Source organism: Aulostomus chinensis, chromosome 1, assembly GCF_037954235.1.
Source record: "Aulostomus chinensis isolate RoL2024-O1b breed Wild chromosome 1, RoL_Achi_v1.0, whole genome shotgun sequence".
NCBI classification, from domain to species: Eukaryota; Metazoa; Chordata; class Actinopteri; order Syngnathiformes; family Aulostomidae; genus Aulostomus; species Aulostomus chinensis.
The window spans coordinates 10,314,773-10,420,357 of record NC_141320.1 but is presented as its reverse complement, the minus strand read 5'-3'; the positions used below and the strand labels follow the sequence as shown (position 1 = coordinate 10,420,357).

At 40.1% G+C, this 105,585-nt stretch overlaps 2 protein-coding genes, 1 long non-coding RNA gene and 3 other non-coding genes across 9 annotated transcripts; 4 read left to right on the top strand and 2 right to left on the bottom strand.

Moving 5' to 3' along the window:
* Window positions 1–9,634: 9,634 nt before the first annotated feature.
* Window positions 9,635–52,743, top strand: LOC147270308 (uncharacterized). Its single transcript, XR_015115678.1, has 4 exons — window positions 9,635–9,692; window positions 9,767–9,822; window positions 10,028–10,126; window positions 52,459–52,743. It is a non-coding gene; the product is annotated as an uncharacterized LOC147270308 (long non-coding RNA).
* A 2,722-nt stretch (window positions 52,744–55,465) lies between these two features.
* On the top strand, window positions 55,466–55,547 carry trnas-gcu (transfer RNA serine (anticodon GCU)). The gene has a single exon. It is a non-coding gene; the product is annotated as a tRNA-Ser (tRNA).
* A 3,702-nt stretch (window positions 55,548–59,249) lies between these two features.
* trnak-cuu (transfer RNA lysine (anticodon CUU)) lies at window positions 59,250–59,322 on the top strand. Its single transcript has one exon. It is a non-coding gene; the product is annotated as a tRNA-Lys (tRNA).
* A 5,925-nt stretch (window positions 59,323–65,247) lies between these two features.
* trnaa-cgc (transfer RNA alanine (anticodon CGC)) lies at window positions 65,248–65,319 on the top strand. Its single transcript has one exon. It is a non-coding gene; the product is annotated as a tRNA-Ala (tRNA).
* Window positions 65,320–69,062: 3,743 nt separating this feature from the next.
* LOC147270303 (protein NLRC3-like) lies at window positions 69,063–93,570 on the bottom strand. 4 transcript variants are annotated; one of them, XM_086224004.1, is made up of 11 exons: window positions 93,501–93,570; window positions 92,249–92,483; window positions 91,998–92,108; window positions 91,742–91,820; window positions 91,445–91,640; window positions 89,466–91,263; window positions 74,545–74,718; window positions 72,914–73,087; window positions 71,218–71,391; window positions 69,849–70,022; window positions 69,063–69,404 (listed from the first exon to the last, which is right to left on the bottom strand). In XM_086224004.1, the coding sequence occupies exons 2-11, from the start codon at window positions 92,467–92,469 to the stop codon at window positions 69,398–69,400; spliced, it is 3,108 nt and encodes a 1,035-aa protein (XP_086080130.1). In that variant the 5' UTR covers window positions 92,470–92,483; window positions 93,501–93,570; the 3' UTR covers window positions 69,063–69,397. The 4 variants fall into 4 exon arrangements, with proteins under 4 accessions (XP_086080130.1, XP_086080963.1, XP_086082616.1 ...); XM_086224837.1 differs by lacking the exons at window positions 72,914–73,087; window positions 74,545–74,718; XM_086226490.1 differs by lacking the exons at window positions 92,249–92,483; window positions 93,501–93,570 and having other exon boundaries at window positions 91,789–91,820; window positions 91,998–92,083.
* On the bottom strand, window positions 84,145–89,458 carry LOC147270304 (uncharacterized). Its single transcript, XM_086179346.1, has 2 exons — window positions 85,940–89,458; window positions 84,145–85,864 (listed from the first exon to the last, which is right to left on the bottom strand). The coding sequence occupies exons 1-2, from the start codon at window positions 86,248–86,250 to the stop codon at window positions 85,858–85,860; spliced, it is 318 nt and encodes a 105-aa protein (XP_086035472.1). The 5' UTR covers window positions 86,251–89,458; the 3' UTR covers window positions 84,145–85,857.
* Window positions 93,571–105,585: the final 12,015 nt, after the last annotated feature.

Sequence of the window (105,585 nt, the reverse complement as noted above, 5' to 3'; positions counted from 1 at the left end):
GTCTCATCCCTGACATGCTAACTTCCTGTTGGACGATGAGGGTGTCTCATCCCTGACATGCTAACTTCCTGTTGGACGATGAGCGTGTCTCATCCCTGACATGCTAACTTCCTGTTGGACGATGAGCGTGTCTCATCCCTGACATGCTAACTTCCTTTTGGACTATCAGGGTGTCTCATCCCTGACATGCTAACTTCCTGTTGGACTATAAAGCCTGATTAAAGCCTGATTTATGCTTCTGTGTCGAGTAGTATTCGTACCTACGCCGTCGACGCAGACCGTAAGGCGTAGCCTGAGACGCGCCTCCAAAAAATCCTGTTTACGCGTCGCGTCGACGCGTGGTGACGTCAACGTCAAGGACTGCGATTGGTCCGCTCAGAACGTTATTTCCGGTTCAGTCGCAGCACAACCCCGCCATTTTCAAAGTTTCTGTGGTGAAGGCTCCAAGAAAAAATGGACCAAGCTGAAGAAAGGATTATCGAGGAGGTGCTCAAGTACGACCACCTCTACAACGCCTCTTCGCGGCACTACAGAGACTGACAAATGGCCAACAATTGTTGTCTGTGACCGGAAGAAAACCGAGGAATCCGACAAGAGCACCGTAAACAATACAAAGACAAAGCCACACCCCCTAGCGGCTTGGCGGTGAATTGCAGAGCAACGCGTTCCCTCGACGCAGAATAAACCAGGCTTTCCAGTCGCACCTGTTTTACGCCCCCGTGCCAGATAAGGACCCCCATCGGGCTGTGCCACTCTGGAGGGAGCGCGTCTCACAGTCAGTCAGCGGAACCATGCGGATCCGGGCCGGAGCTGTGGGAAGGAGCGCCAATTGTATCGGGTTGTTGTTTTCTGGACTGCAGCAGAACAGGAGCAGCCGGGACTGGAATGTAGAAGTAGGTTATCTTGAAGTTGACTAAGTTATGGTGAACGATATTGTGGTTCAACACTTTAATGAGCTTTAAGGCAAACATATTTCATGAGGAAACAACGCCGGAATTGGACGGATTTCAGCGGCACACAACAACGTATCCGATACACCTCATTGGAAACCTGGTGGTCTAAGACTAAGAAACACCAGTCACCATGAAGAAAGGAACTTTTAGCTGAGTACTCATGTTCTTTTCTGCAGGTTGAATGTGGCATTTGTTGGACAGAAGCGTCTCATCTCAACAAAAGCACCTCTTCAGTGCTGAGGCATGATGGGGCCAGGCATGAGAATGAAGTCCCAGATCCACCAGGATGAACTCAGGTATACAGACACTCTCCAACTGACTCACAGTTGCTTCATTGATCATTAATTCCTATTCATTTCTTCTCTCCTTCATCTTTAACCATCCAGCTTCCAGGAAGCAGATGCTGGATGAGGCTCTGCTGAATTTGATCCTGAAGGACTGCCAGCCCCTCAGCACTGTTGAGAGGGAAGGGTTCAGGGAACTGGTTCAGGTCCTTGAGCCTCATATGTTTGCCAACCAGAAAGGTTTGTGTGGAAATGATCTAAAGCAGTCGTTGATATCTCCAGTTTATTTCATCTTGAATTTCAATGTATTGATTTACTCTGGGTGTCATTTTCAGACCATCAAACAAACGGTGGCTAAAAAGTACCAGGAGGAACGGGAAGGAGTGAAAAAGGAAGTCCAGCTGCCATGTGGACATCTGTGGACATGGAGGCTCCCTTTGCTCTGACCTGTCACTGCATTAGTGAGAATGATTGTGTTGGGAGTGCAAGACTTTCCACAAAGTCACCCTGCATCATTTTGAGGTTCGGAGCAACACTCACTACATCACTGTCGCATCATTTCTTAGGTTAGTAGCAATTCTTATGACATCACTGTAGCATCGTTTTGAGGTTTTTAGCAACTCTCACTACATCACTTTCAACATCATTTTGAGGTTTTAAGCAACTCTCAATACATCACTGTAGTTTCATTATGAGCTTCATCGCAATTATCGCATCACTGTCGCATCATTTTTAGGATAGTAGCAACTCTCACAACATTGCTGTAGCATCATTTTGAGATTCGTAGCAAGTCTCACTACATCACTGTAGCATCATTTCTTCGGTTAATAGAAACTCTCATTACATCACTGTTGCAACATTTTGAGGTTCGTCGCAACTCTCACTATATCACTGTAGCATAATTTCTTAGGTTTGTAGCAACTCTCATTACATCACTTTAGCATCATTTTGAGGATCGTAGCAACTCCCATGACATCACTGTAGCATCATTTTGAGGTTTGTAGCAACTCTCATTACATCACTTTAGCATCATTTTGAGGATCGTAGCAACTCTCACTACATCACTGTAGCATCATTTTGAGGATTGTAGCAACTCTCACCACATCACTGTAGCATCATTTTGAGGATCGTAGCAACTCTCAATACATCATTGTCGCATAATTTTGAGGATAGTCGCAACTCTCACGACATTACTGTAGCATCATTTTGAGATTCGTAGCAACTCTCATTACATCACTGTAGCATAATTTTGAGGATAGTCGCAACTCTCACCACATCACTGTAGCATCATTTCTTAGGTAAGTAGCAACTCTCATTACATCACTTTAGCGTGATTTTGAGATTAGTATCAACTCTCACTACATCACTGCCACCTCATTTTGAGGATCGGAGCAGCTCTCATTACATCACTGTCGCATCATTTTGAGATTAGTAGCAACTCTCAATACATCACTGTCGCATCATTTTTAGGATTGTAGCAATTCTCACGTCATTACTGTAGCATCATTTTGAGATTCGTAGCAACTCTCACTACATCACTGTAGCATCATTTCTTCGGTTAGGAGCAACTCTCATTACATCACTGTCGCATCATTTTGAGATTCGTAGCAACTCTCATTACATCACTGTAGCATCATTTTGAGGTTCGTAGCAACTCTCACCACATCACTGTAGCATCATTTCTTAGGTATGTAGCAACTTTCATTACATCACTTTAGCATGATTTTGAAATTACTATCAACTCTCACCACATGAATGTAGCATCATTTTGAGGATCGTAGCAACTCTCACTACATCAGTCGCACCATTTTGGCATTCGTAGCAACTCTCATTTCATCACTGTAGCATCATTTCTTAGGTCAGTAGCAACTCCCATGACATCACTGTAGCATCATTTTGAGGTTTGTAGCAACTCTTACAGCATTACTGGAAGCATCAGTTTGAGCATCGTAGCAACTCTGCCTACATCACTGTAGCATCATTTCTTAGGTAAATAGCAACTCTCATTACATCACTTTCGCATGATTTTGAAATTACTATCAACTCTCACCACATCACGGTAGCAACATTTCTTAGGTAAATAGCAACCCTCATTACATAATTGTAGCATCATTTTGCGGTTCGTAGCAAACGTCACTACATCACTGTAGCATCATTTCTTAGGGAAGTAGCAACTCTCATTACACCGCTTTAGCATTATTTTGAAATTACTATCAACTCTCACTGCATCACTGTAGCATCACTTCTTAGATTTGTAGCAACTCTCATTACATCACTTTAGCATCATTTTGAGATTAGTATCAACTCTCACTACATCACTGTCAGCATCATTTTGAGATTAGTTTCAGCTCTCACTACATCATTGCCAACTCATTTTGAGGATCGTAGCAACTCTCACCACATCACTTTCGCATCATTTTGAGGATCGTAGCAACTCTCACTACTTCACTGTCGCATCATTTTGAGGATAGTCGCAACTCTCGCGACATTACTGCAGCATCATTTTGAGATTCGTAGGAACTCTCATTACATCACTGTAGCATCATTTTGAGGTTCGTAGCAACTCTCACCACATCACTGTAACATCATTTCTTAGGTAAGTAGCAACTCTCATTACATCACTGTAGCATCATTTTGAAGTTCGTAGCAACTCTCACCACATCACTGTCGCATCATTTCTCAGGTAAGTAGCAACTCTCATTACATCAATTTAGCATGATTTTGAAATTACTATCAACTCTCAGCACATGTCTGTAGCATAATTTCATAGGTTTGTAGCAACTCTCATTACATCACTCTAGCATCATTTGGTCATTTGTAGCAACTCTCATTACATCACTGTAGCATCATTTCTTAGGTTTGTAGCCACTCTCATTACATCACTTAAGCATCATTTGGACATTTGTAGCAACTCTCACTACATCACTGTCGCATCATTTCTTAGGTTAGTAGCAACTCTCACTACATCACTGTCGCATCATTTCTTAGGTTCGTAGCAACTCTCACCACATCACTGTAGCATCATTTTGAGGATCGTAGCAACTCTCACCACATCACTGGAGCATCATTTTGAGGATCGTAGCAACTCTCAATACATCATTGTCGCATCATTTTGAGGATAGTCGCAACTCTCACGACATTACTGTAGCATCATTTCTTAGGTTTGTAGCAAATCTCGTTACATCACTCTAGCATCATTTCTGAGGTTAGTAGCAACTCCCATGACATCACTGTAGCATCATTTTGAGGTTTGTAGCAACTCTCACTACATTACTGGAAGCATCAGTTTGAGCATCGTACCAACTCTGCCTACATCACTGTCGCATCATTTCTTCGGTTAGAAGCAACTCTCATGACATCACTTTAGCATGATTTTGAAATTACTATATACTCTCACCACAACACTGTCAGTATAATTTCTTAGGTTAGTAGCAACTTTCATAACATCACTGTAGCATCATTTTGAGGATCGTAGCAACTCTCACCACATCACTGTAGCATCATTTTGAGGATAGTCGCAACTCTCACGACATTACTGTAGCATCATTTCTTAGGTTTGTAGCAAATCTCGTTACATCACTCTAGCATCATTTCTGAGGTTAGTAGCAACTCCCATGACATCACTGTAGCATCATTTTGAGGTTTGTAGCAACTCTCACTACATTACTGGAAGCATCAGTTTGAGCATCGTACCAACTCTGCCTACATCACTGTCGCATCATTTCTTCGGTTAGAAGCAACTCTCATGACATCACTTTAGCATGATTTTGAAATTACTATATACTCTCACCACAACACTGTCAGTATAATTTCTTAGGTTAGTAGCAACTTTCATAACATCACTGTAGCATCATTTTGAGGATCGTAGCAACTCTCACCACATCACTGTAGCATCATTTTGAGGATAGTCGCAACTCTCACGACATTACTGTAGCATCATTTCTTAGGTTTGTAGCAAATCTCGTTACATCACTCTAGCATCATTTTGAGATTCGTAGCAACTCTCATTATATCACTGTAGCATCATTTTGCGGTTTGTAGCAAATCTCACTACATCACTGTAGCATCATTTTGAGGATCGTAGCAACTCTCAATACATCATTGTCGCATCATTTTGAGGATAGTCGTAACTCTCACGACATTACTGTAGCATCATTTCTTAGGTTTGTAGCAAATCTCGTTACATCACTGTAGCATCATTTTACGGTTCGTGGCAAACCTCACTACATTATTGTAGCATCATTTCTTAGGGAAGTATCAACTGTCATTACACCGCTTTAGCTTTATTTTGAAATTACTATCAACTCTCACCACAACACTATCAGTATAATTTCTTACGTTAGTTGCAACTGTCATAACATCACTGTCGCATCATTTTGAGGATCGTAGCAACTCTCACGACATCACTGTCGCATCATTTTGAGGTAAGTAGCAACTCTCATTACATCACTTTAGCATCATTTTGAGGTAGGTAGCAACTCTCATTTCATCACTGTCGCATCATTTCTTAGGTTAGTAGCAACTCCCATGACATTACTGTAGCATCATTTTGAGGATTGTAGCAACTCTCATGACATCACTTTAGCATGATTTTGAAATTACTATCAACTCTCACCACAACACTGTAAGTATAATTTCTTAGGTTAGTAGCAGCTGTCATAACATCACTGTAGCATCATTTTGAGGATCGTAGCAACTCTCACCACATCACTGTCGCATCATTTTGAAGATCGTAGCAACTCTCACTATATCACTGTTGCATCATTTTGAGGATAGTCGCAACTCTCGCGAAATTACTGTCGCATCATTTCTCAGGTAAGTAGCAACTCTCATTTCATCACTGTAGCATCATTTTGAGGTTCGTAGCAACTCTCACCACATCACTGTCGCATCATTTCTTAGGGAAGTAGCAACTCTCATTACATCACTTTAGCATGATTTTGAAATTACTATCAACTCTCACCACATCACTGTAGCATCATTTCTTAGGTAAGTAGCAACTCTCATTACATCACTGTAGCATCATTTTGCGGTTCGTAGCAACTCTCACTACACCACTTTAGCATTATTTTGAAATTAGTATCAACTCTCACCACATCACTGTAGCATCACTTCTTAGGTTTGTAGCAACTCTCATTACATCACTTAAGCATCATTTTGAGGATCGGAGCAACTCTCACTACATCACTGTCGCATCATTTTGAGGATAGTCGCAACTCTCACGACATTACTGTTGCATCATTTTGAGATTCGTAACAACTCTCATTACTCATTGTAGCATCATTTTGAGGATCGTAGCAACTCTCACTACATCACTGTCGCATCTTTTTGAGGGAAGTAGCAACTCTCATTTCATCACTGTAGCATCATTTTGAGGATAGTCGCAACTCTCGCGAAATTACTGAAGCATCATTTTGAGGTTCGTAGCAACTCTCACCACATCACTGTAGCATCATTTCTTAGGTAAGTAGCAACTCTCATTACATCACTGTAGCATCATTTTGAGGTTCGTAGCAATTCTCATCACATCACTGTAGTATCATTTTGAGGTTCGTAGCAACTCTCACCACATCACTGTCGCATCATTTCTGAGGTAAGTAGCAACTCTCATTACATCACTTTAGCATGATTTTGAAATTACTATCAACTCTCAGCACATGACTGTCGCATCATTTCTTAGGTTTTTAGCAACTCTCATTACATCACTCTAGCATCATTTGGACATTTGTAGCAACTCTCATTACATCACTGTAGCATCATTTTGCGGTTCGTAGCAACTCTCACTACACCACTTTAGCATTATTTTAAATTAGTATCAACTCTCACCACATCACTGTAGCATCACTTCTTAGGTTTGTCGCAACTCTCATTACATCACTTAACATCATTTACAGGATCGTAGCAACTCTCACTACACCACTTTAGCATTATTTTGAAATTAGTATCAACTCTCACCACATCACTGTAGCATCACTTCTTAGGTTTGTCGCAACTCTCATTACATCACTTTAACATCATTTTGAGGATCGTAGCAACTCTCACTACATCACTGTCGCATCATTTTGAGGATAGTCGAAACTCTCACGACATTACTGTAGCATCATTTTGAGATTCGTAGCAACTCTCATTCCATCACTGTAGCATCATTTTGAGGATCGTAGCAACTCTCACTACATCACTTTAGTATCATTTTGAGGACAGTCGCAATTCTCACGACATAACTGTAGCATCATTTTGAGATTCGTAGCAACTCTCATTACATCACTGTAGCATCATTTTGAGGATCGTAGCAACTCTCACTACATCACTTTAGCATGATTTTGAAATTACTATCAACACTCACCACATCACTGTGGCATAACTTCTTAGGTTAGTAGCAACTCTCATTACATCACTGTAGCATCATTTTGAGATTCGTAACAACTCTCACCACATCACTGTAGCATCATTTTGAAGTTCGTAGCAACTCTCACCACATCACTGTAGCATCATTTCTTTGGTTAGTAGATATTCTTATGACATCACTTTCAGCATCATTTTGAGGTTCGTAGCAACTCTCATGACGTTACTGTAAGCATCGTTTTGAGCATCGTCGCAACTCTCACTACATCACTGTAACCATCATTTTGAGATTAGTCGCAACTCTCACGACATCACGGTCGCATCATTTCTTAGGTTAGTAGCAACTCTCACCACATCACTGTAGCATCATTTCTTAGGTAAATAGCAACCCTCATTACATCACTGTAGCATAATTTTGCGGTTCGTAGCAACTCTCACTACATCACTGTAGCATCATTTCTTAGGAAAGTATCAACTCTCATTACACCGCTTTAGCTTTATTTTGAAATTACTATCAACTCTCACTGCATCACTGTAGCATCATTTCTTAGGTTAGTAGCAACTCCCATGACATCACTGTAGCATTATTTTGAGGTTTGTAGCAACTCTCACTACAATACTGGAAGCATCATTTTGACATTTTTAGCAACTCTCATTTCATCACTGTAGCATCATTTCTTAGGTTAGTAGCAACTCCCATGACATCACTGAAGCATCATTTTGAGGTTTGTAGCAACTCTCACTACATTACTGGAAGCATCATTTTGATATTCGTAGCAACTCTCATTACATCACTGTTGCATCATTTTGAGGATCGTAGCAACTCTCATGACATCACTTTAGCATGATTTTGAAATTACTATCAACTCTCACCACAACACTGTCAGTATAATTTCTTAGGTTAGTAGCAACTGTCATAACATCACTGTAGCATCATTTTGAGGATTGTAGCAACTCTCACCACATCACTGTATTATCATTTTGAGGATCGTAGCAACTCTCAATACATCATTGTCGCATCATTTTGAGGATAGTCGCAACTCTCACGACATTACTGTAGCATCATTTCTTAGGTTTGTAGCATATCTCATTACATCACTCTAGCATCATTTTGAGATTCGTAGCAACTCTCATTACATCACTGTTGCATCATTTTGAGGTTCGTAGCAACTCTCACCACATCACTGTAGCATCATTTCTTCGGTTAGTAGCAACTCTCGTTACACCGCTTTAGCATTATTTTGAAATTACTATCAACTCTCACCACATCACTGTAGCATCACTTCTTAGGTTTGTAGCTACTCTCATTACATCACTTTAGCATCATTTTGAGATTAGTATCAATTGTCACTACATCACTGCCACCTCATTTTGAGGATCGTAGCAGCTCTCACCACATCACTGTAGCATCATTTTGAGAATCGTAGCAACTCTCACTACATCACTGTCGTATCATTTTGAGGATAGTCGCAACTCTCGCGACATTACTGTAGCATCATTTTGAGATTCGTGGCAACTCTCATTACATCACTGGAGCATAATTTTGAGGTTCGTAGCAACTATCACCACATCACTGTAGCATCATTTCTTAGGTAAGAGGCAACTCTCATTACATAACTGTTGCATCATTTTGAGGTTCGTAGAAACTCTCACCACATCACTGTACCATCATTTCTAAGGTAAGTAGCAACTCTCATTACATCACTTTAGCATGATTTTGAAATGACTATCAACTCTCACCACATTACTGTAGCATCATTTTGAGGTTCGTAGCAACTCTCACCACATCACTGTACCATCATTTCTAAGGTAAGCAGTAACTCTCATTACATCACTTTAGCATGATTTTTAAATTACTATCAACTCTCACCACATCACTGTAGCATCATTTCTTAGGTTTTTAGCAACTCTCATTACATCACTCTAGCATCATTTGGACATTTTTAGCAACTCTCATTACATCACTGTAGCATCATTTCTTAGGTTTGTAGCAACTCTCATTACATCACTCTAGCATCATTTGGACATTTGTAGCAACTCTCATTACATCTCTGTAGCATCATTTTGAGGTTCGTAGCAACTCTCACCACATCACTGTAACATCATTTCTAAGGTAAGTAGCAACTCTCATTACATCACTTTAGCATGATTTTGAAATGACTATCAACTCTCACCACATTACTGTAGCATCATTTTGAGGTTCGTAGCAACTCTCACCACATCACTGTACCATCATTTCTAAGGTAAGCAGTAACTCTCATTACATCACTTTAGCATGATTTTTAAATTACTATCAACTCTCACCACATCACTGTAGCATCATTTCTTAGGTTTTTAGCAACTCTCATTACATCACTCTAGCATCATTTGGACATTTTTAGCAACTCTCATTACATCACTGTAGCATCATTTCTTAGGTTTGTAGCAACTCTCATTACATCACTCTAGCATCATTTGGACATTTGTAGCAACTCTCATTACATCTCTGTAGCATCATTTTGAGGTTCGTAGCAACTCTCACCACATCACTGTAACATCATTTCTTAGGTAAGTAGCAACTCTCATTACATCACTGTAGCATCATTTTGCAGTTCGTAGCAACTCTCACTTCACCACTTTAGCATTATTTTGAAATTAGTATCAACTCTCACCACATCACTGTAGCATCACTTCTTAGGTTATTCGCAACTCTCATTACATCACTTTAGCATCATTTTGAGGATCGTAGCAACTCTCACTACATCACTGTTGCATCATTTTGACATTTTTAGCAACTCTCATTATATCACTGTTGCATCATTTCTTAGGTTAGTAGCAACTCCCATGACATCACTGTAGCATCGTTTTGAGGTTTGTAGCAACTCTCACGACATTTCTGGAAGTATCAGTTTGAGGTTCGTAGCAAATCTCACCACATCACTGTAGCATCATTTGTTTGGTTAGAAGCAACTCTCATGACATCACTTTAGCATGATTTTGAAATGACTATCAACTGTCACCACAACACTGTCAGCATAATTTCTTAGGTTTGTAGCAACTGTCATAACATCACTGTAGCATCATTTTGAGGATCGTAGCAACTCTCACCACATCACTGTAGCATCATTTATTAGGTATATAGCAACTCTCATTACATCACTTTAGCGTGATTTTGAAATTACTATCAACTCTCACCACATCACTGTCGCATTAAATTGAGGTTAGTAGCAACTCTTACTACACCACTGTCACATCATTTTGAGATCATTAGCAATTCTTCCGACATCACTGTCGCATTATTTTGAGGTTCGTAGCAACTCTTACTACGTGACTGTCAGCATCACTTTGAGGTTATTCGAAACACTGACAACATTACTGTAAGCATCATTGAGTTTATTACCAACTTTCACTACATTACTTTTAGCATCATTTTGCGTTCATTAGCAATTCTTACGACATCACTGTCCCATCAGTTTGAGATCATTACCAATTCTTCTGACATCACTGTCGCATTATTTTGATGTTCGTAGCAACTTTTAAATAAATTGCCTTGCCTTTTACTACATTACCGTTGCATTATTTAAAGGTTCGTAGCAACTCGTACTACATTACTGTCAGCATCACTTTGAGTTTATTCGAAACTATCACTACATTACAGTTAGCATCATTTTGAGTTTATTAGCAATTCTTCCAACATCACTGTCGCAATATTTTGAGATTCGTAGCAACTTTTACTACATCACTTTCGAATTTTTTTTGAGGTGCGCAGCAACTCTTACTATATGACTGACAGTATCACTTTGAGGTTATTCGAAATGTTCACTCCATTACTGTTAGCATCATTTTGAGTTCATTAGCAATTCTTACTAAATCACTGTCGCATCATTTTGAGATCGTTAGCAATTCTTCCGACATCACTGTCGCATTATTTTGAGGTTCGTAGAAACCCTTACTACATGACTGTCAGCATCACTTTGAGGTTGTTCGAAACACTTAGTACATTACTGTAAGCATCACTGAGTTGATTAGCAACTATCACTACATTACTGTTAGCATCATTTTAAGGTTAGTAGCAACTCTTACTACATGACTGACAGCATCATTTTTAATTGACTCGCAAATCAAACCACATGACTGTCAGCATCACTTTGAGGTTATTCGAAACTTTCACTCCATTACTGTTAGCATAATTTTGAGTTCATTAGCAATTCTTACTACATCACTGTCGCATCATTTTGAGATCATTAGCAATTCTTCCGACATCACTTTCACATTTTTTTTGAGGTTCGTAGCAACTCTTACTACATTACTGTCAGCATCACTTTGAGTTTATTAGCAACTATCACTACATTACTGTTAGCATTATTTTGAGGTTCGTAGCAACTCTTACTACATGACTGTCAGCATCACTTTGAGGTTGTTTGAAACACTTACTACATTACTGTAAGCATCACTGAGTTGATTAGCAATTATCACTACATTAGTGTTAGCATCATTTTGAGTTCATTAGCAATTCTTCCGACATGACTGTCGCAATATTTTGAGGTTCGTAGCCACTTTTACTAAATTACTGTCGCATTATTTTGAGGTTCTTAGCAACTCTTACTACATTACTTTTACATCATTTTGAGATCATTTGCAATCTTCTGACATCACTGTCACATTATTTTGAGGTTCGTAGCAACTTTTACTGCATTATTGTTGCATTATTTTAAGGTTCGTAGCAACTCTTACTACATTAATGTTAGCATCATTTTGAGTTTATTAGCAATTCTTACGACATCACTGTAGCATTAAATTGAGTTCATTAGCAACTCTGACTACAAGACTGTCAGCATCACTTTGAAGTTGTTCAAAACACTTACTACATGACTGTCAGCATCACTTTGAGGTTGTTCGAAACTCTTACAACATTACTGTAAGCATCACTGAGTTTATATCAACTATCACTACATTACTGTTAGCATCATTTTGAGTTCATTAGCAATTTTTACGACACTCACTGTCCCATCAGTTTGAGATCATTAACAATTCTTTTGAAATCACTGTTGCATTACTTTGAGGTTCGAAGCAACTCTTACTACTTTACTGTTGCATTATTTTGAGGTTCGTTGCAACTCTTACTACATGACTTTCAGCATCACTTTGAGATCATTTGCAATCTTCTGACATCACTGTCACATTATTTTGAGGTTCGTAGCAACTTTTACTGCATTATTGTTGCATTATTTTAAGGTTCGTAGCAACTCTTACTACATTAATGTTAGCATCATTTTGAGTTTTTTAGCAATTCTTACGACATCACTGTAGCATTAAATTGAGTTCATTAGCAACTCTGACTACAAGACTGTCAGCATCACTTTGAAGTTGTTCAAAACACTTACTACATGACTGTCAGCATCACTTTGAGGTTGTTCGAAACTCTTATAACATTACTGTAAGCATCACTGAGTTTATATCAACTATCACTACATTACTGTTAGCATCATTTTGAGTTCATTAGCAATTTTTACGACACTCACTGTCCCATCAGTTTGAGATCATTAACAATTCTTTTGAAATCACTGTTGCATTACTTTGAGGTTCGAAGCAACTCTTACTACTTTACTGTTGCATTATTTTGAGGTTCGTTGCAACTCTTACTACATGACTGTCAGCATCACTTTGAGATCATTTGCAATCTTCTGACATCACTGTCACATTATTTTGAGGTTCGTAGCAACTTTTACTGCATTATTGTTGCATTATTTTAAGGTTCGTAGCAACTCTTACTACATTAATGTTAGCATCATTTTGAGTTTATTAGCAATTCTTACGACATCACTGTAGCATTAAATTGAGTTCATTAGCAACTCTGACTACAAGACTGTCAGCATCACTTTGAAGTTGTTCAAAACACTTACTACATGACTGTCAGCATCCCTTTGAGGTTGTTCGAAACTCTTACAACATTACTGTAAGCATCACTGAGTTTATATCAACTATCACTACATTACTGTTAGCATCATTTTGAGTTCATTAGCAATTTTTACGACACTCACTGTCCCATCAGTTTGAGATCATTAACAATTCTTTTGAAATCACTGTTGCATTACTTTGAGGTTCGAAGCAATTCTTACTACTTTGCTGTTGCATTATTTTGAGGTTCGTTGCAACTCTTACTACATGACTGTCAGCATCACTTTGAGGTTGTTCCAAACTCTTACTACATTACTGTAAGCATCACTGAGTTTTTTAGCAACTATCACGACATTACTGTAAGCATCATTTTGAGTTCATTAGCAATTCTTCCGACATCACTGTCGCAATATTTTGAGGTTCGTAGCAACTTTTACTCCATTAGTTTCGCATTATTTTGAGGTTCGTAGCAACACTTACAACATGACTGTCAGCATCACTTTGAGGTTATTCGAAACTTTCACTCCATTACTGTTTGCATAATTTTGAGTTCATTAGCAATTCTTACTACATCACTGTCGCATCATTTTGAGATCATTAGCAATTCTTCCGACATCACTTTCCAGTTTTTTTGAGGTTCGTAGCAACTTTTACTACATTACTGTCGCATTATTTTCAGGTTCTTAGCAACTCTTACTACATTACTATTGCATCATTTTGAGATCATTAGCAATCTTCTGACATCACTGTCACATTATTTTGAGGTTCGTAGCAACTCTTACTACATTATTGTTGCATTATTTTAAGGTTCGTAGGAACCCTTACTACATGACTGTCATAATCACTTTGAGGTTGTTCGAAACACTTACTACATTACTGTAAGCATCACTGAGTTAATTAGCAACTATCACTACATTACTGTTCGCATCATTTTGAGTTCATTAGCTATTCTTCCGACATCACTGTCGCATTATTTTGAGGTTCTGAGCAACTCTTAGTACATGACTGTCAGCATCACTTTGAGGTTATTTGAAAGTTTCACTCCATTACTGTTAGCATCATTTTGAGTTCATTAGCAATTCTTACTACATCACTGTCGCATCATTTTGAGATCATTAGCAATTCTTCTGACATCACTGTCGCATTATTTTGAGGTTCGTAGCAACTCTTACTACATTATTGTTGCATTATTTTAAGGTTCCTAGCAACTCTTACTACATTACTGTCAGAATCACTTTGAGGTTTTTCGAAACACTTACTACATTACTGTCAGCATCACTTTGAGTTTATTAGCAACTATCACTACATTGCTGTTTGCATCATTTTTAGGTTTGTAGCAACTCTTACTACATGACTGTCAACATCACTTTGAGGTTATTCGAAATGTTCACTCCATTACTGTTGGCATCATTTTGAGTTCATTAGCAATTCTTCCGACATCACTGTCGCAATATTTTAAGATTTGTAGCAACTTTTACTACATTACTGTCGCATTATTTTGAGGTTCGTAGCAACTCTTACTGCATTATTGTTGCATTATTTTAAGGTTCGTAGCAACTCTTACTACATTAATGTTAGCATCATTTTAAGTTCATTAGCAATTCTTCCGACATCACTGTCGCAATATTTTGAGGTTCGTAGCAACTTTTACTACATTACTGTCGCATTTTATTGAGTTTCGTGGCAACTCTTACTACATTATTGTTGCATTATTTTAAGGTTCGTAGCAACCCTTACTACATTACTGTCAGCATCACTGAGTTTCTTCGCAACTATCACTACATTACTGTTCGCATCATGTTGAGTTCATTAGCAATTCTTACGACATCACTGTCCCATCAGTTTGAGATCATTACCAATTCTTCTGACATTACTGTCGCATTATTTTGATGTTCAAAGCAACTCTTCGTACATGACTGTCAGCATCACTTTGAGGTTATTCGAAACTTTCACTCCATTACTTTTAGCATCATTTTGAGTTCATTAGCAATTCTTCCGACATCACTGTCGCAATATTTTGAGGTTCGTAACAACTCTTACTACATTACTGTCACATTATTTTGAGGTTCGTAGCAACTCTTACAACATGACTTTCAGCATCACTTTGAGGTTATTCGAAACTTTCACTCCATTACTGTTAGCATCATTTTGAGTTCTTTAGCAATTCTTACGACATCACTGTCGCATCATTTTGAGATCATTACCAATTCTTACTACATCACTGTCGCATCATTTTGAGATCATTAGCTATTCTTCTGACATCACTGTCACATTATTTTAAGGTTCGTAGTAACTCTTACTACATTATTGTTGCATTATTTTAAGGTTCGTATCAACTCTTCCTACATTACTGTCACCATCACTTTGAGTTTATTTGCAACTATCACTACATTACTGTTAGCATCCTTTTGTGTTTATTAGCAATTCTTACGACATCACTGTAGCATTAAATTGAGTTCATAAGCAACTCTTACTAAATGACTGTCAGCATCACTGTGAGGTTGTTCGAAACTCTTACTACATTACTGTAAGCATCACTGAGTTGATTAGCAACTATCACTACATTACTGTTAGCATCATGTTGAGTTCATTAGCAATTCTTACGACATCACTGTCCCATCAGTTTGAGATCATTACCAATTCTTACTACATCACTGTCGCATCATTTTGAGATCTCTAGTAATTCTTCTGACATCACGGTCACATTATTTTAAGGTTCGTAGTAACTCTTACTACATTATTGTTGCATTATTTTAAGGTTCGTAGCAACTCTTACTGCATTATTGTTGCATTATTTTAAGGTTCCTAGCAACTCTTCCTACATTACTGTCAGCATCACTTTGAGTTTATTAGCAACTATCACTACATTACTTGAGCATCCTTTTGAGTTTATTAGCAATTCTTACGACATCACTGTAGCATTAAATTGAGTTCATAAGCAACTCTTACTAAATGACTGTCAGCATCACTGTGAGGTTGTTCGAAACTCTTACTACATTACTGTAAGCATCACTGAGTTGATTAGCAACTATCACTACATTACTGTTAGCATCATGTTGAGTTCATGAGCAATTCTTACGACATCACTGTCCCATCAGTTTGAGATCATTACCAATTCTCCTGACATCACTGTCGCATTATTTTGAGGTTCAAAGCAACTCTTACTACTTTACTGTTGCATTATTTTAAGTTTCGTAGCAACTCTTACTACATGACTGTCAGCATCACTTTGAGTTTGTTCGAAACACTTACTACATTACTGTCAGCATCACTGAGTTTTTTAGCAACTCTCACTACATTACTGTTAGCATCATTTTGAGGTTAGTTGCAACTCTTAGTACATGACTGTCAGCATCACTTTGAGGTTATTCGAAACGTTCACTGCATTACTGTTAGCATCATTTTCAGTTCATTAGCAATTCTTACTAAATCACTGTCGCATCATTTTGAGATCTTTAGCAATACTTCTGACATCACTGTCGCATTATTTTGAAGTTCGTAGCAACTCTTACTATATGACTGTCAGCATCACTTTGAGGTTGTTCGAAACACTCACTACATTACTGTAAGCATCACTGAGTTGATTAGCAACTATCACTACATTATTGTTAGCATCAGTTTGAGTTTGTTCGAAACACTTACTACATTACTGTCAGCATCACTTTAACTTTATTAGCAACTATCACTACATTACTATGAGCATCATTTTGAGGTTAGTTGCAACTCTTACTACATTACTGTAAGCATCACTGAGTTTCTTAGCATCTATCACTACGTTACTGTTAGCATCATTTTGAGATCATTACCAATTCTTCTGACATCACTGTCGCATCATTTTGAGATTTTTAGCAATTCTTCTGACATCACTGTCGCATTATTTTGAGGTTCGTAGCAACTCTTACTACATGACTGTCGGCATCACTTTGAGGTTGTTCGAAACACTTACGACATTACTGTAAGCATCACTGACTTGATTAATAACTATCACTACATTTCGTTTGCATCATTTTGAGATCATTAGCGATTCTTCCGACATCACTGTCGCATCATTTTCAGGTTCGTAGCAACTCTTACTACATTATTGTTGCATTATTTTAAGGTTCGTAGCAACTCTTACTACATTACTGTCAGCATCACTTTGAGTTTATGAGCAACTATCACTACATTAGTGTTAGCATCATTTTGAGATCATTACCAATTCTTCTGATATCACTGTTGCATCATTTTGAGACCTTAACAATTCTTCTGACATCACTGTCGAATTATTTTGAGGTTCGTAGCAACTCCTACTACATGACTGTCAGCATCACTTTGAGGTTGTTGGAAAGTTTCACTCCATTACTGTTAGCATCATTTTGAGTTCATCAGCAATTCTTCCGACATCACTTTCACAATATTTTGAGGTTCGGAGCAACTCTTAGTACATCACTGTCAGCATCACTTTGAGGTTATTCGAAACGTTCACTCCATTACTGTTAGCATCATTTTGAGATCATTACCAATTCTTCTGATATCACTGTAGCATCATTTTGAGATCTTTAGCAATTCTTCTGACATCACTGTCGTATTATTTTGAGGTTCGTAGCAACTCTTACTACATGACTGTCACCATCACTTTGAGGTTATTCGAAAGTTTCACTCCATTACTGTTAGCATCATTTTGAGTTCATTAGCAATTCTTCCGACATCAATGTCGCAATATTTTGAGGTTCGTTGCAACTCTTACTACATTATTGTTGCATTATTTTAAGGTTCGTAGCAACTCTTACTACATTCCTGTCATCATCACTTTGAGTTTATTAGCAACTATCACTACATTACTTTTAGCATCATTTTGAATTGTTGAGCAATTCTCACGACATCACTGTGGCATTAAATTGAGTTCATTAGCAACTCTTACTAAATGACTGTCAGCATCACTTTTAGGTTGTTCGAAACACTTTCTACATTACTGTAAGCATCACTGAGTTAATTAGCAACTATCACTACATTACTGTTAGCATCATTTTAAGTTCATAAGCAATTCTTCCGACATCACTGTCGCAATATTTTGAGGTTCGTAGCAACTTTTACGACATTACTGTCGCATTATTTTTAGGTTTGTAGCAACTCTTAGTACATGACTGTCAGCATCACTTTGAGGTTATTCGAAACGTTCACTCCATTACTGTTAGCATCATTTTGAGATCATTACCAATTCTTCTGACATCACTATTGCATCATTTTGAGACCTTAACAATTCTTCTGACATCACTGTCGAATTATTTTGAGGTTCGTAGCAACTCCTACTACATGACTGTCAGCATCACTTTGAGGTTGTTCGAAACTTTCACTCCATTACTGTTAGCATCATTTTGAGATCATGAGCAATTCTTCCGACATCACTGTCGCATTATATTGAGGTTCATAGCAACTCTTACTACATGACTGTCAGCATCACTTTGAGGTTATTCGAAACACTTACTACATTACTGTAAGCATCACTGACTTGATTAGCAACTATCACTCCATTACTGTTAGCATCTTTTTGAGATCATTACCAATTCTTCTGACATCACTGTAGCATCATTTTAAGTTCATTAGCAATTCTTCCGACATCACTGTCGCAATATTTTGAGGTTCGTAGCAACTTTTACTACATTACTGTCGCATTATTTTGAGGTTCGTAGCAACTCTTAGTACATGACTGTCAGCATCACTTTGAGGTTATTCAAAACGTTCACTCCATTACTGTTCGAATCATTTTGAGATCATTACCAATTCTTCAGACATCACTGTCGCATTATTTTGAGGTTCGTACTAACTTAAGTACATGACTGTCGCATTATTTTGAGGTTTGTAGCAACACTTACGACATGACTTTCAGCATCACTTTGAGGTTATTCGAAAGTTTAACTCCATTACATTTAGCATCATTTTGAGTTCATTAGCGATTCTTACTACATCACTGTCGCATTATTTTGAGGTTCGTAGCAACTCTTGCTACATGACTGTCAGCATCACTTTGAGGTTATTCGAAACACTTACTACATTACTGCAAGCATCACTGAGTTGATAAGCAACTATCACTACATTACTGTTAGCATCATTTTAAGTTCATTAGCAATTCTTCCGACATCACTGTCGCAATATTACTGTCGCATTATTTTGAGGTTCGTAGCAACTCTTCGTACATGACTGTCAGCATCACTTTGAGGTTATTCAAAGTTTCACTCCATTACTTTTAGCATCATTTTGAGTTCATTAGCAATTCTTACTACATCACTGTCGCATCAGTTTGAGATTATTAGCAATTCTTCCGACATCACTGTCGCAATATTTTAAGGTTCGTTGCAACTCTTACTACATTACTGTCGCATTATTTTAAGGTTCGTAGCAGCTCTTAGTACATGACTGTCAGCATTACTGAGGTTATTCGAAACACTTACTACATTACTGTAAGCATCACTGAGTTGATTAGCAACTATCACTACATTACTGTTAGCATCATTTTGAGTTCATTAGGAATTCTTCCTACATCACTGTCGCAATATTTTGAGGTTCGTAGCAACTTTTACTACATTACTGTCGCATTATTTTGAGGTTCGTAGCAACTCTTAGTACATGACTGTCAGCATCACTTTGAGGTTATTCGAAAGTTTCACTCCATTACATTTAGCATCATTTTGAGTTCATTAGCGATTCTTACTACATCACTGTCGCATTATTTTGAGGTTCGTAGCAACTCTTGCTACATGACTGTCAGCATCACTTTGAGGTTATTCGAAACACTTACTACATTACTGCAAGCATCACTGAGTTGATAAGCAACTATCACTACATTACTGTTAGCATCATTTTAAGTTCATTAGCAATTCTTCCGACATCACTGTCGTAATATTACTGTCGCATTATTTTGAGGTTCGTAGCAACTCTTACTACATTACTGTCAGCATCACTTTGAGTTTATTAGCAACTATCACTACATTACTGTTCGCATCATTTTGCGTTGTTGAGCAATTCTCACGACATCACTGTAGCATTAAATTGAGTTCATTAGCAACTCTTACTAAATGACTGTCAGCATGACTTTGAGGTTGTTCGAAACTCTTACTACATTACTGTAAGCATCACTGAGTTTCTTAGCTACTATCACTGCATTACTGTTAGCATCATTTTAAGTTCATTAGCAATTCTTACGACATCACTTTTGCAATATTTTGAGGTTCGTAGCAACACTTACTACATGACTGTCAGCATCACTTTGAGGTTATTCGAAACTTTCACTCCATTACTGTTAGCATCATTTTGAGTTCATTAGCAATTCTTACTACATCACTGTTGCATCAGTTTGAGATCATTAACAATTCTTTTGACATTACTGTCGCATTATTTTGAGGTTCGAAGCAACTCTTACTACATTACTGTCAGCATCACTTTGAGTTCATTAGCAACTATCACTGCATTACTTTTAGCATCATTTTGAGGTTAGAAGCAACTCTCACTACATGACTGTCAGCATCACTTTGAGTTTATTAGCAACTATCCCTACATTACTGTTAGCATCATTTTGAGTTCATGAGCAATTCTCACGACATCACTGCAGCATTGAATTGCGTTCATTAGCAAGTCTTACTAAATCACTGTCAGCATCACTTTGAGGTTGTTCGAAACTCTTACTACATTACTCTAAGCATCACTGAGTTTCTTAGCAACTTTCACTACATTACGGTTAGCATCATCTTGAGTTCGTGAGCGATTCTTCCGACATCACTGTCGCAATATTTTGAGGTTCGTAGCAACTTTTACTACATTACTGTCGCATTTTTTTGAGGTTCGTACCAACTCTTAGTACATGACTATCAGCATCACTTTGAGGTTTTTCGAAACTTTCACGCCATTACTGTTAGCATCATTTTGAGTTCATTAGCAATTCTTACTACATCACTGTCGCATCAGTTTGAGATCATTCGCAATTCTTCCGACATCACTGTCGCATCATTTTGAGGTTCTTAGCAACTCTTAGTACAAGACTGTCAGCATCACTTTGAGGTTATTCGAAACACTTACTACATTACTGCAAGCATCACTGAGTTGATAAGCAACTATCACTACATTACTGTTAGCATCATTTTAAGTTCATTAGCAATTCTTCCGACATCACTGTCGTAATATTACTGTCGCATTATTTTGAGGTTCGTAGCAACTCTTACTACATTACTGTCAGCATCACTTTGAGTTTATTAGCAACTATCACTACATTACTGTTCGCATCATTTTGCGTTGTTGAGCAATTCTCACGACATCACCGTAGCATTAAATTGAGTTCATTAGCAACTCTTACTAAATGACTGTCAGCATGACTTTGAGGTTGTTCGAAACTCTTACTACATTACTGTAAGCATCACTGAGTTTCTTAGCTACTATCACTGCATTACTGTTAGCATCATTTTAAGTTCATTAGCAATTCTTACGACATCACTTTTGCAATATTTTGAGGTTCGTAGCAACACTTACTACATGACTGTCAGCATCACTTTGAGGTTATTCGAAACTTTCACTCCATTACTGTTAGCATCATTTTGAGTTCATTAGCAATTCTTACTACATCACTGTTGCATCAGTTTGAGATCATTAACAATTCTTTTGACATTACTGTCGCATTATTTTGAGGTTCGAAGCAACTCTTACTACATTACTGTCAGCATCACTTTGAGTTCATTAGCAACTATCACTGCATTACTTTTAGCATCATTTTGAGGTTAGAAGCAACTCTCACTACATGACTGTCAGCATCACTTTGAGTTTATTAGCAACTATCCCTACATTACTGTTTGCATCATTTTGAGTTCATGAGCAATTCTCACGACATCACTGCAGCATTGAATTGCGTTCATTAGCAAGTCTTACTAAATCACTGTCAGCATCACTTTGAGGTTGTTCGAAACTCTTACTACATTACTCTAAGCATCACTGAGTTTCTTAGCAACTTTCACTACATTACGGTTAGCATCATCTTGAGTTCGTGAGCGATTCTTCCGACATCACTGTCGCAATATTTTGAGGTTCGTAGCAACTTTTACTACATTACTGTCGCATTTTTTTGAGGTTCGTACCAACTCTTAGTACATGACTGTCAGCATCACTTTGAGGTTTTTCGAAACTTTCACGCCATTACTGTTAGCATCATTTTGAGTTCATTAGCAATTCTTACTACATCACTGTCGCATCAGTTTGAGATCATTCGCAATTCTTCCGACATCACTGTCGCATCATTTTGAGGTTCGTAGCAACTCTTAGTACAAGACTGTCAGCATCACTTTGAGGTTATTCGAAACACTTACTACATTACTGTAAGCATCACTGAGTTGATTAGCAACTATCACTACATTACTGTTAGCATCATTTTGAGTTCATTAGCAATTCTTCCGACATCACTGTCACAATATTTTGAGGTTCGTAGCAACTTTTACTACATTACTGTCGCATTATTTTGAGGTTCGTAGCAACTCTTAGTACATGACTGTCAACATCACTTTGAGGTTATTCGAAACTTTCACTCCATTACTGTTAGCATCATTTTGAGTTCATTAGCAATTCTTACTACATCACTGTCGCATCATTTTGAGATCATTAGCAATTCTTACTACATCACTGTCGCATTATTTTGAGGTTCGAAGCAACTCTTACTACATTACTGTCAGCATCACTTTGAGTTCATTAGCAACTATCACTGCATTACTTTTAGCATCATTTTGAGGTTAGAAGCAACTCTCACTACATGACTGTCAGCATCACTTTGAGTTTATTAGCAATTCTTACGACATCACTGTCGCATCATTTTGAGATCATTAGCGATTCTTCCGACATCACTGTCGCATCATTTTGAGGTTCGTAGCAACTCTTACTACATTATTGTTGCATTATTTTATGGTTCGTAGCAACTCTTACTACATTACTGTCATCATCACTTTGAGTTTATTAGCAACTATCACTACATTACTGTTAGCATCACTTTGAGGTTGTTCGAAACTCTTACTACATGACTGTCAGCATCACTTTGAAGTTGTTCGAAACACTTTCTACATGACTGTCAGCATCACTTTGAGGTTGTTCGAAACTCTTACTACATTACTGTAAGCATCACTGAGTTTATTAGCAACTATCACTACATTACTGTTAGCATCATCTTGAGTTCATTGGCAATTCTTACGACATCACTGTCGCATGATTTTGAGATCATTAGCTATTCTTCTGACATCACTGTCGCATTTTTTTGAGGTTCGTAGCAACTATTACTACATTACTGTCAGCATCACTTTGAGGTTGTTCGAAACGTTCACTCCATTACATTTAGCATCATTTTGAGATCTTTAGCAATTCATCTGACATCACTGTCGCAATATTTTGAGGTTCGTAGCAACTTTTTCTACATTACTGTCGCATTATTTTGAGGTTCATAGCAACTCTTACTACATGACCGTCAGCATCACTTTGAGGTTATTCGAAACTTTCACTCCATTACTGTTAGCATCATTTTGAGTTCATTAGCAATTCTTCCGACATCACTGTCGCATTATTTTGAGGTTCGTAGAAACTCTTACTACATGACTGTCAGCATCACTTTGAGGTTGTTCGAAACGTTCACTCCATTACATTTAGCATCATTTTGAGATCTTTAGCAATTCATCTGACATCACTGTCGCAATATTTTGAGGTTCGTAGCAACTTTTTCTACATTACTGTCGCATTATTTTGAGGTTCATAGCAACTCTTACTACATGACCGTCAGCATCACTTTGAGGTTATTCGAAACTTTCACTCCATTACTGTTAGCATCATTTTGAGTTCATTAGCAATTCTTCCGACATCACTGTCGCATTATTTTGAGGTTCGTAGAAACTCTTACTACATGACTGTCAGCATCACTTTGAGGTTTTTCGAAACTTTCACTCCATCACTGTTAGGATCATTTTGAGTTCATTAGCAATTCTTACTAAATCACTGTCGCATCATTTTGAGATCATTTGCAATTCTTCCGACATCACTGTTGCATTATTTTGAGGTTCGTAGAAACTCTTACTACATGAGGTTGAGGTTATTTGAAACGTTCACTCCATTACTGTTAGCATCATTTTGAGTTCATTAGCAATTCTTACGACATCACTGTCGCTTCATTTTGAGATCATTAGCAATTCTTCCGACATCACTGTCGCATTATTTTGAGGTCCGTAGAAACTCTTACTGCATGACTTTCAGCATCACTTTGAGGTTTTTCGAAACACTTAGTACATTACTGTAAGCATCACTGAGTTGATTAGCAACTATCACTACATTACTGTTAGCATCATTTTGAGTTCATTAGCAATTCTTCCGACATCACTGTCGCAATATTTTGAGGTTTGTATTAACTCTTACTACATGACTGTCAGCATCACTTTGAGGTTATTCGAAACTTTCACTCCATGAATGTTCGCATAATTTTGAGTTCATTAGCAATTCTTACTAAATCACTGTCGCATCATTTTGAGATCATTAGCAATTCTTCTGACATCACTGTTGCATTATTTTGAGGTTCGTAGCAACTCTTACTACATCACTGTAGCATTATTTTGAGGTTCATAGCAACTCTTACTACATGACTGTCAGCATCACTTTGAGGTTGTTCGAAACACTTACTACATTACTGTAAGCATCACTGAGTTGATTAGCAACTATCACTACATTACTGTTTGCATCATCTTGAGTTCATCAAAAATTCCTCCGACCTCACTCTCGAAATATTTTGAGGTTCGTAGCAACTTTTACTACATTACTGTCGCATTATTTTGAGGTTCGTTGCAACTCTTACTACATGACTGTCAGCATCACTTTGAGGTTATTTGAAACGTTCACTCCATTACTGTACGCATCATTTTGAGTTCATTCGCAATTCTTACTACATAACTGTCGCATCATTTTGAGATCATTAGCAATTCTTCCGACATCACTGTTGCATTATTTTGAGGTTCGTAGAAACTCTTACTACATGACTGTCAATATCACTTTGAGGTTATTTGAAACGTTCACTCCATTACTGTTAGCATCATTTTGAGTTCATTAGCAATTCTTACGACATCACTGTCGCAATATTTTGAGGTTCGTATTAACTCTAACTACATGTCTGTCAGCATCACTTTGAGGTTATTCGAAACTTTCACTCCATTAATGTTAGCATCATTTTGAGTTCATTAGCAATTCTTACGACATCACTGTAGCATCATTTTGAGATCATTAGCAATTCTTACTAAATCACTGTAGCATCATTTTGAGATCATTAGCAACTCTTCTGACAGCACTGTCGCATTATTTTTTAGGTTTGTAGCAACTCTTACTACATGACTGTTGCATTATTTAAAGGTTCGTAGCAACTCTTCCTAAATGACTGTCAGCATCACTTTGAGGTTGTTCGAAACTTTCACTCCATTCCTTTTAGCACCCTTTTGAGTTCATTAGCAATTCTTACTACATCACTGTCGCATCATTTTGAGATCATTAGCAATTCTTCCGACATCACTGTCGCAATATTTTGAGGTTCGTATTAACTCTTACTACATGTCTGTCAGCATCACTTTGAGGTTATTCTAAACTTTCACTCCATTAATGTTAGCATCATTTTGAGTTCATTAGCAATTCTTACTAAATCACTGTGGCATCATTTTGAGATCATAAGAAATTCTTACTAAATCACTGTAGCATCATTTTGAGATCATTAGCAATTCTTCCGACATCACTGTTGCATTATTTTGAGGTTCGTAGAAACTCTTACTACATGAGGTTGAGGTTATTTGAAACGTTCACTCCATTACTGTTAGCATCATTTTGAGTTCATTAGCAGTTCTTACGACATCACTGTCGCTTCATTTTGAGATCATTAGCAATTCTTCCGACATCACTGTCGCATTATTTTGAGGTTCGTAGAAACTCTTACTGCATGACTGTCAGCATCACTTTGAGGTTGTTCGAAACACTTAGTACATTACTGTAAGTATCACTGAGTTGATTAGCAACTATCACTACATTACTGTTAGCATCATTTTGAGTTCATTAGCAATTCTTCCGACATCACTGTCGCAATATTTTGAGGTTCGTATTAACTCTTACTACATGACTGTCAGCATCACTTTGAGGTTATTCGAAACTTTCACTCCATGAATGTTAGCATAATTTTGAGTTCATTAGCAATTCTGACTAAATCACTGTCGCATCATTTTGAGATCATTAGCAATTCTTCTGACATCACTGTCGCATTATTTTGAGGTTCGTAGCAACTCTTACTACATCACTGTAGCGTTATTTTGAGGTTCATAGCAACTCTTACTACATGACTGTCAGCATCACTTTGAGGTTGTTCGAAACACTTACTACATTACTGTAAGCATCACTGAGTTGATTAGCAACTATCACTACATTACTGTTAGCATCATCTTGAGTTCATTAAAAATTCCTCCGACCTCACTGTCGAAATATTTTGAGGTTCGTAGCAACTTTTACTACATTACTGTCGCATTATTTTGAGGTTCGTTGCAACTCTTACTACATGACTGTCAGCATCACTTTGAGGTTATTTGAAACGTTCACTCCATTACTGTACGCATCATTTTGAGTTCATTAGCAATTCTTACTACATAACTGTCGCATCATTTTGAGATCATTAGCAATTCTTACTACATCACTGTCGCATTATTTTTTTAGGTTCGTAGCAACTCTTACTACATGACTGTCAGCATCACTTTGAGGTTGTTCGAAATGTTCACTCCATTACTGTTAGCATCATTTTGAGATCATTAGCAATTCTTACTTAATCACTGTCGCATCATTTTGAGATCTTTAGCAATTCTTCCGACATCACTGTCGCAATATTTTGAGGTTCGTATTAACTCTTACTACATGACTGTCAGTATCACTTTGAGGTTGTTCGAAACTTTCACTCCATTAATTTTAGCATCATTTTGAGTTCAGTAGCAATTCTTACTAAGTCACTGTGGCATCATTTTGAGATCATAAGAAATTCTTACTAAATCACTGTAGCATCATTTTGAGATCATTAGCAATTCTTCCGACATCACTGTTGCATTATTTTGAGGTTCGTAGAAACTCTTACTACATGAGGTTGAGGTTATTTGAAACGTTCACTCCATTACTGTTAGCATCATTTTGAGTTCATTAGCAGTTCTTACGACATCACTGTCGCTTCATTTTGAGATCATTAGCAATTCTTCCGACATCACTGTCGCATTATTTTGAGGTTCGTAGAAACTCTTACTGCATGACTGTCAGCATCACTTTGAGGTTGTTCGAAACACTTAGTACATTACTGTAAGTATCACTGAGTTGATTAGCAACTATCACTACATTACTGTTAGCATCATTTTGAGTTCATTAGCAATTCTTCCGACATCACTGTCGCAATATTTTGAGGTTCGTATTAATTCTTACTACATGACTGTCAGCATCACTTTGAGGTTATTCGAAACTTTCACTCCATGAATGTTAGCATAATTTTGAGTTCATTAGCAATTCTGACTAAATCACTGTCGCATCATTTTGAGATCATTAGCAATTCTTCTGACATCACTGTCGCATTATTTTGAGGTTCGTAGCAACTCTTACTACATCACTGTAGCGTTATTTTGAGGTTCATAGCAACTCTTACTACATGACTGTCAGCATCACTTTGAGGTTGTTCGAAACACTAACTACATTACTGTAAGCATCACTGAGTTGATTAGCAACTATCACTACATTACTGTTAGCATCATCTTGAGTTCATTAAAAATTCCTCCGACCTCACTGTCGAAATATTTTGAGGTTCGTAGCAACTTTTACTACATTACTGTCGCATTATTTTGAGGTTCGTTGCAACTCTTACTACATGACTGTCAGCATCACTTTGAGGTTATTTGAAACGTTCACTCCATTACTGTACGCATCATTTTGAGTTCATTAGCAATTCTTACTACATAACTGTCGCATCATTTTGAGATCATTAGCAATTCTTACTACATCACTGTCGCATTATTTTTTTAGGTTCGTAGCAACTCTTACTACATGACTGTCAGCATCACTTTGAGGTTGTTCGAAATGTTCACTCCATTACTGTTAGCATCATTTTGAGATCATTAGCAATTCTTTCTTAATCACTGTCGCATCATTTTGAGATCTTTAGCAATTCTTCCGACATCACTGTCGCAATATTTTGAGGTTCGTATTAACTCTTACTACATGACTGTCAGTATCACTTTGAGGTTGTTCGAAACTTTCACTCCATTAATTTTAGCATCATTTTGAGTTCAGTAGCAATTCTTACTAAGTCACTGTAGCATAATTTTGAGATCATTAGCAATTCTTACGAAATCACTGTCGCATCATTTTGAGATCTTTAGCAATTCTTCTGACATCACTGTCGCATTATTTTGAGGTTTGTAGCAACTCTTACTGCATGACTGTCAGCATCACTTTGAGGTTGTTCGAAACACTTAGTACATTACTGTAAGCATCACTGAGTTGATTAGCAACCATCACTACATTACTGTTCGCATCATTTTGAGTTCATTAGCAATTCTTACGAAATCACTGTAGCATCATTTTTAGATCATTAGCAATTCTTACTAAATCACTGTAGCATCATTTTGAGATCATTAGCAATTCTTCTGACATCACTGTCGCATTATTTTTTAGGTTCGTAGCAACTCTTACTACATGACTGTCAGCATCACTTTGAGGTTGTTCGAAATGTTCACTCCATTACTGTTAGCATCATTTTGAGTTCATTAGCAATTCTTACTAAATCACTGTCGCATCATTTTGAGATCTTTTGCAATTCTTCTGACATCACTGTCGCATTATTTTGAGATTCATAGCAACTCTTACTACATGACTGTCAGCGTCACTTTGAGGTTATTCGAAACACTTACTACATTACTGTAAGCATCACTGAGTTGATTACCAACTATCACTACATTACTGTTAGCATCGTTTTGAGTTCAATAGCAATTCTTACGACATCACTGTCAGCATCATTTTTTATTCACTCGCAACTCAAACCACATGACTGTCAGCATCACTTTGAGGTTATTCGAAACTGTCACTCCATTACTGTTAGCACCCTTTTGAGTTCATTAGCAATTCTTACTACATCACTGTCGCATCATTTTGAGATCATTAGCAATTCTTCCGACATCACTGTCGCAATATTTTGATGTTCGTATTAACTCTTACTAAATGACTGTCAGCATCACTTTGAGGTTATTCGAAACTTTCACTCCATTAAAGTTAGCATCATTTTGAGATCATTAGCAATTCTTACTAAATCACTGTCGCATCATCTTGAGTTCATTAGCAATTCTTCTGACATCACTGTCGCAATATTTTGAGGTTTGTCGCAACTTTTACTACATTACTGTCGCATTATTTTGAGGTTCGTAGCAACTCTTACTACATGACTGTCAGCATCACTTTGAGTTTATTAGCAACTATCACTACATTACTGTTAGCATCATTTTGAGTTAATGAGCAATTCTCACGACATCACTGTAGCATTGAATTGAGTTCATTAGCAACTCTTAGTACGTGACTGTCAGCATCACTTTGAGGTTGTTCGAAAGTTTCACTCCATTACTGTTAGCATCATTTTGAGTTCATTAGCGATTCTTACTACATCACTGTCGCATCATTTTGAGATCATTAGCAATTCTTCCGACATCACTGTCGCATTATTTTGAGGTTCGTAGCAACTCTTGCTACATGACTGTCAGCATCACTTTGAGGTTATTCGAAACTCTTACTACATTACTTTAAGCATCACTGAGTTTCTTAGCAACTATCGCTACATTACTGTTAGCATCATCTTGAGTTCATTAGCAATTCTTCCGACATCACTGTCGCAATATTTTGAGGTTCGTAGCAACTTAAATACATGATTGTCGCATTATTTTGAGGTTTGTAGCAACTTTTACTACATTACTGTCGCATTATTTTGAGGTTCGTAGCAACTCTTAGTACATGACTGTCAGCATCACTTTGAGGTTATTCGAAACGTTCACTCCATTACTGTTAGCATCATTTTGAGATCATTACCAATTCTTCTGACATCACTGTCGCATTATTTTGAGGTTCGAAGCAGCTCTTAGTACATGACTGTCAGCATCACTTTGAGGTTATTCGAAACACTTACTACATTACTGTAAGCATCACTGAGTTGATTAGCAACTATCACTACATTACTGTTAGCATCATTTTGAGTTCATTAGGAATTCTTCCGGCATCACTTTTGCAATATTTTGAGGTTCGTTACAACACTTACTACATGACTGTCAGCATCACTTTGAGGTTATTCGAAACTTTCACTCCATTACTGTTAGCATCATTTTGAGTTCATTAGCAATTCTTACGATATCACTGTCGCATCATTTTGAGATCATTAGCAATTCTTACGACATCACTGTCGCAATATTTTGAGGTTCGTATTAACTCTTACTACATGTCTGTCAGCATCACTTTGAGGTTATTCGAAACTTATACTCCATTAATGTTAGCATCATTTTGAGTTCATTAGCAATTCTGACTAAATCACTGTAGCATCATTTTGAGATCATAAGAAATTCTTACTAAATCACTGTAGCATCATTTTGAGATCATTAGCAATTCTTCTGACATCACTGTCGCATTATTTTTGAGGTTCGTAGCAACTCTTACTACATGACTGTCAGCATCACTTTGAGGTTGTTCGAAACTTTCACTCCATGAATGTTAGCATAATTTTGAGTTCATTAGCAATTCTTACTAAATCACTGTCGCATCATTTTGAGGTCATTAGCTATTCTTCTGACATCACTGTCGCATTATTTTGAGGTTCGTAGCAACTCTTACTACATCACTGTAGCATTATTTTGAGGTTCATAGCAACTCTTACTACATGACTGTCAGCATCACTTTGAGGTTGTTCGAAACACTAACTACATTACTGTAAGCATCACTGATTTTATTAGCAACTATCACTACATTACTGTTAGCATCATTTTGAGTTCAATAGCAATTCTTACGACATCACTTTCAGCATCATTTTTTATTTACTCGCAACTCAAACCACATGACTGTCAGCATCACTTTGAGGTTATTTGAAACGTTCACTCCATTAATGTTAGCACCCTTTTGAGTTCATTAGCAATTCTTACTACATCACTGTCGCATCATTTTGAGATCATTAGCAATTCTTCCGACATCACTGTCGCAATATTTTGAGGTTCGTATTAACTCTGACTACATGACTGTCAGCATCACTTTGAGGTTATTCGAAACGTTCACTCCATTAATGTTAGCATCATTTTGAGTTCATTAGCAATTCTTACGAAATCACTGTCGCATCATTTTGAGATCTTTTTCAATTCTTCTGACATCACTGTCGCATTATTTTGAGGTTCGTAGCAACTCTTACTACATTACTGTAAGCATCACTGAGTTGATTAGCAACTATCACTACATTACTGTTAGCATCATTTTGAGTTCAATAGCAATTCTTACGACATCACTGTCAGCATCATTTTTTATTTACTCCCAACTCAAACCACATGACTGTCAGCATCACTTTGAGGTTATTCGAAACTTTCACTCCATTACTGTTAGCGCCCTTTTGAGTTCATTAGCAATTCTTACTACATCACTGTCGCATCATTTTGAGATCATTAGCATTTCTTACTACATCACTGTCGCATTATTTTGAGGTTCTTAGCAACTCTTACTACATTACTGTCAGCATCACTTTGAGTTTGTTCGAAACGTTCACTCCATTACTGTTAGCATCATTTTGAGTTTATTAGCAATTCTAACTAAATCACTGTCGCATCATTTTGATATCTTTAGAAATTCTTCCGACATCACTGTCGCAATATTTTGAGGTTCCTAGCAACTTTAACGACATTACTGTCGCATTATTTTGAGGTTCGTTGCAACACTAACTACATGACTGCTAGCATCACTTTGAGGTTAATCGAAACTTTCACTCCATTACTGTTAGCATCATTTTGAGTTCAATTGCAATTCTTACGACATCACTGTCAGCATCATTTTTTATTTACTCGCAACTCAAACCACATGTCTGTCAGAATCACTTTGAGGTTATTCGAAACTTTCACTCCATTACTGTTAGCACCCTTTTTAGTTCATTAGCAATTCTTACTACATGACTGTCAGCATCATTATTAGATCATTAGCAATTCTTCTGACGTCACTGTCACATTATTTTGAGGTTCGTAGCAACTCTTACTACATTACTGTCAGCATCACTTTGAGGTTATTCGAAACGTTCACTCCGTTACTGTTAGCATCATTTTGAGTTCATTAGCAATTCTTACTAAATCACTGTAGCATCTTTTTGAGATCATTAGCAATTCTTCTGACATCACTGTCGCATTATTTTGAGGTTCGTAGCAACTCTTACTGCATGACTGTCAGCATCACTTTGAGGTTGTTCGAAACTCTTAGTACATTACTGTAAGCATCACTGAGTTGATTAGCAACTATCACTACATTACTGTTATCATCATTTTGAGTTCATTAGCAATTCTTACTACATCACTGTTGCAATATTTTGAGGTTCGTAGCAACTTTTACGACACTACTGTCGCATTATTTTGAGGTTCGTAGCAACTCTTACTACATGACTGTCAGCATCATTTTGAGGTTGTTCGAAACTCTTACTACATTACTGTAAGCATCACTGAGTTGATTAGCCACTATCACTACATTACTGTTAGCATCGTTTTGAGTTCAAGAGCAATTCTTACGACATCACTGTCAGCATCATTTTTTATTTACTCGCAACTCAAACCACATGTCTTTCAGAATCACTTTGAGGTTATTCGAAACTTTCACTCCATTACTGTTAGCACCCTTTTGAGTTCATTAGCAATTCTTACTACATCACTGTCGCATCATTTTGAGATCATTAGCAATTCTTCCAAAAATCACTGTCGCATTATTTTAAGGTTCGTAGCAACACTTACTACCTGACTGTCAGCATCATTATTAGATCATTAGCAATTCTTCTGACGTCATTGTCACATTATTTTGAGGTTCGTAGCAACTCTTACTACATTATTGTTGCATTATTTTAAGGTTCGCAGCAACTCAAACTACATTACTGTCAGCATCACTTTGAGTTTATTAGCAACTATCACTACATTACAGTTAGCATCATTTTGAGTTCATTAGCAATTCTTACGACATCACTGTAGCATTAAATTCAGTTCATTTGCAACTCTTACTAAATGACAGCATCACTTTGAGGTTGTTCGAAACTCTTACTACATTACTGTAAGTATCACTGAGATTATAGCAACTATCGCTACATTACTTTTAGCATCATTTTGAGTTCATTAGCAATTCTTACAACATCACTGTCCCATCAGTTTGAGATCATTACCAATTCTTCTGACATCACTGTCGCATTATTTTAAGGTTCGTAGCAACTCTTACTACATGACTGTCAGAATCACTTTGAGGTTGTTCGAAACACTTACTACATTACCGTCAGCATCACTGAGTTGATGAGCAACTATCACTACATTACTGTTTGCATCATTTTGAGTTCATTAGCAATTCTTACTACATCACTGTCGCATCATTTTTAGTTAATTAGCAATTCTTCTGACATCACTGTCGCATTATTTTTTAGGTTAGTAGCAACTCTTACTAAATGACTGTCAGCATCACTTTGAGGTTGTTCTAAACTTTCACTCCATTACTGTTAGCACCCTTTTGAGTTCATTAGCAATTCTTACTACATCACTGTCGCATCATTTTGAGATCATTAGCAATTCTTCCGACATCACTGTCGCAATATTTTGAGGTTCGTATTAACTCTGACTACATGACTGTCAGCATCACTTTGAGGTTATTCGAAACTTTCACTCCATTAATGTTAGCATCATTTTGAGTTCATTAGCAATTCTTACTAAATCACAGTCGCATCATTTTGAGATCATTAGCAATTCTTCTGACATCACTGTCGCATTATTTTGAGGTTCGTAGCAACTCTTACTACATTAATGTCAGCATCAGTTTGAGGTTGTTCGAAACGTTCACTCCATTACTGTTCGCATCATTTTGAGTTCATTAGCAATTCTTACTAAATCACTGTAGCATCATTTTGAGATCATTAGCAATTCTTCTGACATCACTGTCGCATTATTTTTTAGGTTCGTAGCAACTCTTACTACATGACTCTCAGCATCACTTTGAGGTTGTTCGAAATGTTCACTCCATTACTGTTAGCATCATTTTGAGTTCATTAGCAATTCTGACTAAATCACTGTCGCATCATTTTGAGATCTTTTGCAATTCTTCTGACATCACTGTTGCATTATTTTGAGGTTCATAGCAACTCTTACTACATGACTGTCAGCATCACTTTGAGGTTGTTCGAAACTCTTACTGCATTACTGTAAGCATCACTGAGTTGATTAGCAACTATCACTACATTACTGTTAGCATCGTTTTGAGTTCATTAGCAATTCTTACTAAATCACTGTCGCATCATTTTGAGATCTTTTGCAATTCTTTCGACATCACTGTCAGCATCATTTTTTTTTTACTCGCAACTCAAACAACATGACTGTCAGCATCACTTTGAGGTTATTCGAAACTTGCACTCCATTACTGTTAGCACCCTTTTGAGTTCATCAGCAATTCTTACTAAATCACTGTCGCATCATTTTGAGATCATTTGCAATTCTTCCGACATCACTGTCGCAATATTTTGAGGTTCGTATTAACTCTTACTACATGACTGTCAACATCACTTTGAGGTTATTCGAAACTTTCACTCCATTAATGTTAGCATCATTTTGAGTTCATTAGCAATTCTTACTAAATCACTGTCGCATCATTTTGAGATCACTAGCAATTCTTCTTACATCACAGTCGCATTATTTTGAGGTTCGTAGCAACTCTTACTACATTGATGTAAGCATCACTTTGAGGTTGTTCGAAACGTTCACTCCATTGCTGTTAGCATCATTTTGAGTTCATTAGCAATTCTTACTACATCACTGTCGCATCATTTTGAGATCATTAGCAATTCTTCCAACATCACTGTCGCAATATTTTGAGGTTCGTAGCAACTTTTACTACATTACTGTCGCATGATTTTTAGGTTCGTTGCAACACTTACTACATGACTGTCAGCATCACTTTGAGGTTATTCGAAACTTTCACTCCATTACTGTTAGCATCATTTTGAGTTCATTAGCAATTCTTACTACATCACTGTCGCATCATTTTGAGATCAGTAGCAATTCTTCCGACATCACTGTCGCATTATTTTGAGGTTCGTAGAAACTCTGACTACATGACTGTCAGCATCACTTTGAAGTTATTCGAAACGTTCACTCCATTAATGTTAGCATCATTTTGAGTTCATTAGCAATTCTTACGAAATCACTGTCGCATCATTTTGAGATCTTTTTCAATTCTTCTGACATCACTGTCGCATTATTTTGAGGTTCGTAGCAACTCTTACTACATGACTGTAAGCATCACTGAGTTGATTAGCAACTATCACTACATTACTGTTAGCATCATTTTGAGTTCAATCGCAATTCTTACGACATCACTGTCAGCATCATTTTTTATTTACTCCCAACTCAAACCACATGACTGTCAGCATCACTTTGAGGTTATTCGAAACTTTCACTCCATTACTGTTAGCGCCCTTTTGAGTTCATTAGCAATTCTTACTACATCACTGTCGCATCATTTTGAGATCATTAGCATTTCTTACTACATCACTGTCGCATTATTTTGAGGTTCGTAGCAACTCTTACTACATTACTGTCAGCATCACTTTGAGTTTGTTCGAAACGTTCACTCCATTACTGTTAGCATCATTTTGAGTTTATTAGCAATTCTAACTAAATCACTGTCGCATCATTTTGATATCTTTAGAAATTCTTCCGACATCACTGTCGCAATATTTTGAGGTTCCTAGCAACTTTTACGACATTACTGTCGCATTATTTTGAGGTTCGTTGCAACACTAACTACATGACTGCTAGCATCACTTTGAGGTTAATCGAAACTTTCACTCCATTACTGTTAGCATCATTTTGAGTTCAATTGCAATTCTTACGACATCACTGTCAGCATCATTTTTTATTTACTCGCAACTCAAACCACATGTCTGTCAGAATCACTTTGAGGTTATTCGAAACTTTCACTCCATTACTGTTAGCACCCTTTTGAGTTCATTAGCAATTCTTACTACATGACTGTCAGCATCATTTTTAGATCATTAGCAATTCTTCTGACGTCACTGTCACATTATTTTGAGGTTCGTAGCAACTCTTACTACATTACTGTCAGCATCACTTTGAGGTTATTCGAAACGTTCACTCCGTTACTGTTAGCATCATTTTGAGTTCATTAGCAATTCTTACTAAATCACTGTAGCATCTTTTTGAGATCATTAGCAATTCTTCTGACATCACTGTCGCATTATTTTGAGGTTCGTAGCAACTCTTACTGCATGACTGTCAGCATCACTTTGAGGTTGTTCGAAACTCTTAGTACATTACTGTAAGCATCACTGAGTTGATTAGCAACTATCACTACATTACTGTTATCATCATTTTGAGTTCATTAGCAATTCTTACTACATCACTGTTGCAATATTTTGAGGTTCGTAGCAACTTTTACGACACTACTGTCGCATTATTTTGAGGTTCGTAGCAACTCTTACTACATGACTGTCAGCATCATTTTGAGGTTGTTCGAAACACTTACTAAATTACTGTAAGCATCACTGAGTTGATTAGCCACTATCACTACATTACTGTTAGCATCGTTTTGAGTTCAAGAGCAATTCTTACGACATCACTGTCGGCATCATTTTTTATTTACTCGCAACTCAAACCACATGTCTTTCAGAATCACTTTGAGGTTATTCTAAACTTTCACTCCATTACTGTTAGCACCCTTTTGAGTTCATTAGCAATTCTTACTACATCACTGTCGCATCATTTTGAGATCATTAGCAATTCTTCCAAAAATCACTGTCGCATTATTTTAAGGTTCGTAGCAACACTTACTACATGACTGTCAGCATCATTATTAGATCATTAGCAATTCTTCTGACGTCACTGTCACATTATTTTGAGGTTCGTAGCAACTCTTACTACATTATTGTTGCATTATTTTAAGGTTCGCAGCAACTCAAACTACATTACTGTCAGCATCACTTTGAGTTTATTAGCAACTATCACTACATTACTGTTAGCATCATTTTGAGTTCATTAGCAATTCTTACGACATCACTGTAGCATTAAATTCAGTTCATTTGCAACTCTTACTAAATGACAGCATCACTTTGAGGTTGTTCGAAACTCTTACTACATTACTGTAAGTATCACTGAGATTATAGCAACTATCGCTACATTACTTTTAGCATCATTTTGAGTTCATTAGCAATTCTTACAACATCACTGTCCCATCAGTTTGAGATCATTACCAATTCTTCTGACATCACTGTCGCATTATTTTAAGGTTCGTAGCAACTCTTACTACATGACTGTCAGAATCACTTTGAGGTTGTTCGAAACACTTACTACATTACCGTCAGCATCACTGAGTTGATGAGCAACTATCACTACATTACTGTTTGCATCATTTTGAGTTCATTAGCAATTCTTACTACATCACTGTCGCATCATTTTTAGTTAATTAGCAATTCTTCTGACATCACTGTCGCATTATTTTGAGGTTCGTAGCAACTTTTACTACATTACTGTTGCATTATTTAAAGGTTCGTAGCAACTCTTACTACAATACATTCAGCATCACTTTGAGTTTTTTATCTATTTAAAGACATCACTGTAGCATTAAATTGAGGTTAGTAGCAACTCTTACTGCATGACTTTCAGCATCACTTTGAGGTTGTTCGAAACACTTATTACATTACTGTAAGCATCACTTCAGTTTATAGCAACTATCACTACATTACTGTTAGCATCGTTTTGAGTTCAATAGCAACTCTTACCACATGACTGTCAGCATCACTTTGAGGTTATTCGAAACGTTCACTCCGTTACTGTTAGCATCATTTTGAGTTCATTAGCAATTCTTACTAAATCACTGTAGCATCATTTTGAGATCATTAGCAATTCTTCTGACATCACTGTCGCATTATTTTGAGGTTCGTAGCAACTCTTACTGCATGACTGTCAGCATCACTTTGAGGTTGTTCGAAACTCTTAGTACATTACTGTAAGCATCACTGAGTTGATTAGCAACTATCACTACATAACTGTTATCATCATTTCGAGTTCATTAGCAATTCTTACTACATCACTGTCGCAATATTTTGAGGTTCGTAGCAACTTTTATGACATTACTGTCGCATTATTTTGAGGTTCGTAGCAACTCTTACTACATGACTGTCAGCATCATTTTGAGGTTGTTCGAAACACTTAGTAAATTACTGTAAGCATCACTGAGTTGATTAGCAACTATCACTACATTACTGTTTGCATCGTTTTGAGTTCAATAGCAATTCTTACGACATCACTGTCAGGATCATTTTTTATTTACTCGCAACTCAAACCACATGTCTGTCAGAATCACTTTGAGGTTATTCGAAACTTTCACTCCATTACTGTTAGCACCCTTTTGAGTTCATTAGCAATTCTTACTACATCACTGTCGCATCATTTTGAGATCATTAGCAATTCTTCCAAAAATCACTGTCGAATTATTTTAAGGTTCGTAGCAACACTTACTACATCACTGTCGCATCATTTTGAGATCATTAGCAATTCTTCTGACATCACTGTCACATTATTTTGAGGTTCGGAGCAACTTTTACTCCATTATTGTTGCATTATTTTAAGGTTCGTAGCAACTCTTACTACATGACTGTCATAATCACTTTGAGGTTGTTCGAAACACTTACTACATTACTGTCAGCATCACTTTGACTTTATTAGCAACTATCATTACATTACTGTTAGCATCATTTTGAGGTTAGTAGCAACTCTTATTACATGACTGTCAGCATCATTTTGAGATCATTAGCAATTCTTCTGACATCACTGTCGCATTTTTTGAGGTTCATAGCAACTCTTACTACATTATTGTTGCATTATTTCGAGGTTCTTAGCAACTCTTAATACATTACTGTCAGCATCACTGTGAGTTCATTAGCAGCTATCACTACATTACTGTTAGCATCATCTTGAGTTCATTAGCAATTCCTCCGACATCACTGTCGCAATATTTTGAGGTTCGTAGCAACACTTACTACATGACTGTCAGCATCACTTTGAGGTTATTCGAAACGTTCACTCCATTACTGTTAGCATCATTTTGAGTTCATGAGCAATTCTTACTAAATCACTTTTGAATCATTTTGAGAGCTTTAGCAATTCTTCTGACATCACTGTCGCATTATTTTGAGGTTCGTAGCAACTCTTACTACATGACTGTCAGCATCACTTTGAGGTTATTCGAAACACTTACTACATTACTTTAAGCATCACTGAGTTTATTAGCAACTATCACTACATTACTGTTAGCATCATTTTAAGTTCATTAGCAATTATTCCGACATCACTGTCGCAATATTTTGAGGTTCGTAGCAACTTTTACTACATTACTGTCGCATTATTTTGAGGTTCGTAGCAACACTTACTACATGACTGTAAGCATCACTTTGAGGTTATTTGAAAGTTTCACTCCATTACTGTTAGCATCATTTTGAGTTCATGAGCAATTCTTACTCCATCACTGTCGCATCATTTTGAGATCATTAGCAGTTCTTCCGACATCACTGTCACATTATTTTGAGGTTCGTAGCAACTCTTACTACATTATTTTTGCATTAGTTTAAGGTTCGTAGCAACTCTTACTACATGACTGTCAGCATCACTTTGAGGTTGTTCGAAACACTTACTACATCACTGTCAGCATCACTGAGTTCATTAGCAACTATCACTACATTACTGTTTGCATCATCTTGAGTTCATTAGCAACTATCACTACATTACTGTTAGCATCATTTTGAGTTTTTGAGCAATTCTCACGACATCACTTTAGCATTAAATTGAGTTCATTAGCAACTCTTACCTAATGACTGTCAGCATCACTTTAAGGTTTTTCGAAACTCTTACGACATTACTGTAAGCATCACTGAGTTTCTTAGCAACTATCACTACATTACTGTTAGCATAATCTTGAGTTCATTAGCAATTCTTCCGACATCACTTTCGCAATATTTTGAGGTTCGTAGCAACTTTTACTACATTACTGTCGCATTATTTTGAGGTTCGTAGCAACTCTTACTACATGACTGTCAGCATCACTTTGAGGTTTTTCGAAAGTTTCACTCCATTACTTTTAGCATCATCTTGAGTTCATTAGCAATTCTTCCGACATCACTGTCGCAATATTTTGAGGTTCGTAGCAACTTTTACTACATTACTGTCGCATTATTTTGAGGTTCGTAGCAACTCTTACTACATGACTGTCAGCATCACTTTGAGGTTTTTCGAAAGTTTCACTCCATTACTGTTAGCATCATCTGGAGTTCATTAGCAAATCTTCCGACATCACTGTCGCAATATTTTGAGATTCGTGGCAACTTTTACTACATTACTGTCGCATTATTTTGAGGTTCGTAGCAACTGTTAGAACATGACTGTCAGCATCAATTTGAGGTTATTCTAAACGTTCACTCCATTACTGTTAGCATCATTTTGAGTTCATTAGCAATTCTTACTAAATCACTGTCGCATCATTTTGAGATCATTAGCAATTCTTCTGACATCACTGCCGCAATATTTTGAGGTTCGAAGCAACTCTTACTACATTATTGTTGCATTATTTTAAGGTTCCTAGCAACTCTTACTACATTACTGTCACCATCACTTTGAGTTTATTAGCAACTATCACTACATTACTTTTAGCATCATTTTGAGTTTATGAGCAATTCCCACGACATCACTGTAGCATTGAATTGAGTTCAATAGCAACTCTTACTCAATGACTGTCAGCATCACCTTTAGGTTGTTCGAAGCAACACTTACTACATGACTGTAAGCATCACTTTGAGGTTATTCGAAACTTTCACTCCATTACTGTTAGCATCATTTTGAGTTCATTAGCAATTCTTACTACATCACTGTCGCATCATTTTGAGATCATTAGCAATTCTTCCGACATCACTGTCGCATTACTTTGAGGTTCGTAGCAACTCTTAGTACAAGACTGTCAGCATCACTTTGAGGTTATTCGAAACGTTCACTCCATTACTGTTAGCATCATTTTGAGTTCATGAACAATTCTTACTAAATCACTGTCGCATCATTTTGAGATCTTTAGCAATTCTTCTGACATCACTGTCGCATTATTTTGAGGTTCATAGCAACTCTTACTACATGACTGTCAGCATCACTTTGAGGTTATTCGAAACACGTAGTACATTACTGTAAGCATCACTGACTTGATTAGCAACTATCACTACATTACTGTTAGCATCATTTTGAGTTCATTAGCAATTCTTCCGACATCACTGTCGCATTATTTTGAGGTTCGTAGCAACTCTTAGTACATGACTGTCAGCATCACTTTGAGGTTATTCGAAACGTTCACTCCATTACAGTTAGCATCATTTTGAGTTCATTAGCAATTCTTTCTAAATCACTGTCGCATCATTTTGAGATCATTAGCAATTCTTCCGACATCACTGTCACATTATTTAGAGTTTCGTCGCAACTCTTACTACATTATTGTTGCATTATTTTAAGGTTCGTAGCAACTCTTACTACATCACTTTCACCATCACTTTGAGGTTATTCGAAACTCTTACTACATTACTGTAAGCATCACTTTGAGGTTGTTCAAAACTCTTACTACATTACGGTTAGCATCACTGAGTTGATTAGCAACTATCACTACATTACTGTTAGCATCATTTTAAGTTCATTAGCAATTCTTCCGACATCACTGTCGCAATATTTTTAGGTTCGTAGCAACTTTTACTTCATTACTGTTGCATTATATTCAGGTTCGTCGCAACTCTTAGTACATGACTGTCAGCATCACTTTGAGGTTATTCGAAACGTTCACTCCATTACTGTTAGCATCATTTTGAGTTCATGTGCAATTCTTACTAAATCACTGTCGCATCATTTTGAGATCTTTAGCAATTCTTCTGACATCACTGTCGCATTATTTTGAGATTCGTAGCAACTCTTCCTACATGACTTTCACCATCACTATGAGGTTATTCGAAACACTTACTACATTACTGTCAGCATCACTGAGTTGATTAGCAACTATCACTGCATTACTGTTAGCATCATTTTGAGTTAATGAGCAATTCTTCTGACATCACTGTCGCATTATTTTGAGATTCGTAGCAACTTTTCCTACATGACTTTCACCATCACTTTGAGGTTGTTCGAAACTCTTTCTACATTACTGTAAGCATCACTGAGTTGATTAGCAACTATCACTACATTACTGTTAGCATCATTTTGAGTTCATTAGCAATTCTTCCGACATCACTGTCGCAATATTTTAAGGTCCTTAGCAACTTTTACTTCATTACTGTTGCATTATATTGAGGTTCGTAGCAACTCTTAGTACATGACTGTCAGCATCACTTTGAGGTTATTCGAAACACTTCCTACATTACTGTAAGCATCACTGAATTGATTAGCAACTATCACTACATTACTGTTAGCATCATTTTGAGTTCATTAGCAATTCTTCCGACATCAATGTCGCAATATTTTGAGGTTCGTAGCAACTTTTACTACATTACTGTCGCATTATTTTGAGGTTCATAGCAACACTTACTTCATGACTGTAAGCATCACTTTGAGGTTATTCGAAAGTTTCACTCCATTGCTGTTAGCATCATTTTGAGTTCATTAGCAATTCTTACTACATCACTGTCGCATCATTTTGAGGTCATTAGCATTTCTTCTGACATCACTGTCACATTATTTTGAGGTTTGTAGCAACTCTTACTACATTATTGTTGCATTAATTTAAGGTTCGTAGCAACTCTTACTACATGACTGTCAGCATCACTTTGAGGTTGTTCAAAACACTTACTACATCACTGTCAGCATCACTGAGGTTATTCGCAACTATCACTACATTACTGTTAGCATCATTTTGAGTTCATGAGCAATTCTTCTGACATCACTGTCGCATTATTTTGAGATTCGTAGCAACTCTTACTACATTATCTTTGCATTATTTTAAGGTTCGTAGAAACTCTTACTACATTACTGTCAGCATCACTTTGAGTTTATTAGCAACTATCACTAAATTACTGTTAGCATCATTTTGAGTTTATGAGCAATTCTCACGACATCACTTTAGCATTAAATTGAGTTCATTAGCAACTCTTACTAAATGACTGTCAGTATCACTTTGAGGTTTTTCGAAACTCTTACTACATTACTGTAAAAATCACTGAGTTTCTTAGCAACTATCTCTACATTACTGTTAGCATAATCTTGAGTTCATTAGCATTTCTTCCGACATCACTGTCGCATTATTTTGAGGTTCGTAGCAACTCTTACTACATGACTGTCAGCATCACTTTGAGGTTATTCTAAACGTTCACTCCATTACTATTAGCATCATTTTGAGTTCATTAGCAATTATTACTAAATCACTGTCGCATCATTTTGAGATCATCAGCAATTCTTCTGACATCTCTGCCGCAATATTTTTAGGTTCGTAGCAACTCTTACTACATTATTTTTGCATTATTTTAAGGTTCCTAGCAACTCTTTCTACATTACTGTCAGCATCACTTTGAGTTTATTAGCAACTATCACTACATTACTGTTAGCATCATTTTGAGTTTATGAGCAATTCCCACGACATCACTGTAGCATTGAATTGAGTTCAATAGCAACTCTTACTAAATGACTGTCAGCATCACCTTTAGGTTGTTCGAAGCAACACTTACTACAGGACTGTCAGCATCACTTTGAGGTTATTCTAAACTTTCACTCCATATCGTTTAGCATCATTTTGAGTTCATTAGCAATTCTTACTACATCACTGTCGCATCATTTTGAGATCTTTAGCAATTCTTCTGACATCACTGTCGCATTATTTTGAGGTTCATAGCAACTCTTTCTACATGACTGTCAGCATCACTTTGAGGTTATTCGAAACGTTCACTCCATTACTGTTAGCATCATTTTGAGTTCATTAGCAATTCTTCCGACATCACTGTCACATTATTTTGAGGTTCGTAGCAACTCTTACTACATGACTGTCAGCATCACTTTGAGGTTGTTCAAAACACTTACTACGTCACTGTCAGCATCACTGAGTTGATTAGCAACTATCACTACATTACTGTTAGCATCATTTTGAGTTCATGAGCAATTCTTCTGACATCACTGTCGTAATATTTTGAGGTTCGTAGCAACTTTTACTTCATTACTGTTGCATTATATTGAGGTTCGTAGCAACTCTTAGTACATGAGTGTCAGCATCACTTTGAGTTTATTCGCAACTATCACTACATTACTGTTAGCATCATTTTGAGTTTATGAGCAATTCTTCCGACATCACTGTAGCATTGAATTGAGTTAATTAGCAACTCTTACTAAATGACTGTCAGCATCACTTTGAGGTTGTTCGAAACTCTTACTACATTACTGTAAGCATCACTGAGTTTCTTAGCAACTATCACTACATTGCCGTTAGCATCATCTTGAGTTCATGAGCAATTCTTCCGACATCACTGTCGCAATATTTTGAGGTTCGTAGCAACTTTTACTACATTACTTTCGCATTATTTTGAGGTTTGTAGCAACACTTACTACAGGACTGTCAGCATCACTTTGAGGTTATTCAAAACATGTTCCACATTACTCTCAGCATCACTTTGAGGTTATTCGAAACTTTCACTACATTATTGTTCACATCATTTTTGAGTTAATTAACAATTTATCCTACCTCACTGGAGCATTATTTTGAGGTTATTAGCAGCTCTTACTACATCACTGTCAGCATCATTTTTAGGTTACTCGCATCTCGAACCACATGACTGTCAGCATCACTTTGAGGTCATTCGAAACTTTCACTCCATTACTGTTAGCATCATTTTGAGTTCATTAGCAATTCTTACGACATCACTGTCATATCATTTTGAGATCAATAGAAATTCTTCCTTCATCACTGTCGCATTATTTTGAGGTTCGTAGCAACTCTCACTACATGACTGTCAGCATCACTTTGAGGTTGTTCGAAACACTTACTACATCACTGTCAGCATCACTGAGTTGATTAGCAACTATCACTACATTACTGTTAGCATCATTTTGAGATCAATACCAATTCTTCCGACATCACTGTCGCATTATTTTGAGCTTCGTAGCAACTCTTACTACATTACTGTCAGCATCATTTTTAGGTGACTCGCAACTTTAATCACATGACTATCAGCCTCACTTTGAGGTTGTTCGAAACACTTAGTACATTACTGAAAGCATCACTGATTTTATTAGCAGCTATCACTACATTACTGTTAGCATCATTTTGAGTTCATTAGCAATTCTTACAAAATAACTGTGGCATTATTTTTAGGTTCGTAGCAACTCTTACTACATGACTGTCAGCATCACTTTGAGGATATTTGCAACTTTCACTACATTACTGTTAGCATCATTTTGAGTGCATAAGCAATTTTTACTCCATCACTGTCGAATCATTTTGAGATGTTTATCAATTCTTCCGACATTACAGTCGCATTATTTTAAGGTTCGTAGCAACTCTAACCACATGACGGTCAGCATCACTGAATTTATTTGCAACTGTCACAAAATTACTGTAAGCATCATTTTGAGATCATTAGCAATTCTTACGACATCACTGTAGCATTATTTTGAGGTTATTAGCAACTCTTACTACAGTACTGTCAGCATCATTTTTAGGTTATTCGCAACTTTCACTACATTACTGTTAGCATCATTTTGAGATCATTTGCCATTCTTCCGACATCACTGTCGCATTTTTTTGAGGTTCGTATCAACTCTTACTAAATTACTTTTGCGTTAGTTTGAGGTGAGTAGTAACTCTTACTACATGACTGTCAGCATCACTTTGAGGTTGTTCGAAACACTTACTACATTACTGTAGGCATCACTGAGTTCATTAGTAACCATTACTACATTACTGTTAGCATCATTTTGAGTTCATGAGCAATTCTTACTACATCACTGTCGCATTATTTTTAGCTTCGTAGCAACTCTTACTACAATACTGTCAGCATCATTTTTAGGTGACTCGCAACTTTAATCACATGACTGTCAGCCTCACTTTGAGGTTATTCGAAACACTTTGTACATTACTGAAAGCATCACTGATTTTATTAGCAGCTATCACTACATTACTCTTCGCATCATTTTGAGTTCATTAGCAATTCTTGCGAAATAACTGTGGCATTATTTTGAGGTTCGTTGCAACTCTTACTACATGACTGTCAGCATCACTGAGGTAGTTCAAAACACTTACTACATTACTGTAAGCATCACTGAGTTTATTATCAACTATCACTACGTTACTGTTCGCATCATTTTGAGTTTAATAGTATTTCTTACGACATCACTGTCAGCTTCATTTTTAGGTTATTAGAAACTTTCACTCCATTATTGTTAGCATCATTTTGAGTTCATTAGAAATTCATGCGACATCACTGTCACATTATTTTGAGGTTCGTAGCAACTCTTACTACATTATTGTTGCATTATTTTAAGGTTCGTAGCAACTCTTAATACATTACTGTCATCATCACTTTGAGGTTGTTCGAAACAGTTACTACATTACTGTCAGCATCACTGAGTTTTTTAGCAACTCTCACTACATTACTGTTAGCATCATTTTGAGTTCATTAGCAATTCTTACGACATCACTGTAGCATTATTTTGAGGTTTGTAGCAACTCTTACTACATGACTGTCAGCATCACTTTGAGGTTGTTTGAAACACTTACTACATTACTGTAAGCATCACTGAGTTTATTAGCAACTATCACTACGTTACTGTTAGCATCTTTTTGAGTTTAATAGCAGTTCTTATGACATCACTGTCAGCATCACTTTGAGGTTATTCGAAACTTTCACTCCATTACTATTCGCATCATTTTGAGTACATTCGCAATTCTTACTACATCACTGTCGCATCATTTTGAGATCATTAGCAATTCTTCCGACATCACTGTCGCATTATTTTGAGGTTCGGAGCAACTCTTACTACATCACTGTAGCATTATTTTGAGGTTATTAATAACTCTAACTACATTACTTTCAGCATCATTTTTAGGTTACTCGCAACTCAAACCACATGACTGTCAGCATCACTTTGAGGTTATTCGAAACTTTCACTAAATTACAGTTAGCATCATTTTGAGATCATTATCAATTCTTCTGACATCACTGTCGCATTATTTTGATATTCGTAGCAACTCTTACTACATTACTGTCAGCATCACTTTGAGGTTGTTCGAAACATTTACTACATTACTGTCAGCATCACTGAGTTTATTAGCAACTATCACTACATTACTGTTAGCATCATTTTGAGGTTAATGGCAATTCTTACGACATCGCTGTCAGCATCATTTTTAGGTTACTCGCAACTCTAACCACATGACTTTCAGCATTACTTTGAGGTTATTCGAATTTTTCACTACATTACTGTTAGCATCATTTTGAGTTCATTAGCAATTCTTACGACATCACTGTCACATCATTTTGAGATCAATAGAAATTCTTCCTTCATCACTGTCGCATTATTTTGAGGTTCGTAGCAACTCTCACTACATGACTGTCAGCATCACTTTGAGGTTGTTCGAAACACTTACTACATCACTGTCAGCATCACTGAGTTGATTAGCAACTATCACTACATTACTGTTAGCATCATTTTGAGATCAATACCAATTCTTCCGACATCACTGTCGCATTATTTTGAGGTTCGTAGCAACTCTTAATACGTTACTGTTGCATTATTTTAAGGTTAGTAGCAACTCTTACTACATGACTGTCAGCATCATTTTGAGATGATTAGCAATTCTTCCGACATCACGGTCGCATTATTTTAAGGTTCGTAGCAACTCTAACCACATGACTGTCAGCATCACTTTGAGGTTGTTCGAAACACTTACTACATTACTTTCAGCATCACTGAGTTTATTAGCAACTCTCACTACATTACTGTTAGCATCATTTTGAGTTCATTAGCAATTCTTACGACTTCACTGTAGCATTATTTTGAGGTTTGTAGCAACTCTTACTACATCACTGTAGTATTATTTTGAGGTTTGTAGCAACTCTTACTACATGACTGTCAGCATCACTTTGAGGTTGTTTGAAACACTTACTACATTACTGTAAGCATCACTGAGTTTATTAGCAACTATCACTACGATACTGTTAGCATCTTTTTGAGTTTAATAGTAGTTCTTAAGACATCACTGTCAGCATCATTTTTAGGTTACTTGCAACTCCAACAGCATGACTGTCAGCATCACTTTGAGGTTATTCGAAACTTTCACTCCATTATTATTCGCATCATTTTGAGAACATTAGCAATTCTTACTACATCACCGTCGCATCATTTTGAGATCATTAGCAATTCTTCCGACATCACTGTCGCATTATTTTGAGGTTCGTAGCAACTCTTACTACATCACTGTAGCATTATTTTGAGGTTATTAGCAACTCTTACTACATCACTGTCAGCATCATTTTTAGGTTACTCGCAACTCAAACCACATGACTGTCAGCATCACTTTGAGGTTATTCGAAACTTTACTCCATTACTGTTAGCATCGTTTTGAGTTCATTAGCAATATTTACTACATCACTGTCGCATCATTTTGGGATCATTAGCAATTCTTCCGACATCACTGTCGCATTATTTTAAGGTTCGTAGCAACTCTAACCACATGACTGTCAGCATCACTTTGAGGTTGTTTGAAACACTTACTGCATTACTGTAAGCATCACTGAGTTTATTAGCAACTCTCACTACATTACTGTTTGCATCATTTTGAGTTCATGAGCAATTCTTACGACATCACTGTAGCATTATTTTGAGGTTAGTAGCAACTCTTACTACATGACTGTCAGCATCACTTTGAGGTTGTTCGAAACACTTACTACATTACTGTAAGCATCACTGAGTTTATTAGCAACTATCACTACGTTACTGTTCGCATCTTTTTGAGTTTAATAGCAGTTCTTAAGACATCACTGTCAGCATCATTTTTAGGTTACTTGCAACTCCAACAGCATGACTGTCAGCATCACTTTGAGGTTATTCGAAACTTTCACTACATTACAGTTAGCATCCTTTTGAGATGATAAGCAATTCTTACGACATCACTGTCGCATCATTTTGAGATCATTACCAATTCTTCTGACATCACTGTCGCATTATTTTGATATTCGTAGCAACTCTTAATACGTTACTGTTGCATTATTTTAAGGTTCGTAGCAACTCTTACTACATGACTGTCAGCATCACTTTGAGGTTGTTCGAAACACTGAGTACATTACTGTAAGCATCACTGAGTTTATTAGTAACCATCACTCCATGACTGTTAGCATCATTTTGAGTTCATTAGCAACACTTACTACATGACTGTCAGCATCACTCTGAGGTTTTTCGAAACACTTACTACATTACTGTAAGCGTCACTGAGTTTATCAACTATCACTACGTCATTGTTAACATCATTTTGAGTTCATTAGCAATTTATACTACATGACTGTCAGCATCATTTTGAGGTTCGTAGCAACTCTTACTACATGACTGTCAGCATCACTTTGAGGTTATTCGAAACTTTCACTACATTACAGTTAGCATCCTTTTGAGATGATAAGCAATTCTTACGACATCACCGTCGCATCATTTTGAGATCATTAGCAATTCTTCCGACATCACTGTCGCATTATTTTGAGATTCGTAGCAACTCTTACTACATCACTGTAGCATTATTTTGAGGTTATTAGCAACTCTTACTACATCACTGTCAGCATCATTTTTAGGTTACTCGCAACTCAAACCACATGACTGTCGGCATCACTTTGAGGTTATTCGAAACTTTCACTACATTACAGTTAGCATCATTTTGAGATAATTATCAATTCTTCTGACATCACTGTCGCATCATTTTGAGATCATTAGCAATTCTTTAGACATCACTGTAGCATTATTTTGAGGTTATTAGCAACTCTTACTATCTTACTGTCAGCATCATTTTTAGGTTACTCGCAACTCTAACCGCATGAGTGTCAATATCACTTTGAGGTTATTCAAAACTTTCACTACATTACTGTTAGCATCATTTTGAGTTCATTAGCAATTCTTCTGACATCACTGTCGCATTATTTTGATATTCGTAGCAACTCTTACTACATTATTGTTGCATTATTTTAAGGTTCGTACCAACTCTTACTACGTGACTGTCAGCATCACTTTGAGGTTGTTGTAAACACTTACTACATTACTGTAAGCATCCCTGAGTTTATTAGCAACTCTCACTACATTACTTTTAGCCTCATTTTTAGTTCATTAGCAATTCTTACGACATCACTGTTGCATTATTTTGAGATTGGTATCAATTCTTACTACATCACTGTCGCATCATTTTGAGAGCTTTCGCAATTCTTCCGACATCACTGTCGCATTATTTTGAGGTTCGTAGCAACTCTTACTACATGACTGTCAGCATCACTTTGAGGTTGTTCGAAACACTTACTACATTACTGTAAGCATCACTGAGTTTATTAGCAACTATCACTACATTACCGTCAGTACCATTTTGAGTTTATTAGCAAGTCTTAAGAATATCACTGTCACCTCATTTTGAGATCATTAGCAATTCTTCTGACATCACTGTCGCATTATTTTGAGGTTCGTAGCAACTCTTACCACATTACTGTGTCATTATTTTAAGGTTTGTTGCAACCCTTACTACATTACTATCAGCATCACTGAGTTTATTAGCAACTATCACTCCATTACTGTTAGCATCATTTTGAGTTTATTAGCAATTCTTACTACAGCACTGTCGCATCATTTTGAGATCATTAGCAATTCTTCCCACATCACTCGCATTTTTAGGTTTGTATCAACTCTTACTACATTACATTCAGCATCACTGAGTTTATTAGCAACTATCACTACATTACTGTTAGCATCATTTTGAGTTCATTAGCAATTCTTACTACATCACTGTAGCATCATTTGGAGATCATTAGCAATTCTTACGACATCACTGTAGCATCATTTTGAGGTTATTAGCAACTCTTACTACATCACTGTCAGCATCATTTTTAGGTTACTCGCAACTCTAACCACATGACTGTCAACATCACTTTGAGGTTATTCGAAACTTTCACTACATTACTGTTAGCATCATTTTGAGATCATTAGCAATTCTTCCGACATCACTGTCGCATTATTTTGAGGTTAGTAGCAACTCTCACTACATGACTGTCGCATTATTTTGAGGTTCGTAGCAACTCTTACTACAATACTGTTGCATTATTTTAAGTTTAGTAGAAACTCTCACTACATCACTGTAGCATCATTTTGAGGTTTGTAGCAACTCTCACTACATCACTGTAGCGTAATTTTATCCTTGAGATTGGGGACCAATAATTTTATTTTCCATTTTTGGGACATGTACTGTACACAGACACACAGATTTATGAAAGTCACTTTCAGGTGCCTGAAATTCCTTTGGGGACTAAAGTCTAGAAAAGTAATTTGAACATTTGTGTGTACTTTGTTTTGTGATGATAAGATTTACACCGACCAAGTCAGCCATATTGGCACCACAATCCAATTGGCATGTCAATAAACATCACCCAATAAACCAAGGTCTTCTGTCTCAATGTATGTCACTGAAACATACTGTATTGTATTGCCTCACACTTACAGCATACAAGGATGCATGGCGTGGGTGGAACTGCCTGAATCTCTTCTGCAATGGAAGTTTGGTCAACCGTGTGGAACATTCCTGCACGGTACTGTGGTGCTGGGATGAGGTCATGGAGCTGATCTGGGAGCAGTCCTGATGTTAAATGATGAGATGAAGGACAGTGTGGAGGCAAAATGGACAAAATGTGTTAACATAAAATAAAATTGTAAACCTGTTTGAAGTCTTATTTTGTGTTTGATGGACATTTTTAAAATCACTAATGATTTTTTGACTGAACGTCCTGGATCCTGTGGTGCCTGATGAGGAGACAACTTGAGTACAGAGTTGGAGAAGAGGGTTTTTGGAGGGGAGATGATTTTTGCAGTGCTACAAGTCAATAAAATGTCATCATTTTTCAAAATGTCCTCACTAAGATGGTTATTAATTCTCTCTTTCCCTCATTCTCAGCTGCTACAGCCTTTAAAGAAAACCTTTGACTGGTGGATCTAACAAAGATCAGATGTTGTCTCCTCTAGAACATCAACAGCTTAACGTTGTGGGCAGGACTCCTACCTGAGCAGGGAGACCCCAATGGATTTCTAGTCCTGATAGGGAGAGGGAGCCTCCTGGGTCACGGAGTGGGGAACCTGATAGGGAGTGGGATGACCCGCCCATTGTGGGTGATTGACAGGGCAGGTTTGATCTATGTTTTCATTTTCAAAAGTAATTTTGAATATTTGTGGAAAGTTAGCCCAACTTGAACATGGAGAAGATGTCTTCTGATAGTGAATCGACTGTTGTCACATTTAAGGATCACTTGAGCTGATAAGATGAAGGCTACACAGGACCAGCTGGAGATTCCAGGGATTGAACCCAGGGCCTCATACATGCTCAGCATGCGCTCTACCACTGAGCTACACCCCCTCTGGTAGAGTCACTGTTTAACTGATGCAGGAACACAAACACAGACACAACATTTATTTTCTTCATTTTAGGGATGTCTGTGTAGGTTCTCATTCATCCAGGTCATCGTAGATCGAAGCGAAGTAAAATCTGGTCAAATGGACGTAAGTTTATCTTGAAGACGTTTCACCTCTCATCCGAGAGGCTTCTTCAGTTCTAGTGAAGAGTGTGGAAACTCCAGCTTATAAACCTATGTGGGAGTGGTCAGTGCTATTGTGGTGGAAACGACCCTCCCGAGACTCACCTGGCCTCCCCAAACGACAGTCGTTGTGCGGTGTCAGGGAGTTTCACCGACCACTCAGATGCTAATGGACTGTGCTGGCAGCAGCAACTCAGTCGCGTTTTAAGGTCTCATATGTGTGAATGTCACTGAGAAGAGAACTGATCTTGTCCTGGTAGTCAGTTGTGTCAAGGACCACCATGCATCTTCCTTTGTCAGCCGGAAGGATGGTGATGTTCTCATCTTTGCTCAGTGCATTCAAGGCCTTCCTTTCCTGGACCGAGAGGTTGGCAGAGGGGACCTTCGCTTCGGAGAGGGCCGCTGTGACCTTGAGTCGTAGTTCATCTGCTTTTGTGGTGGAGAGGTTGTTCTTCTTGATGGCGGATTCTGTGGCAGTGATGAGGTCCACCGTCGGGAGATGTTTCGGGGTGACAGCAAAGTTCATTCCTTTGGCAAGGACGCGTTTCTCAGGACTGGTGAGCTCCCTGTTGGATAAGTTCCTTATCCACCTGTCCTGCGAGTCCGCTGGGGTTGGGCCTTCTGCTTCTCGTTCCCGGTCGAGGCGAGACTGGAGGCGAGCGAATGTCCTTTTCTGCCTCTCCTTGCTCTTCTGATGTTGAGATAGTTGGGCTGTCCCAACGAAGGAGGTGACCTTGTCCAAGATGGCGGGTGGCAAAAATGGCGATAACTCTTGATTAAGGTGATCTAGCTTGGTCTTTAGTCCCTCGATGGTGAAATGGACCTGTCTCACTCTCTCGTTGAGAAGCTGATTTTGTGCCCGTTCCAAAATCTTGCTGGCCCTGTGGCCCCTCACGGTGGATCCTAGTAGTAGGCTAGTGGGAATGAGGTTGTGTTGGCGGCATCGGAGGTTGGAACGTAGATGGTTCCTGTAGTCTGCGATTTTCCTTGCAGTCCTTTCGCATTCCCGCACCACACTAAGGATGTCCTTCCCATAGTGTTCGGCAAGATGTCTGTGTAGGTTCTCATTCATCCAGGTCATCGTAGATCGAAGCGAAGTAAAATCTGGTCAACTGGACGTAACTGAGCCTGTGATCTCAAAGGCTCTGTGATCTCTGTCATTTCACTGTGATGTCAGCCCTCACAGTCTGAAGGCGTGTTCACATCAATCGTGACACAAATTTTCGTGCAACAAGTTCACATGTAAAGTCCATGTAGAGAGCTGAACTGGTGTGTGTACTCGCCGGCAACGTGAGTGACGCGTATTCATGCATTTGAAAGTATTCAACTTTTGTGACAAATTCTCATGACAAGGAGTCCAGAGAGCCTGTCAGCGTTGAGATTCCCCTGGCGTCAGGGAAGTCATGTCAACGGTCCTGGAGCCTGGAGTTGGTGTTGGACCTTGATATCCTGGCACCGATCCTCACAAACAGGTCATCGAACAGGAACCTCGTCAGCCTGAAGTAGCGCTGGAAACGGCCGTCGTCCAGGCGCAGTTCTTGGAGAAAGAGAGTTAAGAAGTTTAGAGGTCCAAGAAGCTTCTTCAGTTCAAAACTTGCCTTTAACCTTCAGTCTAACGCTGTTCCAGCATTGGATGAAAGAGACTGGTGCTCTCATCTTCTTCAACACTGACTTGTTCTACCAGGACAAGAGAATCTGAGCTTGGATGTCATTTAGCAGTCAAAGGCTTGTTAAACTGGTCAACATCAGCTGGTGTTCACTCTGATGATGTAGCGATGGTCTGGATTCTTCCTTCTGGAGCACCAAGCTGCTGGGAAGAAGCCTGATGATGTCAGAGTTGTGTTCAGTGGCTCCTGCTGGGTCCATTTCCGACAAATGGGCTCCAAAGAGTTCAGCTGTTTCAAAGGTCAGGGTTGCTGTTAGCAGACGAGGTGGCCGAGTGGTTAAGGCGATGGACTGCTAATCCATTGTGCTCTGCACGCGTGGGTTCGAATCCCATCCTCGTCGCAAGTGTCTCTAGTTTCTGCTCCTAGATTATGGAAAGACTCTGAACTGTGAGGCTTTTAACTGACACAGATACCAGTTGAGTCAACTTCCCTTTCACAACCTGACCAAAACAACTCTGACACCCAGAGCTCACATGTGTCAATCACCTCTGGAGAAGGTCCCGCCCCCTTAGAGCCATAAAGCCTCCCATCAGTGAAGAAAACTGAAGACACCTCTTGGATGAGAGCTGAAGCGTCTTCTAGAAACCTGAAACAGTCCACTTGGAACGTTTAAATCATTCTACAATCCTACAGTTTCATTGAGCTTTTGTCCAAAGCCATGTTCATGTATCACATGTATATAATATATATGTGACACTCGTTCATCTACTCATTAACCAAAAATGCAGTCTAATACCAGTAAATTTGTGCAGAAGAAAACGTTATTTGTGCTGCTTCTTTATTCATTTATTTAGTTTAGTTAGTATTTTTTAATGTGTTTTCTTTCAAGTCACATTTTGTCCATTAACTTCATAATCAGAGTCGCCATCTCATCACATGACTAAAGTCTGGGTTCTGTATTGGTGGTAAAATATCCTTCCATGCCCCTCACTAGTTTGCACACAGAAAAGCATATTTTACTGGTTTCAGACCTCTTAGCTTGTTCTCTCTCTTAAACCAGCTGAGGCAGCTTTCATTGTGTGATTGATTTTAAAATATAAATATGGAACAGAACCATTGGAATCAGATGTCAGGACATTTGAAGGAATGTCAATCTCCTGTTGAAATGTTGCAGTGTGCAGCTGAGGCTCTCTGGCAGTGGCACCAGGAGCCCCAATGGCAGAACCTGGACCCTCCTGGAGGAGAACCACAGGTGAGGGCCTTCTTGGCTCCAGATTGATGGAAATAAAGTGTCTGAGGCTGTTAGCAGCCATGAAGTTGATCTGGTTGGCACTGGTATTTGTTCTTGCTGCAGCTCAGGAGTGATTCAGGAGAAGAGTTTCAGAACAGCCAAGGTTGGGGACTGGAATTCTAAAATGTCCCCTGGAACCAGACAACCTTGGGAGGTAAAACCTCCAATCATAGCCACTCAGATGCAGCAGCAGAAAGAAGCTGTCATCCACCCTGACAGTCAGAGCATCAAGTCAAGAAAACATCACCATCTTGTAGTTCCAAACCTCCACCTGTCAGATTCAGCTACTTCTTATTGTGGGACTTTAACTTTGAACACAATGGAATTTGGACAAGGAGTTTTCCTTCAAGTCCAAACATCATCGTCCAGCCTCCAACCAGAGGTCCATCAGTTATCATGGAGCCACAGGTGGAGTCTGGATTCTTTTCTAGAATGAGACGACAATGACAGTCCTGCCAAGTGACATCACTGACATGAATGGATGACTTCAGTCATGTGACTGGATGACTTCAGTCACGTGACTGGAGGACACCCAGATAGCAAAGGTCCACTCATGTGTGTCCTCACTGCTCCACAGGTCTGTCAAATGTTCTGTAAAATAGTTGGACCCAGCAGAGCTGCTAGATTAGGAGTTGATGGAGTCGTTGCAGATACCAGGGTCCAAAGTCCAGCTTGAACCTGGTTTGTGCAGTTCTTTGTCAAGCTAGCAGCCATTCTTTTCACTGCCAAGCTAAAGTGACTTCTGTCAACAAAGGTCAACATACAAAAGGATATTTCTACTGGCAGTTCAAGATTTTGATCAAACTCCTTTTTCAGAGCTGGAACCTTCCTCTTGTGTCAGCTTTCTGTTCCCATCTCCATGGTAACGGTCAGTTTTGACCCACGTCTTCAATCAGCTGTCAAATAAACTAAAACAGTTTTCTATCCTCCAAGTTGTTTCCATCTCTTGGTGACCTTGTTAGGCTTCCTTATCCATGGAAATATTGGTTTGAAGATTTAGTTGTGGGCCTCTGGACCTTTTTTTAGTCACTAAACCCTGGATTTATTTTTTCAGCAACAGAACTTTAATACAAACACAAAATGAAAAGCAGAACAAGCCAGAACACAAAATATGGATTTGCAAGGTCAACAAACAACAACCAGTCAAGCAAACCAAACCAACAGAAACCAACTACAAATTGTTTGAGTCATGACAAAGTCCAGGACCCACTTTTCACCCTACAATGTAAACCAATGGGAGGCTGTCTCCTCAGACACACATAGCCTCAAACTGACGCTTCTCTCGTCTACACTGTAACTCTCTCCACTTCACAAATAACTTCACTACATTCCTGACAAAAATGCCTACTAAAATATGTTACATTCAACTTTTGACCACAATCTGGGGATTGATGAGCCTTTTTCAAACAACAAACTCTCCAAAAATCCTCTCTCCTCTCCACTCTGACAGAGAGCAGCGGGGGAGGGGCTCTTAGAGGCTCAGCTCTGATTCTCACTTGGTGTCACACTGAGGCTTCTACCTCCTAAAATACAAGTCCCACCGCTCTCATAAAATACATCCTTGGATTCAGGATGACTCCTGCTACTTTTCTGCAGTGGACAGAAGGAGGCTCAGGCCCTAACAACACTGCCTCCAGCTTTAATTAAGACCTCAGTTTTGTTCTCTGCCTCCATGACAGGTTAATGGACATCAACTGGTCCTGAGTCACCAGGAGACACAGACATGTCCAGCTGAGTGACATCAGCAGGACTGTGGAGGTTTATACTGAGTCTCCTGACGACAAGTGGCAGTACAGAGATATTAAAGAGGGTCTGAGCTAAAACTGAACCTTGGGGAACTTCAACCTTTGATCTCAGAGTTCTGTTTTTAATCTTAGAATTCTTTCTTTGATCTCTCCTTGATTTCTCAATGATTTCTTTGTGGACTCCAATTGTCTCTGATCTCTCAGTGAGACAAAGACAGAGCAGCTCCAACCTCAGCCTCCAGGAGGCCCTGATCCTCTAGTGGTCAGTCCTCTGTGTTGTGGCTGCAGCAACCCTGGTTTGAATCAGGGTCCCAGCAGCAACATTCCTACTGACTAGTGTTTGTTGTTCAACTGGACAGTTGGTCTGGTGAAGCTCTCTCAGACACTCCTTTCTTCATCCTCCCTTCAGGCTCAGCAGCATCAGTGTCAATGTGTCTGACTCGGACCAGAACCCTCAACCTGGAGGCTGTGGTGCAATGAGAACACATCTGACAACCAATCAGAGGAGGGTCTGTTTGACTCCTGGAAACTCCATGAAAGCCTGAGAGGAACTTGTTCTTCATCTCCAAATTCCCTCCCTGCACGTTGTCTCTCCAGAAATCATTCAAGTCCAAGTTGAACCTTAGACTAAAAGCTCCCAGTAGGTGATGCAGGCTCCACCTCACTCCTGGTTCTGGAACCTCACCAGTTCTTGCTCTCTCACCACTTGGATCTCATGTTCCTGACATCTCTGAGCTTGTTTCCTATCCACCTGTCTCATGTTGATGAGGTCATCCAGCCTGATGATGTCTAGGTTCTCCTTTGAGTGTTTCCCTCTGGGAGAGTTCTCTCTCTGTAACTTGTGTGTGTGTTTGCTCGTATCCTGTTTCTCCTTGACAGCACTTTAGTGTTTTTACCACTGGTGTCTCATCTGTGGTTCACCTTTTATTTGACTTCTTTGTCAAAGATGAAGGTGTTTGTGGTCATTCATCAATCATGTGATGGCTCATGTGACTGTGAGTCTGATGGAGAGCTTGTAGCGTCTCTCACTCTGATCACTTCAGGCTATTGAAGCTACTCTGATGTAGCCTGACTAGCTCAGTCGGTAGAGCATGAGACTCTTAATCTCAGGGTCGTGGGTTCAAGCCCCACGTTGGGCGTTCATCTTGAACATCCCTGCTTGTTCTCTCACTTTCTGCAGCTGTGATTGGGAATTGTAAGAAAAATCACTGAATGAACAACACAAACACAGACTGTGTCTGAAGTTCCACACCTGCACCCGACTCAGAATGAAAAACCAGTTTGGAATCAATTGTATCCACTGTCAATCCTGATTCTGGAGAAATTTCTTCATATGTATTGATGGACGCGAGCCAAGCAGAAATTTCCCACAATGCCATAGTGTTTGGTCAGTGTTGAGCAGGCGTCAGTCTGACAATGATGTCATATTATTGTGTCATCACCTGACCAGACCCAAAAGTAGGCTCAGGTATCAGTTTCTTCTCAATGCTAACGTCTGCTAGCTTAGTCTGCTACTTTGATGGCTCTGCCTGCTCAAAGGTCCAGACCCCTGGATGTGGTGGTTCCTACCTGAACGTAGATTCTGTCAGCTCATGTTGTTAAATCAACTCACCAGGAACACCAGTAGATTTCAATGGACTGACAATGAGTCTCATTGAATGGGTGTCTCGTCCAACGAGAAACACTCAGTCTCAGGTTGAAGCTCATCAATGAGGTCTTGTGGATCAGTGGCTTGCATGAATGAATGAGTTGGAAGACTTCTTGGAAATTAAAGAGGATTTAATACAATTAAGAAAACCCTTAAGACAGAGTGATAATTCCAGCAGAGTAATTAAGGCCCATATTGAGTAGCAGGTATGAATTAGCCTGGATTTATCTGAGCTTCAAGTAGACGTCAAAGAGGCAGGTGGAAAGGTGTGTAGGATGAACGATGGTGACCTCCAACCAAATGAAGAGGACTGAGTGGAGGCTGACCAGCTCTACGGAGTCAGGCGGAGTTTGGCAGCGAGACAGGAGTCCAGGCCTGAATCGGTGTGTGGCAGCACAGACAGCTGTGAGCTGTCATGCCTAATTGGCAATTGCACAGCCAACCACCGGAGGCGCCCTCACTCATAAGAGGGGCGATTCCCTCCCTGCCCCATCTCTCTCTCTCTCTCTCTCTCGCTGCTCCTGACGGGTGACGTCATTTCCGCGCCGGATGTTTTGCTTCGGACAGGTAACGCGGCTTGTCTGCTCACCTGCTGCTCTTGGCTCACGTAGCACTGAGCTAATGATTGTGTATTGTGCTGCAGAGCGGCCGATTTGGTAATGAGAGTCCTGCCAAGTGAAATCACTGACATGAATGGATGACTTCAGTCACATGACCCAAACAGCGACCATCAGTCTCCCTCCAATCCTGTACTTGGGTAAACAACAAAAACAGAGTAAAAGTCTCTGGCAACATATTTGTTTCCTGTAGGGTTTCTTCATGTATGTGTGGTGTACCTGCTTTCCCAGAGGACTGCCATCTTTGTTCTGTGGGCTGACATGTTTTAGTGTCAGCACAGGTCATAGCGCTGAGACTGAACTCTCATTCTCCTCCAAGTAGTATTTCCACCTCACACTCCTACAGATATTCAAGTGAACAGGGAACACAAATTTATGCTCAACTTCTCCTGTGTATTCATCCACAGTCACTAAACAACAACCAAACCAAACAAAAGAGGTTTGCTAGCATGGCGATCAGCTGTAGTTCACCATCTTATCCAGGTCACATGACTCAGGAGTAGCGTGGCCGTCTGGCAACCAAAGGGTGGCTGGTTTGATCCTCACTTTCTCCAGTGACCATGTCAAAGTGTCCTTGAGTAAGAGACTGAACCCCTAAATACTTCTGATGAGTAGGTTGGCTCCTTGCATGGCAGCCTTCAGCATCAGTGTGTGAGTGTGTGTGAATGAGAGGACATTGTTCAGCTCCTTGAGTGCTGCTGAGGTAGAAAGGCTCTGTACAAACTGAGTCCTTTTACCATTTCTTTCCTGCTTCTAGCAGCGCTGTTGTCACTTCCTGTGACCGTGGGAGGAAAGGGGTCCCCCTTCAGAATCAGTTTTATATCATTATGTTACTTCCTCTTCAACATGCCTTTAGCAGACCAACTCAGAGAACAGCACAGTGAGGTGGTGGGGCTGAGCGGTCTAAGGCACTGGATTTAGGCTCCAGTCTCTGAGGAGGTGTGGGTTCAAATCCCACCACTGCCATCATGTCACTGGAGAGGTGTGGCAGGTCTCTCGCAGCCTTTCCTTTCACTTCCACAGGTATCTTCAAACCTGTGACCAAAAGAAGAAGTGGGTCCTGAAAACTCTCCAGCTGGTCCAGAACGCTGCTGCCTGACTAGAACTAGTAGAAGAGACCATGTCTCTCCTGTACTGGCTTCTCTGCATGGCTCCCTGTCACATTCAGAATAGAATTCTAAATTCTCCTTCTACCATCAAAGTCCTCAACAGTCAGGCTCCTTCCTACCTGACAGAGCTCCTAGTCCCCTATTATCCAGCTAGAACCCTTCGCTCCCAGGATGCAGGGTTACTGGTGGTTCCTAGAGTTCTGAAAGTAGAATGGAGCCAGAGGCTTCAGCTATCAGGCTCCCCTCCTGTGGAACCGTCTCCCAGTTTCAGTGCTCACAGTGGTCCTCAGTGAGCTCAGGGAGCTTGTGAGGATAACCAGACACATGAAAAACTAGAGGGAACATTGGCTGGAGCTCAGTGTCTCCTGATGTACATGGCAGGGCAGCTGCTGCTGATGTCATCAAAATGAGCCCTGGAATCACAAGGTTTGCTGTGACGAGAGGCAGTGACATCAAGACATGTTTGGAGCTGTTTATGGTTGATGGTTCTGTTCATGCCACTGTCACTACAAAGAGTCAGCATTGCTGTGACAAACCTCAAAGGAAAAAAAGTCCATGGTGACAAGTGGAAAGACATTGATGAGGGACACCTGGATGCTTCTATTGGTGTTCTTCTTCTTCCTGGAGTGTTCAGATCCTGCAGTGAGGCCACTGATCGTCTCTGGGACGCATCGACAGGCAGAAATATTTTCCGGGCCACAAGGCCACTTCAGAACTTTCAACGAACATCAAGAGTCCTCAGATTTGACGACAGAGACACCGGAGCAAGAACTGACAAGCTTGCCCCCATTGGGGATGTCTGGGAAAGATGGGTGCAGCTCCTTGCACCAACATTCAACCCAGGGCCAGAGGTGAGAGTGGATGAACGTCTTGTCCCTTTCTGAGGAAAATGCCCCTTCCAGCAGTCCATGCCCAGTAACCAGGAAGGACGGCAGAGCAGAGTTTGTGTTCTGGCCTGTTCTGCTTTTCATTTAGTGTTTATATTAAAGTTCTGTTGCTGAAAAAAAGACTTTTATGCCAAACCCAAAGGTTCATTTTATCATTTTTTTAATTGAAATTGAGGGTTTACTGACTAAAAAAAGGTCCAGAGGCCCACAACAAAATATTCAAATCAATATTTCCATGGATAAGGAAGCCTAACAAGGAAACCAAGAGATGGAAACAACTTGGATGATAGAAAATTGTTTTTAGTGAATTTTACAGCTGATTGAAGATGTGGGTCAAAACTGACCGTTACCATAGAGATGGGAACAGAAAACTCAAATGGAAGCTCAAAAGGGGACTTAGCTCCAATGGTAGAGTGCTAGCTTAGCATGTGAGAGGTAGAGGGATCCATGCCCTCCTTGTCAGAATACTTCAGCTTGTTCTGTTGATCAGAGGAGCTGCTGGGTGATGAATGCTGATGTTTGTCCACTGGTGTGATAAAGTGTCCCCTGTTACTGAGATGTGGATGAACACCTGCTCAGGTCAAAGCTGCAATCAAACCAGGGACTCTGAACCTCCCACACAGTGAAGGAGTTTGTCCTGCAGGTTGATGGACGCTTATTAAGTTCTATCTTTGATCAAATATAAGAAATGTAAAATAATTCAACATTGATTGCATTTCCCTCCTTTCTTTGGTGCCCTCAGACTTTCTGAGAACTGTAGGAGGAACTGCCCACTATTCTGTGTTTCTTCTGCTCAGTGGAGGAAGGAACGAAGGACCGGAGCTCTAAGATTTTCAGTTCCTACATCAGTGAACAGACTTTCTGTGCTGCAAGGAACCAAAGCTACTAAGGAGGATTACAGTTTGTCCTTGCAGGAGTCAGTGACTTAATAGAGTCTAACAAAGGGTTGGACCTGAATGAGACAGTCACCCTTCAACATGGGGCCATGGCAGAGTGAACCAAGAACACTACAATGGGGGTGAGAGTGGAGCCATGATGGATTCACAGTTCATCACCTCCACCATCATGTGGACCACCTGATCACCTCTCCCTCAACCTCTAAATAACTCATTCCCTGACCGGGAATCGAACGCGGGCTGCGCGAAGCGCCGAATCCTAGCCACTAGACCACCAAGGACCACACTGACCTCGCCAACAACAGAGACTATACACAATGACTCAAGAACACAGGACTCTGTGGTCTCAGCTTGAGATGCAGAGGGTCCACCAAGACCACCAGACACCTCAGCCTCCTAAAGACAGTCCACCCCCAGGATCCTGCCCCCCTCTGCTCCAACTCAGCCCTCCATTCATAACGTGACTTTGTCTCAGTCTCTTCCCAATGCCAGTCACTGAAACACTGACAATGTGATGGGGGCTTCCTGTCTTTATTACATTTTCTTCAAAGGATCCCGTGTGTCTTCTTTCTCTCTGTCTGTACTGGAGTGTGGTACCAGGCCCAGCTTGAACGGGTGACTGTGTCTGAGTGGGTCGAGGCTGGGCTGCAGGTATTGGGAGGTTTGAACCCATCTGTGAGGCTCCAGGTGGAGCGATCACCTGTGAGGGTCCAGGGACAGCAGGAAGCTGCACAGATGGTAAAGACATGGAGGGGAGACAGGTGGTGCTGGAGCAGTGACAGGAAGTGTCTGGCATTTTGGTTCATCCTGTGAGCTGACGTGAGGTTGTGGTTTTGCCTCCAGCCTCACCTCCTCATCAGTGTTCAAAAGGTTCAAAGGTGAAAAAATGGGATTCAACCAAACAGCTGGAATGAAGAGTTGGTAACACTTGCAGAGCTGCAGGGAGCTGGACAGGTCTCACCGTGGGGGGATTTGTCCCACAGATCCTGCTGAAGTGGCTCCTTCTCCTGAGACCTGCAATGCTGGCTGGACCTTTGGAAAAAGAACACAACAAATCTTCATAAACATTTACTTAAGCAGGAACACACAAGAAGGTGGGACTGGTTCCTTTTTCATGTTCACTATTTTGTCGTCTTGGTTCATGTTTTGGTTGTCAAAGTTAATTCTGAATATTTGTGGAAAGTTCGCCTGCCTTTACTTGTACCAGTACTTCCTTTAGTAACAAATTAAAAAGCTCAAGCTAAACTTCAGTCAGGACAACCATTCTTTCTCATTCTTCGACCTCTGTTTTATGTCCATGACCATCCTGTCTGTCACCTTTTGTGATGGAGACATCGGTTGATGACATCAGCAACGGTCCTCAACCTAACTGCCTCTGCCAGAAGCGAGCTGTCATCTGTCTCAGGGGACACAGTCGGGTGGACCAGGGCGGATGAGGGCCTGCTGCTTCCTTGAAATATTTCTAAATATTTCAGTTGCAACTGTATAGTGATGGTGGCTCAGTTTAGAGCTGTCAATCAATGTTAATAACTGATCTTAGCATCTGGAGATTATTTTAGGAACACAAATACTTTTACTTCATTCTGAGGATGAGCAGACGTTCAATATAATTCTCATTTCCTGGTCAAAGACTCCTGCTAGTCAGAGAGGATCTGGGCTGGATTGGAAAGCTTCTGAGAGGAAAACCTTCACTCTGGACTGGACTGAGAACGGAGCAGCCTCAGCTTCCTGGAGCCTGACTTGCCTCTGTGGTCTAAGGCTGTGTGGGCTGACATCACAGTGAAACTACTGAGATCACAGAGCCTTTGAGATCACAGGCTGACTTCCTTTTTATCCCTAAAATGAAGAATAAAAATGTTGTGTCTGTGTTTGTGTTGCTGCATCAGTTAAACAATGACTCTGACAGAGGGGATGTAGCTCAGTGGTAGAGGGCATGCTTCGCATGTATGAGGCCCCGGGTTCAATCCCCGGCATCTCCAGCTGGTCCTTTGGAGCCTTCATCTTATCAGCTAAATTGATCCATAAATGTGACAACAGTTGATAACAAACTACCAGAAGAGAAACCAGTCTGTTGCATATCAAAGTATTTGTAGCAGGGTCAGTGTGACTGTGAGCCTTCATAGCCAGCATGAAGGAGCTGGTTTTATCTTTGCTGGGGAAATCCCACACACAGCTGCTCTCAGTTCCAAATGTGTGTGTCCTCACTCCTCCGTCCTCCTGCTGCCCTCAGAATACAGACACAATTCAACCTGGCAAGTTTGGAGCATAGAAGTGCTCCTGAAGAGATGTGTGTCAGCCCACAGCTGGCTGTTCTTACCTGGAACCTCAAGATGAAACTGCTTCCACAGATTGGAAATGAATCTGATGTTGACTTTTGGACAAATCACCTGTTCATCAGTTCATCATCACTTCCATCCATTTCTACTGCTTATCTTGTTATAGAAAGGAGTCTATCTGCTGTGTGACTGAGGCAGTTACTGTGAGCTGCTGCATGTCTCAGTGTGTGTGTGTGGGGGGGGGGGCTGTGTGTGACTGGTCGGCTGCCAAGGATTATTGATGAGATCAATCATGATCAGCTCTGAGATCACGGCACAGAAGAAGGAGACTTTTTGATTTTTGGGGGTTCAGTTTCTAAGTCAGACACATCATCACAATTTGAAGTTTTCCTCCAGTAAAAAACAAAACCAAACAAAAACATGATTTGACTTTTGATGTCTCCATTTTTTGGAAATTGTGAGTCCAACAAGCAGGAGGCCGTTTGAGCTTGGAAACTGTGAAGCATCACCAGTAACTGCTGGTTAATTTACAGGTGTTTCCTCCAAAAAGTTTAAAAATGAACTCAATGCTGAATCCCTCGTCGTCATCACTGAGCTGCAGAATTGGTCCATGCAGGAGGCTGAGCAGGTCTTCCTCTCTGGTCCAGTGTCTCAGCACAGGTCAGAGTAGAGAATTAAAACATGAACACAAATCTTTATCAGCTGTTTACTGATATCAGTGACTACCTTCAAGTAAGAGTGTTAGTGAATGGACCCTTTTTAAAGTTTATGTTATAATGTTTGAAAAATGATGCTCACAAAAACACAATAAAAGTGTTTGTGGTAAAATGATTCCAGTAGATTTTATTGCCATTTTAAGAGTTCAAGCATATTTTGGTGACATTGTTTGATATCATGACTCACAGTTACTTTAGCAGGACCATCGGGACATGAAATCTTCCTCATCATCCCATATCGACCCTCAACCCCTCACACAGAACCAGGATCCCTCAACTGAAGGAACCTTTAAAACTGAGAAGTTGGACAGAAAGCAGTATTTTGGTGGAATGAACCTTTAAAACTATAAATTAGAAAGTATTTTGGTGGAACGAACCTTTAAAACTATAAATTAGAAAGTATTTTGGTGGAACGAACCTTTAAAACTATAAATTAGAAAGTATTTTGGTGGAACGAACCTTTAAAACTATAAATTAGAAAGTATTTTGGTGGAACGAACCTTTAAAACTATAAATTAGAAAGTATTTTGGTGGAATGAACCTTTAAAACTATAAATTAGAAAGTATTTGGTGGAATTGGAAGAAACCATTTATACTATAGTTAGAAAGGAGTATTTTGCTGTCATCTAATTCGATAGGTGGCGCTGTCACCAAAAAGCTAAAGTCCGCGAGAAAGCCGCGATTGGCTTTCCCATCCATCAATCGAACTGATCAATCAGCTTATCTACAGCTGCTCCGCATCAGCTGATCAAATCCCTCACTTCTGATTGGCCCCTCTCAACTTAAATGTCACACGGCCTCAACAGCTTCTGGCTATGCTGCTCTGCCTGCTGCTATCTGCTGCCATTTCCTGTACAGTTGCTCCTGCTCGCAACTTGCTACCCTCCACCTCCCCAGCTCCACCTTGTCGTGTATACATGGCATAGTTCATTCCATGTCATGTTGCTGCTCTGTTCACGGGGGTATGTTTGCTCTTCCAGTCTTAAACTGGGAGAACCTTCCCTCATGCTGCTGGTCCCCTGTTTCATGGTGCTCATGAAAAATTCTCAGGGGACTCCTCTGAACAGAGCCGTACCACCAGTTTGTGCTAGAATAAACAATCAAGCACATTATCATCCCATTGTTTCTTGACGTGAATGGACCTGACAGAATTTGTGTTCCTCAATAAAAATGCAGAAATGAATCACTTTTTAGTCTTTTATTTTATATGATTCAACACTTAAGTTCACAAAATTCCATAGAGAAGTTGAAAATTTCAGTTCTGAATTTTTTTATAGACAAATTTGCTCCATTTTACATAGCGACTCATTTCAGCATTTACACAAACAAATTGAACAAATGAAATTCTACAATGATGAGATGCTATTTGAAGGAAAGGATGAGCGATTAAATGTTATTTCACAGGCTGATGTTGGGTTAGCAGTATGGAAGCTTTTCCATCTTTTTTCAGTTTGTTTACCTGCAATGATTGAGAACTCCTGCAGGGGTCGCTATTGAGTGGCCAACACAGTGTCAAAACAGTGCCGACACAGTTAGTGTAGTGTGTCAGTTCACTCCTTAAGGGATCATCATCCAATCACTACCTTGCAGTCCTCATCCATGCTGAGGAGGACAGACCTGAATCCTGTCTCCCTTTAACGTCACATGGAGTTTGGTACTCTTTCAAGATGAACCTCACTTCTGACTTCCTTTGCTCAACGGTTCAAGGAGTTGGGAGTCCTCATCTATTTAATTCTAACATGGATAGAAAAGAGAACGTCTGCTGGCCCAAGGGATTCGTTTCAGCTCAGCTTCAACAACCTTTGACAACCTGAGTTCTTGGGAATCAAACATCTGTTTCATTTTAACGTCGTTGTAAAGTCTATAAAAAAGTTCATGTCAAGAAGTTCTCTTTGAATGCAGCAGAAACCTTCATCAGGAGGGTTACCAGGGTCAGGGCTCAGCAGGAATACAAACAAGAGACAATCAGGAACAACCTTCATCAGGTGGGTTACCAGGGTCAGGGGTCAGCAGGAATACAAACAAGAGACAATCAGGAACAACCTTCATCAGGAGGGTTACCAGGGTCAGGGGTCAGCAGGAATACAAACATGAGACAATCAGGAACAACCTTCATCAGGAGGGTTACCAGGGTCAGGGGTCAGCAGGAATACAAACATGAGACAATCAGGAACAACCTTCATCAGGAGGGTTACCAGGGTCAGGGGTCAGCAGGAATACAAACAAGAGACAATCAGGAACAACCTTCATCAGGAGGGTTACCAGGGTCAGGGGTCAGCAGGAATACAAACAAGAGACAATCAGGAACAACCTTCATCAGGAGGGTTACCAGGGTCAGGGGTCAGCAGGAATACAAACATGAGAGAATCAGGAACAACCTTCATCAGGAGGGTTACCAGGGTCAGGGGTCAGCAGGAATACAAACATGAGACAATCAGGAACAACCTTCATCTGGAGGGTTACCAGGGTCAGGGGTCAGCAGGAATACAAACAAGAGACAATCAGGAACAACCTTCATCAGGAGGGTTACCAGGGTCTGGGGTCAGCAGGAATACAAACATGAGACAATCAGGAACAACCTTCATCAGGAGGGTTACCAGGGTCAGGGGTCAGCAGGAATACAAACATGAGACAATCAGGAACAACCTTCATCAGGAGGGTTACCAGGGTCAGGGGTCAGCAGGAATACAAACAAGAGACAATCAGGAACAACCTTCATCAGGAGGGTTACCAGGGTCAGGGGTCAGCAGGAATACAAACAAGAGACAATCAGGAACAACCTTCATCAGGAGGGTTACCAGGGTCAGGGGTCAGCAGGAATACAAACATGAGACAATCAGGAACAACCTTCATCTGGAAAAGCTGAGAAAGCCTGAATCTTGAAGCTGTCTGGGGAACTGAGCCTCAGGGAATCAACCTCCGCTGGTTGGGCTCAGGAGCTGCACAGGGAAACTCAACACTTCTTTTCTGGGCAGGGAGAGACCAGCAAGGACGCACTCAAGTAGCTGGTCCTTCAGGAGACAAACTCCACATGTGAAGCACCTTCAAGTCCATCAGGCTGGTGTCTAGAGCCTGGAGGAAAGACATCAAAAAGATGTGGTGGTTATGAGCCTCAGCAGGAAGCAAACGCTCACCTTAGCTGGACAGTTTAAAGACACAGGAGGTTCTGATGGAGGCCTCAGGCACCACCTTGCAGGAAGTCCCTCTGCACCCACGTTTCAGGGACATTGTCTTTACAAACTGCAGTGAACTTTAGATGTGCTGGTTTATAGTATTTCACTGTAACAGTTATGAATGAAACAAACTAGAAATAATCAGTATTTTGTGAAACTGTCCATCATGTCTGATAAACTTTGATGACACTTTGGGGCCCAACATCTCTCCGAGGGCCTCCTCCAGTTGGTCTGAAGTCCCATCAAACACCAGAGAGCAAAGCAAATATGAATAAATCAATTCTGAGGAAGTTCTGGGGAGAACCTACGGTGTTGTTCTGAAGCTCTGCTTCTATGTTCCTACCTGAGAGTCTCCAGCCTCCAGTGAGGATCCTTCAGTCCAGCAGACAGCAGCTCCACTCCTGGGCCTCCTGGATGATTGAGGCTCAGGTGCAGCTCTCTCAGGTGGGAGGGGTTGGAGCTCAGAGCCGAGGCCAGAGAAGTAAAACCTTCCTCTCTGATCCCACAACCTAAAAGGCTGCAGTTAAGAGAACAGAGTTAATTCACTGTTCTACCAAATCCTGGAACCTGAACCTCTCAGATGTTGATGGTCTTCACTCCAAGTTAGTGAGGTTTTTATAGTTGCTTTAGCAGTGCCAGGCTAAAGGCTGTGGTCCAACTGCACCGTCACAGTGACAGTTTCCTCAGGAACAAAGCTACCAGGCCTCAGTAATCTACTACCAGCAGGATATTCCAGAGGAACTGTTGACAAACAGCTGGATTCTGTCCATCTGCTCTCACTGGTTCCCACACCAGCAGCTGCTTTGTCAAGTTCCTCTGGTCTTCACCAACAAATGGAACACTTCCTCCTCCAGTCTTTGTTCTGACTTCTCTCTGGTGACCTGCTTTGATCAGTGAGGTTTCTGCTGTTTCACTGTCATGACAGCGTGCAGGTTGTTGAGTCCCGTCACTCACGACAGGAGTTCACCTTCTCACTACCCTCTGATAAAACGCTTCTTTCTCCATTACTATAGAATCTATCACACATTCATAGTTAAGGATGAACCACAGGAACAAGCTCCTCCTCCACTGTGTTACCATGGTGACGAGTCCCCACCCACATCAAAGCCTTTTTATGGAGGCGGCAGCAAACGCTGCTGCTGCCTGGAAACAACTGGAAATCCAGGCTGGAGGTCAGGAAAACAAGACATTGGACTCAGGCACTCGAGCTGAAGTTGACCATCACTTCTTGAGTGACGTCCCACTGCTACATGGTGACCACTGAGGGAGGTTTGGAAGGTGACTATTTATAAAGAACAGATTCACAGCAGTCGTTGACAGGCATTCCTGCTGTTGCCATAGCAACCAACCTGCCTCCGTGATGTGGCTCATCACTGTATAAGTGTCAGGTGACCTGAGGTTGGAGAAAGGGCTGGTAGCTCTGCTTCCACTGTAGGAGATCACGACGACGCTGACCGACACTTCTGAGCGTTTGAAATTCCTCCAAATGTCAGACGGCCGGTTGCTCACTGATCAGGCAACGATCGACCCTCCAGAATAAAACTGACCTTCATGTGGCTTGAACATCGGCTCAAATCTCTTCATTAAGGACATGTTTTGTTGTCACATGACCTTTGAACCCCAAAATCTAACCAGTTCATCATGAACGTTTGAGTCAAAGTAAAGAAATTGTGGGTGGAGTGGAGGCCTGCTAAGATGAGAGCTGGCCTGACCTGAGAGTTTCCAGGTGACAGTGGGGATCCTCCAGTCCAGCAGACAGCAGCTCCACTCCTGAATCCTGCAGCAGGTTCCAGCTCAGGTCCAGTTCTCTCAGATTGGAGGACTGAGAGCTGAGAACTGAAGACAGAACTGAACAACTTCTCTCTGAGAGCTTACACTTCACCAGCCTGAAGAAGAAATGGAAACATGAGCAAACATGGCGTCAACACCAACTCATCAATGATGAAATCTGTTCTCATTCTCTGGTTCAGGATCAGCTTTGATATGTGGACGTTTGGAGTTGATGCCTCATTTGCATATTTAAACAGGTTGATAGGGAACCTTCTTTCTACATTGTATTAATAAATAAATGAATATACATATATACGTATATATATATATATATATATATATACATATATAAATATATATGTTTATATATATGCTTTCAATTAAATTGATGTCTTCCTGGTTGATGGTTTGACTCCATTTTGAATCAGTTTCTAGTTCTGTCTTTCTTCCTTCATTCATTCTTCAACATTGTTCTCTCTTCACCAGAGCTTTGATCCTCATCTTCCTGTATTTCACTGCTCCATTTTAATTCTCTTTGTCTTTTGCCATCATTTCCTATCTGCCTCTATTTTATTCCCATTCATTATTTTCATGCGTCCATCGGTCTCAGGTGTGTCTTTGTCTCATGGCTCTGATCTCTGCTTTGTTGTCTTTCTCGTCTCCAGCAGGAGGCACCAGACCAGGAAAACCTGACACTGACATTTTTCCCTCTGAGCGATGAAACAAGACGGGAATGATCACCATTCAGAGAGAATGGAACTGGTCTGATCATGAGTGGGAGGATGTCTGCTCCACACACACACACACACACACACACACACACACACACACACACACACACACACACACACACACACACACACACACACACACACACACACACACCCTCTGGAGGTCTGCCCTCCAGTTTCAATTCAGCTTCCTTTCATTCCAGGTCATCATCACTCCTTCAACTGAGTCTCTTCCACACATCAGATCAACGTCTTCAGTCTTGTCCAGCAGCACCAGAGTGAAGCCTCTTCAGCTCTGAAACCATCTTTGTCAGCTGCAGCAGCAGCAGCATGGAGGACAGTGACAGTATTCCTGACTCAAAGAGCGCCGCTTGAACTCAGACGCTTGAATTTGTGTCTGAGATGATGGAAAGTCTCACATCAGCTGAGGATGCCAGAGCCACAGCTCTTCACTCTGCACTGAGCCATTTTCACCACCAGGGGGAGCTCTGGAGGAAGGCTTTTCCTCTGCTGCAGTTAAGCTCTCAGTCCATTCATTCTTACACCCCCCCCCCCAGCTCCCAGCTGTTTGACCTGTTGTCCTCCAGGAGGCGCTACCACTGCATCAGGGCTCAGATGAACAGGGTCAAGGACATTTTGTCCCCCCGAGCCAGAACCCCTCTGACCTCCACCTTGTCCTCTATGCTGCCCCCCTTCCAGACGACCACACTGATGAGATCTTTCTTGCAGCTTCAGTCTCTTGTTCTGTAGCTTTGATTCTCTCTTCTGATCAGCTTGGCAACTCTGAAGCTTTTTCAACTGAAGGAACGTCTCAGAAAATGTTCCTACAAACACGTTTGGATTGGAGAAAACCTCCACCAGGAGAGGGTGGAGTGGAGGCCGGCTAAGATGAGAGCTGGACTCTGACCTGAGAGTTTCCAGGTGACAGTGGGGATCCTCCAGTCCAGCAGACAGCAGCTCCACTCCTGAATCCTGCAGCAGGTTCAGGCTCAGGTCCAGTTGTCTCAGACTGGAGGACTGAGAGCTGAGAACTGAAGACAGAACTGAACAACTTCTCTCTGAGAGCTCACACGTCTCCAGCCTGAAGAAGAAATGGAAACATGAGCAAACATGGCGTCAACACCAACTCATCAATGATGAAATCTGTTCTCATCTCTGGTTCAGGATCAGCTTTGATATGTGGACGTTTGGAGTTGAAGCCTCATTTGCATATTTAAACAGGTTGATAGGGAACCTTCAAGAACTTTGATAGAACATTGAAATGTCATGGTGGGAAAATGAAGTCATCATTGATCCTGAAGATGTCACTAAGAGGCCGTCAGTGATGGACGATGATGTCACAGTCAAGTTGACCTTGGGGATATTAATTGTCATGATTTCATGCTCACAGACGTTTGAGAGTCTCTTGTTTCTTCACAGTGAATCATTGACTTCTCTCTCCTCTTGCTGTCAGTCTTAATAGCAGGCGTGCCAGCACTCCATGTTTCCTGAGATCTGATCACCGGAACCACATTCAGAGGTGGTCTGGTCCACATGGGGCCACATTCTCTCAGTGGTTTGTCCACCAATGAGTCCTGGGCCCCAGTGAAGGATCAGCTGATGTCCTCTGTTGAAGCAGAAAGACCATCGCTGAGCGAACGGCGGCGTATTATGACACCGTCTGATCACGTGACAGCTCACTGAGAGAGATTCTTCTGACGGCTCTGAGGACAACATGACCTCATGGGGTTGTGTCTCAATCACAGGTCACGTTTCAGGACGTTTGGCTGCCGTGTCCACTCATTCTCTGCTCTCTGTGTCTCTCTCCCACTATCAGATCCAGGTGTGGAACCACTCATCCAGAGATCGATGAACCAGTTTCTAACCCTACCATTCACATGCATCCATCTGTGCTCAGCAAACTGGCGTTCTGATGGACACGCAGAGGAGAGAGAGACATTTTCCTGTCATCGTTTTGGAGAGTCTATGTCAACACTTTGTCTCTTACAAAGACGGAGGAGGTTTCAATCAGTCGGTGGCTGTTTGGAGAAAGTAAATGTGGAATAAAACACAACGGCAACACCACTGATCTGTTCAACCACCTCCTGAGGCGCCACACCTGGGCCGGCCAGGACCGCCCTCATGAACCTGAACAGAGCTTTGGTGCACTTTATTGTTGTGCTGTGATGCTGCAACATGCAAAGCACTGATAATTCAAACAAAAGGTAGACATTTGCCATGAACTGTTGTGTTCTTGTTTCTGTCCATTATTTTAAACCTGATTCCCTACAGCAAACAGCAGAGATCTGGGACTCCTCCCTGAACTCTCTAGTAGCCTGGTATTCATGGCACAGTTGGACAGTTCAGTTGAAGTCTGGCAAAAAGTGACTGAATCACTTTAGAGACCCCGAATTGAATCGACTCCAATCGTTCTAAATGAATCAAAGCTGCAGTCATGAATCGTGATTCAAATCAAATCGTTGTTAAGGTGAATCATTCCAACCACATAAGATCCATCCAGGTGACGCTCAGTGGGGGAGGCAGGTTTCTGCTACTGACCTGAGAGTTTCCAGGTGACAGTGGGGATCCTCCAGTCCAGCACACAGCAGCTCCACTCCTGAATCCTGCAGCAGGTTCCAGCTCAGGTCCAGTTGTCTCAGACTGGAGGACTGAGAGCTGAGAACTGAAGACAGAACTGAACAACTGCTCTCTGAGAGCTCACAGCCCCTCAGCCTGAAGAAGAAATGGAAACATGAGCAAACATGGCATCAACACCAACTCATCAATGATGAAATCTGTTCTCATCTCTGGTTCAGGATCAGCTTTGATATGTGGACGTTTGGAGTTGAAGCCTCATTTGCATATTTAAACAGGTTGATAGGGAACCTTCTTTCTACATTGTATTAATAAAAAAATGAATATATATATATACATAATATACATATATACATATATATATACAAATACATATACGCATATATATATACATATACACATATATACATATACGCATATATATACATATACATATATATATACATATACATATACACATATATACATATATATACATACATATACATATATATGTATATATGTATATATGTATATATATACATATATATGTATATATACATATATATGTATATACGTATATATACATATATATATACATACATATATAAATATAAACATAAATATATATATATATATATATATATATATATATATATATATATATATATATATATATATATACATATATACATTAACCCTAACCCTAACCCATATATATATATATATCCCACCAGGAGAGGGTGGAGTGGAGGCCTGCTAAGATGAGAGCTGGACTCTGACCTGAGAGTTTCCAGGTGACAGTGGGGATCCTCCAGTCCAGCAGACAGCAGCTCCACTCCTGAATCCTGCAGCAGGTTCAGGCTCAGGTCCAGTTGTCTCAGACTGGAGGACTGAGAGCTGAGAACTGAAGACAGAAATGAACAACTTCTCTCTGAGAGCTTACACTTCACCAGCCTGAAGAAGAAATGGAAACATGAGCAAACATGGCGTCAACACCAACTCATCAATGATGAAATCTGTTCTCATCTCTGGTTCAGGATCAGCTTTGATATGTGGACGTTTGGAGTTGAAGCCTCATTTGCATATTTAAACAGGTTGATAGGGAACCTTCTTTCTACATTGTATTAATAAATAAATGAATATACATATATACGTATATATATACGTATATATGTATATATACATACATATATACGTATATATGTATATATACATACATATATACGTATATATGTATATATACGTGTATATATATACACATATATATATACGTGTGTGTGTGTATATATATATATATATATATATATATATATATATACATATATATATATATATACATTATACATTTGCATATTTAAACAGGTTGATAGGAAACCTTCAAGAACTTTGATAGAACATTGAAATGTCATGGTGGGAAAATGAAGTCATCATTGATCCTGAAGATGTCACTAAGAGGCCTTCAGTGATGGATGATGATGTCACAGTAAAGTTGACCTTTGACCTTTAGGATCCGTGTCATCAGTCAGAACTGGGCAGTCCCAGTCCTGAGCAGAACCAGAAGCAGAGCCACATTTCATGGTTCTAAGTCTCTCCACTGGTTGTCTTCCAGTGTGCACATTGATGGTCCTGTTGTGGGCTTGTTGTTCAAGCACTTCCTGGTCTCCACCAGCATGTCTACTGGTCTTCAGTGGATGAACCAGTGCAGCCCCTCAGCTCCTCCGAGGAGTTTAGTCGCTGCTCTAAAGTGCCCACTAAAACCTCTGGTGAGGCCCCTTGAGCTTCAGACTCCCAGCTGCTGGTCCAGTCTGAGCCTGACCATCTAAAGAGACACCAGTAAAGACACCAGTCACCATTGACAGGCTTTACTGGTTGGAAGTTGCTCCTTGAAGCATTTGACTCTAAATGGTTTCTACATTGTATTAATATCTAAAAAAAAAAAAAAAAAAAAAATATATATATATATATATATATATATATATATATATATATATACACATATATATACATGCCGTTCAGGAAATTAATCTTTGAATATATTGAGTGAACCTCTGAATATATTGAATGAAACTCTGAATATATATACGAAACTCTGAATATATATACGAAACTCTGAATATATTGAAATAAACTCTGAATATATATATGAAACTCTGAATATATATACAAAACTCTGAATATATTGAATGAAACTCTGAATATATATACAAAACTCTGAATATATCTATAATGAATCCTCAAAATATGGAGTGAAACTCTGAATATATTGAATGAAACCCTGAATATATTGAATGAAACCCTGAATATATTGAATGAAACTTTGAATATATATAATGAATCCTGAATATATGGAGTGAAACTCTGAATATATTGAATGAAACCCTGAATATATGGAATGAAACTTTGAATATATTGAATGAAACTTTGAATATATTGAATGAAACTTTGAATATATTGAATGAAACTTTGAATATATATAATGAATCCTGAATATATGGAGTGAAACTCTGAATATATTGAATGAAACCCTGAATATATGGAATGAAACTTTGAATATGTTGAATGAAACTTTGAATATATTGAATGAAACTTTGAATATATATCATGAATCCTGAATATATGGAGTGAAACTCTGAATATGTTGAATGAAACCCTGAGTATATGGAATGAAACTTTGAATATATTGAATGAAACTGAATATATATACATGAAACTCTGAATATATTGAATGAAAATCTGAATATATGGAATGAAAATCTGAATATATGGAATGAAACTCTGAATATATATACAAAACTCTGAATATATTGAATGAAACTCTGAATATATATACAAAACTCTGAACATATATATAATGAATCCTGAATATATGGAGTGAAACTCTGAATATATTGAATGAAACCCTGAATATATGGAATGAAACTCTGAATATATTGAATGAAACTTTGAATATATATAATGAATCCTGAATATATGGAGTGAAACTCTGAATATATTGAATGAAACCCTGAATATATGGAATGAAATTTTGAATATATTGAATGAAACTTTGAATATATTGAATGAAACTTTGAATATATATAATGAAACTTTGAATATATATAATGAATCCTGAATATATGGAGTGAAACTCTGAATATATTGAATGAAACCCTGAATATATGGAATGAAACTTTGAATCTATTGAATGAAACTTTGAATATATTGAATGAAACTTTGAATATATAGAATGAAACTTTGAATATATATAATGAATCCTGAAAAAATGGAGTGAAACTCTGAATATATTGAATGAAACCCTGAATATATGGAATGAAATTTTGAATATATTGAATGAAACTTTGAATATATGGAATGAAACTTTGAATATATTGAATGAAACTTTGAATATATATAATGAATCCTGAATATATGGAGTGAAACTCTGAATATATTGAATGAAACCCTGAATATATGGAATGAAACTTTGAATATGTTGAATGAAACTTTGAATATATTGAATGAAACTTTGAATATATATAATGAATCCTGAATATATGGAGTGAAACTCTGAATATATTGAATGAAACCCTGAATATATGGAATGAAACTTTGAATATATTGAATGAAACTTTGAATATATATAATGAATCCTGAATAGATGGAGTTAAACTCTGAATATATATATATGAAACTCGACTGACGTCAGACTTCACGGCAGTGCCTGCGGGCGGCCATGTTTTTCCTTCATAAAAAAGCAGAACTATTAAGGGAACACTCTGCTGTGTGTAGAGGTCCGTATTTAGATCTGTATGGTTCGCTTGATATAGTTTTCAGGTGGTTCAATGAAGGTTAAACAGTGATCGTATTTAGATCTGTATGGTTAGCTCGATATAGTTTTCAGGTGGTTCAATGAAGGTTAAACAGTGATCGTATTTAGATCTGTATGGTTCGCTCGATATAGTTTTTAAGGTGGTTCAATGAAGGTAAAACAGTGATCGTATTTAGATCTGTATGGTTCGCTTAATATAGTTTTCAGGAGGTTCAATGAAGGTAAAACAGTGATCGTATTTAGATCTGTATGGTTAGCTTGATATAGTTTTCAGGTGGTTCAATGAAGGTAAAACAGTGATCGTATTTAGATCTGTATGGTTCGCTCGATATAGTTTTCAGGTGGTTCAATGAAGGTTAAACAGTGATCGTATTTAGATCTGTATGGTTCGCTTGATATAGTTTTCAGGTGGTTCAATGAAGGTAAAACAGTGATCGTATCTAGATCTGTACGGTTCGCTCGATATAGTTTTCAGGTGGTTCAATGAAGGTTAAACAGTGATCGTATTTAGATCTGTATGGTTAGCTCGATATAGTTTTCAGGTGGTTCAATGAAGGTTAAACAGTGATCGTATTTAGATCTGTATGGTTCGCTGGATATAGTTTTCAGGTGGTTCAATGAAGGTAAAACAGTGAACGTATTTAGATCTGTATGGTTCGCTTGATATAGTTTTCAGGTGGTTCAATGAAGGTAAAACAGTGATCGTATTTAGATCTGTATGGTTCGCTCGATATAGTTTTCAGGTGGTTCAGTGAAGGTAAAACAGTGATCGTATTTAGATCTGTATGGTTCGCTTGATATAGTTTTCAGGTGGTTCAATGAAGGTAAAACAGTGATCGTATTTAGATCTGTATGGTTCGCTTGATATAGTTTTCAGGTGGTTCAATGAAGGTAAAACAGTGAACGTATTTAGATCTGTATGGTTCGCTTGATATAGTTTTCAGGTGGTTCAATGAAGGTAAAACAGTGAACGTATTTAGATCTGTATGGTTCGCTTGATATAGTTTTCAGGTGGTTCAATGAAGGTAAAACAGTGATCGTATTTAGATCTGTATGGTTCGCTCGATATAGTTTTCAGGTGGTTCAATGAAGGTAAAACAGTGATCGTATTTAGATCTGTATGGTTCGCTTGATATAGTTTTCAGGTGGTTCAATGAAGGTAAAACAGTGATCGTATTTAGATCTGTATGGTTCGCTTGATATAGTTTTCAGGTGGTTCAATGAAGGTAAAACAGTGAACGTATTTAGATCTGTATGGTTCGCTTGATATAGTTTTCAGGTGGTTCAATGAAGGTAAAACAGTGATCGTATTTAGATCTGTATGGTTAGCTTGATATAGTTTTCAGGTGGTTCAATGAAGGTAAAACAGTGATCGTATTTAGATCTGTATGGTTCGCTTGATATAGTTTTCAGGTGGTTCAATGAAGGTAAAACAGTGATCGTATCTAGATCTGTATGGTTCGCTCGATATAGTTTTCAGGTGGTTCAATGAAGGTTAAACAGTGATCGTATTTAGATCTGTATGGTTAGCTCGATATAGTTTTCAGGTGGTTCAATGAAGGTTAAACAGTGATCGTATTTAGATCTGTATGGTTCGCTGGATATAGTTTTCAGGTGGTTCAATGAAGGTAAAACAGTGATCGTATTTAGATCTGTATGGTTCGCTTGATATAGTTTTCAGGTGGTTCAATGAAGGTAAAACAGTGATCGTATTTAGATCTGTATGGTTCGCTCGATATAGTTTTCAGGTGGTTCAATGAAGGTAAAACAGTGATCGTATTTAGATCTGTATGGTTCGCTTGATATAGTTTTCAGGTGGTTCAATGAAGGTAAAACAGTGATCGTATTTAGATCTGTATGGTTCGCTTGATATAGTTTTCAGGTGGTTCAATGAAGGTAAAACAGTGAACGTATTTAGATCTGTATGGTTCGCTTGATATAGTTTTCAGGTGGTTCAATGAAGGTAAAACAGTGAACGTATTTAGATCTGTATGGTTCACTTGATATAGTTTTCAGGTGGTTCAATGAAGGTAAAACAGTGATCGTATTTAGATCTGTATGGTTCGCTCGATATAGTTTTCAGGTGGTTCAATGAAGGTTAAACAGTGATCGTATTTAGATCTGTATGGTTCGCTTGATATAGTTTTCAGGTGGTTCAATGAAGGTAAAACAGTGATCGTATTTAGATCTGTATGGTTCGCTTGATATAGTTTTCAGGTGGTTCAATGAAGGTAAAACAGTGAACGTATTTAGATCTGTATGGTTCGCTTGATATAGTTTTCAGGTGGTTCAATGAAGGTAAAACAGTGATCGTATTTAGATCTGTATGGTTAGCTTGATATAGTTTTCAGGTGGTTCAATGAAGGTAAAACAGTGATCGTATTTAGATCTGTATGGTTCGCTTGATATAGTTTTCAGGTGGTTCAATGAAGGTAAAACAGTGATCGTATTTAGATCTGTATGGTTAGCTTGATATAGTTTTCAGGTGGTTCAATGAAGGTAAAACAGTGAACGTATTTAGATCTGTATGGTTCGCTTGATATAGTTTTCAGGTGGTTCAATGAAGGTAAAACAGTGATCGTATTTAGATCTGTATGGTTAGCTCGATATAGTTTTCAGGTGGTTCAATGAAGGTTAAACAGTGATCGTATTTAGATCTGTATGGTTAGCTCGATATAGTTTTCAGGTGGTTCAATGAAGGTAAAACAGTGATCGGCCATGCGTAATGGCACTGCGCTCTGACGCGGCACTTCTCCGGGACTGGAGAAGCTGCTGCGGCTGCAGGGATTTCGTGAACTGAAAGGGTAGCTCTTCATATATTGTTCATATACAGTAAGAATCGCCCACATTCATAGACCAATGCAGGCTGAACGTAAGTTTAGTACTGAACATATTTGATGATCGGCAACACATTGTCAGCTTTGGACTCGTTACTCACACAGCGGACTGTGGACAGACAGACAAATGCAAATGAGATTTGCCGAAACCTTGAATATATTGAATGAAACTCTGAATATATGGAATGAAAATCTGAATATATGGAATGAAAATCTGAATATATGGAATGAAAATCTGAATATATGGAATGAAACTCTGAATATATGGAATGAAAATCTGAATATATGGAATGAAACTCTGAATATATGGAATGAAAATCTGAATATATATATATTAAACTCTGAATATATTGAATGAAAATCTGAATATATGGAATGAAACTCTGAATATATATATATGAAACTCTGAATATATGGAATGAAAATCTGAATATATGGAATGTAAATCTGAATATATGGAATGAAAATCTGAATATATGGAATGTAAATCTGAATATACTGAATGAAAATCTGAATATATGGAATGAAAATCTGAATATATGGAATGAAACTCTGAATATATTGAATGAAAATCTGAATTTATGGAATGAAAATCTGAATATATGGAATGAAGCTCTGAATATATATATATGAAACTCTGAATATATGGAATGAAAATCTGAATATATGGAATGAAAATCTGAATATATGGAATGAAACTCTGAATATATATATATGAAACTCTGAATATATGGAATGAAAATCTGAATATATGGAATGAAAATCTGAATATATATATATGAAACTCTGAATATATGGAATGAAAATCTGAATATATGGAATGAAAATCTGAATATATTGAATGAAACTCTGAATATATGGAATGAAAATCTGAATATATTGAATGAAAATCTGAATATATGGAATGAAAATCTGAATATATGGAATGAAAATCTGAATATATGGAATGTAAATCTGAATATACTGAATGAAAATCTGAATATATGGAATGAAAATCTGAATATATGGAATGAAACTCTGAATATATTGAATGAAAATCTGAATTTATGGAATGAAACTCTGAATATATGGAATGAAAATCTGAATATATGGAATGAAAATCTGAATATATGGAATGAAACTCTGAATATATATATATATGAAACTCTGAATATATGGAATGAAAATCTGAATATATGGAATGAAAATCTGAATATATTGAACGAAACTCTGAATATATGGAATGAAAATCTGAATATATTGAATGAAAATCTGAATATATGGAATGAAAATCTGAATATATGGAATGAAACTCTGAATATATTGAATGAAAATCTGAATTTATGGAATGAAAATCTGAATATATGGAATGAAACTCTGAATATATATATATGAAACTCTGAATATATGGAATGAAAATATATATATATATATATATATATATATACATATATATATATATATTCAAAGTTTCATTCCATATATTCAAAGTTTTATTCAATATATTCAGAGTTTCATATATATATTCAGAGTTTCATATATATATTCAGAGTTTCATATATATATTCAGAGTTTCATTCAATATATTCAGAGTTTCATTCAATATATTCAGAGTTTCATACATATATTCAGAGTTTCATATATATATTCAGAGTTTCATTCAATATATTCAGAGTTTCATTCAATATATTCAGAGTTTCATATATATATTCAGAGTTTCGTATATATATATTCAGAGTTTCATATATATATTCAGAATTTCATTCAATATATTCAGAGTTTTGGATATATATATTCAAAGTTTCATTCCATATATTCAAAGTTTCATTCCATATATTCAGAGTTTCGTATATATATTCAGAGTTTCGTATATATATTCAGAGTTTCATTCAATATATTCAGAGTTTCATTCCATATATTCAGAGTTTCAATCCATATATTCAGGATTCATTATATATATATATATATATATATATATATATATATATATATATATATATATATATATATTCAAAGTTTCATTCCATATATTCAAAGTTTTATTCAATATATTCAGAGTTTCATATATATATTCAGAGTTTCATTCAATATATTCAGAGTTTCATTCAATATATTCAGAGTTTCATTCAATATATATATATTCAGAGTTTCATATATATATTCAGAGTTTCATTCAATATATTCAGAGTTTCATTCAATATATTCAGAGTTTTGGATATATATATTCAAAGTTTCATTCCATATATTCAAAGTTTCATTCCATATATTCAGAGTTTCGTATATATATTCAGAGTTTCGTATATGTATTCAGAGTTTCGTATATATATTCAGAGTTTCATTCAATATATTCAGAGTTTCATTCAATATATTCAGAGGTTCACTCAATATATTCAAAGATTAATTTCCTTAACGGCATGCCATAATATGTACATATGTGTGTGTGTGTGTATATATATATATATATATATATATCTCCACTCCACACATATATCTATATATATCTATATCTATATCTATATCTATCTATATATATCTATATATATCTATATATCTTTATATATATATATATCTATATATATATCTATCTATATCTATATATATATATATATATATATATATATATGTCTATATATCTATATATCTATATATCTATGTCTATATCTAAATCTATATCTATATATATCTATATATCTATATATATATATATCCCACCAGGAGAGGGTGGAGTGGAGGCCTGCTAAGATGAGAGCTGGACTCTGACCTGAGAGTTTCCAGGTGACAGTGGGGATCCTCCAGTCCAGCAGACAGCAGCTCCACTCCTGAATCCTGCAGCAGGTTCAGGCTCAGGTCCAGTTGTCTCAGACTGGAGGACTGAGAGCTGAGAACTGAAGACAGAACTGAACAACTTCTCTCTGAGAGCTCACACGTCTCCAGCCTGAAGAAGAAATGGAAACATGAGCAAACATGGCGTCAACACCAACTCATCAATGATGAAATCTGTTCTTATTCTCTGCTCAGTGATTGATTTTAATTCTTTCGTGTTCATCTTTAAAGCGATACATCACCCAATGAGTGCTTTTGACTTTCAAGTACTCAAAAATATGCGCCTGGACAAGAAGACGATGACCTGGAGAGTTTGGAATCAGAAGTTTCTGGACAGTTTAGCGGTTGGTAGCTGTCGTTATCAGGCTCAAGACTCACCTTTTTAGCTTCGCTTTGAACTGATTTAACTGATGCAGTCTCTTGTATCCTTTAATTTTATCACTATATTTTATCTTTTAATTTTTTTATTCAACTTTTCAATTAGCTCTTAAACTTTTAGATTTCATATATATATATATATATAAAAGTATATATGTATATATATATATATTCTATGTCATTCTGATACTTTAATATGATTGTAATTTCTGTTCTTTCCTATTCTACCTTCTTTTAGTCTTTTAGTTTTTAGTCTTTTAGTTTTTAGCTCCAGTGTTTCCTGGTGGGGGCCCTCCACACTGGGAGGTGTGTCTGGTCCGCCCGCAGGGGCGTCATGCTTGGGATCGTCCAGGCCCAGAGAGCCGGGGGGCTCTGCATTATATGTGGAGTGTACCCGTCTGTCCGGGTCGGGCGGTCTCGGTGGCTTTATATTGTATTTAATGTTTTTCTTTTATTTCTGTGAAGCACTTTGTGTTGCAGTTTCTGTCTGAAAAGTGCCATATGGATATAAATAAAGTAAAGTAGCTTCAAGCTAAAGAGACGTGGCCGGATCCTCCTGCATTCTGCAGTCCCACACAAGTCATGCAGGAGGAGAACCTCTCTGAGAGCTCACGACTCCTGTTGGTGAGTTCTTGACCAGCAGAATCCACTTTTTAGGTGAAGCATCACTTTAACAATGTGAACTAGTTTGAACCCACTGGTCTGATTCTGAGGGAGTTTCCAGCTTTACAAGAACAGGAAGCCTCAACTGGCGTGACGTGTGCTACAATGTGATGTCACAGCTGGAGCTGGAGTCTGCCCTCGCACTGCGCGGTGGTGGGCCCTCTGCCCGGATCTCCGGACAGTGCCCCTTGGTGCTCCAATCAGACCCCTGGACCAGGTAGGCTAGACTCCCTGTCGGCTGGTTGCAGTGATGACTGGGTGGTCAGCGGGGCCGGTCTGGAAGTTGGCCCCCTGCAGGTCTGGCCCATTCCTCAGCTCCTCTCATCGCCTCTCTGTCCCATCACATCACATCTTTTGTGTCACTAGGCCTTGAGGGGCTGGACCCCCCAATTTTAATCACATCGTAGACATTTAGGGCTTGGGGGAGTGCATCAGGATGTACTGGGAGACTCTGCCGTCTGCAACCGGCGGGGCTCCCATGCCCTGGGTGCCTCCGCCAATTTTAACTACATTCTAGTCATCCACATCATCACATCTACATTCCTACGCACAACACGCACCCTGCACCATGTTGGGATGGGGGGGCAGCTGGGGCAGGGAGTGGGTCCAGTGCTGCCTCCTTTGCTAACTGCACGATTGCAGGCCTGGGGGCCTGGCCGGGGCTCTTTGTGGGGGAGGCTGGTCCTCTTCCCAGCATGGTGGTTGGGCTGGGGTTGGTCACGGGCCCTGCTGTTGTGTGGTGGATCGCTCGCTGGCGGTTTCACTAAGTCTGAGGTGCCCTGGACCGTATCAGCTTCTATGGAGTACTCAGCCCCTGTATGGAGGAAGATGAGAGTATGATTGTTTTGTTCGGGGGTGGCGGTCCTGGGCGTGCGTGCCTTCAGCTCACCCTGGCGGGTGGGCTGGGCCTCTCAGGGGAGTGGGGGTTCCCGGCTGGCTGGCTGGTGGTGCCCTATAGCCTGAAGCCCGCCTGCTCTGGGGGGAGGGGGAGAACAGGGGATGGGTGGAGGGGATGGGGATCGGGGGTTGGGGGGGGTAGCTCCATTCGGGGGCGGTGGGCCTGGTCGTTGTGGTGGGCTGTGGCTGCCCCGCCTGGGTGTGGGGTGTGGGTGGGTGTCGGCCTCGCCGCTGGCGGACCTCTTGGGGGGCTCTGGTCGGGTCTCGGGCCAGAGGGGCCCTGTGCCCCTGGGCTCTGCTCATGCTGTGGGGGGGGGGGGGGGGTGCCCGGTGGGACCGGGGTCCTCTCTCTGCCCCGTCTCTCTGTGGGTTGCTTCTGGGTGGGGTTTGCTGCTCCTATGCTTTCCTACGGGTCCTGGCATGGGTTTGGCCTGTGGCTGTTTCCTGGGGGAGGGGTGGCCTGGGGCTCCCTGTGTCCTGGGGGTTTCTGGGTGCTCTGGTGGCTTGTTCCTGACCTGCCTGCTATCCTGGACTGGGGGTGTGATGTCCTGGCCCCCCACATCAGCTACAGCCAGCTACGCACAGCATCCAAGACAAACTGTTGCACACACACATACACATACACACACGTATACACACATAAACGCATGCGGTGCACAACTGACCCATAATCACACACTCAGACATTTATCTAAAAATTATATTAAACCAAATGGTAAACCTGCACTGGAAATTCTGCAACCAATGTTTTTTCCTTTTTTTTTCTTTTCTCCTCTCTGTTGTTGTTGTTACTTTTTCTTTGTTTGTTTGTTTGGTTTTTGTTTTTTTTCTGCTATTGCTGTTGTTGTTTTTGTCCCCCCCCCCCTTGTCCTCCCTGTCCTGTCCCTGCTCTCTCTTCCTGTCCTCTCCTGAGCCTCAGTCCGGTAGCTTCATCAATGAACCAATACCATTCCTAATAAAGTTCAACACAGATGGTGATAGGAGGAGTTTATCAGGTTCCTCCTTAGCAGAGTAGAACTGCTTCAGTCCAACAACGCACCAGAAACATGGATGCTGCTGCTGAACAGGACAGGTTAAAAAAAAAAAACTTGTCTGATTGATTTCTACTATTTTTGGTCTCTTTTGATGACGTGTGCTACAATGTGATGTCACAGCGGCCATATTGGATGAGCTGGAGTCTCTCAGGAAAGTTGTTTTCTTTTTTCTCTCCAAGTCCATTCAGAATGAACCAAAGAAAACACTGCTAATAAACCAGCAGAAGACGAGGAGGAAGTTCAAAAGTCTCTGAACTTCAAGTCAGAGGATCGACGTCAGGTTGCCAGCAACAGAGGGACCAACTAGATTAGACTGATGAAGAGCAGCACCTGAAGGCTGCCATCAAAGAAGAAGACCAGAGAAGAGAAGAGACTGAAAAGAGAGGGGAAGATTTGGAGCAACAAACAAGGACGAGGACTTGGTGATGTCTGGACCTGAGACCAGCCACCGCACCTCTGCTGCCTCACAGCTGCTGACCAGCAGGGTGAGGACGCACCCAGAGGTGAACTGCAGTCACTTGAGCAGGGAGTCAGGGAGTTCTTCAACAACAGAGAGGTTCCTATGAACAGGGATCAGATCGCTGCTCGTCCACCAAACCAGAGACACAACAACAGGCTCAGCATCATCGCTCCATTTGTGAGCAGAAAACATGAAGCTGAGGAGCAAAGAGTCCAGGTGTCCATGCAGAAGAGCCTCTCACAAAGACAAACTGAGACTGAGACAGAATCCTGACAAAGAGGAAGAGAATTCAGGACTGGTGGAGAGGAGCTGGAGAGTCCTGATCAGACTGAACGCTCACCTGAGCAGGTAAAAGTGACAGTGGTCAGAGACCTGGAAGATCTTGATCAACATTCATGACAATGTTTAATGTTGAGGAGGAGAGGAGGAGGAGTGAGGAGATGTCCCACTGTCAATGGAGTTGTGCTGTGAAATATCAGCAACCTCAGTTTGGGAGAGATAAATCTGGGAAAACTGGAAGAAAATGAGTGAATCCACACTTTGGAAGTCTTCTGCTGTCAAGATCCAACAATTTAGGAGTTAGAAAATGTCACTGATCAGAGATCCACTTCCACCAGAACATCAGCTTGAACTGTGACTGTTATTCTGAAGAGGAGTTCAGTTCTGGAGTCAAATGGAGCAGTTTTCAGTCCTTCACTTCACCAGCAGGAGGCTCTGCAGCAACTTCTCCTCAATCAAAGAGAGTGTCATCAGTTTCAGCAGAGATTTAGTGAGCAGCAACTTTGGAGCCTTGGCTGAATGATAATAATGAGCTGCAGCATGGAGGAGAGGCTCTGAAAGGTTTAGTCCAACCAGGGTCAGAGAGAGAGGGGGCTGTTGCTCTTCAATGCCAGGTTCTTGATCAGATCACCATGGTTACTGAGAAGCTGATGGATGTGTGACCTCTGAAATTGAGGCTGACAGATGCAGAACCATATTAGTTAGTTGTGTTTCTAGAGCGCCGGGTCACGCGTCGATCAGTTTCATCCACTTCCAGGATGACGTGAAGAGCATCAGGATAAAGTGAGAGTTTGGTTTGTTGGATTTGGTGAAATCTGTTGATCATTCAAAACTGCAGAATTTGTTCCTTCATGTTTAGTGGAGTTTCTATCCAATCGTTGTAGAACCTAAGAGAACCTGAGAGAACATAGCAGCACTGATTGACAATCTTTCTATCAATGTGATTGATGGACAGAGGAAAGTCAACTGTTAGTGGCTGGTGGGAGCCACCGTTTGCCTGTTTACAGTGGCAGAGATGAAGAAGAACTTCAAACTCAGAACAAACAGACAGAGGAACAGTTTGGATGGAACAAATCACCAGAGGCAATGAAGGCTCAGAGCAGAACCTGAGAGTCCTGATTGACAGGAAGTTTCTGGAGAGGACAGCAGGGAATCCTAGGATGAGGTTTTATAGCCATTTTGGACTCTTGTTGACCGACGTTGTCTGTTGAGGGAGTTTAGACAAGTTCCTAAAGAGGAGGGAACCAAGGTGAACAAAGGGTTTGGAGAAAGACTTTAAGAAGAAAAATAGGCTCTGGAGGGAATTTATCAAGCATCCACCAGAGGAAAAGGAGGAGAAGAACAAAGTAAAACCAGAAGAACATCTGATGAGATCAGAACAAAAAGACTCTTCTGATCAGTTGTTGGAGAAACAGAACATGGACATCATGATTGAACTTCAGCCCTCATGAATGCCTTCCCTTCATGTGGAGGAGAGCTTGTTAAACTAGAAGAAATATCTAGTAGTCCAGCTCAGGATGTTCTGCTCTCATCATTCTGACCAAACTCTTTGGACGGGACATCGGCCAAATGTCCTCCCTGTTCCACCACATTCTGGTCTCTGTTCATTCCTGTTCTATCCTGCTCCAACTTCCCACAGAGACTCAGACCATGAGAGGGTGGAGGATGAGAACCAGAGGTGTTCCTCACGTATGAAGTTCAACTGGTAAAAGTCTCCTCACACATCCAGGACTTCATCCACCTACCGAGCTGCAGTTGAAGCTTCGACCACTGGCAGCAGCCTCAGAAGAGCCTCCTCTGAAGCTGAATATTTCCTCAGGTCAAACACGTCCAGATCTTCTGAGGACAGTAAGATGAAGACCAGAGCCGACCACTGAGCTGGAGACAGTTTAGCTGAGGACAGACGTCCTGATCCCAGCAGACGCTGGATCTCCTCCACCAGAGAACCATCGTTCAGTTCATTCAGACAGTGGATCAGGTTGATGCTTCTCTCTGGAGACAGATCCTCATTCATCTTCCCCTTGATGAACTTAACTATTTCCTGTTTGGTCTCTGAGCTTCTTCCTGTCTGTGACACCAAACCTTGCAGGAGAGTCTGATTGGTCTGCAGTGAGAGACCCAGGAGGAAGCGGAGGAACAAGTCCAGGTGTCCATTGGGACTCTTCAAGGCATGGTCCACAGCTCTCTGGTGCAGGTGTTTTAGTTCAGGTTTCTTTCTGAAGACTCGTGACCTCCAGAATGTTTGTTCCTCTGTCAGCAGATTGACTCCAGAGTTGATGAAGGTCAGATGGACATGAAGAGCAGCCAGAAACTCCTGAACACTCAGATGGACAAAGCAGAACACCCGGTCCTGGTACAGTCCTCTCTCCTCTCTGAAGATCTGAGTGAACACTCCTGAGTACACAGAGGCTGCTCTGATGTCGATGCCACACTCTGTCAGGTCGCATTCATAGAAGATCAGGTTGCCTCTCTGCAGCTGATCAAAAGCCAGTTTTCCCAGAGCCTCCATCATCCTCTTGCTCTCTGGAGTCCAGTGTGGATCCGTCTCAGCTCCTCCATCATATTTGACCTTCTTGACTTTGGCCTGAACCACCAGGAAGTGGATGTACATCTCAGTCAGGGTCTTGGGCAGCTCTCCTCTCAGTCTGGTGGTCAACAGGTCCTCCAGGACGGTCACAGTGATCCAGCAGAAGACGGGGATGTGACACATGATGTGGAGGCTTCGGGACCTCTTGATGTGGGAGACCATGGTCTCAGCCTGCTCCTCATCTCTGAATCTCTTCCTGAAGTATTCCTCCTTCTGGGGGTCAGTGAACCCTCTGACCTCCGTCACCATGTCAACACACTCAGCAGGGATCTGATTGGCTGCTGCAGGTCGTGTGGTCATCAAGAGGTGAGCGGAGGGAAGCAGCGTCCCTCTGATGAGGTTTGTCAGCAGCACGTCCACTGAGGTGGACTCGGTAGCATCAGTCAGGGTCCGGTTGTTATGGAAGTCCAGAGGGAGTCGACACTCGTCCAGACCGTCAAAGATCAATGCAACCTGGAACTCTTCCAACCTGCTGATTCCTGCTTCTTTGATTTCAGAGAAGAAGAGATGAACAAGTTCCACCAAACTGAAGTTCCTCTGCTTCAGCACATTCAGCTCTCTGAAGGTGAACGGGAACATGAAGTCTATGTGCCGGTTGGTTCTGCCTTCAGCCCAGTCCAGAGTCAACTTGTGTGTTAGGACCGTCTTCCCGATGCCAGCCACTCCCTTTGTCAGCACGGTCCTGACTGCTGTCTCTCTTCCAGCTGAGGCTCTAAAGAGGTCTTCTAGTCTGATGGTTGTTTCTCGTGCAGCTGGTTTCCTGGATGCTGCCTCAATCTGTCTGACCTCGTGTTCCTCATTGACCTCTGCAGCCCCTCCCTCGGTGATGTGGAGCTCTGTGTAGATCTGATTCAGAAGGCTTGGGTTTCCTGCTTTAGCGACCCCCTCAAACACACACTCAAACTTCTTCTGCAGGTTGGACTTCAGTTGACGTCGGCAGGCTGCAGAAGTTCCTCCTGAATGAACAAAGAACAAATGGAGTCAAGGGTGAAGACTGGGACTCGTCCTGGTCCTGATATATCTGGGTGCTGCAGGAAGGAAGCTGGAACTGGTTTGACGAGGGCTTGAATGTGAGGAACCTTCATTTGGATCAAAACATGATGCACTCCAGCTTTAAAGCTGTTCAAATCATCTTACTGATGAGCAGACGGTCAGCCAGCTGCTCCTGATTCATTCTCTTGAGGAAGTCCAGTGTGATCTTCATGAACGCCTCTCTGCTCCTCCTCTGCTCCTCCTCATCATCCAACCACTCCTCTGGTTCATCTGGACTCAGAACCCTCCGGACTCTCTTCAGCTCCTTCTTCACAAAGTCAACAATCTTCTCCTCCAGCAGCTGGAACAGAATAAATGTCAGAGTGAAACGAGTGGAGGCAACAACAGGTCATGTGACTGAAAACCTGCTTGTCTCCAGTGAGTGACTGAACCCTCACGGACCATAAAGATGGAGTCCAGGTGTGCTGGGTGTTGCTGGATGGACTCACCACTGAGACCATCTGAGTTCTGCTGATCAAGTCTGTGGAGACAAGATGAAGTCAAAGAACCAATAGTAAAGGAACACCAGGGACCTTCATGGTAGCAGGGACCTGGACCCAGCAGAGATGGGGGGTCTGTGGCTGGTCCCAGACCTGCCCACAGCCCCCTGCTCTTGAGTGGAAGAGATCGTATCAGAACAGACAGTTTACATTCTCACCTGGGATCAGACTCCAGTCCACCTTTGAACTCTATAGGATGACCCATAGACCAATCACTCTTCATGGACACACAGCTGGGTTCAGGGGGGTCTGGTCTCCTCTGAGAGAACCTGATGGAAACAACACTGATCAATGCTGACGATCAGGAAAAATCATCCAGGAAAACAGGAAAATGTTGAAGGTCAAACGTTTTAATGATGACGATAAAAAAAATGCCTGAGAAAAATGAGTTTCAGTCCTCAGAGCTCACCTCTGACCAGAAGACTGTTGACCATCTTTGAAATAAATCGGCCGATACATAGAGTTGTTGCTTCTGAAGGACACACAGCTGGGTCCAGGTCCAGGTCCAGGGCCAGGTCCAGGTTCAGCTCCAGGTCCAGGTCCAGGTCCAGGTCCAGCTCCAGGACCAGTAGAGTCCAGCCTGGTTTTCTGGGGAGGGGCTCCCTCCTCTAGGTCCTCACTCTGATTCATATCAGAGTTCAAACCTTCACACAAACACAACAACACCTTCATTTATCAACAAGCTTCACATCTCAGGACCCAAACTTGTGACTCCTCCAAGTTCAAATCCTTCTCCTCTTCAGAAACATGGTGGAGAGACATTCATTCTTCTCTGTCTGGAGGACGGAAGTCATCTGATAGCAGCAAGAAGACCTGAACCTCTGGACTCCAGCAGGACAGTTGAACTTTGTCTGGTTGAGTTGCTCTGAACTGAAAGAGCTGTTATCAGATCCAACATCAAAGTCTGACAAATGAAGCTATCACCATGACAACCTGACTATCAGACTGTTGGTGTCATCACCTTCTGATGGAGAACAGAATCTCCATGAAGCAGCGAGTGCAGGTGAAGGAACCAGCAGCTCTGACTTTGGAAAGATCTCAGTCCAACATTCCTACTCGGAATGTTGATCAAAGCATCAGGAAACTCTGATGGTTCTGATCAGATTCCAGGTTTGAGTCTCAGCTTCACTCCTCCAACAGCTCAGAATCATAAACTCAGGCTTTTCTAGCAGCTGCTCCTCCTCCAGGACCTCAAACAGCAACACTGAATGATGCTGTGGTCAGGACCCTCTTTCATGTCTGGCTGACACACAGCGGCTGTCCCTCAACTCCAGTGTGAAGTCTGGCATGTTAAGATCCGGTTGGACCCGTTCAGACTCTCCCTGCATTCTTCCCTGATGACGCAACATGAGAAACCAAGCGCTGCTGGTTTGCTGTGAACGTTCCCGCTGACGCTCGTTGTGAACCAGCTAGAATCCCACCTTCACACGTCCTGATGGAGACGGTTCAGCTGGACACTCAAGCAGGGAGCCGACTCAGTCAGAGGGATCCTGTTGGTCTGGGGGGTTCTCACCTGCTGAACTCACCTGAACTCAACCTGCACACTCGTTCAATGGTTCTTTTCTTCCCTCCTTCTTCCCCCTCCTTTAATTCAGTTAGCGGTTCAAGACAAACAGGTGACCGACATGGACAGACATGTCCATCAATCATGGCCTTCATACCTCGATCAGAGAGATGCTGCTCCTTCTCCCTCCTCAGTCCAGGTGTTTATGGTCATTTGATCTGGCGTCGCTTCCTCATAACTACAAGTCAACGAGAACAACCTGAAAACCAGTCTGGCCACAGGCAGAAAACAGTTACAGGCAGTTGTCCCATCTCTCCACTAGATGGTGCTGCCTGCCTCTATGATGGCTCCAGATCAGATGGATCCCAGCAGCAGCAGCAGTTGAGTGCTTCAACACTTCCAGACCTTCATGAGGTCACATCAAGTTCTTCCAGGATTCACTGAGAGACGTCTTTGAACAGCTGCAGCTTGTCTCTGTCCAGGGTCTCATCATCATCTCCCAGTTTTCCTCCTGCTCCCCCATTCAGACCTGAACTGCCATCAATATTATTCATGTTGTTATCTGACTGAAGTCTTTACACATCAGAGGTGCCACCCTTGGGCCATGCTGGGGTCGTCCCTTTGGTTCGCTTCTCCCACTTTTCAGAAATTTCTAACCTTTCTTTTAAAAGCTCAGGGTTCTTCGCCCCGATTAGGACGGTTGATACGATACTCATTTTACAAGTTGCACCTTTAACCTGTTCTTCTATTGGCACTTGGAATAAAAGACAAGAGGAAAAACATGAACGTCTGTGCAGGAGTCCAGGTGAGCACGGGGGGACTATTTTTAACTTTCTGTGTCTGTGTATCTTCTGGGCCGGTTGCCAAGCTATTAGTCAACTGTACTACAATACCCACACACACCTTAGTCACGCCCACTGACCATTCCCACCAATCACAGCTGGAGGAGCCAGGAGGCGTTTCCCCTTCAGTCATACACACCTCTCCTTTCACTCCTTCAGGTTCCTATCCCTCCTTTCACTCTGACTCCTCCATCAGAACTGGGCAACAACAACTCCTCTATCTGTGCTGCAGCCTGGCCTTTTATCCACTTCAACCTCTCCCTCCTCACCCGTCCAGCCCTCCTCTCACACCCTCACTCTTACCTCCAACTTTGGAACTCCAACATGGAGCGACACAAGATCTTCAGAAGAAGTGCAGGTTATAGATTTGCTAGATGAAACAGTTTCCATGAACAAAGGGTTCACATTGATGGAATAAAGTACAAGAATTCTTTGATTTAAAACAAATGCATGACCAGTTTTTTGTGAAGGGGAAACATGAATTAGACTTGAACAAAACGTGGTCCAGATGTAGAACTGCAGCAGTGTTGAACCCAGGTCTGACTGCTAGAGGACCAACAGAGCCCATCAAGCTCTGTGTACTGGAACGTGGAGTTTAGTTCCTGTCACACAGCACTGCTCTCTCTCTGCTCCTCTCAGCCACACTCCTGGATGAAGCTCAGTCACACCACACATATGAACACTCACAAACACACAAGGACACACACTCACCAACACTAAACATGAACAAACACAACCTGGTCAGCCTGAGTCAGGTCTGCTCAGGTGTCCTCAGTCAGGGGGGACCGGACCCAAGCATTTCTTTGGTTTTTATTGTGTGTCCTTATTCTGAGGGATGTTTCCCTCTCTATGTTCAGGAGGTTTATGGGACTTGCTGGTATTTTCAACTGAATGGTTTACTGGAAGCTGGAGTGACTGATCAGACCAGTCACTCCAGGAAACCTGCTTTAAATGCTGTCAGAGAGGGAGAGCCGTCTGCTGGTGGTGGTGTTCATTCCTCAGTGGGAGCCTCTATGGTTGATGTTCTACTGCCCTCTGGTGGTGAGGCAGTTTTCTATTCTTTGACATCCTTCAAATCCAATACAACACACACACACACACACACACACACACACACACACACACACACACACACACACACACACACACGGAGGAAGTTTGAGTTCAAAGAATTCTGAAGTCAAGTTTTGGAAGTCGACCATGAACATGAACCTCTTAGTCTGAAGTTTAAACTGGTAGTTGTGGTTTGACTGGTTTGTTGTTTAAGTTACCAGGTTTGTAAATACTTTCCCACTCAGGGCCTTGAATTTCAGGGGAATCCTTGAACCAAGTCATGTCCAAATAAGGGCATTTCTGGTTCCTTGAAGCTGCCTTTGATGCTCAGCCACAGGTAAATCCCTCCTCCTAGTAACAGGACAAAGTAAACATTGTCCCCATGGTAACAGCCTCTCCTCACTGGTCACTACACAGTAGGAACATTCCTAAAACATGGCTGCAGCTGATTTATGCTCATTGTTCACGGGGAAAGGAAAGTTTGTTTGAAGGTGAAAAGAACATTTAGATTATTTTTGATGGTAAAACCAGATTTTACCAGGAGTTTCTCCATTAAAACAGAAATGTTTGAGTTTCAGCTGATTTGACTTCCTCAACAACATTGGATTCCATTCTTCTTTCACTCACAAACCAAAAGCTTGAGACCAAATGAGGGCTGGAATGTAAACTGACTGGTCTCTGGCTCGCGCTAAGGAAGTTAGCATGTTTGTGTTCACCACCCCTTCCTAATAAGATGTTTGGAGTGTGCAGTCAACGCTGGTCTGACCTGTTCAGATTAGCCACACCCTCATTGGGACTCAGTAAAGAGAGACAGGAAGGTTCCACTTCTAATGGAACATTTGAACGTTTGGAAGGAAGCAAGAGAGCAAACTGGCTTGCAGTGTGGTTCTGGTTCCAGTGACGTGTTCCTGGTCCTCCACCATCAATCCTCTCTAGTTCAGCTCCAACCCACCACAGAGCTCCAGGCTCCTGGAAGACTTCTCTACTTTCCTCTGAACCTCCAGCTGAAACCCAGTTTGCAGTGCTGTTTGTTCCATGCAACTTACTTGACACAAACATCAGCCACACTGCACTGTCATGTCAAAGGTTGGTTTCTATTTAATCACTGAGCAAACGGAGAGCAAACCAAACCCTCCAGGACGCTGCCTCCCAAAAACAATTCCCTATGAATCATTCCATGACCTGGAAAACCACATCTGTCATGAACAGACTGGAATGTCCTGTGAGCAAAGAGTTCTGTGGAGGAAGAACCAGACGAGGCTTCCAAGACAAACGACGGAACACAAACATGCAGTCCACCCAGGCAACATGGACTCTGAGCAGTTGGTGCAGGGCTGCCACGTTTCATTCACTAGCAAACATTCTATGATACCCAGCAGACTACAAACTACTGGGGTGTCACCATTGACTCTACTTGAAACAACTGGACTCACATCCAGTTTGAAGGTTTCTGACTTGGATCAACTTCATATTTTTATGTAACGGCCTCAAGAAATGGAAAATGTAGAATGTTCATGTCATTACATGTCGTTCTCCATTGGTCACTAGGGGGCAGCACCTACCTGCATCACCAATATGAGCCTTCAGTCTGTCAGGTGGTAGAATTCAGTCAGGGAGCGTCTGCTTGTTGTTTGTTCATTTGTGTTTGTGTCCACGGTGAAGCCAGAATCAGGCTAGATTTTAGTTCTGATTCACCAGTGAACAGTGTGGAAGAGTTTTTGGCTCAGTGGGGCTCACAGACGCTCTGAGAACCTCAGTGTTCTGTGGGTTCTCACTGCGTCTGTTGAAGATGGGTTCTTGTGTCATGTTGACCTCCATCTTTTCCTGTTGCAATAAAAAGATGGTTTCAATTCAAAATTCTCTCCACGCTCTGTAAAATCAACTTGTCCTGACAAACAGTTTTGTTTGGTGTAGTTTAGTCCAATCAGGGACGCCTGCTAGCAGGAGGACCAGGAAAATCTGGATCTTGTGTTTGGCTTCAGTGAAACCAAACCAGATGAACCAACAAGTGTTCATTCTGGTGGTTTTCAAACTTTCCAAAGCTGCTTTTATTTTGGCTGTTGAAACTTAGGAACGGTGAGTTCTCTCTTCTTTTTATCTTTAGTTCTGAAACCGTCTGTTGTCACGGTCCAGCAGCGATGCCTCTCGGTTGCTATGGTTACTGAGCTCAGAGAGAAATGAGAGACCGAAGACGAGTTTCCTCCAAAAGTCTCCTCAGCAGAGTCGTGTGAGGACGAGCAGCAGAAGTCTCAGCCTCCTGTCCCTTTTAGAGCTGATCAGTCTCTCTCTGCAGGGTCCAGTCGTCCCTCCCTGCTGCTGCTGCTGGTTTTTCTTGAAGTTCATTGAAAATCCAAGCAGAAGCAAAGTTGATGTGAGTGACATCATCAGAGAGAAGCTGCTAATCTGATGAAGGACCACAATCAGGATGAAGAATTGGTGATGAAGATCACAACGTCATCAGCAGAAAATCTGAATCCTAGTTCTTCTAGTTCTAGTTCTTCTCATCAAGCCTGTGTGTGTGTGTGTGTGTGTGTGTGTGTGTGTGTGTGTGTGTGTGTGTCAGCAGCTCCCAGCTGCAGCAGTCAGTTCAGTTTCACTTCAGTGTGACTGAGGGAGGTTTTTGTACGATGGTTTTTCACAGTGTGAACACCCCCTGACTGTTGATGCTGTGAAGACTCTGACAGTGATAAACGGCTGCATCTTCAGCCTGAACTCCACTGATGGTCAGAGTGAAGCCAGAGTTTGATCCACTGCCTGAAAAACGAGCTGGAATCCCTGATGCTCTCGAGGTGGCCCAGTAAATGAGAGGTTTAGGAGGTTCTCCTTCTCTCTGTTGGTACCAGGATAAACGGTTCCCACTATAAACATCCTGACTGGTTGAACATGGGAGGGAGACGGAGTCTCCTGGAGCAGATCTCACTGCTGCAGGCTGAGTCACGGTGACCTCTGTTGTGCGCTGAAGAGCGAATTGGTCAAAAATAATGATAATTGATAATTATGAATATAATTATCAATTAATAAATAAATTAATAATTAATATTAATATTAATTATTCGGGGCACCACCCTGAAGAGTTCAGGGAAACTAACATACGACCAAACTTGTAACAGTTACCAGTCTCTAACAGAGTTTATCTACTAACAGTCAATATCCTGTAACATTAACGACCAAGGGACAGCTCTGATGTTGGAGGATGAGATCAAAGCACTGCTATTGCTTAGACACGTGACCACAAGTTGGTACACAAAAGACACTACGACTTCTCTCTTATAATAAAAATAGATTTATTAACACAGTGCATCAATCAATCAGCAACACGTTGGTACAACTGTTATCTAACCAAAAGACACAAGTGATAATGTGTGTGTGTGTGTGTGTGTGTGTGTGTGTGTGTGTGTGTGTGTAAACATGTGTGTGAGGGAGTAAGGAAGGGGAGGGGGGGAGTCTGGTTGCCTAGCAACCACGTCGCGTCACAGCGAGGCTAACAGCTAGGCTAGTTAGCTGAGGCCAGCTAGCCGCTAGTTAGCACCGTGGAGGTAGAACTTATGGAATGTTAATAACTCAGCGTAGCGCTTAGCAAGAGAGAGAGAGAGAGAGAGAGAGAGAGAGAGAGAGAGAGAGAGAGAGAGAGGACAAAGGTAAACCCAAAAATGTGTGTGTTAACACACTTGTGCAGTATTAATAACAGGTAACACCTTCTTGAGAGGTCACAGTTATTAATAACTAACATCAATAAATAATGTATAATGCTATGTAATTTCTGCTAATTACAGGACTTCGTCACATAAACAGAACATTCACAAACATCATACAACACACTGAGCTATTTCTCTGCCCAGAAAATGCCTAGTTAAGGAAATCCTTACTTGACCCGGTGGAGCGGTAAGGGATTCGATTTCCATGTTCCGGAGCGCAGTTCAGCTCAACTCGGAGGGCAGCAGAGCGGCGGCGGGGCAGCCTGCAGGGTCTTCTGGAGTTACTGGTGGGAAGGATGAAGAAGCTGGGATGAGCTTTCTTTCACAGGGACCAGTTCACGCGGGTTGCGTGGCTCGACGGTGGCTTCTCTGGACGCTGTGACAGGAGGCAGAGAGGTGTCCTTGTGGAGTCTCTGTCATCACTGCACTGCCCACTTGAGGTCCAAGTGGAGAACCGGAGAGATTGAAGACCACTGGAGAGGTTGAACCTTCTGAAGACGCTGTAAACCACCAAAGAGAAGAAAACCACCGAAGAAAAAGAATCTTCTCCGCACTGAATTTTTTATGTGTGAGACAGATGATGTCACTTCCCGTGGGATGGTACTGGCTCTCAGCCAATAGCATTTTGACAGGCAACTTCCGGTCAGACTGACTCACAGGTTCTTGGAGGGTGGGGGCCGTGGCCAGAATAATCACCCCTTTTTACAACCCTTTGTTCAAGAACATGTGGCCACTTGAATTCAGGCTTTGAAAAGGGGTGTTCGGCCTCAAAGGCCGAAAGCCTTTCTTCAGCTGGACTAACTGCCACATCTCTGAATTAATCTCTTGGTCTGGTTGAGTTGGGAAAAGAGTTGCTTAAAACCTCAAAATGATGCTACAGTGATGTCGTGAGAGTTGCTACTCATCTCAAAATGATGCTACAGTCATGTAGTGAGTTGCTACGAACCTAAGAAATGATGCTATAGTGATGTAGTGATAGTTTCTACGAATCTCAAAATTATGCGAAAGTGTTGTAATGAGAGTTGCTACTAACCTACGAAATGATGCTACAGTAATGTAGTGAAAGTTGCTACTAATCTCAAAATGATGCTAAAGAAATGCGATGAGAGTTGCTATGAACCTATGAAATGATGCTACAGTGATGTAGTGATATTTAATACTAATCTCAAAATCATGCTAAAGTTACAGTGATGTAGTGATATTTAATACTAATCTCAAAATCATGCTAAAGTGATGTAATGAGAGTTGCTTCTAACCAAAGAAATGATGCTACAGTGATGTAGGCAGAGTTGCTACGAACCTCAAACTGATGCTTCCAGTAATGTAGTGAGAGTTGCTACAAATCTCAAAATGATGCTGCAGTGATGTCATGGGAGTTGCTACTAACCTAAGAAATGATGCTACAGTGATGTAGTGAGAGTTGCTACGATCCTCAAAATGATGCAACAGTGATGTGGTGAGAGTTGATAGTAATTTCAAAATCACGCTAAAGTTATGTAATGATAGTTGCTACATACCTAAGAAATGATGCCACAGTGATGTGGTGAGAGTTGCTACTAACCTACGAAATGATGCTACAGTGATGTCGTGAGAGTTGCTACTAATCTCAAAATCATGCTAAAGTGATGTCATGAGAGTTGCTTCTAACCAAAGAAATGATGCTACAGTGATGTAGTGAGAGTTGCTACGATCCTCAAAATGATGCAACAGTGATGTGCTGAGACTTGATAGTAATTTCAAAATCACGCTAAAGTGATGTCATGATAGTTGCTACATACCTAGGAAATGATGCTACAGTGATGTGGTGAGAGTTGCTACGAACCTCAAAATGATGCCAACAGTGATGTGGTGAGAGTTGCTCCTAATTTCAAAATGATGCAACAGTGATGTAATGAGAGTTGCTACGAATCTCAAAATGATGCTACAGTAATGTCGTGAGAGTTGCGACTATCCTTAAAATGATGCGACAGTAATGTAGTGAGAGTTGCTACGATCCTCAAAATGATGCTAAAGTGATGTAATGAGAGTTGCGAAAAACCTAAGAAGTGATGCTACAGTGATGTGGTGAGAGTTGATACTAATTTCAAAATAATGCTAAAGTGGTGTAGTGAGAGTTGCTACGAACCGCAAAATGATGCTTCCAGTAATGTAGTGAGAGTTGCTACAAATCTCAAAATGATGCTGCAGTGATGTCATGGGAGTTGCTACTAACCTAAGAAATGATGCTACAGTGATGTAGTGAGAGTTGCTACGATCCTCAAAATGATGCAACAGTGATGTGGTGAGAGTTGATAGTAATTTCAAAATCACGCTAAAGTTATGTAATGATAGTTGCTACATACCTAAGAAATGATGCCACAGTGATGTGGTGAGAGTTGCTACTTACCTAAGAAATGATGCTACAGTGATGTAGTGATAGTTGCTACGAATCTCAAAATTATGCGAAAGTGCTGTAATGAGAGTTGCTACTAACCTACGAAATGATGCTACAGTGATGTCGTGAGAGTTGCTACTAATCTCAAAATCATGCTAAAGTGATGTCATGAGAGTTGCTTCTAACCAAAGAAATGATGCTACAGTGATGTAGTGAGAGTTGCTACGATCCTCAAAATGATGCAACAGTGATGTGCTGAGACTTGATAGTAATTTCAAAATCACGCTAAAGTGATGTCATGATAGTTGCTACATACCTAGGAAATGATGCTACAGTGATGTGGTGAGAGTTGCTACGAACCTCAAAATGATGCCAACAGTGATGTGGTGAGAGTTGCTCCTAATTTCAAAATGATGCAACAGTGATGTAATGAGAGTTGCTACGAATCTCAAAATGATGCTACAGTAATGTCGTGAGAGTTGCGACTATCCTTAAAATGATGCGACAGTAATGTAGTGAGAGTTGCTACGATCCTCAAAATGATGCTAAAGTGATGTAATGAGAGTTGCGAAAAACCTAAGAAGTGATGCTACAGTGATGTGGTGAGAGTTGATACTAATTTCAAAATAATGCTAAAGTGGTGTAGTGAGAGTTGCTACGAACCGCAAAATGATGCTACAGTGATGTAATGAGAGTTGCTACTTACCTAAGAAATGATGCGACAGTGATGTGATCAGAGTTGCTACGAACCTCAAAATGATGCTACAGTGATGTCGTGAGAGTTGCGACTTTCCTCAAAATGATGCGAAATTGCTGTAATGAGAGTTGCTACTAACCTACGAAATAATGCTACAGTAATGTAGTGAGAGTTGCTACTCATCTCAAAATGATGCTGCAGTCATGTAGTGAGTTGCTACGAACCTAAGAAATGATGCTACAGTGATGTAGTGATAGTTTCTACGAATCTCAAAATTATGCGAAAGTGTTGTAATGAGAGTTGCTACTAACCTACGAAATGATGCTACAGTAATGTAGTGAGAGTTGCTACTAATCTCAAAATGATGCTAAAGAAATGCGATGAGAGTTGCTATGAACCTATGAAATGATGCTACAGTGATGTAGTGATATTTGCTACGAATCTCAAAATCATGCTAAAGTGATGTCATGAGAGTTGCTTCTAACCAAAGAAATGATGCTACAGTGATGTAGTGAGAGTTGCTACGATCCTCAAAATGATGCAACAGTGATGTGGTGAGACTTGATAGTAATTTCAAAATCACGCTAAAGTGATGTAATGATAGTTGCTACATACCTCAGAAATGATGCTAAAGTGATGTGGTGAGAGTTGCTACTTACCTAAGAAATGATGCTACAGTGATGTGGTGAGAGTTGCAACGAACCTCAAACTGATGCTTCCAGTAATGTAGTGAGAGTTGCTACAAACCTCAAAATGATGCTGCAGTGATGTCATGGGAGTTGCTACTAACCTACAAATGTAAAAAATGATGCGACAGTGATGTTGTGACAGTTGCTAAGATCCTCAAAATGATGCAACAGTGATGTGGTGAGACTTGATAGTAATTTCAAAATCACGCTAAAGTGATGTCATGATAGTTGCTACATACCTAAGAAATGATGCTACAGTGATGTGGTGAGAGTTGCTACTTACCTAAGAAATGATGCTACAGTGATGTGGTGAGAGTTGCTCCAAATTTCAAAATGATGCTACAGTGATGTAATGAGAGTTGCTACGAATCTCAAAATGATGCTACAGTAATGTCGTGAGACTTGCGACTATCCTTAAAATGATGCGACAGTGATGTAGTGAGAGTTGCTACGATCCTCAAAATGATGCTAAAATGATGTAATGAGAGTTGCGAAAAACCTAAGAAGTGATGCTACAGTGATGTGGTGAGAGTTGATACTAATTTCAAAATAATGCTAAAGTGGTGTAGTGAGAGTTGCTACGAACCGCAAAATGATGCTACAGTGATGTAATGAGAGTTGCTACTTACCTAAGAAATGATGCGACAGTGATGTGATCAGAGTTGCTACGAACCTCAAAATGATGCTACAGTGATGTCGTGAGAGTTGCGACTTTCCTCAAAATGATGCGAAATTGCTGTAATGAGAGTTGCTACTAACCTACGAAATAATGCTACAGTAATGTAGTGAGAGTTGCTACTCATCTCAAAATGATGATACAGTCATGTAGTGAGTTGCTACGAACCTAAGAAGTGATGCTACAGTGATGTGGTGAGACTTGATAGTAATTTCAAAATCACGCTAAAGTGATGTAATGATAGTTGCTACATACCTAAGAAATGATGCTACAGTGATGTGGTGAGAGTTGCAACGAACCTCAAACTGATGCTTCCAGTAATGTAGTGAGAGTTGCTACAAACCTCAAAATGATGCTGCAGTGATGTCATGGGAGTTGCTACTAACCTACAAATGTAAAAAATGATGCGACAGTGATGTTGTGACAGTTGCTACGATCCTCAAAATGATGCAACAGTGATGTGGTGAGACTTGATAGTAATTTCAAAATCACGCTAAAGTGATGTCATGATAGTTGCTTCTAACCAAAGAAATGATGCTACAGTGATGTAGTGAGAGTTGCTACGATCCTCAAAATGATGCAACAGTGATGTGCTGAGACTTGATAGTAATTTCAAAATCACGCTAAAGTGATGTCATGATAGTTGCTACATACCTAGGAAATGATGCTACAGTGATGTGGTGAGAGTTGCTACGAACCTCAAAATGATGCCAACAGTGATGTGGTGAGAGTTGCTCCTAATTTCAAAATGATGCAACAGTGATGTAATGAGAGTTGCTACGAATCTCAAAATGATGCTACAGTAATGTCGTGAGAGTTGCGACTATCCTTAAAATGATGCGACAGTAATGTAGTGAGAGTTGCTACGATCCTCAAAATGATGCTAAAGTGATGTAATGAGAGTTGCGAAAAACCTAAGAAGTGATGCTACAGTGATGTGGTGAGAGTTGATACTAATTTCAAAATAATGCTAAAGTGGTGTAGTGAGAGTTGCTACGAACCGCAAAATGATGCTACAGTGATGTAATGAGAGTTGCTACTTACCTAAGAAATGATGCGACAGTGATGTGATCAGAGTTGCTACGAACCTCAAAATGATGCTACAGTGATGTCGTGAGAGTTGCGACTTTCCTCAAAATGATGCGAAATTGCTGTAATGAGAGTTGCTACTAACCTACGAAATAATGCTACAGTAATGTAGTGAGAGTTGCTACTCATCTCAAAATGATGCTACAGTCATGTAGTGAGTTGCTACGAACCTAAGAAATGATGCTACAGTGATGTAGTGATAGTTTCTACGAATCTCAAAATTATGCGAAAGTGTTGTAATGAGAGTTGCTACTAACCTACGAAATGATGCTACAGTAATGTAGTGAGAGTTGCTACTAATCTCAAAATGATGCTAAAGAAATGCGATGAGAGTTGCTATGAACCTATGAAATGATGCTACAGTGATGTAGTGATATTTGCTACGAATCTCAAAATCATGCTAAAGTGATGTCATGAGAGTTGCTTCTAACCAAAGAAATGATGCTACAGTGATGTAGTGAGAGTTGCTACGATCCTCAAAATGATGCAACAGTGATGTGGTGAGACTTGATAGTAATTTCAAAATCACGCTAAAGTGATGTAATGATAGTTGCTACATACCTCAGAAATGATGCTAAAGTGATGTGGTGAGAGTTGCTACTTACCTAAGAAATGATGCTACAGTGATGTGGTGAGAGTTGCAACGAACCTCAAACTGATGCTTCCAGTAATGTAGTGAGAGTTGCTACAAACCTCAAAATGATGCTGCAGTGATGTCATGGGAGTTGCTACTAACCTACAAATGTAAAAAATGATGCGACAGTGATGTTGTGACAGTTGCTAAGATCCTCAAAATGATGCAACAGTGATGTGGTGAGACTTGATAGTAATTTCAAAATCACGCAAAAGTGATGTCATGATAGTTGCTACATACCTAAGAAATGATGCTACAGTGATGTGGTGAGAGTTGCTACTTACCTAAGAAATGATGCTACAATGATGTGGTGAGAGTTGCTCCAAATTTCAAAATGATGCTACAGTGATGTAATGAGAGTTGCTACGAATCTCAAAATGATGCTACAGTAATGTCGTGAGACTTGCGACTATCCTTAAAATGATGCGACAGTGATGTAGTGAGAGTTGCTACGATCCTCAAAATGATGCTAAAATGATGTAATGAGAGTTGC

Excerpts from the sequence above, each read along its gene's own strand:
- LOC147270304 (XM_086179346.1), bottom strand. The coding sequence starts at position 86,250 with ATGAGCAGAGCCCAGGGGCACAGGGCCCCTCTGGCCCGAGACCCGACC.
- LOC147270303 (XM_086224004.1), bottom strand. The coding sequence starts at position 92,469 with ATGAATCAGAGTGAGGACCTAGAGGAGGGAGCCCCTCCCCAGAAAACC. Across the intron at positions 74,719-89,465 it reads GAAGCTTCAACTGCAGCTCG|GCTGAGGGGCTGTGAGCTCT; the intron begins GTAGGTGGATGA and ends TTTCTTCTTCAG. Across the intron at positions 71,392-72,913 it reads TGTCACCTGGAAACTCTCAG|GCTGGTGAAGTGTAAGCTCT; the intron begins GTCAGAGTCCAG and ends TTTCTTCTTCAG.